This window comes from Polyodon spathula, chromosome 8, assembly GCF_017654505.1.
Source record: "Polyodon spathula isolate WHYD16114869_AA chromosome 8, ASM1765450v1, whole genome shotgun sequence".
NCBI lineage: Eukaryota > Metazoa > Chordata > Actinopteri > Acipenseriformes > Polyodontidae > Polyodon > Polyodon spathula.
The window spans coordinates 39975812-40119990 of NC_054541.1; the positions used below are offsets into that span (position 1 = coordinate 39975812).

Consider the following 144179-nt stretch of genomic DNA (forward strand, 5'->3'; position numbering starts at 1 on the left):
TCGGTGTGACCCATTCTGTTGTTTCTAGACTGGACGTGTTATCAATCCAAAGGTTTGTACATTAAACGTCACGGATAAGGTATTGGGAGATCAAGCACACCACACGATGGCCGATATCTAGACAAAATGGCACTGAGAAATCGCCATTCTATTGCATATAGTCTTAATATCCACTTCAATACAGCAGCTGGTCACCATTAACACTGTATGACCGTTTTCGAGGGGGCTTTGAAGTGCATTAAAGTGCGTGGATTTACAGCTCGACGGTACGTGGACCATGTATAGGAAGACCATTTGTTGGTGCAATTGGTCTTGCGTTTGTTCTGATGCAAGATAATGTCAGTTGTCATTCCGCCAGGATTGCCATCTTGAGCAGGAGATTTATAGAGGCTATAAGAACATAAGAACATAAGAAAGTTTACAAACGAGAGGAGGCCATTCGGCCCATCTTGTTCGTTTGGTTGTTAGTAGCTTTGATCCCAAAATCTCATCAAGCAGCTTCTTGAAGGATCCCAGGGTGTCAGCTTCAACAACATTACTGGGGAAAACTGTAACCCCTGTATATGATAGAAGCCATGCAAAACCAGGGGGTGCTACCGCACCCTCAGCACCCCTAGTTCCAGCGCCCCCTGAGGGGCATGGTATGTTATTGGTTTATACAGGTTTACTAAAAGAATACTCACAGTGCTAGAGAAATAATGAAAAATAATGTTTCATGAGTCCAGTTTTAGTTTTTTCTCATAAATTTGATCCAACATGTGGATGAATATTGGCTTTTAATGAAAATAAAATTTGGAATCACAGACTGTAAAATTATTTCGCATAAAGAACGATTGTGATGTATTTAAATATGATATTTTTAAGTCAACAGTACTTAGGTGCAATAAAAGTATATTCTGTCTGTATGTTTAACGTAACGCACAAAAAAAAACAAAAGCTAATTTTAAATGTCTAAATGAATTTACTTTGACATGATGTCACTGTCATCATAGCATTTGGAATTCCAAAATTAGAAAAACAAATGCACCTTGCACAGTATTGTACTGTATTTATTGACTTTGGATCAAAACTGATGCAAAATGAATGCTATTGGTTTTGATTCTCATCACAAGGGGACCAGTGATAATACCAATAGGAAGTAAGAAAATGGCCACAAATATTCCTTTGAATAAATTGTAACGTGCAGTTTGTTCAAGCTTCAGAAGGGGGAGCTATTGATCCAAGCACCCTATAGTACCGCAATAAAAGCCGATCTTGTTCAAACTATAAAATACCTGAATAAAGCCATTTAATCTGATCTTCAACCACTTAGATTGCAACGATCTGACTTTACCTGGGAAAATACACAGTCCAGAGGAACTTTTTTTTTTTTTTTTGTGAATGAAAATATAAACCAATTACATCATTTGTGTGTGAGGTGTGGATTACTTTTTTAAATAAACATTTCACAGTACTTTGTAGCACTGAGAAGATTTTGTTATTATTATTGTTGTTTCATTTTTTCCAGGCTTTTAAACTATAGGGCTAAGGTTCAGATTAGTTTTAGTGGTGAGATACAAAAACTTTTCAGAAATAAATAGGCACATATCAAAACAATGAGAAGACACGTCTGCTCTGGCAGAAACCGCAAGCTTATCAGAGAACATTTCTCACATTTCAAGTTTAGTTTAAAGCTTCAGACTGAATCCCTCTAATGTCTTTCTCTTTCCAACGTCAGCTTTCTGCCATTAGTGGTACAAAGTAGAGCAAGAGGGTGGGATACAAGACCAGGAGCCTTACTTTAAAACCAGAGTAAAGAAAAGGGAACATTATAAATCTAGTAAGAAACAACCTAGCTGTAGGAAAAGGCGTTTCAATGATTATTCTGAGTAACTTCTTGTTAGTTCAGTTTATTGAATTTCTCACTGAATATTAGCCTTTGCACCTGCTTCAAAATGTGGCCCAAGTTAAGCAGAAAGACATTTTAAACAACTTATGAAAGCAATCAATTTTAGATTGCAAGTTTATAAAATGACCAGGTGGTTTTCTCCTTTCATGAATAGCGATCAATGAAAAGCTGATTGCGAAGTGGCTCCTACGTCTTTCTAGATTGCAGTTAACTGTCAAGCTCCATACCACGCTTACTTTGCCATATGATCACCTGATGTGATCGTAGTTTAACAGCTAGTCATGTACGTAGCCTGTGCTGTACATTGGGTTCATTCTGATTCGATATTACTAAAAACAAAAATGATTAGCAACATCAGTTTGATTGTCCGTGACAGTCCATAATTGGCCAGTATAAGAATATAGTTTTCTTCTTTCGGTTTTGCTTCATGCAGATAAACAGAGAGTTCATCTACATTTGACAGTTTGTAAAATGTTGACTTTCTCAAGGATTCATCTGGGGTTAAAGTAATCCGAGCTTTTCAATGAAATATTTATGGGCTGTTTATCCGCATTGCGTTGATCAGGTGGGCCACAGGTCTGCATGATGTAATGTGAATCTCAAAACTTCCACTCTAATTGGTCAAGACAAGGCTTAACAAAGCACATGAGCCGTTACTGCGGGAGATCAGTGCATTAAAATAGCTTGAAATACTACTGTTAGCTTTTGCATTCTTTCACTTGGCTTAAAGACAGAACGCAGGAAAAAACTGTATCCCTGCTGTACATCCAAACATAAAACAAACAAAAAAAAAAAAAACAGCTTGAACACTTTAATACAGGCGAAATGTATCACCATTTATAGTAAAGGTCGTGTGGCCTATAGATCATGCTTTTCTTATGCTGCTGGGATTAACAGTCAGCTTCATTATTTTTTCTGTTGTAATTTATACTTAAAAACATGATTGTGTTTCTATTTTTAAATTATTTATTTTAATAGAAATATATTAGGGGCAACCCAATGCTAGACACATCTCTTTGTGTGCAGATAGCTTACAGTGACACCAAGTTACGAGTAATAATAAAAGCAGTTTATCAATTTGCATCTATGTGTCGTGCTATAAAGATTCTAACATCGTGAGACTATTAAATCCCAGCAAAGAGACTGCTGTGAAGGTTAAGGGTTCCCGGTAGTTATTGAGGTTCAAGAAAAAATATATAATTATATACATTCTCTAATGGCATTGCCACCATTTTGTTGTTGTTGTTTTTGTTTTTTTATATATAAATTATTCTATGTAGTCCCAAATATACCATATCCTATTAATTCTGCTAACCAGCCCTGTCTATCCTGCTGTGTGTCTGTCATGGAAGGATATTTAGAGACAAAGGGACTTATCAAGGTCTACACCAAAAGGTAAATTGCACCATTTTGGTAAATTGAAAATAAAACTAATTGTGCTACATAACTATTTACAAAGAATATAGAAGCACCTTTTAGTCCCTAAATTAACCGTTTGAGTCAACGGGTGCGTGTTTGGTAAGAAAGACAGTTTTACTTTACTTGATAAACAGCAACTTGCATTTTGTTGCAAACCCTTGATAAATATGTCACATACTGTGTCCTTAGATTTATAGTATCTGCAGTACATGCGTAGTATTCTATCACATCCAATTAATGACACCACTTTTGGATAAGTTAAAATATATCACCAGGGGGGTAGATAAGGCGGATGTGCTTTTACAAAAGCTGCGATAATTGTGTTCCAGTTTGCAGTTTCTTTACGCAGCATCTCAGGGCTGCCACCTGTCCCTGTTTTCCCTGGATCCTCCCGGTTTTGCGGGAATTCGATATGTCTTCCCAGGACAATAAATGCCAGTTCCATAAACTGAGCACAAGTTATATACCCAATCGATATATTATATTACTACAATAGCCACACCATATTCATTGATTGTCAACTCTACTATAGCAGTAATAGAGCCTATTATCAATGTATCCTATAGGATGAATATAGGATTTCTAAAGGAAGTCTATGCTTTTAACAACCACCCTTCTATTCGGTGGTATCGGTTTTTTTGTACCTCAGAGTTGGTAACCCTAAAGGCGTCAAATCAAATAATTCCTGAGATGTAGCGTTCAGGTATGTTTTACCTTAGGGATTTAGTTACCATTTATACAAATGAGATTCAGACCATCTTTTACCGAAGTAAAATCATTGTAACCGCACAAACAGCTGTGTTTGAAAACAAACGAAAAAAACAAGTTGTCCAGATATTTAGTTACGTAGAAGCAAACAGACCTATACTGGTCCTTTACCTGTGACCAGGGTAGGCTAGGTTACATTAGGTTAACATCTACGTAGCCTCAAGAACGTAAAAAAGACTAATAACAATTGTCGGTAAATCTTTTGATTGCGGGTCATTTTGGATTCCATTATTGTCAGCTTTTCAGATTACAGAGGGTATCACAACATTCATTTCAAAGGGGATGTGGTCAGAACCCCAACATTATGCCGATACAGAATACCTGTACTAGAAGGGCAGGATTAGACTGTTGGTTACTGTCTCTTTAAACAATTGAAATTCAATAAAAGGTACAAATAAGAAATGTATTTTCTTAAACGTTTTGTGTTTGGTGTAGGGCCTACTTTGGTCTGACATAATGACAATGTGTCTATTTAATTTATATGTTGTGTTATTGTTTTTTAAACACGAATCTTCAAGCGCGCTGGTGTATGAGCAATTTCGAAGATTTTTTTTATTTTTTATTTTTATTTTTTTTAATAATAAAAGGACTCCCATGCGTTTTCTGATACCGTTATATACGTTAAAATAACACAACCTCGACACAGTGCCACGGCTTTAGAGAAGACAAAAACAAACAAACAAACAAACAAACAAATAAATAAATAAATAAATAAATAAATAAACCTTGTAGCCTTGAATTTTTGTTTCAATACCAAAAAATTGGAAGTCATTGTGAATTTCTGTTTTATACCAACAATTTAAAAATCGAAATCAAAATAATAATAATAATAATAAATAATAATAATAATAATAATAATAATATAATAATAATAATAATAATAATAAAATGCGAGTGATTTTGTACTTTGGATATTTGGTAATGGTAATAAATAGCTCGCTTGACGACACATATAGAAAAGAAAGCAGAAATATGAAAATATATAAAATAAAAATTGATTGATTGAAATGGGTAAACTTGTCAGATTAAAACAAGCCGCGAGCGGGCCAGAGCCGCTTGTCTACGTAGCACCACTGAACTGATAAATTCTCAGTGCAGCTCTGTACATGCAGCTCTACTTTTATAAATGCCTGTTTTTCAAGGGCGTTTTAGCTCAGTTGCTTTTCTCTGTTACTTCCCTGCTTGTCAATCGCCTGTGGGGTGGGGGGGAGTCAGTAATTATCAGTTCAGCTCATATGTCTGTTTTGCTGTGGAATAAAAAATATAGCAGGCTACTGTTTGGTTTACGTTGACTAAAAAGCAGTTCATTAATAGCATTCACCCATTTCTGGTTAATATTCAGCCTACGTTACTGTACATGCACAACGCAGTGTAATTACAAACAAGATATAAGAAAGTTGTAAATATGCATTTCTTACCAGTTCTTCGTGGACTCCACCTAACATTGAAGCATTGGTGTGGAGTCCACTCTGAAGTGGAAGAAACCCATTTACAGGTCAATTCCGCCATCTCTGTGTTCTATATGTCTGTTGTAACATTTACATTATTAAGATACATTTATTTTAAGTCAGCCTTTTAATGTTATTCTTCTAGTTCCCAGATGTATATGGTGGTCAATTGTATATGATTAAGCAAGTTTGATCGTATGCAAAGTGAATTGTGTTTCCCACCCAGAACCCAAAACACCCAAAGCATGGTGCTCTGTACATACAAGGACCAACAGCTGTGTGAAAAGAGGAAATAATACCATGTTGCATCACCAGCCCCTGGGCAAAGCCCTCTCTTCTTTGGTAGGGTCTACATTTCACAGCTGGTCTTACCACCGAGACTGGAGGGTCCAATTTCAATATGCTGGATAAGACTTCTGATTCAGGGACCCTTGGTCACAGGATGGCATTTCATTTTTTTTAATTAAGCATTTTTTAAATATATAATTTTAATTTTATATAAATACATTAAAGAATATGCACAAGCATAGATTCATCAAGCAATGGTATAACAGATCATGTAGTTAGAAAATTATACAATAAATACATTACTTATATACTGCAGGAAGGGGTGGTTCTAAGGTCACTGGCCTCTTTATACTGCTAGTATGGAAAAAAAAAAAACATGTAAGAATGACTTGGATCTTATCTAAGTTGTTTGTACTACGCATTCTGCAGTTTTTAAGCTGACACTGATAATTGCAGACCTCACTTAATTAAATTCTATCACCGGTAGTGATAGTGCTTACTCCTTATTGCTCATCCCATGGTGGGACTCCACTTGCAAAGTTCCATTGCTCTGCAGTGAAGGGGTTTTTCCACAACAGAACGTGACCTAGCTACTTAATATGCAAGGCTATCACATGGCAGGATGGGTTCAATTATCCCTGGGTCAGGCTACTTCAAATACAATACAAATCTACAGAAGAAAAAAAAAAAAAGATGCACATTGCATGTCCAGTAAGTACATTTTGAAGGTGTTTAAAGTATTGATTGTTTAAAGGTATGACTAATGCACTGAAGAGCAGCATTGTATATACAGTTATTACTGTATTGGCTGCATGCCTTAATTAACTTGTTTCTGTAACCTTTGTTGATTTGGCTGTAGGCACATTAGATCAACCTAAAATCTCACAAAAGAACTGCTTTGATTGAACAGAACAACAAGACTTGGACCTCTACTCACCATCTTATTGGACATTGATAGCGTGTCTCTGTTTGCAGGTTCTGCATTAGCCAGTCTTGCTACTGGCAGCTAAAATGTGCTGTATGCATTTGAAGCAATGCCCAGGGGAACCACACAGCCAAACAACAGAATCTTACATCAGTGTCCTGGGCGAGGCAGTGGCTTGTAACAGTGCAGGCAACAATTCTAAATCCTACATGGCCCGTCGATTTGGAAAACCAAATTATCTCTTTTTTTAAATAGATTTTAAAGATTCATATTAGTGCCATCTGACAGTTAGATGGAAGTACAAGGAAAAAGATTATGACCCCTCAATAGTGGATCAATACCCATAGTGCGCCACTCAGTTTTGTACTGCAATGTAAAGGAAGGCTTTCTAGAATAGGTTTTGAGATTAAATGGTGTGTTGATGGATTGTCTCTCTGCTTAAAATCCATCATAAGTGCAACCTCCTAATCCCTCTGCATCAATATTGCATCATCATCAGTATCTGATAGCAGCAGAAACACTGGGCTGCAATTAAATCCCCATGAAAGATACTAATATCTCTTTTCCATAAGCCTGGTGTGGGTGTAACATTGTAAGTGACAGCATCACTAAACTGAGCAAATTGCAACCTTAATTTAATACAATATAATATTTTACACAATGTAATATTTAATACAATATAATGTTTAAGGTGCACAGCTTTTAACATGCAAACTATGCTGTTTCTACAGACTTCTATATCTGGCTCCTTTTTACAATGAACATCAAATCGAAAGTAAAATACAATTTAAACTTCTAAGTAAGACAAAGCAAATATGCAATGCAGGTTTTGTGAAATTCGGTTAACAGAATTCTCAGAATCCATTTTTAAATAGAATTTGATCCTTCAATTAATCTCATTTCCAGTGTTTATTTAGTCGTGGGTATAGGCTTGATTTCTTGATTTTGAATACCTTTTCGTATTTCTATATTTCACACTGTTTATTTTGGTAGTTCTTGGTTTAACAGTGCATTCATAAATAGATTAGTGTAACCCTACTCCAGTCAAATTTGGTTACTATTGTATTTTAATAATACCTGGTGTATTAACGCTGGTTTTACGCCATCTGCCCATCAAATATTACAGGAGGATAACAAATTCGACATATGCATTTAGGCTAATAAAATACAATAGGTAGTTATATGCATTTTAAAACTGATTATTATTATTATTATTATTATTATTATTATTATTATTATTATTATTATTATTATTATTATTATTATTATTATTATTTAAGTTATTGAAAAAACGTTATTGTAATGTACATGTACACGGATTTTAATACTGCTCAATATAATGACGGGAGGTGAAAATGTTCTGTGGTGTTAAGCCTCTTAATACTTTGAAAACGGCTATTCCAGGCTGACGTTATAATTCCTAACTTACAAAGAATTATGTTTGTGATGCACTTGACCTTGATATGCATTTTCTCAGAACGTTAAATTTAACAATCAACTGAAAGGATAAGGATAATTCCTCCCATTTTTTATTACTTAAAAAAATGTAGAAGCTTTCAATATGAAATTAATACGTATATAATAGACTTAATTGCAGTACATGTGAGTGCACGTGCTATACGGTTAGAAAGCTATTTAATACATTTTATAATCAAGAAAGAAGCAGCCCATTGAATGACCTTGACATTGTTGATATGCACTAACATTTAGGCACAATTTTCTCATGATGTTAAATTGCTGTTTAACAAACAAAAACAGTATAATTAAACGTCCCGGATATTGACTTTGAAATACATCAAGCAATGATTGATAAAATCTATCTATCTATCTATCTATGTGTGTGTGTGTGTGTGTGTGTGTGTGTGTGTTTTAATACATTTTAAATACTTAATATATTATATTCAAATGACACACACCGTTTTTCGGTTCATAGAATTTGTTTTAAAAAAAATCCGACCATATTGTTTATACTGTATCATTAATTTAGTCTTTTCTCTTCAGTGTATTTATAAAAAAGTGATTTTGTAACAGACTGCTGTTAACAAATCATTGGCTGCATTTTATTCTTTCGTTTCAATAGCCATCTTTGCACTCTCTTTGCTCTAAATCAAGAATTGTTTTCTGTGCATCGACTGCAAGTGTTAATTATGTCTACCATTTTCATTACGTTTCATGCACTAATCCGCCCCTGCTTTGTCTTGTGATGACGACACCACGTTTCCGGCGCGTGCTGTGGACAGAACGTTCTCCTGCTGTGACGACAGAGATTTTTAAGCATCTTTCCAAGATTCTCTCTCACTGGTCAGCATTTTCTTTACTGTAACGTTTTTTATTTCCCACTTCCACTGAAAAATGGCTTCAGTCTGTAATTCGTGCTCTATAAAGATAAACTTATTTAAGTTGAAGATTTCCACTTTTTTATATGAAGTTTTATTTGAGACATGAGATGGTATAGCTAAGATACTCAAACACACACAAAAAAATCACGATTATAGATTTTGGCAATTATTCATAAATATATACATATATACATATATTTATCTATTGTGTTGGATGTGTGTTGGTTACACTACAAATGGGCAGATGGAAGGTACAGATGTCTAAATCAATGAGTCAGTAGAGGATTTGAATTTGAACTATGTATATAATAAACCTGAACAGCGACGGATAATGTAAAAGTAGCGATGATAGCCAATAGGCCTACGTCATTAAACTGATAAATGTTGGGGTCAATTGATCAATTACGTTGAGAAAGAGCAGTATAAAGTAGGCTTCTGATCACATTTTTTACGAATTATACCATAGTTGTATAAAGCATTTTGGAAAATAGCCAAATAGCCATAGTTTGGGCGCATATCTCCAATATCAAATGAGACAATTGCACTGTAGATGGTGGTCAACTTGCAAAATTGTTCTCTTTTTCTTTTATCATACACAAATGTTCATAAAGTCTTATTAAAAACATAACATAAAAACGGTCTTCTAAAATATGCATACTTTTATTTTTATTGATAAGTGATTAAACGAAATAAATTAACATATTTTAAATGGTTTTTAAAATGCTAAGCTTTTATATTTTAAAAATATTATTACGATATATATATATATATATATATATATATATATAGATATTAATCACAGAATGATCCTGACTAAGATAAAAGAAAATGTATAATAGAATGTTATTTCCAAAATGAATTGCTTTCTACAAAATAACCCTATGAAACAAGTATGGATATCTTATTATTAATGCAAAGGACTCTACCCCATTTATTCTTCATAGCGAAGGTATCGTTTAACGGACAAACAAAAGAGATATCGTGCCACAGGTGTGCTTGTGTTACACCACAAGCTTTTCCTGACAGACGCGGGAGGCTGAAAGCGTAATTCGGACCTGGTCTGGATGGGCCGAATTTAATGAAAATTTTAAATATTCAGGAGGTTTGCTCAACTCCTCTCGTCTGGCCTCATTCGAATCTCATTGGCAGCTAATGTTTCAACTTCTCTAAAAGTTAATCAGCTAGGAACTTCAAGGAGATAATAAAGGGGAGGGCTGAAGGCTTGTTCGAGTTGATCTCTATACTGATCAAATTTTAAAACGCACAGTGGAAACAATCAGACCTCCTGGCTGGATTTCATTTCCGATATCCTACTTGAAAAGGCGAAACTGGATCACTTCTGGAATGGAGGAGGGGGTCTCTGTCTGCTTTCTTTCGCAAAGGTGTCTGTCTAATTATCAACAGCAGGTAAATGGGCACATGGAAACCAACAGAGAGGAGTATGGGTAGTTTTTACCTGTATATATTTGGAAATGAAAGACCCCCAAAACACTACAGCACGCTCTGATCTGGGTGCTTGCCAACTGTATGCTTTTTGGTCAAGGTGCTTACCTTCAGTCTTCCTGTGGCGCTGGTTCCGTTCAACAACGACAAAGCGAAAGGTGTTCTGAGTGACGTCTACATCCAAGAGCTTTCCACGGACCGCCGCAGCCTTCGTCATCAGGTAGCATAAGAGGATTAATGATGCTGAATCTATTGTCCTGTCATTTGTTCAGTGAAAGGTATAATAGGCCGCCTATAGTATAACTGCAGTGTTATATTGCTCAGACATTGATTAAGCCCCTAAAGAGGAAGGACTGTTATTGCATTTGAAAAGTTTTTTTTTTTTTCTAAACAAATACATTTAAGTAGGTTTTTTTGTTTGTTGTACAGCAAAACATGTAAAATCTAATGTAGGGCCTATATAAAATATAACTGAATTTTGTCATGTAGGTTTTTCATGTTTTTATAATTGATGTGAAATACCTTGCCGCAATAGCCTGTCCCATAAAACGAAATAAAGGAAAATGAATGATCGTATTTTATATTTGAATGTATTTAATGCAAAAAACAGAGGGACTGTGAAAACTCATTACATGCATGATGAAATCTACATCAAAGAGGATGAGAGGTAGTTCCAACTTGCACGAAAGCCCAGAAATGGCAGATTGTCGGGTGGACAGCACATGAAATAGTATCGAGGGCTTTCTTTATACACCATCTGGATAAGGTTATTTGATCCTACTAAATTGTTCAGCTCAGGAACTAAATTTACTCTACAGGAAACCCAGGCGAGGGATAGGCCTTCACATTCATGGTGAGGACACACATTCTATTAAATGTCATTGTTTAGTGACTGCATTTTAAATAACATTCACACTAAAATGGCAATAATCTGCTTGCACAAATGTATCATTTTAATGTGCTTTTAAATTCATTTTCTGCCGATGCACAATTGCAAGGTTGTGCTTTCAGTTGCTTTTGGGAATGGCTTAAAATAAATGTAATCATCAGACTTAACTAAGAAGAATTAAAGAAAAATAATAAAATATAACGTCCAGCGGGTTTATACAAACAGCGAGAGCAATCGCATGTGGCAAAGATACCGGTCTAAATAAAACGCTTCCATTAGTTTTTATTTATTATAATAATTATTATTTTTTACTATAACAAGTTTCACAAAAGAAACGAAATTAAGAAAACAAACGTGATGTCTGTTGTCTCTTATTGCTCTCATTTTAAAAATATGACATTTACATCTAAAAGGAATTAATTTACATTGTATATTCAAAATATTTGGGACGGTGATTAATTGTATTTCAGTCGTCTTTTTCAAGTCCAAAAAGTTCGTCTTCAAATTGGGTTTAAGAAAGAAAGGCCCCGCTTTAAATGTTGCATTTAAACGTCAATAGATCCATTGGGGGGCCAGCCGCTGCAGTGAGCAGACTGTGCGGCTGGGTTTTCTTTCGGGCAGACAGGGGCTCTTTGTCTGATACCGTTTCAGGTACACCTGTCTGCGGTGCCTTGGCAGAACACAACAGACAGGAAAGGGTTTTGTTTTGTTTTCAGGGCCTCAAGCTTAGGGGGAAAGACACACAGTGCTGCTCAAAGTAAAGCTGAAAGCATGTTTCAGTTGAAGGTGATGATTTAACCAGTAGCAATGCTCCTAGCCTTGAACTCGCTCTGCTATTCAGGACACTGGCAAATATGTTTTTTTTTTTTTTTTTTTTTTTGGAAAAAAGACAAATTAGTGAATAAAAACATGGCTGACCTAATTATACCATCATATCAACCCCTTAGTTAGATGCCTATTCATGCTTCTTAGCTGTTGAAATTAAAAGAACAATCGTTCTAAAAACAATTAAAATAATTACCTCCTGGAACTCAAATCCTACTGATTGGCCGTGCTTGAATGAGAGATTAAGATACTTGAAAATGCTACAAATTGTCCACGGTGCTTGTACCCCTAAGCAAATGCAAAATTAAGTACTGTGATTATTAGAGTAGAAGATTGTGAGCTTTTGTCATTACATCAAATCAACCAAACCTTCTGCAGTTCACAAATGGAACTGCATTTGATATGTGTTAAATATTTGTATTACTTTCGAATAAATATAAACACATTTTAAACATATAAATATACATATTTAAATATAAATATGCATATATAAGTATATAGATAGATGTCTCGGGATTTGCACGAGGCAGTAAAGGGTGGACCAAAAGTTGCAGAATGAAATCAGTTTAACTGCAGAATAGCCAATCTGCTGTTGCTATCTGCTTATGCTACCATTCAATCGGATGTATGCAAGTGCTTTGTGGCCCAGCCTCTCGCCCAGCTCCACCTTAAAAAGCACCTGAGTCTGTGACATTGCAAAATGCGGGAGAGACAGAGGAGGGATTTGATTATTATTTCTCCACTGCGGTAAGATGCTTACAAACTAATTCTTTTTCCATTGGCAAATCCCCGCTTTTGCAGACCAAACAGACATAGCTGCTTATTGGGGGGTGGGGGGGGAGGGGGGGTGAGAGAGAGAGAGAGAGAGAGAGAGAGAGAGAGAGAGAGAGAGAGAGAGAGAGAGAGAGAGAGAGATGGAGACTTGTCCATCCACAACAGGAGGCTCTTCCACAGAGACGCAACAGTTGTGGCTCGGTTTAATTCATTCTGCAGGTAAAACGCGAAGAGCGAGAGAGCGAGCGAGAGAGAGAGAGAGAGAGAGAGAGAGAGAGAGAGAGAGAGAGAGAGAGAGAGAGAGAGAAGCCAGTGAGCTGAAATTGTCATTTGATACCCAGGAAGTTAGCAAACACCGATCATATAGTAGGGTTCCTTTGTTCCGTTGATGTTTTCCCTGCATGTCACTTCAAGATTCAATTTGAGTTTTTGATTTGTAGAAGAAAAAAAAAAGAAAAGAAAAGCAGACACTCGCGTGAATGTTTTGATGTAATAGTAAATTGTTTTGTCTCGGAATATTGCCACCTGCTTTTTTAAATGTATTTATTTTTTATTCGGCGAGTTTACCTGCCTGTTCAGAAAGACGTGATTGGGAGAAAAGCTAGAGGCACGCGGAACTGGAGGCCGGAGTCTTCTCTTCAGATAATTAGTTGTGGGGAAATAAACATATACAGCATTGCTTGGTTCAGTACGCACTTGATTTATGTAATATTCGCGACATAAGAATATATATTTATATATATATATATATATTTTTTTTTTTAGAAGGATATAATTTATTTTCGTTTAACTAAAATCGTTGCACTGTTATGGCGTTGGAGTTGCAAATCTCCTCGGGCAAAAGGTAAGTCTTTAATACAAAAATAGTTTATATATTGGAATCTATTGTGTATTGCTTTATAAGTTCATCGATAACGGTGAAACAAATATGTATACAATTCGATAAAAAAAAAGGTTTCTTTTCATCTGTAATCTGTGATACGTGCATGCTTTTCATTGTTTAAAATTCTAACCACATTTTATGAAATCAAGTTATGCTATCAAATGCAGATTATTTTATTTATTTATATATTTTTTACTATTTAATTTTGTTAGATTGTAAATGAACACCAAGTCAATAGGCTGTCATCTAATTGTTCTCGATTTAGCATTTTCAGCAGGTAAAATAATTTCACAATGACACCATTCTTATAGCTGCAACACAATGCAGCTTTTGTCATTTAAAGAAAGGGTTGTTCAGACCATAATAGCCCGAGCAACCGAACAACCTTAAAACCTGGCAAATATAATCAAAAATACATATTCATGTTAGGAACTTGTGCCATTTAATACAAATCAGAGTTGCACACTGAATAATGTATACTTTTGGAATACATTTCACTAACAAATGACCGTGAACTATATACAAAGCGTCTGCCCTTTTGCTTGTCAAACTGCAGATTCTGTGAATTGTTATAGTGACAGTTTGTGGAATGTTGCTCTTTTTTGATAATCTCTAATAATCTGTGAAATAATAAAGGGGATTACTGGCGGTGCTTCTAATGTGTATCACGTATTCCGCAGTACATACATACCGGGTTTCTTGCATTTTAAAGGGAATAGCTGAATGAAAACGCAGTTATTTATAAAACAAAAACTGTAAAAAAATAAAATAAAAAAGAAATAGAAACGGATAAATAAATTTTTATGAATGATTATAATGTTTTCAAAAATATAATTTGCAGCTACATTTTTAACCATTTACAATGCTAGACGTATAGCTCTCTCTCTCTCTTCTCTCTCTCAATAGATGGTCTACATTTTTTCTTAGCAGCAAGAAAACAACGTTGCCATTTTTGGCACTTAACAAAATATCATGGTAGGGTTTTTTGGCTTATAAATACAAATGTTATGAGGTTCATTGTAATTTTGTATTGAATTGCATTTTGTTTAAAAATGAAAAATGATGCACAGATACTTAAGTAGTATACAATAATATATTCTATTATAAACACAAATGGCAGCGTGTCCCATCCAAATCTCTCCTAAAATAACTAATCTGGAGGGCTGCAGGTTTGTAATCACAGTCTAATATGATTAACTGCAGGGACATTGCAGGGAAGAGACAGGTGACCAGAATTAACCCTTCGATTACTGCTACGCGAGAGACCCCAGAAAAGCTGGATTTTACTGACCTGCCATGTGAGTTGGATTCAGGAAGTACAATATCACTGTATAGATTTTGTAATAAAAACCCAAATTCAACAACACTAATGAACTTTATAGGCCTGCTGTACGTTGCCGGTAGACGGAAATCATTATACATTGAAATATTTATTTATTGGCAGTTCCAAACGAAACTATTCAAAGACTTTATTTGAGACGGATTTATTGACAGAGTAAAGATGTCATTGCAAATTATTTTTCTTGTGCTTTTGTATTTCGATTTATATATATCTATATATATTGTTGTAGCCTGTTGATATGTATTCGCACCCAGGATATTTTGATGTGGTGAGGATATAATCAAATAAGTAGGCTTTTGCATTTGGATTTATTGCAGGTTCAAGATTGATTATATAAATGTAGGCATACTTTTATTTATTTATTTATTTATTTATTTTAACTCATTTCGACAATTATTGCAGATTTGGAAACACTCGCGTTAATATAGCAGGAATATTTTTGCTTGGAGATTCATGTCAGCCTGTGAAATGATGTTCCACTGTAAGAACAGCGTTTTCTAAGATGCTGAGTATGAAATGACTTGTCAAATTTTGTTCAAACAGAAATGACATCTCTGAACACATTTGAACTTTTTTATGCATACACAATGAGTAGCGACGTTTAGCTGATCGTATTATTGGTTGTTGTGCGTTTTATTTAAATGTGAATTCAGATCAAATACATTTAAAGCGCATACAATTTAGTTTCATTATTGTATTTAATTTAGATATGTGTTTGTATGTGGTTATGTATTTTAAATTATCTGTAAATTGTCTAGAAAGTGTGTGTATGTGTGTGTGTGTGTGTATATATATATATATATATATATATATATATATATATATATATATATATATATATATATATATATAATATATATATATTGCGGATATATTGCTCTGATGCTTATTTGGAATACTATTATTAAAAGCTTCGATGTTTTGCTGTAAAGTTAAACATACATAATAATGGTAGACTTATCCAAACGCTTGCCTTTAATCTAGGATATTAGTTTACTGAAAATGTTATTTTCTTAAATTACCAATTTATGATTGTTTGAAGGTTCGCACCTGAGTTATAAAGGAGCGAGGGGTGACAGCCACTATAGTTTTTAGTTGATGGATTTTTGTCCCCTATATACCCAACTGCCTCAGCAGCCTTTTAGAGGTATTGATTTCTTTAGGAAATGGGAAGATGAGTGCAGCTCTGGGAGCCATTTGGGCGTCTGAAAAATCACTTAGAACATAATTTCAGAGTTCAAATCCATACTGCGCGACTCGGAGAGAAGGAGATTATGGTGCATTATGTCTGCCAGGTTCCGGGAGGGGCTGTCTGTGAAATACAGCATTGCTGTGCCATTTGCGAGGCAGCAGCTTTAGACAGATGGCTCAAAAGATTTACATATAGATTTTAATAACATGATAAGAAATATACCTGAAAGATAACAGTAAAAACCTGGCTATAGTTAATTTTCCAAAATAATACGATAACCCGTTATGTCCTTATAGAAAATGTTCTTTATTGTTTACTCTCTGCTGCAGCATCCTTTAAAATAAGACAATACATGCCTAATTACAACGCCCTGCTTCAATAGATTTTAAAACATCATTACCCTGGAGTTATTAAAGTGTTCCTCCTGCATCACGAAGTAAGTAAACAATTGGGCAGGTGGACTTTCTACTGCTAATGATACCATTACACTGTATTGAGTAAAATCAACTCTAGGGCGGGAAAGGGTAAATGGCAGTAAAGTAAGTGTGAAACTCACGTGACAGTTAATTCTGCAAAAAGCTAATTTGGTCAACTGTTGAAATTTTGTAAAAATGTCTGTTTAGCACATATTTCCAAACAAACCTTAACAGAATTAACGTTCTAAAACGTATTGCACAGATTGACAGAATAAAGGCTTTTATTAGATACATACACACAGGCTTAATCAATAGCTCCAGCAGTGTTAGAACACTGTCCTATCTACTTCCAAAAGGATATGGATCTAGCACTTGGAAACTGACAGCTGACTCTGTAGACAGAGAGATAATTATCCTTGACTCTGATGGGGGGAATGTCCATCCAGTCATTCAAAGCCTCTGGATAGGTGCTGGCAAGGCTGAGAGGTAGCTTTCAGTAAGTGAAACATTCTGAAGAAATGCAGACTTTCTTTATGGTCCGTTTCACATATTGAAAAAAAAAACAAACATTCTTTAGGTACACAGGGCAATTGAAAAACCAGAGGCATAGTTCAAAGTTAAGTTTGTATTATTGTTTTATGCAGTAAGTAAATGGCCAATTATGGAGTTGCTTGGTTTTCCATCATTCTGGAGTTTACAGGCATTGTCCTGTGTTCCCTCTTTTCAATGCTCTATCTCCAAATATATTAGCCTGTTATTTGTCTTAACACATCCATATAGCAGGCTGTATGTGAGTGTTGTGTGATGTTGGATCTGGAACTGTTTGGGTTGTTTGAGACTCTGTCTAGAGTATTCTAGGGGTTGTTGGCCGCTCCTGGGTATAATGTGCTTGTTGGCTGGTTGACACAGTGGCTCTGTTTGCTTTGCAAATGTGTTGGCTTTCAAATACCTTGTATACCATTGGCACCCATCATTTTTGTATTCTGTAGCATCTTTTTCACTTTCTTGCATATCCAAACTGTTAATGTATGAATGTATAGTCAGTAAACAGATGTGTATTATGGAAATAATTATGTATTTACTTTTCTGTTTTCTAAAATTATGTGTTAAGCACATAAAACCTTTTTTTCATTATTGGGAAGCTGTCCAAGGTCCTAGTTTTCCCAAATGCTATTCAGTACATTAGATAACTTGTTTTATGGGTGTCATTCATCCTGATATTTGAAATCAAAGGGGCACTTTCTAAATGTTTTCTCTTTCTGTTTTACCTCTGAGTGGCTAGCTGGGGTGATACTGACTCCTGTTCTGTGTATGGCACTGGTAGAATTCACTGTGAAAACAAACTATCAGTGAATTACCATAGGGCCATAAACAGAGCAGAGAAATAACCACATGGACAACACCAGTTCATCTCTCTCTCTCTCTCTCTCTCTCTCTCTCTCTCTCTCTCTCTCTCTCTCTCTCAAACATATCTCTACATGTACATCTTTCTTCTTTGCCCATTTTGGCACTAGCACATTTTTGCTTTTGTATATATACGTTGAGCAATTATGTGTAGTGCCAATATAGGAAAAGACAGACAAGCAACAAACCCATTCTTTTATACACACTACTCAATATTTGCTTACCTGCTGCCTCCACATTATTTCTAAAGGCATGTTCCATGACATTGCAGTTTTGCTGGTTTTGTTGTTATCAGACACAATAATCTGAGATAATACTATGTTCTCCTGCTGATTTAGTGGTTAGTGGTGGTCAGTAATTATGTGCATGTACAGTTTGGTTTGTAGCTCGTTCAGAATACTGCAGTGCTTACAAACTACAATATGGCTAATTGGGCTGGTTCTGGTAAGGCTGTTGGAAATTATTTGAAAGTGATGTGTAATACCAATAAGGTATTCCATTTTTTTTATCAGAGAGGATGGTTGACTGCTTGAGAAGTGCCAAAGCTATGAATAGGGGTGCTTATCATATAAACCCCACTGGCATTGCCAGTATGTGCATGTCTTCTTGATGATTATGAGCTGTTCTGCAGGACCGGCAATTGCATTATTCGTGACTTGGCAACTTTACTAGTCTGATCAAGATTTTTTCCAAATCTAGTGAAAATCAGGTGAAGATCTTTGCCAAGATGTCTAAATCAAACCCTTACTTTGATTGTTTAGAATAAATACCTTTGCTGTCAATAATCTTCTGCAGGGTTTAAAAAAATGAAAACAAAAGTGTGTGTGTTTTTTTTTTTAAAGAACACAGAAGAATGTAGGTATGATGAATTGTAGAAATTAGTGAGGTTTGCACCAACAACATAACTTACCACTCTTTATCCATTTGCAGATAACAGAACCAAATGTTCACTGCACTAGGTTTGAAAGAAAAAGCGATGTTTGAACGTGTCTCAGATGGTGTACTGGTATAAATGATATCATGCACCAGAATTGCCAAAGACAAGTACATTTCTTCCCAGCCCTGTTTATATTGTGCCTGCATGCATATTTAAAAGTTGACTTGAGGTTTTATTGCACTGCGCTGCTTGTGAATGGTTTCAATCACTGACCTGACTGATCTTGAATGATGGATTAAGTGGATAATTCTTCATATTTATTTTACTGAACATTAGCAGCTTGAACGCCTCTAACCAGCACTACAAAATGGGAGAGCTTCTGAGTGTAGAAACAGCTGTTTGGTAATGTCTTTTTTGTTTTGTGAAACCTGGTGAATATGGATAGCAGTATACTGAGAATAGATTCATAGCACTGGCATATCATATTAGGTATTTATATGAAGAATAATGAAATTTTTTTTTTGGAAAGGAAACGACGTATGCAGTGACAGTAAAAAGTATATGCCAAAGTTTTAGCTATGGTGGCACCACTTGTGAGGAGAATGTGGTAAAGTTATAGACATCAATTTGATTAGCTATGGAGGAGACCCCCCCCAACCCAGACAAAACTCTAACAATAATAAATAGCATAATTAAAGGTGGAGCAAATAATAAAATCTACTTAAACCAACACCATAGAAAACTGAACTCAGATTACAATTTAATAAGCAGTATTTCTCTGAGTTTGTTTTATGCAATAATAATACAATTATAATAATATTGCTGCAAATAATTACTATATTATAAAGGTATGTTACATTATTTTTGTTGTTTTTTTTAAAGTGCATAGCCTTTTTTCCTGAAGGACCGATGGAGGAGAAGGCCCCCTGGCAGATGTTTGGCTGTCTTGCAGTGTTTGGCAATGGTAGAACTCACACTGGTGAGGTTACTGGATCCGGTGGTTCTAGACTTGCCAACTACTTCCTGAGAGCAATGCCCTTTCCACGTACGAGGAACCTGCTGCTGCGCTCTCCAGCCGCGACCTTGAAAATGTGCTTTCATCAGAAGCTCTTCCCAATTTAACCAGAGGGGCACTGATGGAGAAATGGCCCTAGAGATTTGATATTGAATCCTTCTGAACAAAAAAGGAAAGCATCAGAGTTTGCTGAAGACTTTCCCTGTCAGTGACTTATGGGTTGTGCAGAAAGGGATGATAATCCAATGTCCCCTGCACATCTGTGGTCACAGGTGTTAAACATGCTGATGGAGTATCCTCGGGACGCCATTGATGTTTACTGAGTTTAGGACTGTATTTCAAAGGGATACAGATAAGCATATCTACCAGTGTAGTGTCTGTGTCTCATCTTAGGCAGCCTACATTATCTTTCTAGCATACTGATGTTTTATATTTGTCCACTATTTAGTGTGATGTTTTAAAAGCCCTAAATACTTTCTCTGTGATAGTCTTCAAAATTGTCAAAAGAATGTGCAGTTGTTTTTATTATCAGTATGTTTACTAAGGAAATGTGTACCTTCTTGGCTTTTAATCAGCGAAAAACCTTGAAATGCTTGAAGGAGACTGATCTCACTCTTTCAATGAAATGCTATAAACAAAGGGACATCACTGTATCATTATTAGCTTAACATCAGTGGTCTGCATACTGTCTTCAGTCAGTTTATTTGATTATGTTATTATGCAAGTCAAATTAACATTTAATTATGTTTAGTTATTTGTGTATTTATGTATTTTCTCATTTGTCAATATTTTTTTATTATGAATTTCAAGTAGATTTCTGAAATCTATTTAAAGCTCTAAGTTTACTTGCATTAAAAAATTATATACCTGCAAACTGTGTTTTATATATCTAATTTCTGACATAATATCTGATAATACGTATTCTATCAATTGAAAAATATGAAACTATAATAGTTTAATAAATTATTTAAATAATTATCTAACTGTATTTATCGCTCTCTCTCTCTGCTCTTTGTGTGTGTGTATATATATATATCTATATCTATATATATATATATATATATATATATATATATATATATATATATATATATATATATATATATACAAAAATATATATATACAGTAGTTAAATTGTAATATTTTTTTTAAAATTATAGAGCTGCTGAATTGAATACAGCAATATCTAAAAAATAAAACTTCACTGTGAAAATTGCACAAGGATATTCTTATCAATATATTTGTTTAAGCAGGGATAGATTTGATGGCTCCCTTTTAAAATGGCATTAAACACCTGCTTTATAAAGCACCTGCAGCTGAAATGACTTTCAGATGCTTTTTGGAGTGCTTGTCAGTCGCTCTCCTTGGCCTCAACTCCTAATGCATGGAGGTCATTAGAGGAGGAAGATCAAATTATGAATTATTAATCAAGCATGTTGGCATAACTGTATAAAAGCAGAGCATTTAGTTTCAGTTTCAGGGAAGCACTCTTTGAAGAAGCTGCAGACCTCAGGGTACAGGACTACCATAAACCACATTTATTGGTTCATATAAAAAAGGGGCACAACTGGAATGAATGTAACAGATTATATTATTGTAGTCTGGATTTTTTACAATATATTGCACCAGACCCAAATGTGAGATCAAATGCCTATTGTGCAAAATCTTATGATGTCTGTACCCTACAGAGCCCTTTATTGAAATAGTTCTATGAGAAGCATACAATCAAATTACCTAAAAGCTACTAACAGATAAAACAAATAGACAATCTTGCCTTGCAGTATGCATAAGGGACCTACAGTGATTGCTCAATTGTGTAATGTTTTTTGCTTTACAAACAGAGCAAATATATTCAATTCTGGATTGACAATCTCTTAAAAACTGCATATGTTCGATTTGTTTAATTGTAACATATGACAAAGAATAAAGATCACATGAGTGAACTGTTCATATAATGAGAAACAGATCTTATTTGTGTGTTTTACAGTTACCTGCTTGATCTCCTGTTAGCCAGCACAATTGTAGAGTAGTTAGTGGGTGAGTGGAGTTGGAATGGTTAATTTAACTGATCCAGTGAAGTTCATGCTTGAAAACCTGGAGGTTGTGAGTCTGAGTGGAACTGGTCCTGCTGGTTTTACGGCACTCTCCTCACACAAGCAAAACACTGGAATCATTAGAGACTAGATAGAGGTCTGAAAGCATCTGCTACAGCACTCAGGGGACTGGTTTAACATCACTTGATACTAGTGGAACAATGACCTGCTCCGCATGGAACAGTTAGGAAATTGTCAAGACTATATACAGCAATGCTTTTTGTAGGCTTGTCTCGTGAGCTGAATGGAGTTTGTTGTAGGTTTTTTTTTTTTTTTTTTTTTTTTTTTTTTTTTTTTATATGGTGCTAGAATTCCTGGCTTGGAGAAGCTGGAGTCAAATGTCTTGAGAACCCCTCCCCCTTCCCCCAGAGGCACCCCGAGCAAAGTAAGAAAGAAGAAAGAAAAGTCCAGGGGATTTCAGATTTCAGTAAACACCACCTAGAATAATTATGGGGTTATCGTAAGAATGATCTGAATTGTTGTCATGGTAACAAGTCCACATTTCAGTTATAAACCTTAAAGGGTACATAAGAATCTTTTTTTATTTTATTGTGTTACCTGTTCCCATGTGTTGCTACAACTATTTACGTAAGGTGTGTGTATTGTTTTAATTTTTTTATTTTCTATTTATATTTTTTTTACATTTTGACCACTTTTTTAAACGTCTAAAATGCATTCCCTGCCTCAAGATGGCTTCCCATTTACCTGCATGGACTGCTCAGAACTACATTTCCCATCATCCTCCTGCTCACTGGAAAATTAAAACAATACACACACATTGTATAAAACAAAAAATAAAAAGGTCACTATGTACCCTTTAACATGATCCAGGTCAACGCAGCACCTGATTATATGATGTGTAAATTGTTGTCTATTTGGCACAAATTGATAAATATGTACTTTACAGTAAGCAGTGCAGTCAGTTTTAAATGCCATTAACATTGCAATGTTTGTATCATTAAATCTGCAATATTTCCATAATACTTAATACCAGGAGAGTGGGGAGTTCAATGAAAAATAAACCCTGCACAGAAGTCACAAGTGAACCCACTTTCCAGGTATCCTTTGCTGTAAATCTATAACTGGCATTTCAGTATTTCTACTTTAATTTGGAATATGCAGATATTTGAAATACAATTCTACTGTTGAAAAGTTACTGCTGCTTCCTGGTACTTATTCAATCCATTGGTCTAGCTGTAATCAGAACATATCCCCTTCAGCAAAGGACACTGGTATTTGTAGTTTATTTACAGAATCACATTGAAGTGAAAATATTGCATATCCTGAAAAGATTCTCAGCACAAAAAAGTGGAGCCAGTAATACTGTTAAAAAAGCAAATAAAATGGATTATAAAGTGTTGGTAAACATTCCTTTAACACACCTTTGAGAATATGACAGCTAGAAACAATTTCAAGTTTACCAGATGAAAACATGACATTTTGGACTTTATCCAGCGTGTGCTGGTAATCTTAAGATTAGCATGATCATTGTAATTACCCAATTTGGAATATTATCAGTATACAGTCCGTATCTATATCAGTATCTCCTATATAAACAGTACTGTGCCAAAGTTTTAGGCAGGTGTGAAAAAATGCTGTAAAGTAAGAATGCTTTCAAAAATAGACATGTTAATAGTTTATATTTATCAATTAACAAAATGCAAAGTGAGTGAACAGAAGACAAATCTAAATCAAATCAATATTTGGTGTGACCACCCTTTGCCTTCAAAACAGCATCAATTCTTCTAGGTACACTTGCACAAAATCAGGGATTTTGTAGGCATATAGTCAGGTGTATGATTAAACAATTATACCAAACAGGTGCTAATGATCATCAATTCAATATGTAGGTTAAAACACAATCATTAACTGAAACAGAAACAGCTGTGTAGGAGGAATAAAACTGGGTGAGGAACAGCTAAACTCAGCTAACAATCTGAGGTTGCTGAAGACAGTTTACTGTCAAAAGTCATACACCATGGCAAGACTGAGCACAGCAACAAGACACATGGTAGTTATACTGCATCAGCAAGGTCTCTCTCAGGCAGAAATTTCAAGGCAGACAGGGGTTTCCAGATGTGCTGTCCAAGCTCTTTTGAAGAAGCACAAAGAAACAGGCAATGTTGAGGACCGTAGACGCAGTGGTCGGCCAAGGAAACTTACTACAGCAGATGAAAGACACATCATGCTTACTTCCCTTCACAATCGGAAGAAGTCCAGCAGTGCCATCAGCTCAGAATTGGCAGAGCGGTACACGAATGTATGTCTACAGGCAACAGTGAAGCATGGTGGAGGTTCCTTGCAAGTTTGGGGCTGCATTTCTGCAAATGGAGATGGGGATTTGGTCAGAATTAATGGTCTCCTCAATGTGAGTACAGGCAGATACTTATCCATCATGCAATACCATCAGGGAGGCATCTGATTGGCCCCAAATTTATTCTGCAGCATGACAATGACCCCAAACATGCAGCAAAAGTCATTAAGAACTATCTTCAACGTAAAGAAGAACAAGGAGACCTGGAAGTGATAGTATGGCCCCCACACAGCCCTGATCTCAACATCATCGAGTCTGTCTGGGATTACATGAAGAGAGAGAAGCAACTGAGGCTGCCTAAATTCACAGAAGAACTGTGGTTAGTTCTCCAAGATGTTTGGGCCAACCTACCTGCAGAGTTCCTTCAAAAACTGTGTGCAAGTGTACCTAGAAGAATTGATGCTGTTTTGAAGGCAAAGGGTGGTCACACCAAATATTGATTTGATGTAGACTTTTCTTCTGTTCACTCACTTTGCATCTTGTTAATTGATAAATATAAACTATTAACATGTCTATTTTTGAAAGCATTCTTACTTTACAGCATTTGTTCACACCTGCCTAAAACTTTCGCATAGTACTGTATATCCTATATAAAACCTTTCAGGCCTTAGAAACTCTGACATGTGATTGGTTAAAACTTCATCACATGACCAAAAACAGATCCATATATATATATATATATATATATATATATATATATATATATATATAGATATTGGGGGGGATGACGCTGCCTATGGTCAATAGTTTTTTTTTTTAAAAATCCCTTAAATTTCATCATCATGCTCAGCGTCCTTTCTCTCTTCACTCAACGTAGCAAAATGGTGGACAAACCCGCATCTGGACCTCCTAGACAGCGATTTTGTAACATAACAGAAAATGCATTTCAAAGTATACTACAAAACATAAGATACTGCAAACTCTAAAATCATCATAAAAACTTAACTTTCAATGTTTTCTGACTGCCTATAATTCAAACAAATTCGACTCAACGATTTTGAAATGATGGGGGTCTTGTCTGTGCTGAAAGCCTTAGATATATTTAAGGTACTCTTGTTTGTTTAGGTCTCTGATTTCGTACTGAGGCAGGAATTAGGATTAAACATTATGCTCCAATTAGCAGGACAAGGGCCACAGCATGGGGGGACAGCCTCCCGCATTAAGAAGCGATTAGCAGAGATTAAAGCCCTGCTCCTGCGTCTGCTGGGTTTGTGTCAAGAAGAAGAGCTCCCATGCTGGGGGTGAGTGTTGCTGCAGATCAACACGCCTTGCCCCACCAGAGGATCAATATTAGCCCCCCTTTTTAGTAACTGATTGATGTGTTACAATCAAAAACAGCACTGCTGAGTTCTTTCAATACACTATCTTTCAATACACTGTAAAACCTTCTTTATTTGTGTGACAATAATGTCACTATAGTGTATGTCTATTAGTTTAATAACTAAAATGGGCGCTGTTTGTGGAATGGACTGTATTTTGCATAATACAGCAGTTTTAAATGTATGCGGTCTAATTGTCTTGCAAATTATTGGAAAAGAAGCAGTAGATACAAAATGCTTTAAGATTATGTGGGGATCATCATTCAAATCAACATGACCTCTTCACATAATGTAGATTCCTAGAAGTCTATTGCCTGAAGCTATGGAACTAGCTAATGGAATGCTTGCAGTATATTATTCAGTGATCTGTCCCTGTTGTCAGTATAATACATTGTTTGCTAAGCTTGATTTAAAAACAATTAAAAAAAAAAAACAAACAAAATGAACAGAAGCAATTCAGAAAAAGCTTAAAAAAAAAAAAAAGTTTATGTACTGGTAATTGCTTTTTCTAACTTTTTAGTAAATATTTTCTTAATATATTCACATATAGACAATTTAGGTTAAGTGTTCTTGTCTTGTAAATTTAAAATATATTTTCCTATCTTATAGTTTATGCAAAGAAAGTGATCAGCTTCAGGAAACCAGTAATGCAAATAATAATTTGCTTCAGTTTTAAAGAAAAAAAAAACAAAACTGATTTGAATGTGTCAGGACTCAAAACAGGAACAAACACAATACAAAAAAGGTCATCCTGTGAATTTCAAAAACTGTTGATGTAAAATAGCTTGCAGACAACATATTGAAACAGTGCTGGCTAGTTTTATTGGTTTATTCTACTAATTTTTAAAGCTATGATTTAAGCCAATGTAAGGGCTGCCTCGTGTCCTGGCTCTCATGGAAAATGACTCTGCTTGGCTGGAAACAAGTTCATTTGAAGTTCTCCCTGAAGAAGAAAACAATACATCAGGTTACTTCGCCAATTCAAGGGGCTTCAAAAAGTTGACTATGCAGAGGCTCAGAAACTTTATTGGATATGATTAATGTCGAAAATTACCTGCTACTTAATATATTGCTGAGATCAGCAATTGTACAGAAATGAAAGTACTACTGTTATTGATCGTCTAAAACGTTTTAAAACTACATGTGCACTTTTACTTTGGGTAGTTTCTTTGTTACCATGATCCCTAAGAGTTTAGTTAAGTGGCTGTGTATTTTAATATTAAAAGCATTAATACAACATCCATTATACCTTTTTGCTGAATACAATTTTAGATGTTAAGTTGTATGTGGAAAGTGATTTAGATGCTAAACTGAAATGTGTATTTCATTCATAGAAGCTGAATTAACCTGTTCAGTTGTATTTTGAATCTCATCTGTTTTGTGACGATGGTTTGTTTCTATTTACTGTCTATTTTTGCTATTTACTGACTATTAACTCAAGTAGTCAATGTGTAACTAAACTGTGAGCCCTGCCTTGCCCAAACCAGGTGTAATTGTTTTGAAACAATTGAAAAAGTATGCACAAGACAGGCACTATATATTTATAGTGCAAGTAATTGGACATAAAGGGATGTATAGTATTGGGGGTGGGGAGACACTCAATTGAGGAAAAAAATAAAAAGGGGCACCAGCAACACGGACCGTTTCACATAGTCTTGTGTAAAGGCATAACTTTAAGGTACTACGTGAAAGGTAGTGTAGGTGATTATCACTCTTCAAGCAGACACACAGCCTAGGAATAGACCCAATATTACAGGACCACCAGCTTGTTACTCGTTGAAGTATAACCTACCATCTATCAGAAACTAAAGTAGACAGCTACACTTAGCATTTTTCCTAACGTAGCTTTAACCAGGTATGTGCAATGTTTTCATCAAAATCTAATGTGCCATTTTCACAAATTTTAGGCTGATTTGAGACATCGTTATAACATTCAGCTGGAGTCCTGTATATACTGTACTGAAGGAGTTCAATTCTCTATAGCAGTGGTTCTTAACCCTGAACCCTTTTTAATTGTTTTCAGCTCTTACAATTGCAGAGTTCAGGTTACTTATAAAATGTTATAGCTAACTTGAACTCTGCAATGGGTGAAGGCAGCAGCAGGGCTGGTAGGTGACGTAATCACATACAAAGGCATAAGCCTGATATACGCGTCTTGGAAAGGAGCCGGCTCTTGTACAGCGGCATCAACGCTATGCTTTAGTGCGAGAGGTCCTGGATTTGCACCCACCCCTCTGCTTGTGTGGATTGCTTTGCCCTGTGTGATGTGCCTGCCTGCATTAACTGAGATAGCTACTATATATATATATATATATATATATATATATATATATATATATATATATATATATAGACACACACACACACACACAGCTGTGCAAAAGTCTTACACATCTTGCATTTTTCTACTCTGATACATTAGGAGCATCAACAATTTACTCAAAGCATCCACTTGTTTTTTTTTTCTACTATTACAACAACAACAACAACAACAACAACATAAAGAAGGAAACATTGAGTGAAATAGCTTGCATCACTTGATCTTCGAGGTGTTGTATCTGAAGCATAATCAACAAGTACCGAGATACATCCTCTGTAATTGACAAACCCAGGACTGGAAGACCCAAAAAGCTGTCTAACAAGGATGAGCAATACTTGAAAATCCTTAAGGAATAGAAAGAAAAGTGTTGAATTAACAACAGAACTGGCAGAAGGCACAGGTGTCGTTGTCCATCAAATCAACAGTACAAAGGTCACTCCTGAAATCTGGACTTAAAGGATGTGTTGTAGTAAGAATACCTGTTAAGAAAGGGGAACAAGAGTAAAAGGCTAAAATATGCACAAGAACACAGAAATTGGATTATAGAGCAACGGTCAAAGGTGCTTTGGATCCCGTCTCCTTTGTTGCACTCAGAATATCCACTGTCGTGGGCTACGTTCCATTTGTTGATCACAGATTAGGGTTCAACCTGCTTTGAGAGAATTCTCACATTAAATCTTTGATTTGTTCTGGTTTGGCACACAAGGGTATACTGGAGTATACAGCAAGTATTAAAAAAAAAACTCTGAATGTACAAGGTGGAGTGAAAGGAAAGTAAGGAATGCAGAGGAATGCAAATTGTATTTATGGTAAATACCACACGTTGATGCTAAACACCTTTACAACACTTTTAATATTGTAACAGTGTAATAAAAATGAGAATACAAACATGTGGCTTTCTTTAACCAACAAAGTAAATGAGGCATGCATGTTGGATTATTAAAAATAGATATTTTTTGCACCAGAAGGGTTGCAAGCTTAAATCCTAGGTTTAGAAACTGGGGTGGTATCTGAGCTTATGATGCAACAAGTTTCCCAAACCCTTCCCTCACAGCAGGCTGTAGAGAAGGAAGAAGGGGGTGGGGGGAGTGACAAAATGAATTCAGGTCAGACTGGCTTCAAGCCAGAGCGAGGCAGAGAATACACACAGCTGCCGCACTGCTAAGCATGGAGACACACTGGCTGCCAGAGCAAGTCTCTCCCAGAAGACAGTACTGCAAAGTTATTATTAACGAAGCTGGAGTACACATTTTCTAGTTGTCTTTAATGTTTCTGTGAAGACTGTGCCACCTTTCATTTGTACTTTTTTTTTTTTTTTAATATTAAGTACTAATTTATTTGAAGACTATTATGTGTGAAGTCTTAAAATAATAGACTTGAATACCTGACACACTTAATGAACTCAACTACTGTTCCTCGTTATTTTATGACATGAAACAATTTCAGTCAACATAGGCTAGCTATAATTTATCCCAAATCATATGCAATCACTGTATAGTAATTTAACCAAATTCACAATTTATAAAATCACTATGTACATTTATAGTACATACAAGTCATGAAATCATGGTTAGACAATGTTCATTAGATTATATTTGGGACACTAATTAAATGTATTTCAACACAACTGTGTGTACAATACCTTTTTATTAATTTATTTTTTAAACTACTACCACAGGTCAGAATACAAAGGAGGGGGTTACAGGAGGTACATCCTGTTACACATCTACGACAAGAAGGATATTAGGCAAGGCTTATAAAGGCATGCTGAAATCTTAAATGGGACATCTATTTTATACAGAGGTAGGTGAAATAAAATATTCAGGTAGTAAGCCACATTGCAGTGAAACACACCTTCTCAGCAATGCCTTGGCTTTGATACAAACTACTGCACCATGTAAATCCATACACTGAAGGGTGAATTACCAAACACGATGAGCAGGACAGCTGGTCTGATAGACTTTGACAGAGGACTACAGTAGGCACTGTACAGTCTGTGACCAAGACTGCACAGATTGCTGGTGTTTCATGAGGAACTAGAACGACAATGTGATAAGACATGAAAAATGGACATTTCACATACATCTTTCTCACCCTTTTAGCAATGAAGACAAGGAATTTCAGTACTATATTTATATCCCCAATACCTGCTGGTGGTGACAAGACTTACATAAGGAAATACATCTAAAATAAAGAAGGTAATAAACCAAGATTCCCACAATTCACCCAAGTGGCAATTTATTTTCAAATGTGTCACTGGTGGTGTATTACATGTTCTGCATGCTTTTTATCTGTGCTATTTCAATGACAGTGTTTAAGTGTTTCAAATCAGCTTTATTTACTGTAAATACAGGAAACCATGAACTGTTAACTCAAACTTATGTTATCATAGTTATAAAAATAATAATAGTTTCCTATTGGCAAGACCAGTTATATATGCAAATAGGTTTCCACAGACATGGAGAAATGTATACAAATAACTTTTTTTTTCTTTTAAATATAAAAGAGTAAATACAACACTTTACTTTTTAAACTGATCATTTAAAAAAAATACATATACACAGTGTGAAGAGGGATGCTAAGGCAGTCTGATGCAAAAGGTTCTGCATTTACAAAAACAAAAAAAAATGCAAATGAGCAAATCCCATTGAATTTCGGTACTAACTGTACAAAAATAAAAGACCATTATTCTGTCTGGCTGATCTACCACAACATAAAACCAGCAGACAAATTCTAAATCAAATGTAATGCAGTCTTTTTCAACACTCAATCATTTAAATTTGTTTCTTTTTTATTTTGCAGCTTCTGTAATTCCTGCAGCTATGGAACATTATTAGTCACAATGGAGAGCTTTACATAAAACAGCAGCAAGTGTGCCAACAAAGGAAAATGACTCACTATTATTACTGTACACTGCAGTGAAAAAATCTGGAGCTATTCTTTCCAGTGGAATAAAATGTGCGGTCCCTGAGCAAGGTGTTCAAAGACAGGTGATTGCATTCAAGTTTAAAGAAGTTTCCTTGGGTCTCAAGGCTCATCATCACAGAGAGAAGAAAGAAGCTGCAAATTCTGCATTAAACCATAGCGGAATTGATAATTCTGCAAATATTATATATTATATATATAATATATATATATATATACTTTATATAAAGCTGAACTACTTTGTGAAAAGAAACCAAGCTGTTAACCTTGATGAAAAAGCACTTTTTCGTGTTTGTTTCAAAGATGTACCAAGTTTTGTTTCGTTCTGTTAAGAGAATGATTCAAAGATGTACCCAAGTTGTCTGTTACTAGTTCTGTAATATAAACAGTTTTATTTTTCTTTCACAAAACAGATACAAATTGCTTTGTCGTAAATATGTTTAAATCTAAAATCTGGCCCATGATTATTCCTTTTTTTATAACAATTTGTTTAGCTTGGCCCTTATTTAGTTGCCTCCATGTCAGGTTTGCACATACATATAATTATATTTTTTTGGTTATTTTTTTTTTGCTTTATTTTGTTTTGAACAAGTAGGAAATGCATACATGAATAAATATGTAACCTCCGCCACACCAACTGCCAACATTCAGCCACCAAAAAAAAAAAACCATTTACACAGCGAACAATATGCAATGACAACTGTGTGACCCTGCACATGGTTAATTTTTTTAAAATAAACTTTATAAAACACTACACCAGAAGCCCTTTAGTCCAACACTTCACATTGGAGCTTCTAGGGAGGGAGAAAGGAAGTTACACTGCTCTGCACCAGCAAGATGTCACTGTTCCAAGGTCACAACCTCCACTGCCTGTCCATCTAGAGTCATGCTATTGTCCATCCTGGTGGTGACAGGCGCCATGGCAACCTGAACCGGCCTGTTTCCCTGGGCTAGGCTGGTGACCACAGTCTGGTACATGCTCACCGGTATCTGGACAAGACCTGAAAAAGACATACAAAATAAATACATTTACAGAAGGTGTCAAACACCTGTTAAAAGCTTTCCTCCACTGTCCTAGGTGGTGGAACAAATTCTTGCTAATCTTTCAAACAGAAACCCTCAGACTCCCCCAGGTTAACAAATAAAAAGAGGCTACTAGACAATCTTAAAATATATAACCTGAAATGAAGAGTTACCTGGACCCCTTCACACAAGAACAAGATGGAGGTAAAAATCTACGTAACATACATACATACATAACGCCACCCTACAGCGTCCTTTGGAAGTTTCATCACAACTGCATAAGCAGTTCTACAGTTACATGTAAAACGTTAAAGTGTGACATATATGCACGGACATCGTCACTATATCCCCATTGATAGGGAGACAGATCCCTGGTGCAGGAAATAATTAACCATTTATTCATAGCAGCCCCCAGCCACATTAAGAGGACTATCTTCTGGTGAACCAATTTCGTTTTCTCACACACAGTAGTAAGGATATACATCACAATAAATAAATCCAAAGAAAGCATATAAAGAATAGTATATTTATTCCACAGTCACTCCTTTGGTCCTGATCGCTGTGTGCAGAGAAAACGCACAATCTGAACAGAATATTCTGTATTATTTGTCACTGCTAATTAAGAAAAGACAAAGGTTGAAAATATATAAAAAAATAAAACATTTGACCAATAACCCTCCCCTAACAGTTTTCATCCCCACTACAAATCCCTCTTTGCTGATGCAGACTGTTAATCTCCTCTAGATCACTGATTAAATTGCACAGATACAACAAGGGTGTCTTTCATCTGAACCTGGTCTGACAAGTCCTATGATTAGGCTAATCTTTTTTGAATGTCATTAATTAATTGTATTGTATTGCTACAATACTAGAAATTTCAATGCAGTAGTAGGCATCAATACACTAATTGCTCTCCCCATTATGTTTCAGTCTGTGGCAGCAGCAACAGGGTAATAGGATTTCTCCAGGTCCAATTAACCGCACACCTACTTGATTAGTGTAAATTTGAATGTTCTTGTTTTAACATTATTTCTCTAATTAGTATATATTGCAGACCAATTTGTTTTTATTGAGAGATTGTTCTTAACCCTTTTCTTTAATTTATGTTTTACAGTATGTTATCAGCACACACTAGCTTACTGTACCAGCCTCCTAGATTTTTAATTAGTAGATGTTTAGCTTTTATAAACTCTATCTTACAAAACAAGGACACTTGCACATTGCAATACCACGCGCTGTAGGTACAACAATGGACTGCAGCCATCATTATCAACCAACTAGGATGTGTCGATGTGTACTGCATACTTACTTCATACTGCACATTTAATACACACACTACATTATGTTAGGGTTTAATGTAGCATGTTCATCAAATATATGTTTGAAATAAAACAGATCTTTTTTTATTTCGCACACACCCAGTAGGGCTGAGAGTCACCTAAGATATATTTTTAAAGGACAGGGATAGTAATGTTCAGAGATTTTTTATTACCATCAAAACACACAGAATGTAATCACAACAAGAAATGCTTAGACAATTCAGTACTTCTGAGTACTGAAAAATGTTATGATCTACAGAGATTTAACCTGATGAATAGAAATATTAATTAACTAACAAAAACACAGGATAAAAAAAAAGTATTTCAGGAATATAACAGACAATGCATGCATTACTATGCAAAACAAAAAAGGTTTACAACTTGCTATTTTTTATTGAAAGTTACAGGACACATGGGTATGAAGCAATAACTTCTGTAATGACTTGATAGTCTACTGGTTGTCCCGACTGGTGCAGTTTGTCTTGAATCACAGATAGCAGCCCAGGGCATGTTGTCAACAAGACCGTGCCTGCAGTGCGGAACAATCGTGCGATTGAGCCGGCAGCTTCCAGCCCAGCTGTTTACTGCTTGTGGATTACTGCAGTCACATGAGCTTCTTTAGAGCAACACAAGCTGTCGCAGGCTAAGGTTAGGTCACTGGAAGATTTTAGCAAAGAGACAGATATAGTTGCCCTCTGCAGCAGACCAAGGCCAGGGGTTATTAGGGGGGGAAAAAAAAAGAAGAAAACAGTAATCGGTAAATGGTATAGGAATATCAGGGGGCATTTTCATGCTCTCAGTTTATCGACGTGATAAATACCTTCAGAAACTGCATATTGCATAGGTCTAGATGGTGCTTCTATGAACCATAGACATCGCATTTGTTGAACACCCTATCTATAAAACGTATCCAGAGCCAGAAGACACTGCAATATACTTACTGCTGGTATAGGAATATCTACATAGACATTTTTTTGGGGGGGGATTGAGGGGGGGGGGTTGGGTAAGCAAACTACTGCACATATTGCACTAATGGTACAAAGGGTCCTGATATCCACTTCTTTAAATGTAGTTTTAATGCCTGCTAATCAGCTTTCATTTTTAAATATAACCTCTGTTCCTGTTCATTCCCAATTCAGCACACGTGATGTGCAGACGTCCACCTGATTAAACCACTACAGTATCAGCAGCGACAGCTGGTAGGGTGATTAGTCTATGGACTGATAATGGAGTGGATCAAAGCTGTTGACGTGGGTTCCTGGGGGGAGGGGGTTACAAACCTCACAGGGACGATCGTAGGGGGGAATCGGCAGTATGTGAAGAAGAGAAGGACATTGAATGGGGTGTTCCAGTTCTATGGCTCAAGAGTCCAAGTCGATTTCAGTTCCAGACACTGTACAGTATATACTGTCCTGTGCTTCTCGATTGTTTCACTTTTTGAGTGGGATATCAAATATTTTATAAAAATGGTTCAGAAATATCCAGCGATCTGATTGGATAATGCACATTCCAAACTGGGTATTCAGCACATTTCTATTCAATGTTTCCTTTATCTAGCCATATTGTAAGTGGACCTAGCTATCATGTTAGCAAAAAGCAATTATGTGGCTAAGGACGTTCTTTATTTATGGTATGGCTTAACATTCTATGAATTCAGCATTCTAAATTCTAAAAGTATAAAAGGAGCATAAAGTTCATCCATTCAATGGAAAAGCAGGACATGTAACTTTTTGTTGCACCATTCTGTAAAGTTAAAAGGAATTATTGCAGCTCCAGTTCAATATTTTGTTTTAATAAACACAAAATGATAATCAAAATAAGACATGCTAGCAATACACACATCTCTCGCTATAGATATAAATAACACAACTAGTGGAAGTAACCAAAAAAAAAAAAAGTAGGTCAAAGATTGACCAACAGCCAAAGCATGTCAACGGCATCTTATTGTGTTTATGCAGCTTCATCAAAACTGAGCAAGTGGTTGTAAAGAGAAAGCTTTCAATAGCTTAGACAATGAATCTGGTGTCCATACCGAGAATGTGAATGGGTGCCTCCATTATGTTTAATTTGCAAGCCATTACACAGTTCGTTACAGCAACTATATTATTTCTAGCACTCTGTGTTTTAGGGTTCAGACAAAACTCTACATATGTGTCTGAACTTGAAACACCACAAACACACTCAAAAAAAGTTTTTTTTATCACAAAAATCCTTGCTATTCTATGATTTTGAAAAACAATAAATCTGTTGTTTTGTATTGCAATGCAAATTGTAAGGGGTCATCATTTCTTTACAGATTACATCTAAAATTAAAGTCAAACTAGGTTACAGGAGCGCTGCCCAAATCTGGAGGATGCAAGCCCTCTGTGGATTCCATTACTTCGACAAGATGACTAAATTTTTCTTCCTGTTTGATGCCCTTTCCCATCTCAAAATGCCACTGCTTTACACCACTGTACTTACAGTGGAGTGTCTGCAACACACACTGCTGGGTCAGAATGGGACCAATTGTAAGTCAAACTGCGGAACATGTAACAAGACTTCACTGCAGATTACATTTTTTCTTATAATCTAGATCAGCTGCGTAAATTCAAAAACAAAAAAAATATATAAACATCAAAGTGTACCGTTAGCGTCAGGGACGCCTGTAAGCGCTCCAACAGCAGCTGCAGTCTCTCCCGCAAGCACAATCTGTCCCCCTCCATGTAGGGTTGCTTCAGCCAGTGTAGCTACTGCATGGGCGGCTGCTTCACTGAAAAAAGAAAGAAAAGCACACATAAACACTTATGGACTTTTGGAAGCAGAATAATTACCCAGGCAATACAGTTAGTTTGCAACACTGGTTAATTAACAATGTGTGAGAGACCTTAGCTTGATTAAATAAAATTTCCATCAGAACTTACTTTAGGAAAGGTTTGACAAATAAACATACTGAGCTAAATGTGTTGGAGAACCATACTTGGAAACCTGGCTGGATACCAATTATTGCACAATGATGTTTATGTATATACCAAGCAAAGGCAGGTGAAACAGCACAAGTAAAACAAAGTGCAGTCCAAAGGCTTATGACCAGGAGGAAAAACACAAGTGGAGAAACTACTTAATCTTAAACCACCTGAAAAAAGAACTCAAAAGGAACTTAAGCACATTAAAGTAAGCAGGTAGAATAAAAAGTAAAATCAGTGGCATTGACGCACACACACACACAAAAAAACCCAGGAGGTATCACCCCGGCATCATTAGCGCCTCGCTAGAAAGCACTACCCTAGTCACCGATTTCTAGGATTAAAAATAATCCAGTACTGAAATGTATTTTTAGCTTTATTTGTGTTCAGTAGCAATGTATTTTTAAACAGGGGAAGTTATTACAAATTGGCAGTTATGAACTGGATAATGGACACCCCCGCAGTGCGTCAAAAGCCCTGGCGTCTGTGTCAGGTGCTGCGAGGCCGCCTCCCATGTCAGTGCAGATCTGATATTGGAGAGATCAGGCCTAGCATGCTTGTGGTGGAGACAGACTTGTGCATTCCAACGCTGATTCAGAGGAATTGTATCCCTTTCAGCTTAGAGTTGGCACAGAACCAATAGATCCTACCTATAGAGAAGACTGGGTCTGGGAATTACAAAAGTGATACACAAGAGGCAGACTAGCACCCTACAGCAATGCAGTCTCACAAAACATTCAGCACCGTGTCCTCACCATCACATTTTCCTCCAGCTCATTTTGTTTTTAAATGAGTCAGACTGCAGCTGAAGACATAGAAGAAACCTGAGTAAGATAACCTCAGTTGATGATGCCGATGATGATGATTATTATTATTATTATTATTATTATTATTATTATTATTATTATTATTATTAATTTCTTAGCAGAGGCCCTTATCCAGGGTGACTTAGTTGTTACAAAGTATCACAACACAAAGTATCACATTACACAATATCACCTTATAGATAAGAGCAGTTATAAAGTACAGTAAAATCAGTAGAAAACAAGATCAAATTCAAATAACTGCAAAATAAAGAGTTCAGTAAATAATTACCTTTAAGAGTGAATTTGACTAAGACCAGTTAAACTTATAGTAAAGATATTTGCTCAAAAGAGTAAATTCCATTAACAGCACGTAGGAAGTACGATAAATGGTTATTTATGATTTCAAATAAAAGCAATTAGAAAAAGCGTGCATACAGATACCTTTAAGAGTAAAATCAACTACAAGAAATAGTTAGAATTAAGAGCAGTAGTAGAATATGATAAAATACACGGCAGTTCAGTGCAAGTACAAGAAGATGCAAGTACTGGTACAATCGGGTGCCATCTGGTCCAGTATAGTAGACAGGGGCGGACTGGGACCAAAAATCAGAAGTTCGGGTCCACCCCCCACATTTATGTCAAAATCAACATACCGAAATAATAATTAAGTCAGCGCACGCGCCGTCATGATGAAGTATTGTTAGGGTAAAACTTCTTTCTAAATTGTAGGCTATAGCTACTACCAGCATTTCAAACATATTAGGGGTGATTTAGGTATGGCAAAATATAGGCTATGGCAGTTGCCATACCATGGCTTCATGATCTAGAAGTCACAAATAATAGGCTATCCTATTGAAAACATCAGAGATTTTTCCGTCTACTAAATATTTTTCTATTCATTATTCTTTGTCTCTGCACATCTATGTCTGCCACGGCTTTGCGGTCAGTGAATACAACATTGTATCAGAGCTAAATTATTTCGCCAATTTGTCCAGTTTACGCACCATGGATTATTTCATTGATGGCTCTGCTCCATGCAATTACAATTTTCTGTTTACAGTAATCGGTGGTCTAAGATCTAATTGCATCTCAGATTATTTTAAACACAAGATTGCTGACAGTTGGTAGGCTATTATTTAGTATTGGTATTTACTGTAAGCAAATAATAAACACGGGCAGCCCACAGTGGCGGCTGGTGAGGTCTGTTGGCAGGGGAGGAGGGAGCGTGAGTGGAGAATCAGTGCTCTAATTCAAAGTTAAAAAAGCAGACAATTTGAATAATAATAATAATAATAATAATAATAATAATAATAAATAAAAAATAAGGAGCTCCTCTCCTACCTCTCTAATTTCTAAGGCTTCCTCCAAATATAATAATATTTCCTAATTGGTGTAACTGCGATAATTAAAATTGTCAAGTTCAAAATTCCAATTGCATCTAGCTTACTCTGTATCTTTCGCTTTCTCTCACGCTCTCTCTCACACTTTCTCACTGTTCCCCGCTCTCTCGTTCACTGTTCTCAATCCTCACTCTCTCGCACGTGTGCAATGCAGGGTTGGTGGCGCTGTCTCCCTGTACTTAAAAAAATTACTGCGCTTTATCCAATAAGAGAACGCTTTCAAGCAGCACGGGTCTCGCACAATTTCAATGGGAAGAAACCGAGATAGGCAAAGCCCATAGAGGAAGCGCCACCATTAGAATTGCACCTGCAGAGGGCGATATATTGCTTGCAATCTCTATTTTTGTACTGTTAACACACGCACACACATAGACTTATACTTGTATCATTAATTATACCATACATTTGTGGTCAATTTATTTATTTATTATATATATATATATATATTATATATATATATATATATATATATATATATATATTAATATGGGGAATGGGGAGGTGTTGTCTCCCTAGCCTCCCCCTGAGAAAGCTCTTCTGGTAGCCCATTTAAAAGAAACCATTCTCCGCACACCAATACCAACCTCAGTAGGCCAGCTGAGGATCTACTCAAGAGATGACTGGGGTGGTGATGTGTGCGCGCCTGATAGTAGATGAAGGTCAAAGACACAAAGTAGTAGTGGTATCCTCCACAGGGTCAGTGACACCACTATGACAGTGACCGCATATTTATATACAATACTTGGATATCTTGAATTAGCAGTCCACAAAGAATATGGTTTATAAGACTACTCCCAAATGATGTAAAAGGCCACACAAATACCTGGGGGCTTCAACATGCTATTCAATAAAACTGTAGATTATATTCAAATTAAAAGCACAGCTCTTGAAAGAAAATGGTCCACTGAAGCTTGTTATATTAGTTTCAGAGAAATACACTAAAATTCATTACACACCCATTTTACTGACATACTGATGATTTAGTAATGCCACCTTGTGGGAAGGAAGAATAATACCGACAAAATCTGTTATTGTAACTTATTTTATATAGAAGCACAAGAAGCTTTATATTGATAATTTATTTTTATGTATTAATTTGGTTCTTCTATTTTTTGTAAAAAGACTTTATTAATCAGTCAGTGGAAATGGCAGAACCTTAATCATCCTGTTAAGGACGCCATCGATGGTTCCAAAACATATTTACTAAATAAGTTTAAACTTTCAATAAATTGCACACTACATTTTGCTATAACAACTCCCTCTTACACTAGTAATTTCTTAAATGTCTTCACTACATTACAGCATTTCTGAATTTGGAACACCAATTTGACCAACGGCTTAGTCATGAGGAAGAGGTGTGTCCTTTTACATGACTGGCAGGAAGTAATAAAGAAAAAATAAATAAAAAGTATGTATTATACATCTCCTTACAGTACTGCATACTACTATTACCACCTTAGAAATTTCAGTTGGCTTAGTCTCAAAACAAAGGGCATTTCTAGGGTAATGTGGCCATAGAATATGACAAACCTGCAGTTTATCCTCAAGCTTATATTATCCCTCATGGGACTGGCTGACATGAGCTTGTTGCTTTTAACAAGTGGTCCTCATAATATTATCTGTGGGTCATATGCAGCCCAAACCAAAGGTGCTGTCACCAGGTAAACTGTAGACTTTAACCAATCTGCAAACCTGAAGCATTTGTTACCTACAGGACTGCTGAAGTACAGGTCTGACTCATTTTCAGTATTTGGGGAATATAAAATATAATTACAGTATTGAAGCGATCTGTAACTCTCCTTTTTTGAGAGGCCTACTGGCTGAGACTTTAAAAACACTTAGAGAAGCTTGTTTAAACTGTCAGCCATTCCAACCCTTTTGATCATTTACTTTTGGGACCAAAAGAGACTTATTTTTTAATGTAAGGACTTTTTTTTTTTTTTCTTCAGAGTTGGAATGCAGCTGAAGAGACAAGAGAAACATAAGTAATATAACCTCAGCATCTGAAAGGCAAAGTCAACAAATAAAACCCAAAACACTGCTGTCCTTCAGAACTACATCCGGGCTCTCCAACCCTGCTCCTGGACAGCCCCTATCCAGCAGGTTTTACAGATGTCTACATCACGAGCAGCTAAAGATCTGGAACACCTGTTAATCTTGACTGATTACGCCAATAACTGGTTCAATTAAGTAACAGACTGGTTGAAACGAAAACCAGCAGTCACAGTAACTCTCCGGGACCAGGTTTGGATACCCCTGGTCTACATGGACTTGTTTTGATGGCCTATTATTCAGTCGCACAAAACAGTGAATTTACTAAAACCTCTCAAAGACAAGCTATTACTGTTGTTTTGTTTACAGAGTGATTGGCCTGTGCTAAGATCACTTCAAAGCCGACAGGAGTTAATTCTCATTAACAATTCGTCAATTCGTAACAATTTTTGTCCTGCTGGCGGGTGTGGCAGGAGTGCAAAACCGTCTTCATATAACAAGGCGTTTTCTGCTGCGATGAACTCACTCATTCAAATTGTAAACACACACGAATGAACCCCTCTCACATGGCCTCAAGGGCAAATCACAAAGCTGCAGCTTAGTAACTCATATTTTACTGAATGGCCTTTTTCGTTGCATGTGGGACAGAAAGCAACCTAAAAAGAAAACACTGGCTTTCAAATCAATAATTATATCTTTCATCAAGGGCAGCAACATAAACAGCACATGGTCCCAATCTACTGTACATCTGACAGAGTTGCTAGCAGACGGTGTTGGTACCTATTGGTGATAAGAAAAAAAAACAACAAAAAATAGCTCTTGCTTAATCTACCTTTTGCGCTTTTGATTAGTGAAGCCTACAGATTTTTCCAGCCTGCGTCTCACTGCACTGTATAAAATGGAGCACAGAGAACCAAAAAGCTATTAGGAGGAATATGCAATCAAAAAGCCAATGGATGCATGTGGTACCAGGTGAGGTACGGTGCAGGTAGGGCTGATGCAGTAAGTCAAACTAGGTATCAGGGAGAGGAAACAAAAAATAAAATTACAAAATCGGCTACGCTCTTCATAATAGAAATAGTGGTTTTACAACAAGGTAAAGTAATGATGCAGGAGAAGCATATCGTTCTCTGCTTGCTGCTTCTCTCAGATGCCTGTTTATTCAGGCAGCAGAGAGGGACTTTAAAGAATGTTATTCCAGCACACACAATTACTTTTTATTCACTCTCTGCCCTCACAACCCCTCAGCAAAACACCTGCTATTTACAGTGAAAAGGTCCAAACACCTGCTTGTTTTGCCTCCAACAGGACAATGAGCCACGCACATGCACACCCGGACATCCATCCAGAGAAGAACACTGCTGGATGATGACATCTAGAATAAAATGAACTCGTATGTACTTGCAAGTTACAGTGAATCCTCTGTCAAGGGACCAACAAAATATGGCCTGAATAGTCGGTGGGTTTAACATTGAAGGTCTATTAACACTAGAACTACCAGAGTGGTCTTTCTGGCGCATCACGTCTTTTTAAATGCATTTTTCTCCACTAATTTGGCAGCTATGCACCTGCTCTTTTTTAACTTTTCCTAATATATATTATATATATATATTAAACACCTCAAATCATCAGTAGACCCAGCGTTGCAGAAACTTACAGAGATAGAATACGTTATACCTAGAACTACCGCAGCTGTCATTTTGACTGTCATAGTAAAAACCGTGGGTTTGGCTTAGCGCTGCTTCGCACTTGTTTTGAATAACTATAGACTATCAACAGCTGTAAAAATACATGTTTTCTATTTAAAAATACTTATTTTCGAGTTAAAACGAATAGACCAATACAAAGCAGGACTGCACAGTAAGTCGTAGGCATGACTATACTGAAAACCAAAAAAAAAAAGTTACTGAATAACAGCGTACCAAACCAGCTATTGCAAGACTGGAGACGGAAATTACTGCTGAACAGCAAACAGTGTCAAACTCAGGCACAAAATAAAAGGGTAAACAGAAAACACTTGTATAAAACAGTTAAACAAACAAATCTCAGGCACTATTCTCTATTGCTTCAGTGTCATAAGCTCCTGCTGCATGTCAAAAGTCGTCTGAGCTGGTAAAACCACTCTGCTTTATAGGCCAGCATTTTGAATCCCCATCCAACACCACCCCCAAGTCTTGTGTCAGTGCTCATGTTATAACAGTTTTCCCGCACGTGTAACAAGCAAGCTGCAAAAAACTGTCACAGACAATATCCTGAATGAAAACAAACAATAACATCAAAATGTCAAATTTACAAAGAAATTATGGGAAAATGCAAGTGATGAAATCGGGATTAAAGTTAAGCACTATGGTTGGTATGTTAAAATGAACGCGTTGTTTTGACTGCATTTAACACAAAACAGTTTCGCAGCGTGCGACGCTGCAGTAGTTTTATACTCTCCAGGACCAGAATTTGCCACCCTTGGTCTATACAATCTACCCTTTTTTACCTTTTGTATTCTTTAGTCAAGGTCACAGAAATGTGTATTCATTATCTAAAATGTTTTAAACTGAATCACTTTTACCATTCTACCTTTAATAAATTATGTCTTCACATGCAGTTATTCTGGCAAAAAACATTAGGAAGCAAACTAAACTTATTAAATCTGTAGTCCATTTGTCATATTCTCCACTACATCTAAAAAAAAAAAAAAAAACATAAAAGGATTCAAGTACAATCTATATAACAAATAGAGCTGTGTTGTCTTTTTTACCCTTCCGACCACAGATCATACCGACTGATAAAAACAGCTACCCAGCTGTTTTCGAAGTTAGTAACAAGCTCTCCAGGGGAAGAACGCATGTGGTGCAATCAGTGTTTACAGCAATAGGACAGTGCTGGGACTAAGCGTGCACAGTGCTGGAAAATGTGCTGACCCCATCCCCAAGCACTGTTGCATCAATCCCAAAAAGCATTAATCCCAGACCTGTGCTATCTGTGACCTCCAAGCAATGCAGGACCCTGGAAGGAAATGCTAATTGCGGATCCTGTGACAGTAAGCCATTTATGTTCATTCACTATTCTCTCTTTCTTCAATTTAATTTGAAAATAAAAAACAGTTTTTATATATATATATATATATATATATATTTTTTTTTTTTTTTTTTTTTTTTTTGAAAAAATATATCTATGTTTAAATTACTTTATACAACAACCCCTATTTTGAAGCAATTGGAAATTGCTAGTGATTTTAGGAGGGAAATAAAAATAAAATTTAAAAAATCCAATATAGGGTTGTTTGATGAGTGGTGGAGGCCATGTTTTTCAATTGTACAAAAAGGTACATTAGGATTAAAAATTAAGTTTAAAAAGAGATTTATTTTGCTGTCACAAAAACACAATTCTTGTTTTTCATAACTAGACAGTCTAACATGCGAACAGCCGATGTTGCAAAATGAGGTGTTTTTGTAATATATATAAATTGCTATGCATATATATATTGCTATGCATGTCTGTGTCTTCCTTAAATTCAATGTAAAGGCAAGCTTGTGGAAGATTACTGATAAGGACAGATTCCTTATCTGGGTATGATATATGAGGTCGCCAGTGTCTTTACTCTTCTGTTGCACTCTTTTGTAGTAATATGTCTTATTAGCAGGGTGTGTGTGTGTCTACTGCATGACTGACTTATGAGCATGTATATTAGAAGGACCAAGAGGATACCAAAGCTGTAATGAAAAAAAGTTACAAAAAGTAACAATTGTTTAAGAATGATGTAACCACTGGATCGATATAAAAGGCCTTGTTTATATATCCTTTGTTAGAGGAATGAAGACTGCACACTCTGTTGTCTCCGTAATTCAATAAGCGATTTTAAAGTTTAATATATTAGTATTAAACTGACTAATTGACTTACTGAGAAAATCATTTTGAGTTAATCCACAAAATAACACACAAGTGAGCCAATAAGGCCAGCATCCCAAGAAGCAGTTTGAGAGAACCATTTTAATTAAGAAGTATGACAATTCCCCTGAGAATGCCCAGCTCCTGCGTACCTGTTGAGTGCCATGGTTACTGTTGCTCCATGCTGCATCTCCTGGGAAGCTGCCACTGCTGCCTCTGCTAATGATGCCACAGCTTGCGTGGCCTCAGAGGCCTGGGTCGTCTGGATTGTCATCTCCCCTCCTTGGAGCGTTGCCCAGTTCTGTTCCACCTGCGGAACAGAGAATTGGAACACACCATTTACCTACATGCTTGCTTGAAGGGCAGCATTTGAACCCTCCACCCGCCCACCTCACATTGCAAGTATGGCTCACAACTCCAAATGTTCATCAGTTTCCAGACAGCCGTTCCCAAGATATTAAGATTGCAAAGCAGCTAGGTTAGATCGTAGGTCAGTTTTCCCTGAAGTGTTTCTATAACTCTACCAATAGGAAGTCTGTGGCTTTCAAAGTACAGGGGTGGATTTATCAAAATTTTATGGGCCAACATCATAGAAGCAAAGTGTTTTCAGCTTTCAAAGGCATGCGCACATTCTCTAAGGAAATGTTTGCAAATTAGGTACCCCAACCACCTTAAAGCCCAGCCCTGGAATTAACTGCAAGGGCCACCTTTGTGAACTACATTCTATAGTGCAAAAAGAACAGAGGGCTGATTCTTAGAATGTCTAAAGTCAGCACTGGGTTCAGCTTGAAAGCTTCTTCAGCTATGGCCAAACGTTTTGCATCACCATATAGAATAAATACATTTTGCTTCATAAAGTCGATTGAAACCTACTGAATAATGTTCCGTTAACATACTGCTTTGTAGTTTTCCATATACTTTACGAAAAATTGACAGGAAATCTGACAGGAAATACTGTACTACAATTATGGCTTCCGGGAGACTTTTGGTGTATCTTTTGTAGTTTCTTTGATTGCACGATGTTAAACTAAAGATCTAAATTATGCTTTTTTAATTTTTTAAATGAATGTATCCATCCTAAAATTCTATGTGATGCAATACCTTTAACCATAGCTGTACACCAACTACAAATGGCGGCAGTAGTTTTGTTATAACCTTGCAAGGAAACGTAACACAACATTCCTTTTAAAGAACACCAGCCTCCAGAATGGCACACATTGAAACTCATTAATTTGTGGAATGAATGAATGAATCACGTCAGCTCTTCCTACAAGTCAACTAAAAGAAAAACAATCCCAAAAGCAGCTTTCGGAGAGAAGACTTTTATTACTCTACCACCATTAGGGTTTTGGACCATGCCATGTTTGGCAAACATTTTTTTCATACAATAATGCCCAGATAATCAGATCAACCACATGTACAATAATAAAAGTGCATTGCTTCTAAACAGCAGGAGGCACAAATATTTAAAAATCAACTCATAACGAGCAATAAAAGCCTTTTTTTCATGAAAAGGGTCATGAACTTTGCTTCTCCTCTGGTCATCCTTTTGGGTACTATTTTTTTTCTTCCAAAAACAGAAACATATAGACATTTATAACTAACTGTATAACTTCATAAAAGTTTAACTACCTGACTTAAAGGGGATCTTTCAGTTGGAACCCCAAAGTAGCACGTCAAAGGCCGACCTTTCTGAAAAATCTGAAAAAAAAGCCTGACTGTAAAAGTGCAGTTTGCAGAGTATATTTTACCATGAGCAACAACAGCCCAACAGTGCTAGTTTCATTAACAATCTCAAACAATTCTGCAAACTGTAGGCTTTACTGTAAAGCAAACTCAACAGATGAGCAGGGAAATATTTTGTGTGAATTCAGAACACAGAAATAAACATACTGTTACAGGCTATTTTCTAATTAAAGTACTTGTGTTATGCAAAAAGTAAAAATTTTGCCATCCGTGATTATGTGTTGCGCCAATATTGTGTAAGTAACATAGTATCCACCTCAGGTTCGGACTATATTCAATGCCCCTGAACACTGATACTGCGGAGAGTTATAGACTACTGTTTAAACAGCAAAGCCTCAAACTAACTGTCAATGCATTTTAAAAAATAAATAAATCAAGAAAACACAAATTATATATTTTTTATAATAACTGCTTTGAAAATAAATGCTCCAAGTTAAAGATCTATAAGAAATAAAATTTTCACATGTACCTTTTCCTTCAGTTATACTGCACTATCTGAAACTGATAACATTCTCAGTACGTAAGGACAGACAGGACAGCGGCTCTGCAGGCTTCCACAAATGACTAATGCTCCTCAAACCCTTTCCCTAAAATCTGTACCTTTTTAGGAACCAGCCAACAAAAGGACCACTTGACGTTGACTGCACTGGCACTTTGCTTGATGTGACAATCTTGCGAGACACTCCCTCAACTAGTAAATTGCTGTAATGCATTGTGTATAAGCATCTGTCACAATTCTTAACAGAGTCAGCCTGTTTAACTAAACTGCTAATATGCCTGTGCAGTGAATAGTAAGGTCCCTGGTCTGACCATCACAAACCTATTTATTTATTTGATTTACTTCATGCCTTAATTCTACAATCGATTTCAACCCATCCAAGAAGAACTGAGCCATGATCACACAACTTAATCTTTTGCAGGAATATGGCGATAATTCCTGTAAAAGGTTTTGTATCTCCGCCACGTCTTTCAGCCTTGCCTCTAATGGTTTTGAAAGGGGGTAATAACAAAGGCCTTTAAAAAAAAAAAAAAAGTAAAAAAAAAATCTTACCTTTCATTAGCTTAGCAACATCCCCACAAGTCCCTTAAGGGTCTGTTTTTTACCCCAAGCTTTATTTTCACTTTGACTTAAATTAAGCTCACTTAATCACTTCTTTGTTGCACACAGCAAACTATGTGGGGTTCTCTAGCCTGTAGCACAGGAAGTGGTAGGGCAAACTGGCTTCACTTCACTCAAAATGAAAATAAAAAGATCAATAGCAAAACAAAAGAGAGTTGTGGGAACATTATTTTTTGAAGACGTTTTTTAGCATTACCTCTCCATCAGTTACCGTGGAGTAGTTGACCTGTGCCACTGTCACTGTTCCTGGCAGCTCTGAGGCATCTGCAAGAGTCGCTACTGTTGCTCCCGTACCGACCTGTGAATACAGTAAGGGGAACAAGGAAAGACTCAAATAAAACCTTTCCACTCATTAACAGCGAATCATAGTGTTTATCATGGGGCATTCTCAAAGACAACTTCAGACTGAATTCCAAGATTTTTGTGGCAAAATATCTAATTTAAAAGATGCACCATAGACACCTAAAGTATTAGGGGTTTGTTTGTTCTTACCAAACGGAATCAATTTTGCTTTCATACTGCTGGAATGTTTGCAGTTTCCGAACAGCCTATCCTCTATGTTAAAGTGGTCTTTAATACTGGTTAGACTATATAATTTACAGATTTAGCCATTCCTGCTATGGAGTAGATATAAAAAAACCAAGGATGATCAACAACAATATATTCGGTTAGATGCTGATGTAAGCAACAAACAGAGAATGCTATGATGATAATTATTAGATTCTGCCAAGTCAATGCCCCGGTTTGAACGATCGCCCAACCCCAACATTTTCACCATTAATTTCTATTTTTTTAATAATGTCGCAGCTCATGTAAATAGAAAAACTGCCTAGAAGTAGTTGCTTTGTGCACTGAATGACTCAGGGTTAGGGTTAGGGTGATTTTCGGATCAGATCAGGAAGACATGGAGTTCGGTGGTTTCAGATCAGATGATACAGATTCCGTAGTTTGATTGATTACTTACGCTCCCTACACACATTTTTGCCTTAATGACAACATTACGTGCCCTGGGCGTTGACTCGGCAGAACCCGGTATATGAAATTCAGTTCCATGGGCCCAAATCAATTAACCTTTAGGCAGGACGCATTGCAGTAAAACACAAATTCATGCAATAGAGAGTACATATGGATCAATTTCTGTTTTAAGTAATTATTATTCATCACTGAACAGGTGTTAATCAAATCAACTAAACGAATACACATATGCTACGAAGGTCTTGCCATCAATTAGTGTTCAATCCCAGGTCATTGCAGCTCCCTATCAATTGCAGGGACTCACTTGTATGAGAGACACAGTGCCGTCAGGGTTACTGATGGTCTGTACCACTGTCTGTGAGGGAACGAGGTGGGCAATGCTGTGCGTGGCTGCAGTCGTTATATGCTGCTGCTGCGGCTGCTGATCATCGAATGCGTAGAGCAGGTCCTCCCGGCCGTGCTGTTTGTAACAGTTCTTTACAATGGTCCTCAGAGCCTGTGTCCAAGAAACCTACAAACACACCATAACAAACAACTTACAAACTGCAACAATAGCACTTGATATTTAATATAATTATATTTAAAATAATTTAGGGTGGACAGTCGAAATGTGAATCTTTGAATACTTTGTTTTATTTTACCGAAAGATGTATTCAGTGCAATTAAAAATGGAAGGGGCTACTGTGCACACATTTCCTGTTTGCTCTAAATACATTTAAGAAAAGTTACTTAAAGGAGTGCAAACAACTGAAAATTTATTTACCTCTCTATCTATCTTCTATCTATAGCAATATCACTACCCCCTTTTATTGTGTTAAATATCTTTTGATGCTTCTGTTTCATACTTCAGCTTGGAATATGCAGATATTTCAAAGACAGTGCTACAGATGAAATGTTGCTTCTGCTTATTGGAACCAATTATTTGTGTATTGTAGTTCCAGCTCCTTCCATTTTTTAAAAACATTGCTTAACAAGCCTTTAAAAATGCAATGGGCTGAAACCAATCCATCAAACATACCCTATGGCTTTCCGCTAGCACATCTCATCATAGTTCAATGGACACCCAAAGGAGCAAATTTACTGTCCAGCCAGTGCCTCACCCTCTGTTTCTGTTCCTCTGTGCGCACATCACTGCGCACGTTAGCCCATGGGATGTCGTCCGGCCACCAGACGGGCTTGCAGCTCTCCTTGCCCCAGCCTGGTTTGCCTCTGCCTGTCGAATACTTTAGCATCTCTGGGATGAATGCTCGCAACTGGGCCTGAAGCAACAATCAAGAAACATACAGGTAATGAAATACATATGTAGTGCCTTTCATAGTGGACCGCCATCACAAAACGCTTTACAGTGGTAGGCTGTGAACTGTGCAGTATATGGAGCACAAGGAGGTTAGTCTGTGGCAGAGGTGGGATTTTGAACCAGTGACCTTCTGGTTATAAGCCCTGGACTTTAACCACTGGACTACCCTATATATATCTATATATATATATATTACACACATATATACACACACACACACACATATATAATGTGTATATATGTATATATATATATACATACACACACACACACACTCACACATACACATACACACACACACATACACCAACATACATTCCATACACATACACATGTATATATATGTATGTGTGTGTGTGTATGTGAGTATGTATGTGTATGTGTGACTGTGTTTTATATTGCGTTGTACGTAAGGTATATTATTTGCCTCATGCAGCACGACACTTCTCCATCGCATAGAGTTGATCAGGCTGTTGATTGCGGCCTGTGGAATGTTCCCCTCCTCTTCAATGGTTGTGCGAAGTTGCTGGATATTGGCGGGAATTGGAACACACTGTCGTACACGTCGATCCAGAGCATCCCAAACATGCTCAATGTGTGACATGTCTGGTAAGTACGCAGGCCATGGAAGAACCTGGACATTTTCAGCTTCCAGGAATTGTGTACAGATCCTTGCGACATGAGGCCGTGCATTATCATGCTGAAACAAGGGGTGATGGCGGCGGATGACTGGCACGACAATGGGCCTCAGGATCTCGTCACAGTATGTCTGTGCATTCAAATCGTCATTGATAAAATGCAACTGTGTTCGCTGTCCGTAGCTTACACCTGCCCATACCATAACCCCACCGCCACCATGGGGAACTCTGTTCACAACGTTGACATCAGCAAACCGCTCGCCCACATGACGCCATACATGCTGTCTGCCACCTGCCCGGTACAGTTGAAACCGGGATTCATCGGTGAAGAGCATAATTCTCCAGCGTGACAGTGGCCATCGAAGGTGAGCATTTGCCCACTGAAGTCGGTTACGACGCCGAACTGCAGTAAGGCCAAGACCCCGATGAGGACGACGAGCACGCAGATGAGCTTCCCTGAGACGGTTTCTGATAGTTTGTGCTGAAATTCTTTGGTTGTGAAAACCCACAGTTCTCTAAAACGACGTTGGAGGCGGCTTATGGTAGGGAAATGAACATTCAATTCTCTGGCAACAGCTCTGGTGGACATTCCTGCAGTCAGCATACCAATTGCACGTTCCCTTAAAACTTGAGATATCTGTGGCATTGTGTTGTGTGACAAAACTGCACATTTTAGAGTGGCCTTTTATTGTCCCCAGCACACGGTGCACCTGTGTAACGATCATGCTGTTTAATCAGCTTCCTGATATGCCACACCTGCCAGGTGGATGGATTATCGTGGCAAAGGAGAAATCCTCACTTACGGGGATGTAAACAAATTTGTGCAAAAAATTGAGAGAAATAAGCTTTTTGTGCGTATGGAAAATTTCTGGGATCTTATTTCAGCTCATGAAAAATGAGATCCAATACTTTACATGTTGCGTTTATATTTTTGTTCAGTGTATATGTGTGTGTGTGTAACAAAAGAGTGATTAATGTGAATGTTTGTATTACCACCATATTTTTAATAAATAAAGACGTTACTGATTAATATTAATCAGCAGGAGTTAAGTATTGAATCCTTTTAAAGAAGAAAAATGAGCGTGCGACTATGAACTGTCCCTACGGAAACTTTTTTGGTGAACCATTAAAACTGAATGTTTGACTCCAAGCGTTTTGTACTTTTGTGTTACTGTAGAGACTCTACCTTCACTAATTATACATCTATTTGTGTATATTAAAATAGATACCTATACATCTATACATATATCTTACTAATCAACTTATCCATGTTAGTTTTCATAATATGTTACTTTACACTTGTACACTAACTGAATGTTTTACTGGAACATTTCAATAAAAACTATTTGAAACAAAAAAAAAAAAAACTAAACCAAAGGCTGTTTAAATAAACCTCCTGAATGACATAGCCCAGTTAGAGAACATCTTTATGCTTCAGAACACTGGACATCCAGAAGGTGGTATTTAAGTAAATACAGTAGATTAGCAAGTCTTTTTATCTCAGTAGATTAGCTGTCAGGGCGCTTTATTTCAGGGTCCGATATCATGGGAAAATCTGTAGCCCATCTGTCCCAGACTAAACTTCTGAAACATCAGCATCTTTTAAATTCTCCTCATCCAAGTGTTATCCTAATCTGTTTAACAGAGACCAATGGACTCCTAGCTACTATTACAAATCTACTTTAGTCACCTATTCCAGTAAATGTTACTTAATCCTAATATATATTACCATCATTTCATAGGTCTTACATTTTACTACATGAAAGATGCACACATTAAGTGAAATGTCTACTTGCTTTATAATAGTATTTTTCATAGCCTTTCTTAAACAAATTAGCAATTCATAAAGTTTCTTTTTTAGACAACTCTAGCTTATAAAAAAGTATATTTCTAAAAATAAATAAAAAACTTTATTAAAACAAACATTACACATTTTCTTCACTAACAGCTTCAAATAAATTACCACTAAAACATCAAATTCACCATTACCATGATATCTGCGTGTTTCATATGCTAAAAATGTGAGACCTAAGAAATTATGACAATACATATTAGATAAGACTTACAACTACAGTCTATGGCAGTTTCATGAATATCATGAATTTTATTCATACAAATAAATCTCCAAACAGCATTCGTGAATAGGACCCTAATCGCATTCCTTGGGTAAGTATTTACATAAATTCTCAAAATATTTATAGAAAACTTCACTTAATTCTGTGACGTAAGTGGTAAAATTGAAATGTTATTTGAACTCCCCGCTACAGATTATTAATTATTAATTTTACACAGCATGTAAACACAAACAGCACACTTACACCTGACTGCATAGCTACCCTTCGGTATTGCATCATATACAGATTTTGGGTTGCAGTCTCAAGGTTAAAGGACTACAATGGGAACTGACTGCTGCTTCCGCAAGGGTTACACAATAGGCTGTTAGGGTGGAGGTTTGTTTAAATCAAACAGTGCTTGCTTTCTGGAAATGCTGTCATTTACTGTCAGTAGCAATGGGGTTAAGCTCCATGTCCTTAGTGTCTCTGATAATTCACTGGCCTGATCAGGATTATATTGCACAGTGAGGCTCTGCAGCGTCTGCTGAGTGACAACACATGCTATATTTGGAATCGTAGAAACAAATCGCCTGCCATTAGCCCACTGTTCACTTGCAAACCCCTGCCACCGACTGACCTACAGGCTCATTTATCAAGTAGACACAACTAAATGTCGGGAGCAGGCTTCCTTTTCAAAATGTTTACCTTTTATAGAGGAATATCAGGGGTTCATAAAGATCTGAGATCATGAGAGATTCTTGTTTCTAAAAAACTGAGAAACGTTGAAAGAATTTGAAACATTTAAAACAATTTCTTTGAAAGCTCTCTGGATCTAAGCGTGCCCATTTGCCTGATGATTTAACAGAAATGATTAAAGGCTGCTTCGTGCAGAGTTTCACACTGAAGAGGTGGAGTGGAAAGAATATCTATTTACTTTTGCTCTTGCTCACTGGGGTTTCTTCATGGAATATAAAGAACAAATGAAGGTCATCCCAGGAGAAATTAATCTAAAGTGTTATTTGAAATTCTGGGGGGAAGAAAAAAAAAAAACTCCTCCTCCTCCTCCTCTCCTCCCCCCACCCCCATTTTAGAATAACGCTCAAAATCAGGCTGTTTCTATATGCTTGGAATGGAAGTTTGTATGTTTTTTATGTAAGCATGTAGGTATGTACAGTATGAATGTATGCATGTTTCTTTCTATGAAACCCACTATCATTTACGATTTGCTGTGTGAAGCTGCTAACAGTATTTATTTTAGCTCCAAAATACACTGTTATTCAACAAACCACTTTATATTTAAATGACTGAATAACCGGCAAAAAAATAGTAAGGAAGCACAGCAAGCTAAACAAAGAGTGTATTATCTTGTTCTACAATCCTGCCTTCCTTCTCAATCTACGCTTCTCTTTACCAGATGGCCCAATTATAGTAGTTAAGAGTTAAGAGGTGCAGGGTTGCTGGAGGCACTTGAGAGGGTCCCTCTCTAATCCACCAGGGAACCAATCAACAATGACAGCTCTAATACAGTGGGGCCTCACTAATTAGCAGAACAAGGAGGCATGCGCTTCACCTGGCATGCTAGTGACAAGCCTGCACTCCCCATGTTTGTTAAGCACCAGCTACTTTAGGACGAAGGTGAATGCTGTGCTTTGCCGCACCTGGCAACACCCCAGACCTCCATAACTACCTGACGAGGTGTGTGGGGCTGTGGGACTCCTGGGATGCAAGTGGCACAGAACAATTAAATTGTAGATAGTAATTTGTTTGTGAGAAAAACAACTTATACCTGAATGCCCTGACACCTGCTTGCTGGCCCCACAATTCAGATGTTCTGCCCACTTTGCCTGCCCTTGTGGACAGTGTTTTTTATCTGTGTGTTTCTTGGCTCGCAAAATCACTGCGCTATTCAACCTGATCCCACAAAACATCGTGACCTAAAAAGCACCAGCTGACATTCTTTCAATAAAGAACCTTAAAAGCATAATGGTGTTTGAAATATTTAAAAAAGGTACTAGCATTGTTTAACTTTTTTTTTTTTAATCATATACATTTATCATTGTTTTTATAAATTTGTAAGGATTTTATAAATCCTTAATACTAAAATGGATGCTTGCAAATTTTGACAAACATTCTAAAATTAATAAATAACTGGCTTAATTATTTTATCTAAACTTCATTTTGGCATCATTACAGATTTTATGATTTTTTAAGTTATGGACTAATAGTGTCATGTTCGTCTGTAATGTCTTGTGATTTAATGTTTTCTGCATATGTCTGTGCACTATATTTGCTATGAGTGATTTCACCTGCGTCATCTTATCGACTGACACCGGGATCCCATCAATGGTGAGGGGTGGCAGCTCTGAGCTGATTTCTGAGGCCGGAGGAGCATGTTCTGCCAATGCCGTCTCCAGGTCTTCCAGAATCATACTCTTGTACTTCCTGACCTGTGTGACAACATAATGCTCAGGTAAAAGAGGGAGAGGGAGTGCTTGCTGGCATCAGAGCGCACTGCAAACAAGGCAGCTGCGCACCCTAACCACCCCACCCCCTGCTGCTAGGGCAATCACCTTCAAAAATGACTTAGTGAACAAGCTGATGAAACTTAAAGAAAAAGGGAAGCATATTTATGAAAGAACAATGCTACAGCTGAAACTCAGAAAAAACTTGTCACCATTAAGTGGCCAAATTACAGAAAATGCATAAAATGGAATTAAAATAAGGGCCCATATTGTACTGTAGTATCTGGAAAACATATGGAGAACACCATAATGAATTTACATCGTCTAAGATTAAAAAAATAATAATAATAATTAAAAAAAAGTTATTATGAACCGTCTTTATTGTCTGGGCATTGCTTTTCAGAAGATTTCATATCGCTGGCTACCTGATAAATATAAGAACCCTGTTTGAGACTTACCACATTCTCCAGTGGAGCTGCCCCGAACACTTTAAAAAGTGCATTGGGCTTGGAGGGAGAGATACATAGCACTATAGCCTGCTGACCCACTCTAGTTGTGTATTCGTCTAAAGTTGCTCTCAGCTTCCTAGAAAAACAAGCACATTAACAGAATCATATTTTAGATTTACCTCCACCAACTGGATTACAAAGGTATAGGCTTTTGTTCCTGGAACCCAGAAGTGCAGATTGCGTTTTTCTGAATACACGACACACAAATCAGTTTCATAATTTCGATATAATTATGCTCACTGTTTGATTTTATTTAATTTTTTGTTGTTGTTTTTGTTGTCTCCATCCCCAACAATCCACTAAGGGCTGCTGCAAACAATCAAACATTCTCACCTTAGCAATCGAGTCTGCTGCCTCTTGCGGATTGAGGGGTTTGACTCAAAGATGTGCGGTCGCTTCCGTTTCTTCCCGGTTGCCACAGCAGCAGCTGCTGCCATTCCCACTGGACCTAAAATCAAAGTCAGAGGAAAGGAGATGGTGGTCAGTGCTTTCTCAAGTGGCAGCGATAAAGCTATAGACCACCCAAAAGTAAAGTCCAACACACTGTTACAATTAATAAGCTTGAACAAAACATTAAGCAGAAAACTGTCTTGAATACGTATGTTATCATTTCTAAAGAGTGTGTACCAGAGTGAGAATACAGCAAACCAGGGGCTGAGGTAGGATTTGAAAGCAGGGTCTTTTAAATCTTCAGACAGCTTCAAACATTTAACCAATACAGAAGGTCCTCACTCAGAGGCATAAAATGCTTCCAAATGTAAATAAACATGTGTGCTAAACTCTGTATTTTTGTTAATTATCTGCCCAATAGCATGACATTTTTCCTGATGTAATCAAAGGAGATGTTTAATTGTATACGTTGTGGTCCTATATTACCCTCTGCTGGGCAAACTGAAAGCTACACAATTTAGTGCCTCACAGTGATGTAACAGCCTCCAGTTAAATGTCTTTCTCAGTATATTGTAGCATCTACTGCATTTGAAGAGTTGCTACTGTTTATTAGGTTTAACTGTGATACACGAACACTGTCTTTCAACCCCATGCGTATGTGGAAATTTAAAGAAACGTTAAAGGCATTTCCACATACGCCTGAAGACTACTTACGAGGTCTTGAAAGCTAATGTTTGTATATTACAGTTAATCTAACAAACAATATCAACTAATATCGAATAGACTGTTGAACTTGGGAGATTTTAACTGGCTCGTTATTTATTTTACAATCTCACCTACTTCCCTATAATTTATATGACAGTATGACCCAGTTGATGTTCCAGCCCGACAGTACCTGCAGCAGCCAGGTGAGCAGTGACCTCATCGGTGCCTGTGGAGGTCAGGATGTCCGAGTCATCGTAAGAGGTGTCCTCAGGTGAGGAGGGAGAGTCCTCGTCTGCGCTCAGCATGTTGTGTTCTGTGTAGGTGGCCACGTGGACCTGTTGCACCTGCTGGGCCACTGCATGGGCCTCAATGGTGGCCATATGCTCAACCTGACCCACTCCGTGATCTTCCATTGGGGGTGCTAACCTAGAACACACTGCACACAACAGCAAATGTAAGCCTTTAAAAAAATTATATATATATTTCAAATGATGTTTAAGGTTATTCGTACTTCCAAACAGAGACTCCCGTATGTTTTTACAATGTTATATATATCGGCATCATAAAAGCACACGTGGATGCAGCAGCTGAGACATAATATCTATTTTATGTGCTGTTAAAGTTTTTATGCAGTATCACAACTGGAATACATGAAGACTACATTTGAGTATTTCCTTATGCCCTCATGGAAACGTCTCATTGACTAAAGCACATAGCACCAGTCATGAAATCATTGGTGCTTTACTTTAAAATAATTGGGGAAAAAAAAAAAAAAAAAAAAAAAAAAACACATTTACTTGTTAGAAAGAAATATGTCAAACATTTTAAGTACCTTTCCTGTATCTGCTAAAATTAACACCTCCTACTATTTTAAAACACTTTAACCCTTTAAAGGTATAAGGGGCATGTGTTTCGCAAAAAAAATTATGATAACCTTCATATTTTAACAACAAGGCACACGAAACAGGGTTTAAAATGTACTGTATACTTGAGTCACTATTAAATGTATTTTAAGAAACTGTTTGACAATTCCTTGTAAACCTTAAGGGGTAAAGGGTTTTTTAGATTTCCCTGTACCTGTATATAATTATACATTTGTATGAAACAGATGTGTAAGGTGTGTAAGTGAACTTCAGCCACCGCCTAGGTACATCTTTACAATAATGCAATCTTAAATTCAAATACAAATGAGTTCCACTGTTTCAAGTTCTGTAAATACAATCTGTAGAGCCATTCATCATTGAAATGTAACTGGGGGTTAACAAAAGTAGTCTGAAGTGAAACCACGTTGATGGCAGATAATCTCCTTCTCTGTGCTCTTACAGGGGACCCCTAGGCGCCACAGTCGTTACACCAGGGAATTTGACACAAGCTCATTAACAGCAACTGAGAATGTGTGTTTTTCTCCAACATTGCAAGAGCAAAACTAATTGGTTACCTGTATTGCAACATTACCTTACAGTTTACATGGTGTTTTCATTGATGTTACTATGTACTGCTGTATTCTGATACCTACTTACAACTTAGGAGGTTGACAAATAAAGAAACATGGAACTTTCTAACCATAACCATTATTCCTTTGCTTTTGAATTTGCAGGATGACTTGTGACATGCCAAGAATCATTTTGCAGTTATCGCAGGATCTCCGATGGCTCAACAAATAACCTGCAAATATATTTGAAAAAGATTCTTGCAGATGCCTTTAAACATAAACTTTTGACGATAGTCTGCAATACTGAATATTCTACACTTCCTTCAACAATAATGGTTCAGTGCATTATTGTGATTTTACCTCAGCTTTGCCTAGATCACAAATACATATGTACTTCCATGTATTGTTTGGCAGGCCTATGTTAATGAAGGAAACCTATAAGGGTACCTATAGAGGTTGTAGTGCTTCAGTAAAATATGTACTGAATACCTAGTGTACAAGACAGTGTAAGAGAAGTGCTATGGTAGAATATGTTTGAAACAAAATATAAGCTAACACTAACAATTTTATTTTAAAAATCTCAGCACCATCCTCCCTCCCCCTCCAGCTCATGTTATCCAGAGGCAAACCTTTCATTTTTTGACACGCTGTCTCCACAGCAAAGTGTTGTATAGCGTAAGCTGTATTGAAAGAAATGTCTCAAAACACCTCTTCTGTTTCGGATTTTTTTGTTAAATGCTCAGACAACGAAAAAAAACTAGCTGAATGCAAACTGTGCAAGCGACTGTTGATGTATCATGGAGGCACAGCCAATCTCCAGGGTCACTTGACAAGCATAGGTTCATATTATAAATAATACTTTTAGTAGTAGTAAAACGAGACGGATAACCTGCTTGGAACAGTGACTTAAATAATGCTTTATTTTGCCTAAGTCCAGTGCAGCTGGTGCTGCTGCAGTGCAAGCTTACTGTATATATAGCAAGCAGCATCAATTACGTGTAAATAAACAATGTGTATTTTTATTTTTATTGAAATTATAAAGACATGATTACTGTTCTATATAACCTATTTTTAAATGACATGGGAATGCTTTATTCCATTTATATGGATTACCGGTAAAATAATAGGATTTTCAATCAAATATAAACAAGTAGCTATGGTGACGTCACCAGTAAATTATACAAATTAGTACCATCGAAGGTCCGAACCTCTGATGGTCAAAATGCACCCTTCGTTGCAGCCCTAATATACAAGTGAGTTTGTGTTTATAGGGAGTGGTGCAAGACATTGTTACATTCAGGCCGGGACATTGTTAAAAAGTTGTGTTATGAGGAAATGTGAGTAATCCGAGTATTAACGAGACATGAATTTTTAGTACTAGCTCTCTGAGAATTTAGAGGAAGGCCTGGAAAGTTAGTTTTAGCTAGTGAAAAAAGAAAGAACATAAAAATTGTTTAAATGGTCTCATCGTACAACAAAAATTATTTTATTTACTTACTTATTTTTTCCACAATTGTTGGCTTTAAGGAGATGTTATAATTTAAACATTACTTTTTCACAAATCTCTTGGGATTCAATTCTCCCCAAATGTACCTTCAAAACCCATTTTTTTGCTTCCCTTATTGGAAAATCAGAAGAGACTAGTCATAATTAAACCCAGCTAACAGAAACTAGGTCAGATTTCCAAAATGTATAAAAATGAAATTGCAGCTGTAGTTGCTGGTTGTTCTCTGTGCAGCAATGTGAGGTGTACAGCTCACACTGTATTACCATAACTGATCAAATATTAAACACATCCTATTTTGAAGAAATTCAAACATGATGTGTTCCATCGTAGCAGTATCTAAATTATGTAGGAAATTCTACCACCAACAGAGTTGATAGAAACTAAGGAACTTCATGATATGGATTACTGAAAAGGTTTTACAACCGCAGAGCAGTTAAATCAGTGATATAATGCGTGGCTAGCCAAATTTGCAAAATGCAATAGGAAACAAAAAACATTATGAAACGTATGTTTAAATATTTCAGAATGAACATGATCAACTTGCCAAAATATATGCTACAAAATAATTATTATAAATGTTTGCGTTATAAAAGATGAAGGTCTTGAACGTCAGTGTTGCCGCCCCCCTGTGTCAATGAAGATGAACTACAATAATACCTGTTTATAAAGCCTAACACTGTACTGTACTAGCATAAATGAACAAACAAGGTCTGATACTCATACCACCACTGGTCATGTGGAATACTGTTTTTATCACTGAAATGTCATATTTTGAAAATTAAATAAAAAGCCTTTTGCAATCGATATACATAGAGACTGTATGTCTCTGTATTCAGTACACAAAGCATTAAAGACAGTACTATAAGTATACCTTATTCACAATTTTGTAACAAACATATGTGCTTATTAAAATATATCATGCCAACAATCTGTTTTCACTATACTGAAGTATATCACTTTAGATTAATATTTAATGTTATTTGATTCTAAATGTATAACACATATGTTGGTGTGACCAATATTCTATTTCATTGTAAATATTCATGCACTGTTGTATTCATGTACTCATGTATTATTTTACAGCTAATATCTAAAGGTATGGTCTACAAAGACATTAAAAAGTGAACACTAAATTATTAAAGTAAAATGTTAAATTCATATGTATAAATACAAGTCGACAAAAAACCCACATACAGACTATTTCCATTTTCTGCATAGGTCTGTTGAAAAACAAAACAAAACAAAAAAAAATCGTTAGCAATAAATACATATGCTAACTCAAAAGAACATGGCCTTGAGAATAAATTCAATAGAATGTTTTGCTTTATCAAAGCTGTTTACCAACCACAAATGTGTCAGATATTATATCTGGAATGTGTTATTACTTGAGTAGCAAACACATATTTCAAGTTGGACTGCATTTTAGTCTTCCACTGCACATTTTGTAGGAAACCTCCTGTATAGCTAATATTTTCAACATTACATGGTACCTTGGTAGCATGCTAATATAACGCTGATATGGGATGTATGGGGTACCAAAACAAACAAATGGACATCACCTTAATAATACTATACCAAAACACACAGAGTACTTTTTGGAGGCTTCTGATGCAATCAAAATTATCAGGACTTCAGAGTAGAAGCAAACACACTTCTCTGGCAGAAAATAAGGTTTGCAAGCTTAAAGACTCCCGACTCATATATGACACCGCATTGTTTTTTTTGTTTTTTTGTTTGTTTTGTTTTATTGTATTCTATCCACTTCCCCTACAGATGCAGTACAACACATACATTTCACAAAGCAACCCAGAAAGCAAATGAACTGACAAAATGTTGAATCGAGTTTTTTTTTTTTTTTTAAGTTAAATATAATGTACACGTCACGCTCACGTACTCAGTACAGTATATTTATATCGTCATCAGTTCCCGCTTTATTGGAACGGATCGTAGATATTACTTATGCCTTTAATGAATTGTCATATGGCTATTGGTTAGTCTTACACGTAAACACGACTACAAATAAATGCATACTTTTTTTTGTTTGTCTGTTTAAAGTGACTAAATTACTACCCAATATGCTACCCCTCTGTACTGCCTGTCCTTCTCTCCAGCCCGAGTTACTTTGGAACCCGAAGCTCAACCAGTACCAAGAATCATCAAACCAGCAGCCCGGGGCCTAGTGCGGCCTATTGCAGCAGCGGGTTTCTATTTGTGTCTTTATCCCGGCTACTTGGCGGTTTAACCCGGTCTGTTATCGAAATGGGAGAATATTACTTTTCAAACCCCTGATTCTCGGTTCGCACCGAGATTATTGCTGTCCCCCTATCACCCCGCCGCTGCCGGGTTTGTTGGTGCGGCTGCGCCGGGTCTCAAATAGCTGGAGATTGCGCGGTAGGGTACTAACCTCAGAGCGGCTGCGCTACAGCGGGCCTGCGCCGTACAGTCTGGAACAGAGAATCCAAGCAATAATGGAGGACAAAGAGCAAGCGAGCTCAACACAAACCAGGCGCGGCCACGGCGTCGAGGAGAACCACGATTACGTCATCGCGTAAGGCGTAACTGTTATAGACGCCATTTTGGTAAGGGCTTGTGAAATTCTACAAAGCCTCCATTGTATTTTTTTAAAAACTGTCTCTAGGCTCTGTTTGTAATTGTTGTTTTTTTACTAGCATCTTACCATGTGTATATGTTATGAGGCTTGGTGGTCCAGGAGGTTCCCAGTTCAATCCCAGCTCAACCACTGCCTCACTGTCTGACACTGAGCAAGTCACTTAACCTTGATACCAGGAGGTTCCCAGTTCAATCCCAGCTCAATCACTGCCTCACTGTCTGACACTGAGCAAGTCACTTAACCTTGATACCAGGAGGTTCCCAGTTCAATCCCAGCTCAACCACTGCCTCGCTGTGTCTGATGCTGAGCAAGTCACTTAACCTTGATACCAGGAGGTTCCCAGTTCAATCCCAGCTCAACCACTGCCTCGCTGTGTCTGACACTGAGCAAGTCACTTAACCTTGATCCAGGAGGTTCCCAGTTCAATCCCAGCTCAACCACTGCCTCACTGTCTGACACTGAGCAAGTCACTTAACCTTGATACCAGGAGGTTCCCAGTCCCAGCTCAACCACTGCCTCACTGTCTGACACTGAGCAAGTCACTTAACCTTGATACCAGGAGGTTCCCAGTTCAATCCCAGCTCAACCACTGCCTCGCTGTGTCTGACACTGAGCAAGTCACTTAACCTTGATCCAGGAGGTTCCCAGTTCAATCCCAGCTCAACCACTGCCTCACTGTGTCTGACACTGAGCAAGTCACTTAACCTTGATCCAGGAGGTTCCCAGTTCAATCCCAGCTCAACCACTGCCTCACTGTGTCTGACACTGAGCAAGTCACTTAACCTCCTTGTGCTCTGTGCTTTGGATGAGATGTAAAAACAACATCCTATTATAAATGACTCTGCAGCAGCAGTTGTTGATAAAGCATAATTCACCCCTTAGCCTCTGTAAGTCACTTTGGATAAAAGCACCTGCTAAATGATTAATTAATATGAGCTTTTTTTCATGATGACATATAATTTTGGGCACACGCAAACCTAATTTTTTTACAGTACTGACACCTGATTGTAAGCTGTTGAAGGCACTAGGAGCCTCTTATATGCATTACTAGCAGATGGTATCATGTGATTTTTTTTTTTCAAAACCATTGCACATTGATGGTCCCTGCCAAAATAATTGCATTTCCTAGTAGATCTGATATAAAGGCAAACATGCCTAAGACATTTTGCAGCTAGTTTGACACACCCCAATTAGCAATAGGATAACATAATGTAACCTTGGGTGAGGTAGTACAATCTTAATGCTAAATCTAGAGCAGGGCTACTCAACCCTGGTCCTGGAGAGCTGCTGTCCTCCCTGGTTTTTGTTCTAACTGTACACTGAATTGATTAATGGAACAAATTAAGCTTCTAATAAGCACTTAATTGGTCCAATTAAGTAATTTGGGGTACAGTTGGAAGAAAAACCAGGAGGGACAGCTGCTCTCCTGGACCACGGTTGAGTAGCCCCGCTAGAACTTGATAAAAAAAATAAAGAAAATGTTCACATATAGGACAGTTTTTATTTTTTTTATTTTTTGTCAAACCATAACAAAAACTTGCATGTCATCTGCATATTTATAATTTGTTTGTAAGAAAGAATAATTATCAAAAGTGTAAAAATAATGGCAGTGTATTGTTAAAAACAAAGGCTAGTTTAATGTTAACACACCAGCAGATGGTGTAGGAGAGCAGGGCATTTATGTTTGGTGTTCCAAGCTGAAATGAACAATTAACTGATATCTGATTTTATTATCAGTTTTGAACTGTGAAATTATTGACGCATATGAGGGGTCTATAGAATGTGCTTATCTAAGTTGTGACATGTGCAGCTGCTTTGTAACTTTATGTTTAAAATGTTTGTGTTTTCCCCCAGTGGTGTTTTATTTCCACCCTGACTAACATCACTAAATACAATTAAATATTATTAAATAGTCCCCCACAGTATCTTAACATTTAAATAAAAGCAACATCTAAGGCCTAAATAATATACACCCCAGGGTAATATAATGCACATTCTAATATAATAAGATGATAGCCACCTTTTTCTAAAAATGAACCTCTGATCAATAAAATGAGTTGCAGTTGAAGACATAATTGTACCAGAAGTCTTTATTAAAAGTCTAAAAATATATATGCAATTACACAATTTGGATCAATAAAAGGGCATACAGTATTTACAAATGATTTCTACAAACAGACACAAATGTAAAACTTACTGCACTACTATTACGTTGTTTTGCCCTTAATGGGACTACCCCAAAATATATTTTCATAAAGGAAATTGTGTATTTTCACTTTGTTGTTTTTGCCAGATGTAGGAACACTTGTGTAGTTTTTGCTATTTTTTAAACACACATTATGACTGTGTGTGCGCCATCTTTGAAGAATATTATTACATTATTTACGATGGCTCTCACATTTAAAACTGGACACAAAGTAAACTGACCTTCAAATGATCGAAACTGCATTTTAATTATTGAAATTGTGGTTAACAATGATACTATCAGGGTTGGGGTTTATTCAGTTTATCAATTCCAATTCTTTTTTAAAATCAATTCTAATTCCAAGTCCCTCCTTTGAATTGGAATTGATTAAAAAGGAATGGGGATTGGAATTGCTATTTTCAGAAAGTTGTGTACAGTTAGAATACCTGATCTTTACTCTTCTATATGTTGGGTACTTCTGTGATAATTTGAAAATTTTATTAGCATTAGCTTTTCTTTCCCTTCTTCTTAGGTGAACCAGACCACCCAAACCCCCGAAATGCCAAGCAGTCAGCAGCATTGTGGGAGATGTAATACAGATTCTCCATGGCAACAGGACCAAGGATATCCACCTCAGGCTTTGGAGATTTGCTGCTCAAAGAGCGCTTTTTGGATGGCTTTTTCCTTTTGCCTGGATTGGCGCTGTGAGATTTTTTTTTTCCACTTTTGTGAGGCTGAAATGACAGATACAGCTATTTATTTTCAATCACTTCTGTCACTGTTCACAAGCCAAAATAATGTTCACTTGTTTTTGTTCAATATCAAGTGTCAGCTTGTTCATTTACACTGCAGTATGTCAATTCTGACATGCCTCAAACACATTACTTGTATCTTTTTATACCAATAGTGTTAAAACAATTTAAAGAAGCAAGTTGTGAAACACATGGGTATTTTGTATATTTAAAAACATTGAACATATTGAAATTACATTTTTTTTAAAAGCATATGGTTCAAAATAGAAACATTAAGGGTTTCATAATTCTATTCCATAATTCGGTGCACACATTCTTATACAGAAGTAAAATGAGCAAACTACTGAGCAAACATATGTTTTATGCAACTAAAGACAGCTGATTTTCTATGTTAAGTATGACTTTGTATTAACTCTTAAGTTTATCGTATTGATACATCTTTAATATGCAGTACCATTGGAAATGTTTCTTCTGTTCTGCACCAGTCCTTCTTCTGGTCCCGTTTCTGTTCATAAAACTAAATGGGTTGATTTTAGGTCCTAAGGAGAGGAATCCAGCATTGGTTAAGTTGTTGAAGGCAGATTTGCTTCAGTGCACCACATAAAGTTGTAATGATAAACATCAAGGATCCCTCAAAATTGAGTTTATTGTTTTTTAAGGGGCTGCAAAGTTTCTTATCATTTCTATAAAAAAAAAACAATTATGTCTTAAACTTTTGGCCATAGCGGTGTACATGTCACTAAGTAAGTAACCATGTCCTTTCCTAAAGGGAACTAGAAGTGGAATTGCGGTTGTTCAGCTCAATAAAGAATATCAAGGCGACGGAACAAACCTGATTGCGGCTGTACAAAACTTGCACTATACTAAACTGTAACAATGCGTTAGGAATATCCACCGTTCATTTGTTCATGGTTTTTACATATCAGCTACTTGCATTCCGCATTTAAAGAAAACGACATTACTATCGTGAACATTTGATAAAATAAAAAATAAAAAATACCACTGTACTCAAACCTACCATTTACTTTTCGCCCACGCTTGAGTCTCAACGCCTGGAGAAGTTTGTTTGGGTGACTCAGTTGCCATGGGAACCTTTAAAGCTCCGCGACAAACTTTACTCAGATGTACAACTGTACAGTACACACATCCTCAGGCATTTGCTGTCTATTCACGGCAACAGTGTACTGAACCAATTATTTCCAAATGATCGCTGGATAAACAATAAACAATCTGTCAATTTCCCAGATAAACCAGTTTGTGTTAAAACCACTAATTTAATTAATTATTATACATCACATAATTAATTCAATTAAGCACAATAATTAAATTAGGAGCATAAACTCTTAAATCAATTGATTACAATGCAAATTTCCAAACCCCCACCCTATTTCTGTTTAGTCTGTTCTAAATCAATATCTATTTCAAGTTAAGCACTGTACTTTTGATTTGCAACTTGGTCCTTCTATTCCCGCGCTGTGCTTAATTACGGGGGCTGCCCCTGTTACGGCATTTTTTTTTGACATGCTGATGAGATGCTTTGCACTATTTCTTAAATCAAGTGGCCTCAAATAAAGCGTATACTTTAATGTCTGCTTAGGCTACCTATCAGTCCAGGAAAATTGTAAAAATGGGCAATTGACTTGTGGATGGCAACGAACTCGATTTGTCATTATCGTACTCTCAAACTGAGGTGACAGTTTGTGAGGCATTACGTGCAGGGTCTCTGCCAAACTTAAATTCAAAGTACAGCCTTCTAAATGAGTTGTAATATAATTTCAAAAGTATTATTATTTTTATTATTATTATAAACGTATATTGGTGCTATAATCTGTTTCCTTAACCTGGATCCAAACGTGTTTCAGATTGCTTCACTAATGGAACTACAGCAACTCTTGCTGTGAAGTAGAATCTGTCCTCAGTTTGTCTCCAAGTCAACTAACTCTAAGGGATCCTAGTTGCCGGCCTCTTCAGTCTGATGCTATCAATGTGACTTTCTACTTCAATGTCAACTCCAGTGGAACAACTAGAATGGTTAGTGTTTAGAAATGTAATCACATTTTTGAGAAGGTTCTTCATCATAAATGAATGTATTTGTTTTGTGCTTGAATTAAATGAGGACAATACAAGCTTGCTTTATCCTAATGCAGCTTGATTCATTTTGGTGACTTGTAAATTTGGTTTAAGAAAATGGGGGAAAATATTCTTGTGCAGTTAACCCTTTGGTATTTTACTTGTGTTTAAAAAAAAAAAAATGTATTTATGCACAATTTACGATGTTGGTTTTCAATTTTAAATAAGTTACACTGGCTGGAAACAATCTGAGCCGCCGCCCCCTTCATTTCCTGTTTGGTAGTACACTACAACAAAGAGCTTAACCCCGAGCTCTGTACTAACGCTGGGGATCAGTTTTTTCCCCTTTTTATCTTTTGTTGCAAGTTAGTACGCGGCTGGGGGATTGATCCCCGAGATAGTACCGTATTAGCAAGTTTCTTGCAATTGGTCTCCCCCTTCTCTTCTCCCATTTTGACAACAACCTCCTGCTGTTCATCTTTACCGGTAAGGCTAGCATCACAAACTGAATATCTTTATGATTTGAGCAAGAAACTCTACTAAACCATCTCCTCAATCCAGGTTGAGAGTTGCCTGTCACTATGTGGTCAGTGACACCAAGGTAGTACAGTTCTTGTATCAGAAGTCCAGCTTGACTTGGGGGGATTTTGTGGTCATGCGGCTTGCATTGGGCATGAAGGCATAGATTGGCTATTGGAGGCAATGTGGTGCAGGGCTTGTAACCACCTCCTACCCCACAAATTCCAAGTGAAAAAAATATTCTAGAAATTTGTACAAAATTAATTAAAAATAAAAACTGAAATAGCTTGGTTGGATAAGTGCCTTATCCTATTATGATCTTTCAGTTTTGTATTTTTAATTTAACATTTTCCCCTTAACAGTGGAGTATGATGTGTAGAGAAGTGGAAAAATAATCCTCATTTAAATGCATGAAACTCTGAGGCACTGACACAACAAAATGTGAAAAAAGTTCAAGGTGGTGTAGATTTTCTATAGGCAATGTGTGTGTGTGTGTGTATATATATATATATATATATATATATATATATATATATATATATATATATATAATATATATACTTTCTAAGTTTAGAATTTTATTGTACGTGTATGCATCGACATTGTATATAAATTATAAAATCTAAGCTATCGTAGTCGTTGAAACAAAAATCAAGATTCGAAAATCAGAAACTTTGTTTTAGTTGTCAAGATTTCTTTTTTATGTAGGAACAACAATTCCAGAAAACCCTTCAGTATAATTGGCAATATATTATATATATATATTATATTACACCATTCACATAATCCAAAAACACACAACAGATGTCATTATGTTATACATGTGGGTGAACTGTGTTAAAACAAATTAAAAAAATTAAAAAAACAGGATAAATACATTTATATAAATATGATACAGTATTTCCAAGCTGCATAATTATATTAACACAGTAAGAAAACATGCTTCCGACGGTGTATAGTATCACATTATATAAAAGGTACAATAAGTCAAACAGTGTTCATACATCTTTGAAACATTTGTATTAACACATTTGAGATTTAAAACAGCAAAATGTCTTAAAACACCCTGAACGTTTTGGAAATGAAATGTGGCACTGTGAGCACAAACAATATATTGCAAAGAAGTTTTCTAAATAGAAATTATTCACTAAGAAATATACACGGTGATACCTGCCATATATTTAAGAGAACATACAGGGATTTTTTGTAAAACTAGCTCTGTCTTTTTAATGACGTTTTGCTAGCTACTGTGGGTGACTTGATCTGCGGGCAGACTAGTTATTTAAAATGTGTTTTGCTTAACAATACAGCGAGTCTGAAGGGAATACTTGCAAAACACAGTACAGCTTTTCTATATTGCATTGTTATTTATTGTGGAAGACTGAAATTATAAAAATCAGAATAACTGAAATGGAAGTTCAGTATTTCTTTGACCACACCTCAAAAAGAAAAATAATTTTACACTGCACCAGCACACGATAGCTTCAACATAGTAAAACACCACTGTAAAATGTTTAGACTTGTGGTCAAACTTGAATATTCAGACAATATAGTATTTTGTTTGTTGTATTCAAGCTAGTTTAATTAACATAAACTAATTTACTTAAAAAAAAAAAAAACACATTTAAAACAGTAGAAAGGTTTGGCAGTATTTCATTAAGAACTTGAGCATGCAGTGATGGTAATATCTACACTGTCCTCATGCAAAGTATGCGACTGGTGAAAGGTTTGCATCGAGACAAAATACTACATCATGTGGTAAGGAGTTCCTGACAAGGCATTGCACTAGTGTTTTTTTTTTTTTAAAGCATGTGCTAGTCCCTTAAATCTGCTAGCAAAATAAACCATGCACTACACAAAATAATCTGGAATACTATATTGCTTAGAATGATGCTTCTCTGAAAAGACCAGCTAAACATTTATAGCTGTTGCTTTTCATAAGGATAATTTACATACTTTGCTAACAGTTGGGAACTGAACACCAGTTTGTGAATCATTGCTTGAATAAATAGTTATCATATAATATCACCAAGGCCTGTTACATGTTCAAGAGATTGCTCTCAGCTTGTTTATAGGCACAACCACCAGCCCTCCCAAGTGTCCACACACACACACACGCACTTATTTTATTTATGGAATCTGCCATAAAAGTGTGGCTAGCAGTGGTTAAAATGGAGCCCAGGGCTCTCACTTTGAGCCCAGACAGTGAGGATATGTAATATCTTACAGCCTGATATACTGAACCCAGGCACTTAAAGCAGAAGTTCATAGTGGTAGCTAAACCCTGTTGTCACTCAGTGCACCACCAATACAAATACTGCAGCTATCAAAGGCTGATTGTGATGGCCTATCATCATTTGATTTGATACTGGCACCAAATACAATTAAGGAAACTGCCATGCTGATACAGAAAAATGAAATGAAAGACTGTGTAACCACCCTTTATTAGACCTGTTACAGCTCTGAAACCCAGTAAGTCCCTTCCAAGGACTACAAAATATAATTTTGTGTACCCCATATACAAACTAAAGGGAGTTCAGACCCTGGTCAACAAATTAGCTTTGACCTGCCAGAAGTTAAGTGAAATGATCGTTGAATCACACAAGATCAACATGAAACTCCATTTAAGTGCACTGGCGCATGATCGACTTTGTGTCATGAAACCATTTCAAGTCCACTCAACGCCTTACTAATTACTGCAAATCCTCTTCACAGTCTTGCAGCAAGTTGTTCATTCAGCAGGTATTTACTGTGGAAACAACATCTATTATTGCACCAACACAAACAATAATTCTCTTCTATCTGGAGAAACCTCTCTGAAATATTCCCTTATTAATTCAATAAGGGAGCCACAGAGTAAGTAAGAAAAATACTTTATAACTCAATATGACATGAACACTTACGGTTTCGATATAATAGTTCAAAACAGACATGTTTCAAGGAACAACAATGGTAATATTTTTTAATATAATATAAAAAAAGAACATATAAAATCCTGTGTGTCAAAGGCACACCAAGGTAGACTAATTTAAAGTGAGACATGCCACTATCATGGGCTGGACTTAAAGGTTTTAAGCCAAAGTACTATTTCAATCCAGGAAAAATCCAAAAATGTTAAATGTTACAAAACTTTAAGGCAATTTAAAACACTCTTTGGGGTCCTTAAATTAGCCAAACCAGTAACTGCTTTGGGTACCAGTTTTGTAAAATGTTTTCACAAATAACAAAGACATACACATGTTGAACTTTGAAGTAAAGATACTCCATGCTTATTCTGTCTGCAGGAGCTCTTCCCATTGGATTGGCTGTGAGAAAACTTCCCTCTCCAACCACATTTCATAGCTGAAATGGAAGTCCTCCGGGAGCTCCATTCTCTGTCCCAGCACACTCTGCAAACAGTTATCAACCGGGGTGAAGTCTGTACTCTGGTTTTTGTCGTATCTGCGGCTGTTGAACTTTTCAATGCTCTCTCTCAGCGCACACTCCTCAGCTTGGAAATCCCAGGGACGGGCATCAATATCTGCAAACAGCCAGGCAGCAATATTTTAACCGGAAAAATAATGACATTAAAAAACAACAATAAAATAATGACATTTGAAGCTACTACTGAAGCATTGAAACCTTGCATATTAGCAACCTATTCAAACTGTGACCGCCTTTTACCTAGAAATGCTGTCTTACCATTTCCATATGCCCAGTCATCATTGAGACGATGGCGTACTTTCTGATAGATGGCAGACATGGTTTTCGTGTTGCTCTTTCTCCACTGACGCCCGAGGTATTTGGTCTGGATTTTCAACAGTTTCAAAACATACAGCTGCATCATCGCCTGCTTTACCTTCAGGGAACGTTTCAGGATTGGAGCGGATTTAAAAACCACCAGCATCTGTGATTAAAATAAAAATAAAACCGAGGACAGAGCATTTCAGAGACTTGGTTTCACTTGCAATCCTCCTTCGTTTTACAAGAGGGCTGTCACTCCATGCCCTCCTTCCTTTGTGGTAGTCCTGCTCCACAGTGTGATATTTCTTGCACTCTTACCATTGTCCTTGAATGTTTCCATTTAGTTAGCTTGTTTAGAATCCGCAGCAGGTTGATGCAAGAGAAGAGGTTCCGCCAGCAGAACTGGTTGTTGTCTCCAGCTTCCTACCAACATAAAGAGAGATTCAGCTTCACAGAAACAGCAGTGCCTTGTGTGAAACACTAAACTGACTTATTGTTGTGCATTATACATCAAATAGGTAATCACATACATATATTTTTATTATTTTTGTATTATTTGTATAATATATATATATATATATATATATATATATATATATATATATATATATATATATATATATATATATATAAAACTGGTTTCAAGAAAACTGAAATGTAATACTTGGAGTGGTTCAGTTTCTTACCAGGCTTTCAGCAGTTAACTCAGGCAGCTCATGAACCACACAATGTGGGAAATCCAGAACACAGACACTAGAAAGAGTCAAATCAAGTGGGGTGGAAATGTACATCACATAAACTCTTCCTGCAAATGATCAGTTCATACAAGCTTATCCACAGATCACCCCAGGCACGATGGCCACTTTAACAGCAGAAACTACAACAATTCTAATTACTGCCACATGTCTATAGAAATGACATCTCTGAGTGCATTTAATAAGAAAAATAAACAAATACACATATGGGTATAGTATGTACTGGAAAAGCTTGCAGTTTCACAATACCTGTTTTTGGCACTGATGTAAGACATGATGTTCTGATTGAAAAACTTCAGTATTAACGGTATACAGTTGGCAAACACCAAGTGCTGGGAGACATATTCAAACTGCAACAAATAAAGAAAAACAGGAACAAGCTAATGAAAAGTACAAACTTTTAAGTATCTTGTTAAAAAAAAGATCCACTATGAAACAAGGTCCCCTTGAATTGTATTAAATAACATTAGCGTCATGCGTTTTCAGTTTTCTTTTGGTTAGATAGAAGTGCCTCATCAGGCCATTTGCTAAGGGACCAGTGTTGCTTCTCTGTTGCGTCACAGTAAATATAGATATTCTTTATTTTTGCCATTAAACACCCACTGGCTTGTCTTTATTGTTACCACCAATAATATGGTAATATGGCAAAATATGAATTCATTTTTTTGTTTGCACTGGTTTTTGAAATTTAGGTCCAATACTTTCCCATGATGCATTGTATTTTTCCAGTACAGGATGAAAGCCAGTGAAGCAGCAATAGAGATACATAGTCAGGGTCTGGGTTCTCACCTGGTAGATATGGTTGAGTTTAAAGTGCTTTAGCAGCAGCAGAAGGAGTCCAGATATGGCCTTGACAATAATTTCCTTATGTCTATTCACATCGATTCCCAGCTTCATGCTTTGCAGGACTGTGATGCTGTTTCCCATAGAGAAAATGACACTGTGTTCAATTGAAAAACGTGATTGCCTTCACACAATACATCATCTCAATAACCTTCATATATATATATATACACACACACACACTTTAGATTTGACATTTAAATGTTGTTCCCTTTATACAGGTCATTTTTGTCCACTTATCATTGAACCAGGATGAACAGAAAATCAATTTATTTTTGTCTGAAGCAAATCAGATAGTTCACCCAAAAACATTATTTTCAAGCTTCAGAAAAAAAAAAAAAAAAAAAAAAACACAAAAATAACAACCTCCTTTTTTAAAAACTTTCTATCAACAGAACTGAAGCATTGAACACTTTCATGTGGCCAGCACCACCAAACCCTTACGGCATTTCTTCAGGTAACACATCAGCCAGGATGTTGATAGAGTCTGTCTTGGCCTTTGAGGTAGGGGCTGCAGCAAGCAGAAGTTTCAACAGGGCAATCTGCAGAAATAGAAACAATATTTGGAATATTCACACAAACATAATAAACAGCTGAGAAGTTTACATCATACCTATTGCGGAGGTTGAGAGTTTTTGAGCTCGAACACTAGCAGGTTTGTTTTAGCTGTCAAATCCTGATCAGTAAAAATATTCTGGACAGTGTTTCTTTAAATACTCTAGTTACTTGGTAAACACTGTTTGCCCTATTCACCTGCCTATCTGCACACAAAAAGGACAGGTTGCAAAAAAAAAAAAAAAAAAAACCCTACAAACTTTTGTTTTCTTCAAATTAAATTACTCTGACACTTTATACTCACATCACAACTTGTTTAACTGAGATTTATAAAATGATTTGCACTTACCACATACTGAGACAGGTTGGATAACATTCCCTGATAAAGAATTTCAATTGGGCTCTCCTCTACCTCTTCTTCTCCCTATCAAATCACATAATGAAATAACTATTTTTCACTGGTTTGAGGCCAAGAAATACATTTTTTTCTATTAATCCAAGTTCTCTCCAGTACACTGGGGGTTGTGGGCCTAACTGAATAATTCTAGTGCTAGCAGACTGGTGCCATGAGAAGAGAGTCTCCTGTGTTGTGCGTGTGCTACTGTATTTTGTTGACAAGAAAAAAAAAAAAAAGTTATGGCCCTATACTATACATCTGTTATTGTTCCTATTACAAGAGTACAATAATCTTCTGATCCCACAATGAAGAGGTAAACAATGAAGTGAAATCTCCACTCTCTAATTATTCACTCCAGACAACAGTAAATGCTAAAAGCAGGAATAGAAACCTGTGGGATTTTCTAGTTTAAAGTGACCCCACCACAATGTAAACTTTACCCCCCATTACTGCTCATACTGACCAAGGTCATTGGACACCGCTGTAATTGTTCCTCTTTCTTCATCTGGACCTCTGCAATGGAGACGTACTTATGCTGGTAACAAGAAACACATGAAGATTGGCTTATGTTAATATTGAGTAATCATTATTAAATGCTCTGTTTTTCTGTTTCCTGTAAACCAGTATTGCTGTTCTGAGGGTTAGGGCAATGGAAGCCTGTTTTGTAAGCCTTCTTTACATTAAAATCGAACCCTGCTTTTTCAGAAACCTAATAAAAAGTTCCTAAACCAGAAAACTCAAGCAGATCATTGAAGGGGTTTGGAAGCAGTCTTTGCTGTTTACTCTTATTAGAGGTGTAAAATAACTTTTAAAACAGCACATCAACTGACACCACATTTCTGATATTTTCCAGTTCCAGTATCATGATTAAAACCTAAAGCAGAAAACCTGATTTTAAAAAGAAGAACCACCGACCATACTGCAACAACAATAGTGAAGTAGCACATCCAGTATCGGTCTGCAGTTCACTTTCGCATGTGATCCAACTGTCTTGTGCAGCTAATGGAGTTCTTTACAGGACTGTTGAGACATTACTGAATGACTTTGAACTTCAGCAAAGCTGCTGCCAGCAAACAAACTGTACAGTTCATCATAATCATCACTGTGCAACAATGTGGACCATCACTTAACCACTGCCACCAGGTCTGTTCCTGTTTGTTCAATGCCAAGTCATATTGCTTTTTAGCACGGAACACATTTCTTAGTTCAGAGTTCCTTTACATACCTGTTTGAGCGTTTTCACACTTTCATGGATAGGTCTCGGCAACCCCACCAGGGTGTCAATATCACTGCAGGAGAAAAACACACCCTTGTATACTCAAAACCTATTTACACATAGGTATCTGACAGTGGAAACATCACAAAGAAGGGCAGTCTCTTCACAGGGAGTTTAATCATGCATGCAGCATTAAAGTACAAGGGAATACAAGCTTGTGTGTAGCTTGCGGTAAGTGAACAAAGACCAGACCACTATTCTTTTCTGTAAAAATATTGTTTGGATCAAGCGTAGAATGAATTTACTAATAGTAGATTAAAGGTAGGCTAGGCAGCAGTCTTTCTAGTGGTGGGAATGAAAACACAGGTACCAGGATTTAGTGTCTGGTCCCAGTGCTGCAGCTACAGAGCAGACAGCCGCCAGCCGCAGTGGAATCCCCTGGAGCATGCTAAGTGCTGGTGCTCAGCGTGCACCAAGCAGGGAAAGTACAGACAGGCAACTTGGCAGCAAAACTTCCAAGCATGAACATGCAAGCAATGGGCTGTGCCTTTGGAAAACAAAGGACATTCTCAAATAACAATAGATCTATGTAGAAATATAGGACGCTGCAGTATTGTGTCGTACAGGAACGCTATCAACGGACCCAGAAAGGTGAAATAAAAAAGGGGTACAAAATGATGGATTTTTCTCTTTCCCACGGGTCATTCATTTTATTTATTTAACAAGATGCTTTTTATTTTGTATTACTACTCAGGCGCAATACTTTAACTCAATACATACAGATTCAATGCATCTCATTAACAGCACCAACAAACTCAACTAGCCCATCATAATACAACTGTCAACATAGAAGCTGAGAAAGTGTTGTGGATGGTGACAACAAACTGATGAAATGGCTATCGATCACAGACATAAACACTGTGTCTTCATCATACTATTCAAAACACACCCAACGTAACTCTCAATTGCAATGGTACAATGAACCTCTATAGAAAACACATTTCTTCTGGTGAAAAATAAATGCACTCCTGCAAAACTTACTTTCCCAGGGTGAAGCCGATGAATTTGTTTCTGCTTGTTTCCAAAAAGTGTTCAATATCTTTTTCTCTGTTTTAAAAAAAGAGCACGTATTAACAGCAGTAACCCTCACACACACACACACACACACACACACACACACACACACACACACACACTACATATATATATATATACACACACACACACACACACACACATACACAGTACTGTGCAAAAGTTTTAGGCAGGTGTGAAAAAATGCTGTAAAGTAAGAATGCTTTCAAAAATAGACATGTTAATAGATTATATTTATCAATTAACAAAATGCAAAGTGAGTGAACAGAAGAAAAATCTAAATCAAATCCATATTTGGTGTGAAGGTACACTTGCACAAAGTCAGGGATTTTGTAGGCATATAGTCAGGTGTATGATTAAATAATTATACCAAACAGGTGCTAATGCTCATCACTTCAATATGTAGGTTGAAACACAATCATTAACTGAAACAGAAACAGCTGTGTAGGAGGAATAAAACTGGGTGAGGAACAGCCAAACTCAGCTAACAAGGTGAGGTTGCTGAAGACAGTTTACTGTCAAAAGTCATACACCATGGCAAGACTGAGCACAGCAACAAGACACAAGGTAGTTATACTGCATCAACAAGGTCTCTCCCAGGCAGAAATTTCAAGGCAGACAAGGGTTTCCAGATGTGCTGTCCAAGCTCTTCTGAAGAAGCACAAAGAAACGGGCAACATTGAGGACTGTAGACGCAGTGGTCGGCCAAGGAAACTTACTGCAGCAGATGAAAGACACATCATGCTTACTTCCCTTCGCAATCGGAAGATGTCCAGCAATGCCATCAGCTCAGAATTGGCAGAAAACAGTGGGATCCTGGTACACCCATCTACTGTCTGGAGAAGTCTGGTCAGAAGTGGCCTTCATGGAAGACTTGTGGCCAAAAAGCCATACCTCCGATGTGGAAACAAGGCCAAGCGACTCAACTATGCACGAAAACACAGGAACTGGGGTGCAGAAAAATGGCAGCACGTGCTCTGGACTGATGAGTCAAAATTTGAAATATTTGGCTGTAGCAGAAGGCAGTTCTGCTCATAACTCATGTTCCACAAAACTACTGTTATAATCTATACAGGTTATTCAGCTATTTTAATATTACAGAGAAAATATACCAGTGGCTATATAAAATACAGTGTGTCAAAATAAACTAGTTATGTTTACAATAAGACCATTTTGCAGCATTAGTGTCATATAGCCCTGCAGGGAATCACATCTTGTTTAGTGTTTGGCATCCGTAAGTACCTTCAAATTGAATTACCTATAGTATTTATAATTGCAACTATTCCAACACAGTGTTAATGTCAGGAGCTGCTTCTGCCTGCCATCAGCATTTCTCCTGAGCTAGATCAGACTATAGAAACAAGAGCCTGTATATAAAAATTGAATGTTATTTGAAGTCACTTGGTCTTTAATAAAATACAATTCTACTAGCACCATGTACAGAAGTATGATCACTAGCATCTATGATAAAAGCAACACACAGTTTAGACGGTTTCAATAAGAGGAGCTATTTTGTCCCAAACTTATATTGTTTAATAATAAAATAAATGAATTAATAAATTAATAAATCGGTATTCTTACAGTTATAATGACTTTCCCAACAGTCAAAAAATAAATACATAAAGGGATTAGCACAGGCAATGCTTTTTAGGTTTAACTTTCTGGCATTTCATACAAAGCTTAAGTTAAATAATTTAACATATTGTTCAGTGACTCAAGGAAGAACCAGAATTTTTGCATGACTTTACTTGCAAATGTGTGTGTGTGTGTGTGTGTGTGTGTGTGTGTGTGTGTGTGTGTGTGTGTGTGTGTGTGTGTGTGTGTGTAAAAGTACAGATAAGTCAAATGAAGTCTAGCTTATTTTAATGCAAAATATATTAGATCTTTGAGCTTCTCTTTTGCATAATATTTCCGTCTATGTATTTGTATATTGTTTTATAAACTGAACTATTAAACAGTCAAGGCTGTACAATATAAAGGCTAGTTTTGTGTTTGGTTGCTTCACAGCCATATTGTTTGTGGTCAATAAAGCAAATACAAATAATTTTTGTTATCATTGTAAGTTTTTGTACAGTAATTCAAAGTAACATTACAATTAAAACATAAGGCTGTAGTTAATGCATACCCCATCAGTTAACATGAAAGTATGTACAGTATTTAATGAAAGCATTCATGACTTCAAAGGTCATGTTGCACTTTACTGACCCCAAATTTTACTCACATAGGGGTCTATTCATAAAGGGTTAATGGCTGTCGTTAGGGGAAAACAGGAGCACATCATCGGATTTCAACCATAGACGATTATTTGGTACAACAGGCATTCACTCCTGAAGGAATATTTTAAACAAACTGAGAATCAGCACGTGGCGAACAAAATTCTATTGACCTGTATTGGAATGTATTGTATTGAAACACCCATGCTCAAAGAACTGGGTCAATGATTGGCCCAGAGGGAAGATTGTTCCTTACTAACGCCGCTATCTGCATTATATGATTTACCATGGAGGTTCCCCATCCATTTACTCACCAGGCTAAACCAAGCTTTGCTTATTTGACATTATCTTTCTCCATGGTGGTACAGCCTGGCTGTAGTTCTTCAACTCTTACCTGACTTTGGGTGCCCAAGGCAGCCCCCTCGGGAAGCACACTCTCTCTGAGGGAGGTCTGACGGGAGGGGGAGGGGGCTGGATGATGACGTCTCTGTCCAGGAGACCCACCTCACCCTCAATCCCGCTGTCCACATCGTCGTTGTCCTCCTCATCGTCCCGCGCTTCGTCGTTCTTGAATGGGTCGCGCTCATTATAGGCGTCCAGGCTGTCCTGTTTCACTAAGGGCTGCAATGTGGACATCATTAAACACCATCTTAAATTCCAGTGGTGACAATGTATCTGCTTATATGCACAACAGGATGACCTGTAAACCTCCTGTGCTCTTTTGTGTTAGGCTTGTGAAAAAGGTGCATAATGGTTTAGACCCCAGTCAAAGGAAACTGGGCCAAGCAGACACATTTTAAAACCACCCAGTTGAAAAAAAAAAAGAAAAAAGAAAAAAGAAAACGGCTTGTTGACTATGGTACTGTGATCATTTTAACAATCCCATCCATAAATCTGTGCTTTTTAACAAAACTTAGAATAGTCACTCCTAAATTGGCGTATAAAATGTTACCTTTCAAAAAAACATGCCAAGTATTATTCAATGTGAAAAGCAGAACTGGCAGCCCATCAAATGCAAGCTTTAAAAGACTAAATAAATATGTAAAGGAGCTTTGGACATGTATTTTACACACAGCAGCGAAAACAGACATTGAAATTAATAATAATTAAAAAAAAAAAAAAAAAACACACAGAAAAACCTGTATTTAAAAGCAATCTGCTCTTTCCAGCCTGAATCCCAGAAACAATTGTTCTTTTATCAGTACAAGTCAGTGAATCTCTAATCAGCAGTGGCCTGTCACACGCTTCCACAGTATGCACTCCTTTGTCTGACAGGCATAAGGCAAGACTGAATTGTTTCCAGTGTCTTTGTCACATTGAGGATATGCCTAATGTTTTGTATGCTCCTCTCAAGAAGAAGGGCTCTCATTAAAACTGTTGTCGCGTGTGGTGTAATGCTCCTTGTTTAACTGCTGTTAAGCCAGACCTACAGCTATTACAGTGCAGAATTCCTGTTGAAAAGCTTGGAAGCCACACTCCACGATCAGAAATCCTTCAATTACATTATAATACATACTCTTTTAGCTTACAAGTTTAAATTTGAGAACAGAAGTGCATAGCCAAACAAAGAAAAGTATTTGAGTCCATTTCTGATTTCTAAAAAAAAAAAAAAAGTTTCTCTTAGGCCCAGTAAACATGCATTTAGCAAAAAGTAAATTCTGCAAGAAAAAAGGGACAGACTTATTAACAACCTGAGGAACAGTTTTACCCAAAACAAATATAGAATAACTTGAAGAAAGCAGGCGACATTGACTCAGAGTCCAGGGCACGGCTCGCTTACCCTGCGGCTGCTGCGCCCCCGTCTCTGCTGCTCGATGAGCTCCATGGCGGAGGCCGGAGGGGAGGCTGCCCTCATGCTCCGCACTACCTTGATACTGTTCTCAGGGAGGGGAGGCAGGCACAGCGCCTCCCGGGTCTTTACCTTCTTGGCTTGCAGGTCCTCGAAGCCACCGAGAGTAAACTGAAAAAATACACAAACCACTTTAAAGCTTACACTGCCCAGTGGCTGTACAATATTGGGTCAGTTTCGTGGTGGTAAATTAGTCTACATTGCGTACATGAGTTTAACTTTTCTTAGGGACAATAGGCCAAACGGGGCAGAGACTCTCAGAGTTAAAACATGCATCTGAGTCAAAGAAGGATGATTATCAATTGAACTGTTATTTGAATTTTTCAGGTACTGTCAGGTGAATACACTGAATTGATAATATCGCTGTTAAACCAGCTATGACACTAAGCTTGGCACACTTCTGCAAGCCTACCATCAGTTTCTGCATCCTCAAGCAAAATACTTTCCTGGGTCACCTCTCTTCTCAGAGCAAAGCCAGGTGCTTGCAGATAGACAGACAAGAGACTTCAGTCTGAAACTTAGACATACATTTTCAAACTCCCTACCTAAAAAGATACTGCTGCCTAACTGGCATTCGAAAACGACCAAGTCCACAGAGCTATTAACACAAGATGTATGTTTCTAATAAACAGGTGACAGATGGTCAGGTTCCTCCATATATCCCTTTTTTGTTCAATAACAGTAATGTCTAGTGATCAGGCATCAACCAATATGTACCAATATGGATCAACCCATAGACGCACAGAAGGCACTTGGGGTTGTGTTATACCAGACTGCTGGAAAATATGAATTTCTATCAGTAAGAGTTTCTCACCAGCAATGTCTTCCACAGGAGGAGAAGGACCTTCTTCATGGGGAAGTGAGGAGCGTTCATGCTGCAGAACTTGGTAACCATTGTAAAGAGAAGCAGAGCAAAAGGTTCTCCATTGTACACCTGGGTACCTAGGAGGGTGGAAAGAGGTTTTATTGGACCTAGTGGTACTGCTTCTGACTGGAAACAAACCAACCGAGAAATGTATCGTACAAGAATGGTAAAACATTGTCTTTTGAAGCACATAGCACTAAGGCAAGTGTAGTCATTTTAATGTTCAACTTGGCAAAGTTACGGTCAAACAAATCTGTCAGTGACATATGTCTCATTCCAAGGCTACACATTTAAAGGTTTTCAGTAACATGAAAAAATATCACCATGGACAGATATCTCCCCCTAGATTATGATGCACTCATTAATAAAAAACACCCTTATCAAGCGTGACCAAATTGTGACAAGCTGTTCTCCAGGACACTGTTATTCAATCTTTTGTAAACAGAGACCGGCTCAGTGTTCTTGTTGTACAAGAGATCCTGCTGGACCACTTTATAACAAGGACCATGGCAAAGCAACCCTTATGGTTTTTTTTTTAATTTTTTTTTTTTTTTACATTTTACCCCAGTGTAAAGTAAGCAGAAAAAAAAACATATGCTCTTTTTGAAAACCTAAAAATCCCAGGGATCACAAGCAAGCTTTCATGTACCGGTTATTGAGAAAGACTGCTCTAGGATATATGCAAAACTAGTTTAACACATGTAATAATTATGCAAATACTGCTCACATAGACTTGAAAGTCCCTGACAATTACTATATATGAAAAGTATCTCAACTGTGGTGTTTTTAAATCATGATCCAGGCATACTTCCTTCTTGTTTTAAACAAGACAATTCATCTATTTCACTCTACCTGCTCACATAATCACTATTGTGATGCTGATGCATGTTTTTAATCCAACACCATCTTCAGTTACATTTTAACAATATTTTCACTTTTTTGCATTTTAGCTATACCAATCACCTTAAGATTATAAATATACTTTTTTTTTGGGGAGGGGGGCACATGATTTTATTGTGCAAGCAAGAGTTATAAAGCTACTCCGATTATGGGATATGTAATTATGTAGGTACAAATATATTAACACTTCACTAACAGCAGGTTATTAATTTCTATATGTCTTAAAAGGTCTGTTGCTGCAGCTTGGCATATAAGAAACAGCATTACTGACTCCTGATAACTGTTATGACTGTTTTTTTTCAGTCGAAGGAGCTTGTAACCTTACTGTCTGATCGGAAACATGGGAATGAATTTATGAACGATGCAGGGCACTGAAGGCAGGTTTCAATAGCTGTGTGCTGTCAATCAAACATTTGTCTTTGTCAGTCTCACTGTCTAAGAGGATATCAGATGGCTCTGAAAAGTTTTGATGGTTACAAATCTAATACAAATTACTGTATAAACTACTGTGATCAGGCACAAATAGCACAGCTTGTGTTTATCTTTTCTTTGAGGCAAGCGTGTAATGTTTTTAAGTATGAACAAATTGGCTTGCTAAGCCTCCTGCCAAACAAACTTGATCTTTGCTTCTTGCAATTATACTAATCGTCATAATCATAATCAATGGGACATGCAGACATCCACCACCCTGAGACATAATGAAATTATTGTGATGAAATGCTAAGGAAGGTCAGCGTCCGGTCAAAGTGCAGTATGTAATCTGGGGCTAGAAGGAACATCCTAGTGAGAGAGAAACCTTACCCATCTATACATTGTTACTATACGAGAGTGAATCTGGTACAGTAGCGCAAGCACACACACACGCACCCACACCCGCATGCACTCACTCAGTTCTGTTCTGAAGGACTCTCTGACAGACTGCCACTCTGTCTTCTCATCTTCAGTCTCCAGGCGAATGGTTTCCACCATGAGGTACATGCTGCTCAAGAGGACTCTGCAATGTAAAAATCAACAGACATCAGTACTAGGTATTCAGAGGAACAGCAGCTCTGTTTCACCATCTGTGTGTAAGAGAGGAAACATTTTTAACTCATGTCTCTAGGTCCTGGGCTTGTATTGCAATAACAAAATGTAAACGCTTTCCATGCTGTATTTCTACACTTAAAAATGGTTGTTATTTTTTGTTTGTTTAGACAGACAATGTGATCTTCACACTGTAATGAACCTGTAATAATGCCAGCTTGAAAGCACTGGTATCCTTTATTTTTAAGTAGCATTCTCTACAGTCAAGCTAGACAGAGGCCTTCTATATTACCAACGCTTTCACCTTTTTACCTGCTGAAAAATAATCTATGGTTTTGTCAATAACTGCCTGTTAAAAGCATATAACAAAGGAGCCAATTCAATTCACTTTTAGTTGAGAAAAAAATGGGGGTTGAGGAAAATTCATGGGATAAACAGACCACATTTGGATTTTTAAAAAAAATTTAAAAAAATTATCAATGATGATGGACACCCCCAGCCAGTATCGTCAAGTTGAGGTGTGGGATCTGAACTACAGTCATATGGCTCACCCAGCACTCCAAGTGGCAGTACTTTTACAAGATGAGCCAATGGGAACCCTCTGGAAACAGGCATCTGTTGCCAATACAAAAGAGATGGGGCCCTCACCTGAGCAGATTCACTACCATGCAGGTTCAATCCTTACCTGAGCTCTGTGCTGTCTGCTAGAGAAATAGCTGGCTTCCTCACTGCACTGCTGCAAGCCTGGTTATTACTGAAAAAAATATAAATTGAAATAGAGGATTACCACCACTCACTGGCACTATATAAAAATATAGTGTGCATATGTGGTGATGCCCAGAAACGTCTTGTGAGGTGTCACTGCTGCCTAGTAATGCTGCTGGTAAGACAGACAGATACATTTCTGTCTTCCACATCTTTGAATTACTCAGTAGAGACAGACAGCTTGGGATGCAATTTCACAGCTGAAACCAAATTAACACGTACAACCTTCTCATTAAAAACCTGCAGGGACCACCAAAATACTTATTATCTAGGCTCTTTCTCAACACTATGGAACTGTTGTAAATCAGCCCAAGCAGTGCCTAATGCACCATGCTGTAATTATAAAGTTTTTAAGAATACCACACTATACAGGCTTTGTAGTATCGCTTTTGGGGGCAATAATCATTCTGGCCAATTAAATTGATACTGCTGGAAAACTGCTGTGGGCCACTACCGAGGTAAAGGTGCTGAAAGTTGAATGTGTTCTCAGTGGCACCATGTAGAACAGAAACCTAGACTAAGACCAAGCCCTTAAACTTTAAGGAACGAGGTGCTTATAGCAGCATGTAAAATACTGGAAATTCCTTCATATATGTAGTCCTTTTTTCTGTGCTTTTTAATAAAATCATAAATAGAAGCTATGATTTGTTGTTTGAGTTACCTATTTTTTTTAGGACATGTAAATAAGAGCTTTTAAAATATATACAATAGCAAAATATAAATACTAGACGTACTAGGCGAGTGTACTTTACTACTGCAAAAAATGGCAGTCTAAATGGTAAACATTTTAAAGCAGAAACTTTATTGAGTTAAACATACAGTAGATTTACAGCTACGCTAGATAAATGCATGAAAAAAAGGCAAGAATAAATAAACAGCTACCTACTCTATTTCCATGCTGAGCAGCTCTAAGAGGGCAGTGAAGATCCCCATTTCATAGAGAAGGAAGGTGTTGTGACGAGACCAATAGAGCACGTCCACTTCACAATCACACTCACCAAACACACCTGGGGGCACAGCGAACAATTCATGCTAGAGGTTCAAATATATTTGGCTTGCTTGTTGCCTGCATGTTTCGTGCAGAGAAGCTGTGGCATTGCAGTATGTGCTGGCTTTGTGACTCAACGCCGAAGGAAGCGAGTGACGTTCTCAGCCGTTATACCTTGTACTAGGTAGAGAATGGCCCTCGACACCTTCAGCCTTTTATCTCTATTAGTAACCTCCAGTGCATCCAGCAGCCTCATTATGTAGGCCTTCTGGTCTGGGATGTCCAGTTCTATCCATCTCTTGTCCTTCACTGTGAGAAGACAAAAGAAACAATTAGAGACAATCAAACTGACAACTTGTGTGTTGCAGCACAATCTCAACTGTAAAGCAAAGGGCCTCTTTTAATTACTGCAGAGGATCTAAATATTGCCACCTTCAGATAATTTCATTTGGTTGTACAAAAAACTTGCAAGTGAATCTCTATTTTTCTATTTAAAAAAAAAAAAAAAGCATGGAAAATTCTAGCAAGGGTTCTACTTCATAATTTCAAAATCGAATGCTGCATGCTATAGTACATTTATAGTAAACCAGTATCTGCAATGTATCTAAATGTCTAAATGTAAAAGAATCTAAAAAAAAAAATCTAAATGTAAAACTAAATTGCCTAAATGGTTTAATAGATCAATTTAAAAAAATATTCAGCGAAAAAAGGCACTTTACAGAGCATTAAAAAAGGATCAAAAAGAAAGTACGCAGAAAGAGTACACAGAACTGCAAACGCAAGTCAAAAAGGAAGTTAGAAAGGCCAAGAGAGAAATAGAAATTAACATTGCTAAGGGAGCTAAAACCAATTCCAAAATGTATTTCCAATATTACAACAGCAAGTGAAAATTCAAAGAGGAAATTAAATGTTTAAGAGATACAAATGGCAAAATCGTAGATGAAGAAAAAAAAATAGCAAATATATTAAATGATTACTTTTCACAAGTTTTTACAAAGGAAGATACTGACAACATGCCCCACATGTCATCCAGTTCCTATCCAGTTTTAAATAACTTTAGCATAACTGAGGCAGAAGTGTTAAAGGGACTAGGAGCTCCTAAAATAAACAAATCCCCTGGGCCGGATGAGATCCTCCCAGTAGTACTCAAATAAATGAAAGAAGTAATTTACAAACCACTAACCAAGATCATGCAGCAGTCTCTTGACAAAGGGGTGGTACCGACAGACTGGAAAATTGCAAACGTAATACCGATCCACAAAAAGGGAAACAAAACTGAACCAGGTAACTACAGGTCAGTAAGCCTGACTTCTATTATATGCAAACTTATGGAAACTATAATAAGATCCAAAATGGAAAATTACCTATATGGTAACAGGGTCCTGGGAGACAGTCAACATGGTTTTAGGAAAGGGAGATTGTGTCTAACTAACTTGCTTGATATTTTTGAGGATGTAACATCGATAATGGATAATTGCAAAGCATATGGCATGGTTTATTTAGATTTCCAGAAAGCTTTTGACAAAGTCCCGCACAAAAGATTAATTCTCAAACTGAACGCAGTTGGGATTCAAGGAAACACATGTACATGGATTAGGGAGTGGTTAACATGTAGAAAACAGAAAGTACTGATTAGAGGAGAAACCTCAGAATGGAGTGTGGTAACCAGTGGTGTACCACAGGGATCAGTATTAGAACATAAGAACATAAGAAAGTTTACAAACGAGAGGAGGCCATTCGGCCCATCTTGCTCGTTTGGTTGTTAGTAGCTTATTGATCCCAGAATTTCACCAAGTAGCTTCTTGAAGGATCCCAGGGTGTCAGCTTCAACAACATTACTGGGGAGTTGATTCCAGACCCTCACAATTCTCTGTGTAAAAAAGTGCCTCCTATTTTCTGTTCTGAATGCCCCTTTGTCTAATCTCCATTTGTGACCCCTGGTCCTTGTTTCTTTTTTCAGGCTGAAAAAGTCCCTTGGGTCGACACTGTCAATACCTTTTAGAATTTTGAATGCTTGAATAAGGTCGCCACGTAGTCTTCTTTGTTCAAGACTGAACAGATTCAATTCTTTTAGCCTGGCTGCATATGACATTCCTTTTAAGCCCGGAATAATTCTGGTCGCTCTTCTTTGCACTCTTTCTAGAGCAGCAATATCTTTTTTATAGCGAGGTGACCAGAACTGCACACAATATTCAAGATGAGGTCTTACTAGTGCATTGTACAGTTTTAACATTACTTCCTTGATTTAAATTCAACACTTTTCACAATGTATCCGAGCATCTTGTTAGCCTTTTTTATAGTTTCCCCACATTGTCTAGATGAAGACATTTCTGAGTCAACAAAAACTCCTAGGTCTTTTTTATAGATTCCATCTCCAATTTCAGTATCTCCCATATGATATTTATAATGTACATTTTTATTTCCCGCGTGCAGTACCTTACACGTTTCTCTATTAACTGTCATTTGCCATGTGTCTACCCAGTTCTGAATCTTGTCTAGATCATTTTGAATGACCTTTGCTGCTACAACAGTGTTTGCCACTCCTCCTACTTTTGTGTCGTCTGCAAATTTAACAAGTTTGCTTACTATACCAGAATCTAAATCATGAATGTAGATTAGGAATAGCAGAGGACCTAATTTTTAGGAAAGGGAGATCTTGTCTAACTAACTTGCTTGATTTTTTCGAGGATGTAACATCGATAATGGATAATTGCAAAGCATATGACATGGTTTATTTAGACTTCCAGAAAGCTTTTGACAAAGTTCCGCACAAAAGATTAATAGCAAACACTGTTGTAGCAGCAAAGGTCATTCAAAATGATCTAGACAAGATTCAGAATTGGGCAGACACATGGCAAATGACATTTAATAGAGAAAAGTGTAAGGTACTGCACGCAGGAAATAAAAATGTACATTATAAATATCATATGGGAGATACTGAAATTGGAGATGGAATCTATGAAAAAGACCTAGGAGTTTTTGTTGACTCAGAAATGTCTTCATCTAGACAATGTGGGGAAACTATAAAAAAGGCTAACAAGATGCTCGGATACATTGTGAAAAGTGTTGAATTTAAATCAAGGAAGTAATGTTAAAACTGTACAATGCACTAGTAAGACCTCATCTTGAATATTGTGTTCAGTTCTGGTCACCTCGCTATAAAAAAGATATTGCTGCTCTAGAAAGAGTGCAAAGAAGAGCGACCAGAATTATTCCGGGCTTAAAAGGAATGTCATATGCAGCCAGGCTAAAAGAATTGAATCTGTTCAGTCTTGAACAAAGAAGACTACGTGGCGACCTAATTCAAGCATTCAAAATTCTAAAAGATATTGACAGTGTCGACCCAAGGGACTTTTTCAGCCTGAAAAAAGAAACAAGGACCAGGGGTCACAAATGGAGATTAGACAAAGGGGCATTCAGAACAGAAAATAGGAGTCACTTTTTTACACAGAGAATTGTGAGGGTCTGGAATCAACTCCCCAGTAATGTTGTTGAACCTGACACCCTGGGGTCCTTCAAGAAGCTACTTGGTGAAATTCTGGGATCAATAAGCTACTAACAACCAAACGAGCAAGATGGGCCGAATGGCCTCCTCTCGTTTGTAAACTTTCTTATGTTCTTATGTATCATTTTCATGTTGAGAAGCTGATTCAATAGATACAAATATTTTAGATTAAGACCTCAGATTGCTCCCTAGGTGCTTTTTCCATTCTTGCCTATTAAATTAGACTGCTCTTTTGATTAGTGTAGTAATGAAGGAGGATTTTATCTGCAGTAGTATCCTTACACAATGGCAGGTCAGGTTACATGACCAATCTCCAGAGGTTCCCAATAAATGTGTGCTGTGGACTAGCCAGCACATTACCCTTTAAAAACACAGTACAGCTGAAGACAAAGATGATATCGATTTGAGGCCCCAAGTGTTTCTAATGTGTGTAGATTGTGTGTGTTTGTGTATCTTCCACAATATTTCCCATCATTCCAGTTCCAGTTCCATTCCCTGGTTATGATTGCATCAGTGCTGTACAATGGATTTTGTTTGGTTGTTTAAACCGTGCTTCTTAATTTTCTTGGCGCAAGAAAAATTATAGGAACTAACAAATTGTATTTAGATAGCTTAGGTAAAACTGGATACTTATTTTTTATGTAGTAAATTTTGGATAGAAGAACACAAAGAGCTGTACATACATTGCTGTAATGTAACTGACTTGGTGCATGAATGGCAAGTCACTTATCTGTATTAATATAAAAAGATTGTGGCATCTAAAAAGTACATTGTGCAGTATAATTTTATCTTAACACAGTGGTTTTGTAGTCTAGTATTGCATTTCCCTTTGCAGCTTCAAGAGCACATACAGTAACCATAACAACTTTGTTTTTATTAATCTTTGTCTTGCAAGAGCCCTGGCTATATCCAGCACCTGACTCAGAGAGGTCCGAGAGAGCTCAGGTAGGGAAGGAGATCAGAGGGTTTCCTTTCCCTTACGGCCCCTTGACTGGAAACTATCCTCAAAGCTTTTGACAAGAGGAATATATGCTACTGCCCTTCATTCTGAAACCACACCAGAACCACATAGTCCAGTTTTAAACAGCAACGTGGTGCGAATGAACACAGACATCTTAATCCATTCTTATTGCTGTTTAGAATCGCTTAAGATATCATAGTCTATTTCAATAAAGACACAAACTGGTTCAGCAATACTTGCGTTTTCAAGAATATCTATTAAAAAAACTGCAGGGTAATTATGCAGTGTTTTTGTTCTACTTCTAAAGGTTATATTTTTAACTACTTTCACATATCTATACAAATCAATCCATGTTTTTTCTTGGTTTCCCTTTTCTAAGCATATTACTGTAGAATATGTTCATAAAAAAAATGAAATGAAACCCAAAACTGTCTGAGCCTCAGAAAAATGCAGATTATTCATTTTCCTCAACAAAGTCATTCAAGAACATGTTACAAATGGCAATTGCATACATATGAAACATTTTGGATTATAAATATAGCAACTTGTCAGAGAAAACTGCATTGTGGCAGAGAAACTTTAAAAACAGGCCTAATTTAATCGTGGTAAGAAGCGCAGCTGCAAAGCAAGCACTCGCTGGAAGTAACAATGAGGGGATACAATCTAATTGCTGCAGATGACTCCTAGGTTGGAGGTGAGCTTGCCAAGTCCCTTGGTAAGAACAAACAGCACTGTGGCAAGTGCTCTGAAAGCCAAACCCCACTGGGGAAACGAAAACTGGAGCACACTGAGGTAGCACGTCCTCTTGATGGAATAAGACAGCTGCAATGAAAATGATTCACACAAGCAGGAATCGCTTTAAAAGAACAGACCTCATCATAGACATGCCTGCAGTGGCATTAGGGCTGTATACAGTGCTTGTATTGCAATACACTGAAAACTACTATTACTTCAGTATAGTATCCCCGTTGGCAGGTATATGCATCCATATCGTAAAGAGGTATGTACTGTTTGTATCGTGATACAAGACCAAAAGCACAACAGAGTTCATTGTAGTTCACCAAGTGTTTCTTAAATGAAGAACGTGCTTTACAGTCAGTATGAATACATACTTTCCTTAACTCATTTAATGAAATGATCATGTGATCTTTTATGCATCATAAATACTGTATCGGGACTTGCATACCGTAATATGTATCGTATCGTGGCATCCCTAGTTTTTATGTAGACTTATATACAGCAAGTTGGTCAATGTAAGCTGCTTCTACACTGATACAAAAAGTATGTCCTGTACTAAGTAAACATTATTGTATATTTATTTACTATTAAATATTTGTCCAGGACCTCCTTCATCCTGTTGGCACAGACTCAGGGTCATAACAGACACAAAGATGATATTGTGGTAAGGGGCATGGTGAGAGAACCTGGCTGTTGATACCACTGGTGCAGCATTCAGATATCCAGTCCTTTAACTGCAACACTGCCAATGGATTTACAACACCCACCAAAACAGCTTCAAACAGAGACATTTTCCTATTCATTTTGATAAGCTGCTAGAAACAGGATTCTGATTGAGACAGGACTAAAGCAGTTGAAACTGAAAAGCCTCGTAAGTGATTAAAAGTCCATTACAATAGGTCAATGGCTGGCTGTCGCTGGAAAAGACTTGTAGGAGGAAAGCTACTGAACCTGCCCTTGACCACACTCTCCTCAGTCTTACAGCACACACTAGTACTGTTGACCTATATCACACAAGCACTTAAACACAGAATTCGATTAAAAATGAAAGAGTTCTTAAGGTTTGGTCACACAAGCAACTTTTGTTTGACGGCAACAGCTGTCGCCCATGTGTTGCCTTGTGTGATCGGCCTCGTTCACATGCGGTCAACAACAGGGCAACAATCAACGTGCTGCCCAGAGTAGAACTGGGTTCTATTTTTATGGTGACAGGAAGGCAACAAAATGTATTCCAGCCAATTCTGCTTCAGATCAAAGTCCCACGTTCAAATATGGCCATTTGGACACATTATTTAGAAATAAGGCCAATAGACTTCTTTCATGAAAATGGCTTTTTATGGAAAACAAAATTATTTTAAAACAGGAACTAAAGGAAGCCACTCTTCAAAAGTCGGTTGACGAATTTGGGGAGCCATTCTTTGGTAAGGATCGCATTTGAATTTGATATATATCCATTTTCTAATTTTAATCATAGATGGCATTTATAATACAGTATTAAAGTTATACCACATATTTTTATACATTTATCATATTACAAGATCTTGACTTTTATTACCCTGCTCTAGTTTGAATGGTATGATGTATGATAAGATAATCATTGTTAAATACGCAGAACTGTGCTGTTCAAATGTATGGATAAGCTGTACTCTCCTAAAGGGCAGTATTAGTGTGCTCTTAGTATAAATCAGAGTTTTTTTGTTTTATTTATTGACCATCTGGGCTAGTCATTACTTAGCTGTAGTTAGGAGATGCATTTGTGGATTGAGTGGGCAATGACTCTAAACAAGCTAACCTATGCAACACTGGAATTATAGTTTAGAGAGCAGAACAAGCCCACGTCTGTGTGAAGGGCAGGGGGTTTGGCAGATCTGTTATAACATATACTACAAATTCCACTAGTACCAATGTTAAACAATAAGTGTCATATCTGTATATATAAAAGACAATAGAACACAGTTAGATTTTTTAATTCGTAGCTACCTTGGGTCTTGAAATCTTCTTCAAAACAATCTCTGTTTAAGGCAAATTCAGGTTCTTCAGTGTAGCTGTAAAGTTCTGGAAAGAGTAGGGAAAACAAGGCTATACAAGGAGTATAAATCACTAAATGACCTACTGCTACATATGCATTAAATACTGGATCAGTATTGGTAAATGACATGTTGCTTGCATTCAATATTTCCTTCTGAACTAGGACGCCAACACAAGTACCTTTATCAATACTGACATGAAAACCCAGGACCAGCATTACCTGTGACAGCTGTTTGCAAGAGCGTGAAGAAGGCTTGCATAGTCTCTCATTAAAGGTTTTATTTTAAGTGACAGGTTGCTATCAAAAGTGCTCAAGTTCCCTTAAAGCCCATTTTTTTTTCTTTGCATGCCCCTTTATGGAAATTATTCACAATGTTGTTTCATTGCTACTGTAGTAAGAGCAGAAGTTTACATTAAGCATTGGACACGGGGCATGTCTTACACATATTTCGCAGCAACCTCACTGGGCCAGTGCTACATGAGCTGCTCACGAGAGAGGACCGTCACCGCCCCTGTGACAGCAAAGTAATCTAACCACATGTTAAGACGGATCAGCATGAAGAAGCCCTCTGGGAAATCAGCATCTTTCTTGGTTATTGCAACATACTCACCCTCTGCATAGGATATTCAGTTTAATTTTTAGGACTCATAACAAAATACAGGCTGAACATAATATACTATGGTGTCAGGGACAGTCAAAAATAACAAGTTCAATGGAAAACTTGCATCATAGATCCAAGCAATAGGGTTAATTCACTAACTGCAACAGGTGGTATTTCTTTGTATTTAACAGCCCAATTACATATTGTTTAAGTTATTTTATGACTGATGACCAATTGTGGATCAGCTGTGGGGGCTACTAACAAAGTGACTGAGGACCACACTTGGCCCCTGGGCCTTCTGTTGAGTACCAGGGCTCTAAATATAAATAGCCACTAAAAATAAGTTGTTTTTTTCATCTCAACAGATATTGCACAGATTAGTCTTTGTCAAAGGTCTTTTGAGAAAGCTGCTAATATTGGTCATTTTATAATTGTTTTAATGTATTTATTTTCCATATAAGTAGTTTAGTATTGTAACTAAATCAAACTTCAAGGTCTGTTAATTTGCTTTTTTTTTTTTTTTCAAAGCCCTTTAAAAACTAATGTCACATGGAATTACATCTTGGATAAAAAAAATAGCCTTTGGATTTGTGTAATTGGCATGAAATGCTTGAGCAGAACAGCGTTCGCTGAAAACACAGAGCACTCAGCCATAGAAAGGCTCCTTGCTTATGCCCATCAGGAATAAGCAAACCAAATAAAGCCTGGCATCTGTCTTGTCTCACCTGAAAGCTCTGCAGTGATGCTGTCAGTGTCTCCATATTCAAACTCCAGGCTTGGGGAGTCCACAGAACCCTAAAACACACAGGTTTAGTCAGTTCACATGAACAGTGTTAATATTCGCTTTTTATTATCTTTTATTTACCTTTCTACTAGCTATGCTAAAAAAGAATGACCCGCCTTGTAAATTAACATGGGATTGCACTCAAAGCTCCCCTGAGGCTTCCCCAGGGCATCAGGTACACAAAATTATAACCATAATCTGGCTCCAACACCCTTAAGATTTCAAATACTCTTGATACAAATGTGGCATTTGTTACATTCCATACAGACAGATACAAAGTGAATCCAAACAGCTACAACATATTAGTGTAAGATTTCATATCCATACCAATTCTTTAAATAGGTTCTCTTGATTTATAAACAAGCAGGCCAGTAATATACATGCCTAACCACAGCTTTAAATTTCATATACTTCAACAGTATATAAAGGATAGTATAGAATACGAATTAGAAATTCATTGTTTAGACACAATTTGATAAGCGATTCTCCAAATATAGGTAAAAATGTAAGTGTGATGTTCAGATGGATGGGTGAACGGACAGACAGACACGCCCCTATATCTCCAGTATCTGATATTCTTAGTAACGTCCTGGAAGCAGGTACAACTGCCACCACTATATCCCCAAAGGTGCAGATTAATGGAATTCTTCTCTTTGTTTCAAGTGAAAAATGCTTGATCAGCAACATTTAGAAATGTGTTACAGTCACCCCATTCACTCTGAGTAAATCAAGTAGGCACAAAATTATCCACTGATTTTACAATAATACTAGATGGTGTTGGAGAAAACACAATCATAAATCACAAGCTTTGGCCACAAATATTTCATCATCTTAGGACCGTGATTTCCTTAAGAGATACACACACACTGCATGCATAATTAGAAGGAAGGACAAAAGAACAAAAAAAAACAAAAAAAACAAAAACAGGAATGACATTAAGTATCTACAAAATATCTATGGAAATATTGCCAGTTATAACTGGAACATTTTGGTCATGCTCCAGAGCAGCTACTGCATGTGAGAATAACACACACAATGAACTATTTATCAAAAAAAAAAAAAAAAAAAAAAACTATAGAAATCCTTAACACCGCAAAAATATTGTGTCATTTCTTTCCCTATATAGACATTTAAGGGCTCAACAATAGCAAATACCATTATGCCAAAAGAGTGGAAATTTCAAAAGGGGAAGGCACATTGCATTGAAACTTGAAACAGAAAATTGTATTTACATTGTTTTTGTAGGAATTAGGAATTAGGAATTAGAATATTGGGGAAATTAGGACACAAGGTTCTTAAAATGCAATGGGTAAGATTCTGAAAGTTCTTATTAACACAGTTATTAAAAGAGCTTTCAAAATCTAGTTCTTGCACATTTATAGTTTCTTTCAAAAGTATCTGGCCAAAGCCCCTCAAAATTCTTAATCAAGTTTTGTATAATAAACACTGTCCTGCACATTACATAATCTCTTTAAATCCTGTAAATTTGGTCTTTAAACCATGGGGATTTAGCACTGAATGAAGACAGTTCTACCATGATAAAGGTTATTTGGTTCTTTTCAAGATTCAATTATATTACACATTAACATTGCCTAATTATTTTTTCTTAATACAGATGGTGTGTACACTCTCTACTTCCTTCCTGTAAACCACTCTTTTCCAGCATGTAGTTCATCTACATCATTTAAGAATAGAGAGGCTATTCCATATGTACTTGAAAAAGTTTTGTTTCTTCAACTAAGACATAAAAAATACCAAAGTATTCAAGCATCTCAAGTTCAGTTATTTGGAAGGAAAATCAGACCAGAATGATTTTGAGGCAAAAGTAGCAAAGTGACATACTTCCCATTTCATAAAAAATAAATATCAATGACCTACATCAATCATGTGAAAAAAAAAAAAACAAACATGTGTATTATACTGCATTAAGGATTTCAGAATGGTACTTTTAGGGTTATTGCTAATGAAATAATCCCACACACTGAATTTACCATGCATAGCACTACGTCAAAGTTGAAAAAAAAATGTACACCCTATGGTCATTTTGCCTCGGCAGTGTCTGTCAGGTGAGTGCATGCCATTCATTAAGGTAAGCAGCAATTACATTCTCCGGGTGAAGTTGTACCTTTTCTTTGGCTGTTGCAGCCTTTGCATTCTGTGCTGGAGTGTGATCAAAGTGAATATACTGTACCAATATGAAAGCTTATTTTAAAGGATGTCAAAGTCCCAAAACTGGCATGAAACCCTACTAAAACTGTCTTGCTTTTCAACCAACATCTGCAGTTTCTGAGAGCATCAGGACATTTGAGCTGTGCCTGCTCTCTTCTGTTCCTATGACAGACATCAATGAAGATATTTGCAAGGGGTATCATGGCTGTGTATTCCACATGCAAAGGAATCCCAAGCTTACTGGTGACAGGAAACCATTTTCATCAAATTGTGTTATAAGCAGGATATATGTAGGCTCAAGAAAGTGATTGCTGAAGTGAAATAAAAATACTAATTACAATCTATCAGCCAATGATTTCCCACTAGGACAGATACACAAGCACCAAGCAGGTATGACATTTGGCTTTATTAATGAATATATACTGTACAGAACAACATGAATGACTTGGTTTACAATGGGGTGTTTAAATGCTACCCATGTTGATAGTAATAAGAGTTTAAATCAATGCATAAAGCATATTATATAGGGTACTGTGGGCGACAAAGCGATATCCACTGAGATCACAGGGCTACTCACAAGTGGCTTGGTCTCATCTTACACAACATTACACAGTTTTTTTTTTTTTTTTTTTTTTTTTTTATTAACCTAAAAATTAAATAACAATAATACAACAGTACTGTTAATTTCAATGTGACATCACTTCTGCCTGATACAAACTATCGGATACAAAGACATTTCTGATGGCTGAATCACATATCATGGTCTAGTATATTATATACATTATAGAATTCATATTTAATCATCACCTGACTGAATCCACAATTATTACAATTCATCACTGACAGCATCTAGTTGTTCTAACTGACTGGGAGCTAAAAAGATGGGTGTTTACTTCTTGTCATGTTTCTTCTTCATTGTCCCAGAAAAGTAATGCCCAAGGGACAAAGTGCTCCAATTTTGACTAATTTATGCTCCACCAGAATAGGAAATGAATCTGATTAATCTAAAAAATGTGCATTTCGTTTTTTTTTTTCAACACTGCTATCGTTTTTTTTTTCAATTCCACTCCAATTCGACGGATCTACATTTTATCTGTCATCCTTTTCAGTCTACACCATCGTATCTAATTTCACTGTTGTGCTGCTAATACAGTGCCACCAAATACATCACTGAAAAAAAAGAAAAAAAGATAAAGAATGTGGATTTAAACTAACTGAAGTTTAATTTAGGAATGTCAAGACCTGCACTAGCCTATGTTCCGACCTAACCACATGGGCCAAATAGGGTAAGCAATAAAAGAAAAGCGATTACACTCGTCTTGTGAAAATCGGTATTGGAGGTATATAATATACAGGATTTATGTATAGACTTGAACGGCAGCAAAAATCAAGATGCTGGGTCTTTGAAAAGGTTTTCAGTCCTCTCTCCAATATGCAGAAGGAAATGGTATACTTCGTAACACATTGTGCTCATGTCATTAATATTATTAACAGCTTATTACTGATGATGGGCAAAGCATTACTTTTAAAACGTCACTGGCTCCCAATTCAGTATTAACAACATAATTAGTTACTAACGACACATCAGCTCAAGAAACAGTTTCACAGACAGCCGTCACATCACATCTGACGCTTCCACGCTTCCCCTATGTGTATTTTTAGCTGTAGTTCGAACGGTCATATATCAAATCGGACTAGTTGATATATGAGCCAGGATAAACGAAACTCAGCGGCACCAAACCCACTGCATAGTTTTACAACACGCCGAAATAAAATCCAAAGCAGAACAAATCCCCTCACCTCGGATTCTTTCCGTTGGTCCTTGAATAATTCTTTGATTTTAGGAAGAACTTTCTGTTTATTGTTGTTGTTATTGTTCGACCCTTCCATCTGGGCAGTTTGCATGTGCCCGACCTGTCACTGCTATGCATTAGGATATTTGAAACAGTCACAGTGTAGCTAGCCAGCTGGGGACTTCAGTCCAGGAAACACCTCCTTGTTCGCGGGATTGGTGGGACCAAGACTAATGTGGGACAGGGCTTGCAAAAAATGCGGTTGCAACTGGTCGCTTGCAATGTCAGTTAGGTCTAATAAAGTACGGGAGGCATTGTCTGGGGGTTTGGCTTGGGTTTTTGCTGTACGCATGCCTTCAGGCAGCAGCGGTTATGAATTGCAATAGAGGTCAATCATGAAAGAAGAAATAATCTGCTTGTATGCACCAATCCGTCTGTACTTGTCATCATTTGTAGATGGAGTGCACTAAATAATCTCGGTGCCGTGGGGTCATTGACACGACACCATAAAAGCAGTCTTCTTGTGGAAGAAGATTTTATTAAACTTTTTTTTTTTTTTTTTTTTTTTTGTGCGTGCTTTATCGCATTTAAAGATCCCACAAGAATGTTTCATTTCACACTAAAATGGAACCCCTTGCTGGTAACTGACTACATCCTTAGAATCTTTATTCTGCTGAGAAGCAGAAAGCATTCAATAGCCAATAAATGTGTGAGACTTTAATGCATTAGGTCTCCCCAGTGGGGCACCTATTGACCATGGTAAAATGTTATATGCATTATATACATTAGTCATACCTGGAAGACTGAACACTCAAAATACTTCGTTTTCAAGTTTACACACACACAAAAAAAAAAAAAAAAAAAAAAAAAAAAAACAGAGAAGGTGTCACTTAGGTTGTGGTTTATTAATGAAGTTTAACCAGTCCTTTCTATTTTCAGACTCTCTGGGGTTTCGTTTACTTATTCTGCTGTAACTAAGAGTCTCGAGGTAGTCCTTTGTTGTTTGCACTGTAAAACATGATAATGTTACTATTGTTCAAAGACGACATACAGATGCATTGTAGCTGATATTCTACTGCAGCAGTTTCTTCTCTTCAGCTGCTGTGTGCGTTCTTATGGTCTCAAGGCTAACCAGGCTTAAACACACACTAAACCTTTGATTTGTGGTATTGGTGCCAAACATGTCATTTCTGAATCTGTTTATGCATCGCAGTGTTTGAAAATGTTTCTTTTTACCTCTTTATCTGGTCTTAACCAACACACTGCTGCTAGTCACACCTGAGCACGTTAATTCAAGTGTTGGGTTTGCACCTTGACTATAATTGATTCAATTAATAGAGATTATACATGTTTACAATACATAAAAACATAAGAAACTTTACAAATGACAGACATCCTAAGTGTGTCTCTGTCCTCTCATCCCATTCACCAGCCCATTAACAATTAAACATAACATTTGTTTTTTTGGACACATTTTTTTTTAAACATACCACAAAACAATAACAAACAAAACAAAAACATATTCCAACAATGAAACAACAACAAAAAAAGCAATATATAAGTTAATAAAGTTGATTAGATTAACGCCTAGAAAAACCATGCATGCAAATTAAAGCTAAAAACTGTTATACTTTTACATGTATAAATAAACCCCACTACGAATAAAAATGAATAAATAATAATAATAATAATAATAATAATAATAATAATAATAATAATAACAAAAACAACAACAACTGACTCAGGCAGATTTCAAATAGAACAGGAGATACAGAGCAACCCGATATTTTATTCTGACACTGGAGCAACTGAAAGACATAACAAATGAAATGCTTTGAGTCTGCATTATTCCTGCAGTTCATATCGGAGAGATAGTTTTGGTTTCATGCATGGCTGAAACGTCATGTTGTCTTGAAGTGTAAGTTGCCTTCAGGGAGATAAGCATACAATTGCGAGCTCTGTGAACTATACTCACAAACACATTCACCCCTCGCATATGGCCATTGTCTGGAATGTCTGAAAAGAACACTGGAGTCTACATGAAAAACATTAGACAAAACATGAATCCAAGGGATAGCTAGGTACCCATTGTAAAAACACAATTCTCGTGCTCTCCGATGAGAAGCATTCTGCTCACTGCTTCCAGAATGAATTCTTGATTGGTATAACTGGGAGGACTTAAAGTGCATTGCTTTACATTTCCTACCTTTTTTCAAATGCACTTTACATGATAACAGCCCTTTTAATTCATGTGATGAACTGTTATTGCTTTATTTAGTCAGGAGTCACAGTATATGCGGAAATCAATAATAATAATAATAATAATAATAAGCAAATGTCACCTATCAGTTCTGTACAGTGGGGTCCCGTTTGCACCTAGTTTGGCTGCTTGGAGAGACAGAGGGGACGTGACCTGCTCAAAGTCATTCAGGGAATCGGTTATCTGAGCTACAATTTAAACTCAACATCAAGATCTGCTTGTTCTTAACTGTTAAACTAAGCAGCCTCCTGAAATTCAAATGCAATCTTAAGGGAGCTGAGAAACATGTATTCCGTGCAGTGCGTCGCAGAGGTCAGGTAAATGGAAGGGTCGTGGAGGTTAATGGATGCTCTTACAAGCCCACGTTATTCCTGCATAATGGATGGGCTACTGGGGTCACTGCAGCTGCAGTCAGGGAATTCAGAGCAATGTATGGTGCAGTGTTATGGGAAGATATTTCTATCCCTTACTGTTTTTAACGGATTTCAAATCACAACACATGCACTGAGCAAATTCGCTGTATTGCATATAATACTTTTCCATGCATTGGACTTGTTATAAAAATAGAACATCCTACAAACATACATAAGCATACCTATTTCAGGACTCTTCATTCAAGGGGTAACAACAGTGTTGAATGAAAGTTCATGAAGTAGCCTCTATTTCTCTCTCACATATATATACAGTACACTATACATTTATTATAGTCTTTCTGCTGCAGTATTTTCACCTGAGCTATGTTCACCTGTGATGATCATGAATGCATTTGCCTGAAGATTATTCTTGCTGTGGAGTAGCAATTTGATCAAACTCAAGTACTGTAGGGCCAGACGAGACACATTTTGAAACCCTACAATTAGTATTTTTCCCCTTTGCTACAATGTGTTATACCGCCAACGTTCTTTAATACATGAGTTATTTTAATGTTATCCTCAGCTTAGTTCCAGAAAAGTGTAACATACTGACTCAGTGGGGAAAGAATAAACATTAAAGATGTAGACAGTAATAAAACGTCTGTCCTTCGATGAGACATAAAACCGATGTCCTATTGTAAATTACACTGCAGCAGTTGTTGATGCATATTGATTATAATTAGTTATTTCTTTGTGTTGGTCTTCTTCATAAACAGTCATACATTTAACAGAAGGGCCATTTTATTTTATTTTTCAACATTCACTTGTCTGCTGCTTTCTTTACTGTTCAGTAAGTTAATAGAAAACAGTGCTATTTTAGTGGTAATTGAATGCAAACACATATCAGTTAGGCTTTCAAATCTTTACCATAGGTTTATACTTAAACTCAAATGCAATTGTCATCCGTCACCTACATATTCTCCCGACCCCTCTTTGAAAACGATTTTACTTTTTTTCCCCCCAAGATCCCTCCACACATTGCATACATTATATCCTGTCTACAGCATGTGGCTCAAGGCTAGCTAAAAGCAACAGTAGCCATGGTAGCAATCCCTGAAGATTAAACTTTACCTTTAAATACAAATCTTCTCTGATTGGTTCACTGGCTCAACATGCTTGAGTGCATTCGACTCCCCTTCCACAGGCCCAGATGGGACCTTAAAAGGACTAGTAGCATCCATTTAAAGGTCTAAAAGGTAAGAGGCATCTTTGTTTAAATTGTTTTCAATGTGGGGAGATTTAAATTTGAATGGAAATAACGAGAACCTGAACTTGCCTGTGGCTGGGTCACAAAAAACCATGTCACATGACTCCACACAATCACCTTCAATTCTATTCAGAATTCTGTCTCAAGTTCTTAATTTTATTGTAACTGGTGAAAAGCATTTCAATTTAATCACTTATTATTATTATTATTATTATTATTATTATTATTATTATTATTGAAAAGTAGTCATGCTCTTATCAAGTATAAAGTTATTTACACAGGAAATGTTAACAACAAATCTTCAATCTTGCACACCTTTAAACAAAGACATCTAATGTGTCTGTCTAACCAGGTCTATTGCACTGAAGGCTGTACTTTTGGGGCACCATGGAAAAGCCCAGTTTTCAGTACATTGGGTTTTCTAGTAGTGTGGAACTGCCTCTGCCGAAATACTCTGCTTCTTCGAATGATACTCTTCTGGTCCCTTTGGAGAAAAGGTTCTAGGAACGTTGACTAACTTCCATGTTTTCATATACTACCGTCTAAAGTCAGGGGTTTCCAACCCTGGCCCCAGACAGCCCCAAATCCTTAGGTTTCATAGGTGTCTGTCATCAATGATTAAAGATCTGGAACACCTGGTAATCTTGACTAATTAAGCCAATAACTGGTATACTAAATAACGAAGCGGTCGGTTGAAACGAAAACCAAGAGAGCCAGTAGCTCTCCAAGCCCAGGGTTGGAGACCCCTGCCCCAAGAAGCAACAGAGCAACTTCCAATACTTGTTGGAGGGCATTATACTAGAATCACTGTGCTCTGTAAAGCCACTGATAACCTTTTAAGTGTTATACTGTGCAGTATACAGTTTTATGGTATTAGCTGGACTTGAAAAAACAAGGTAACATGAATAGCACAGTAATACAAATGATATTAATACAGCCTATGCTCCAATTATTAGATTCCTGTTAACAAGAACATGGTCAGAGGTAATTTATGAACACTCAGTCCTTATGTTGTCTTGTTATTTGACAAAGTAATAGTGTCTTTTTCCCCTATGATGTGTTGTTTAAGAAACACACTATTTTATAAGATATACTGCAACAGTCTGTACAGCAAGAAGCAAACAAAACAAACCTGCAAGCCAAAGAGAACACTAATATGATGTCATCTTTGTATCTATCTTTATATATCTGTGTTCAGAGAAATACAAAGAGTTTATTTATTTTTTACAATTTATTGTTTAAAGATTACAGGTTCATTATTGCTCATCTACTACAATCACTTGAAATATTTAAAACATCATTCAGAAAAATTAAAATGTCAAATTTTGTTGTTTTTGTACTGCAGATTTATAATGATAAATACATCCGATTTTTTTCTTTTCTTTAAAGTTCTTAAATCTTAACAAGATGCTGGTGTTGCCCTCTCCATGATTACTGGTCACACGCAGAGTGTGATTCTGAGACAATTTCATCACAAAAATAATAAAAATAACAAAAAAAACCATAGGAGTGAATGATGTAATGTAAATAAATACGTTAAGACAATGGGGATTTTTACTTGCAAACAAATAATCTTTATCCACTTTATAAGGATAGGCTAAAATTAGCACAAGTAAATTTACTAATTATCATCATTTGTTTTCTCCACTATTTTCGAATTCACTGTGAACCTAAATAAAAGACAATGCTAAAGAATCCAGGATGGAGAGCAAAGACTCTTCCTGTTACAATAATACTGATAATAAATGTCTTCTTTGTAAAGCTTTAAAATCCAAGATTGTGCATTACTGCACATAAATTAATTTACATTAGTTTAAAACTTACTTTAACAGGTTGAAGGGGACAGTACCTGTACAAATGTTGTTTGTAGTAGACCAAGTTCTACATAGGACAGTTATAATTTAATGGGAAGGTCTTCGTCCCGTTCAATGGATTTTATCGGAAACAATGATACATGTCAACAGCAGGTAGCACCAATTGGTGCAGTTCTTGCTTTATCTTGCCTTGTGATGGCCAGCCTATGGTGTAAATGTAACTCATTAAAACCTTTTTACTAAAAATAATATGTAGTGTAAATAAGGTTTAATAATGGCAGTTAGTGATGGGATATGTCAAATGCAAACAAACTTGAACATCTGAGCTAGTAATTAGAGTGCATTTACAAATGCATGAAGGAAGCTGTGATTCACGTACACAAACTACAGCTCCCTCAACTATTCCCTTCTTTTTTTTCCCCCCAAAAGATGATGAAAATGGTTTAACAAAAAGGTAACATGATCACATTGAAGAAAACAAAGAAAACACTTGGGAACAATTTCCTTTTAAAACACTAATCTTTATAATAGAGAAGGCAGCACCCCCTAGCCATACTAATGTTCAATTCAGCATCTAGAGAATCACCCACTGTACAGTTCATGTTTTCTCTGTGTGTGTGTGTGTGTGTAGATATATAATATATATATATATATATATATATATATATATATATATATATATATATATATATATATATATATATATATATATATAGACAGAGAGAGATAGAAACAGCAAGGGAGAGCGAGAGTGTTGTATCATGTTGGTTGAACACTGACGTATTAAAAATATATTTTATATTAATCTGGATATACTTTAAATATAGGACCATAGAAAGGTTTTGAAAGCAGCAGTGAACTTTAAAAATGTAGTGCTGTCAGCAGGCACCTTTCACATTTAGTGTTGGTCTCACAGAGAGGAGGGGACAACAAACAAAGCATGAATAATATCTTTAGCCAATTTACTTGTGCAAACTTCTCTCAAATATATTGGACCAGAACACGAGCTTTAAAACAAATAAAACCAGAATCTATTGATCTGTGGTTCAGACAGTAAGAATGCAGCCCCACCCACCCCCACCCCTACAAACAGAAAATAAAGGATGATAAGACTGAAACATGTGCATCATAAAATTAAAAAAAACAATCACCTCACACTTTGTGTTTCCAATATCTCTCTTTAGGGTTACAATAACACCTCTAATAGATTACTTAGAACTGACAAGATACGCAAGAGAAAATGAATCCATGTAACCTCCTCAAGCCACTCCAGGAGTGACCCAGCAGCCAGGGCTGCCTGCAGGTTAGATTACAATATTCCAGTTTAAATAATTAAAGCTCAATGTGCTGTGTGTGTCTGCTTCGCTGCCAAGTCCAGCTTTTTAAAATCACGAGCTTCTTAAATCCTGTACAGCTGCTTTGAAAGGCTTCTTTTCTTGTTCTGGTCTCTACTGTTCTTCTGGTCTTATTTTTTATTTTTACAGAAGGCTAATATCTTAAATAAAAAGAAGAAAAAAAAAACAAACACAAAAAAGTCATTTTTGGAACCTTACAACAAGCATAAAAAAAACAAACATGTTAAAAATGAAGCCACTGTGCAATCCTTACTGTGCACAGATACAACAAAATGACTATAAAAATCATTGTTTGCCACTAAAATAGTATTTAATACTAAAATTCACAATACTATATTTACTACATTCATGCTTGGAGCAGTGAAGTGCAGCTGCTCAGAGAAAAATACGTCACCAGGGACCTGGCAAAGCTTCTGTATGAATCTTTAACAACCACACACCAGCACGGTTCTCAGTGTAACTGTACGTTGTACACTGGGCTGTTCTTGTTTGTGAAGCTCTATGAAAGGTTTCTTAGTATGCAGTGCTAAATTAATTCAATTGTATCATACTGGACTTAGGACACAACTGATAAAAAGCATGTGCTGCTGTACTGCAGCTGAAGGTTGTCCAGATTATCCTACAAGTATAAGAAACAGTACTGACATTATTATTGTTGTTAGTCAGAACAAATGGTAAATTCCTGGCCAACGCAAGGCCATTGGGGGGGAAAAAAAAAAAAAAAAAAAAAAAAAACGTATGTGTATATATATTATATATACACATACACGCAATTGTTTTATAGCTATTACAGTACAGGATCTGTTCTGATCAGCAAGTGTATTCTTACCTATAGTAATTTGGCTTAAAGGGCCCGTTTTTATTTAAGCCCAGGTACTTTGCTTGCTCATCCGTCAGTTCGGTTAGATGTGCGTCAAATGCTGGAAGATGAAGGCTCGCCACATACTCATCTATAGAAAAAATTAAATCTATATTTTCAGATAAGAGTGGAAGTCTCCCTTCAGTTTATTAATAATTTACTAGACATGCTAATATGGGCATGCAGCTGCCTGCTTTTCTGTATCGGTCCAACCAAAAATATTTGTGAGTGTGTGTATATCTGCGTGTGTGACTGTTGGATTGCATGTGTTACAGGAAAAAAAAAGTGAAAGAACAAAAAGCAAGCAAAAATAACTACTTCCACTTATCTGTGTATTGTAAAAAAAACGATTTAACAATAATACCCTGCCTTGGGGAGGGGAGGCTTGGACCCTGAGGGTTGCGCAATAATAATAATATACCCTATTGTTTACTGTGTTTGCAGTAACGTACCTCTAAGTATTCCTATACATAAATTCACTTCTACTTTCTGTTTTAATAAAATGTCAAAACAGTCAAACACTACTATATTATTAAAGCAGGTCTCAAGGCAATTTCTTACCCATTTTCTTTGGCAGCAAGTAGACATCCTGCTTGTAACGGCCCTCTGGAGCATTGTAAAGCTCTATTAAAGCCAGTGCCTGGGGATCAAAGAGAGCTTGAGAAAAAAGCAGCGACAGACTCGACTGCGTTCTGGTGCTGGATGGTAGCACCACCACCAAAGCTCAGGTGCTGAAACGGTGGCCAATGTCTACACCTCAGTCACCTTAGCTTGACGGTCATATTGTACAGTTCTGGGGAAAGGGGAGGAACACTCAGAATACAGGAGTATGCAACCTTTTTAGACAAGCATCCACCCATTACATGGACAATACATAGTTCCAGGGCACCCACCCTCCCGTTCACTGGTAGTTTAGGTTGCATGTAGTGCAACATTATGATGTGCAGGACTAACAGTGTGCATTTTTGTACTCAGGTTGAAAAGTCCATACCTGGGTGGTTGCAGTGATGGAGAGCACAAAGGTAGGAACTGTAGAGCAGCTCAGATTCAGCAGACGACCCTGCAAACAGACAGAGAGGTTGACTGCTCATGCTCTTCAATAAAGATCTAGGCAAACTAGTAAATGCAAGTCTTGTGTACAGTACATATTTGCCAATTTAAATAATAATTTAGAGAATGACATAATATCCATTTTCTGATTTAGTCCTCTTGATGAAAAAATGACTACTGTAAATGAAAACAATCTCTAGACAGCAGCCCTCAAAGCCAACCCTGCTCTCTGGTCACTTCAAGAGACACCTTTTTTGTTAACAGTTTCTAATGGAAAAGCCAGCTGTCCTCAATACCGTTATAACTTGTAACTGAATGAAACCTGTTATTACATATTAGCCTTTTACCGTCCCATATCTGTAATGCCAATTCCTTTTTAAATGTCACCATATTAATAGGAACACTGTTTAAATCTGAACATGTTCTCGTCAGGATGTTGTGCACATTCAGTTAAATGCAAGCAATCACCTCGGCCAGCAGCACAATCCTCTTGCCGTCAGGCCAGATCACATGGTCCACCTGTGACCTAACACGCTCCCAGGTCAGCTCAGGAGTGCGCAGACTGGCCTGAAATGCACAGAACGAAGATGAATGAGTCAGAGCATCACATACACACTAGGGTTAACTGTGTTCAACATTGAATCCAGAATTAAACAGTTATTCCTAACCAAGTGTGAAACTAATCTTTATACAACCTTCAAATCTAGGATAGACAATCGATTTTCAAGCAGCCAGCTGCCAGTGCTTACCACGTCAATTTCAGTGTTGGAATGTCCCATGTTGCAGACAATGCAACCATTCTTCATACGGTCCAAGTATTCCCTTACCACAACGTTTTTATTACCTAAATAAAAGACATTTTTTAAAAATTAACTAACTTCTGCCGGTGCTATGTTCTGGTACCTCCAATCAATAAGAAATGGCTAATATCATCATTATAATCAACTGCTGGTATGAAGTAGGATTGATTCTACTAAACTGTATTCTTTGCTTTTAGGATAGCAGAGAGCTTGTAGCAGAGTGAATTTTTCTAAGGGGTGAGGGTTATACAAGGGCTGTTAAATAAATATGTTCAGTGACGCACACAATGCCAGGGGTGAACGTTATACTGAACAATAGCCGTACAAAACGATGTTTGGAATGTATTTTGAGGCAGAGGAAGACTATTTTATTAATAATCAGAATTTACAGATCAATTCTAAAAGAAATCATGCATATTCTACTGTATAGAATATTCTCTCTCCTCAGTCGGTTGATTGGGTACCTGGTTTATTTTAAAACAGTAAATGTTTAAATGGTAAACTAACACAACAAATCATAAATTGCATAGTATTTTACTCAATGTCCTGCTGTATCGATTTCCAATTTTTTCAAAAATATTTAGCACAACCACACTGTTTGCCAAACAGCCTCAGCACTTAATAATATCAGTGTGCCACTAACAAATTGAAAGGTCCATTAGCCTAATTAAAATTATTTATGTATGTATTTATTTTAAATGCCTGGATTCACATTTAGTAAGCTTTAATGTTTTAGGTCAACATACATTTGAAACCTTGCTTGCAGTCAATTTTGAGGACAATTAGGAAACAGAAAATGAAGAAACTTGAGTAGACATGGTATTTGACAATATCATAGATCGATTGAAAGCCGACACGGTTTTGGCGGATTTTATTATTTCTGAGTGTGCCCTTTTCTTCTTACTGTCACTATGGCACTGATGACACTGTTTCAGCCAACTGAAAATTAAAAACATATTTGTATGAATTTCAGAGAAACACTGCTTTTAGTTTTAGATTTTATTTATTTATTTAACGAGTAGATGCCGATATTTACTTCATGCTAATATCGGACACAGCTTTCACAAACATTCCTCCAACAAGTAATGTGTATTTCTTACTGGCCTGCTGTTGATGGCTGAAGTGCAATTCTGGCTCCAGGGATCTATTCGCACCCTTCCTGGCGCACCAGCACACACAACACGCGTGGCGATGCTGGCTCCAAGGATTAATCAATGTGAGGCGTCCCTTGCACCTCTGCAGGGAAGCCACCTAGAAAGGGCTGGGTGGGGCTCTTCCTGTCTTTGGGGTTTCACTGGAATGGGCTGGGTGGGGCTCTTCCTGTCTTTGGCGTTTCGTCGACAAGCCCACAACACCTCGGGAAAGCTCGACGGTGATGCTGGCGTCCCAACACCACTCCCCTCCTCCACCCCACCCAACCCAGCTCAGAGTACTTACCTTAGCCCTCCATTCCTGTTCATTGATAGTAACTTTCTTCATCACCTTTTGAGGTCCCCAATCAGCCTCTTTCCTCCTCAACCACAGCCAGTTGATACTTAACTATAGGCTGCAACACCTGTCCACTAAATCCAGTATCTCTGAGGAACCGGGTCATGGACAACCCACCTCTACTAGATAAACCCAGAGTAATGATATTCAACTTCATTTTTAATGACATCTATTTCAAATTAATGTGTTTCACGATGTAGGGTGTAAGATTCCTTATTATTCATGTATCCTTACTTTATTTGACTGGGCTACTTTAGTGATTCACAGTATACCTTAGCATCACTTTCACATACTTGAATCCAGAAATATTTGAAATGAGTGATGCTCTATTGATAAATTAACATATTCACTTTACCTGTACAAGTGATTACTATGTCCACCTGTCTGATGACCTCATTCAGCTTCACCAGTCTGAAACCATCCATGCTGAAAGAAAATATATCTCAAGGAATGGAACAAAAAATGAGGAAAGAGCTTTTTTTTCTTGTTTTTTATTTATTTTATATATATATATATATATATATATATATATATATATATATATATATATATATATATATATATGCACAATGATGAAAGCTTTAGTATATTTACTTCTATGTATGTAGGCTCTGAAAGGAAAGTAAATACTCAGATATTAACTCAAAACTGCTGACAATGCGGTTTCATTCTTGGAAAAGCCTCAAACATACACCTGTGATCTCACCTCTTCGCTTGTTTGCTATTGCAATAAAATACCTACCAAGCTTGCAGTGCGCAGATGGGGTCTATCTCAGTGACGTACACAATGGAGCCCATGGCTTTCAGGGCAGCACTGCACCCCTTTCCCACCTACAGGGACATGAAAAGACCACAAGGAAATGTCATAACCCATGTCTTGTTTAGACATGTCGAAATATCTTTAGCTTGATGTGAAACAAACAAACACACACACACACACACACACACACACACACACACACACTATATATATATATATATATATATATATATATATATATATATATATATATATATATATATATATATATATAATATATATATATATATATATATATATATATGGTTGATTATTAAAAGCGGACCTATATGATTACTGTGGTGCACAATCATTGTTAGTTTGACAATGAAAGCTTTGTTTCCTGCAGTGTAGTGGGTTGACCAATAGATGTCATGAGTTCCCCCATGTATGCACAGGAACCACGCGTTTTGTTAGTGCACCAACTGAGAGCAAGGCTTGTTTGTTTTATTAGTGGTTGTTTCCCCACCATACTGTAAGAAAAATAAAACCAACACCGGTTTTAAACTGTAAATCAAGACTCCAGCATGATCATTTATGGTGCTCAATCACCGAGGACAATGCATCAAAACAAGTCCTCGGGGGTAAGCAATCTTTTTATATTATCAAGATACAGTACCGTATTACATGTAGTCAGTTTGCCCCGAAATGATTCTTATAAGCGAATTGCTTGACTCTTAGAGTATTTTAACATTGTTAGTATAGGAATGATTTTGTCCCAGTGGTTCTGATCACTATATGCAGTTGATTCGTATATCAGTGATTCTTATAAAAAGGAGTGCACTGTGTAATTTTATGCAAAAGCGTAAAGCATCTACCGTAATGCATCGAATTTTCTTCTTCAAATCTGAATGCGAATGGCAGGACAGATTATAATGGTATACTTTTACAAAACGCACAAGCTGAAGTGTCCATGCCTTATTATACACTGCCATCTAGTGACCAAAAGCAAGATGCGCTACCTTTTTCCAGTTTGTGCAAAGTGACCTTAACACACAACCAACTACGATGATTACTGCTTATTTTATCAAATGGCATTATCAAAATTTGTGGCCAGTACTCCCTTATTCACAGTAATCTCAAAATATAAAAGCCAAGCACAGTCCATGCCAACATAGAGAAACGGGAACAAAAGCTAGTTGTTCAACCCCAGCCATAACAGTGGACCATGTTGCTAGTTGATGTACATGTTGTTGGCCGCATTGAGTTCTTTAAAACCACAATATATTGTTGTAGAGCATTTACCTCTCCATATCCACACACTACCACCTGCTTTCCTCCAAACATCACATCTGTTGTTCTTTTAAGACTGGGAAGAAAAAAAAATTGGGAGACATTATTGTATTTGGAAATGTTGATTTTCTTTGTGGGGTCTGACTGATTCCCTCACCAATAGCAGCACCTCACAATGTCAACTGCCTACAAACAGACTCATGCTTGAAAATCCATAAAGGAAAGAGGTATCAAGCTGACAAATATCAAAAAACAAAAACACATTTTGGCATTCTGAAGAGTTAACCTACATGCTGTGCATGATTAATGATGTAGTCTTAACCTTGAAATGTAGCCAAGAGACATTATGCTCTCCATCCAAGTCAACAATACCTCTCAGCTCGGTGACAAACACACACATGATCACTGCAGTACGCCTTCTGCTATCAAAGCCAGCTCTGAAATGTTTGATGCTCAGAGTAGTGTACCTACCCATCCAGGATGGACTCCCTACAGCAGTAAAGATTATCAAATTTTTGTTTGGTTACAGAGTCGTTCACGTTCATGGCTGGGACACACAGCTTCCCAGCTTTAGACAACTGGTACAACCTAAAGAGAAAATACAAATAAACAAGGAAAGAATAACTATTTCCATAGATTTATGTACTTAAACACAACTTATAATAAGCAGTTCTCTACGTATGTAAAACACTCATGACATACAGATAAAGATATATGCAAGGGTGCCTCCACTGTATCTATATTACTAACACCATCACTAATACTATAACTATCAACAACAGCATGGATATTTGTTGCACAAGTAACTGTTTATTTCAGTACAACTTGGATAGTTAATACACACAAGAGCAGGGCGTATTATTACAAATGTATTTGAAAAACAGTGTCCAATGAAAAGACCTGGCTCCACGACACAGCAAAGGCATAGCTGTTTGTTTGCTCTGACCCACCTGTGCACTCCAGTGACACTCTCCTCCACAATTCCCTTGATTTTTTTAAACATGTTGGGGTACTTCTTATAGATCCAGTGAGTGAGGTCACCTCCATCATCCAGAATCTGAACATTGAGGGGACAAAAAAATGTGACGCGTTTCCTCTACTATGAACTCTGACGTTGACAATGTTGGGGCTCTAGAGGGCATTACAGTGCAGCTACAACAATACTTGCACCAAAAGGCAACAACAAAACAAGTAAATATCAGAATTACTGTCCTAGGGGTGCTTGGGTAAAAATAGCATGCTCCGAGGGCACATACCATGTTGGGCTGCCACCCCTCCACATTGACACAACGGTCGATACACCACCAGAAGTCGTCTTCTGATTCACCTTTCCATGCAAACACAGCAAACCCTACCATACAGAAATTGGAAAGTGGGTGATGACCAACAGGAACGTAGCACAAGAGATGAAACACCACGCGGTACCCAGAGGCAGCGTTGCACCCTGGTGTCCCGTTCATTTGACGCCATGAGAATATTCCTCATGGCCCCCGCATAACCGGTAAAAACAAAAACAGCTTTGTATGTAGGTTCTCACAGCTAAAACAAATGAAATACAAAATCGCCATCAGTGAAAAAATTAAAAAATAAAACAGAAAAAAAACACCATAAGCAGAGGTTAGGCAAAAAATACACAGACTTAACTTAAGGTTGTTATCTTCACTGCCAGTAAAGCATAACTTCTATTCAGATTTAAAACATCAGACATCTTTATTATGATTTTATTATACTGCCTAATAAGAGAAAAGGTATGCAACATTTATTCTCTTATTCACAGCTCTACGAAATGCAATACAGTCAGTTTAATTTAGTGTGAATTGATTACTGCATTTTGATAATGGTTTTGGAGGATACTGTCAGGGACAAGTATGGGAGGTGCACAAGACACAGCACAGCGACAGGCAGGGTTTAGATTGTGCCTTTGCACATTAAAGCATGTCTAAATTTGGTACTCCAACACTTCCAAGTCCAGTTTACCAATTACAGAATTACACCAAGTAGAAACCTGAGACATGTCTGAAATGACTGGAGAGTGTATTATATGAACAACTTGCACTTTTCTGTAAGAGGTTCAGTATTGAGAGTGGTTAAGTTTTTATTGTCTTTCTTGAGCTGTAGGCAGGAGGTGCTTCTTTCTGTTATTTTAGTACAATAACTGGAATGACTTCGCCAAGATGCGACACCCAAAAGCTTTTGCATCCATGTTTTTTTTTTTTTTTTAGGCAGACCCAGAATAAGAGTTCACATTCAACCTTAGCCCGAACACGTCAGCTTCAGGACCATTCCCACCACTCAGTTCTAGCCTGATGAGTCAGTGGACAGCAAGTGAAAGTACAGCGAAACTTACCACCTTCAGCAAGGGCAGCTGCAACTTCATTCTGTGTGGAGTAAATGTTACAGGCAGCCCATCTGCACTGAGCACCCAGGGCAGCCAGAGTCTCCATCAGGACCTGCAGGCAGGGAGGCACACACACACACACACACACACACACAATATGTAACTGGATACAGAGCACTGAACGCTTTGGGAGAGCTAACATGCATCACAATCACCAGGACTCAGCTCAAAGACCTGATACAAAATCACCAGGACTCAGCTCAAAGACCTGATACAAAATCACCAGGACTCAGCTCAAAGGCCTGATACAAAATCACCGGGACTCAGCTCAAAGATCTGATACAAGTTGGCTTGGTGGATCCTTAGTGAATTAGGAAAAAGACTTTAAACTGTTCCATGGAAAACAGGGAACAGCTGGACTGCTGCGTGAAGCTCAAGCAACGACATATTTAAAATAACTAAATGTAAGATCTGTGAGAAATGGTGATTGGTTTCATGCAAAGCGTACTAATATAACACCATTGCAGATTTCATCATGTAGTGCACTGAGAAAGCAACACTGCTGCCTGCTGGATAAGAAAATAATACCACTAGTAGTAAATCTGGTTATATTAGCCCCACACAAAGCTTAACACCACAAGGTATTTTGAATGTTTACTCAAAGCCTGGGTAAAATTGACACTTGATTATACTTACAGTTTAAATAGATCAGAAGTTAAAACTTTGTGAATAGAGTCCCTCTTGGGGTAGATAACACCACAGTAAAACTGCCCCATGCTATGTTATAGCAGGCACATTCCCCTAATGGGAAGGGCTGTAACAAACATTAAAACACATCCTTATTTCAGTTCATTTTTAGCTATGAGGCAAGCGATACATTCTGTACAGTGGGGACATTCAGTACATTTACATTTGTTTCTACTGAGGCTGCTGTAGGCTTTACACAAATATGCCCATTAACTGGTCCCTTAATACAATTTTACTAGATGAAGAAACTCGCTCAACAACAATTTCCTTTATTTCGAGACAAAAAAAATAATAATTAAATGCGACAAAGTGTGTGTGGACTAGCGGGTAACAAATGTACTTTAGTCGTATAGAATATACACCTGTATCTTTCTAATTGGAAAAATCGTGCTTGTACTTGTAAAAACAGACAGAACTGGTTAATAAGGGGATCTATTGTACTTACAGCAGTCTGCGCAGTAATGTGAGTGCAGCCCACGATCTTTGCTCCAGCCAGTGGCTTCTCTCCCTGAGCTCGCTTCCTCAAAGCCATCAGGGCAGGCATCTCTGCACAGGCAGGACGGGCAGCTGTTAATCAACAAGGCCTCAGCACTGGGGTCTCACTGCAGCCCCAACACAGGCTTGATACAGAAACGACCAGGCAACAGCCACCCCCACCTACACACAGTTACTGCATCACCCTGTACCCTGTATTTTAAATGGATGCATGGACACTTATTACACAACTGTTACATAATCACGCACATATGGGAAAGTAGACACTAGGGTTGGCTGCCAACACTGTAGAATGGCTCAAGTCATCAATAACGATCTTGAATGTCACAATATCCATTTTTGATTACCACTGTTGTTTCCACACTGTACTGAACTGCCATGCCATGCACGTTTCATACACCTAAAGCACAGTAGATTTTATGATATGAAACAGATCAGCAGGGTTGGCCACTATCGGTATTCTGACACTGGGCCAGCACGCAGTATAATGAGCTGGGGGTTAAAAGGCATTTTTAAAAAAAGTAAAATAAGGTTAGAAATGCAGTCCCTGATAGTCGTGTTAGTTCATGACTTTGGGAAAAAAAAATCCTAATGAAGGAATCTGGTTTGACCTCCAGCTTGGGGAAGTGTAAGTGTTTTAGCCAGCCGGTATACTGGGTGTATACTTTATACTGTTCACTTTTGATTTAATATTGATATTTTCTTCAGTGTTCAGACTGCTGTGATCTCTAAGGGGATCTCTTACATCCCTGCGTTCAGCCCTCTCCTTACAGACACAATAAACTATTCCTGTGCAGAGGTCTAAAATCCTTTACATTGGAAACTGGCAACACGTAGCAAACAGTCTTCCAAAAACCTCACAAAAGCAGACATGTACTAACTTAATCATTTACAGTTTAAAATAAATTTGATGATAAAAAAAAAATTAAATAAACAAGCAAAAAGTAGAAGAAGGTTGAAATAAATCCTTAATTTAAAAGCTTGAATATTGTAAAATAGTATTTTTCCAGTAGTAATCTCAGAAAACAGCAATGCCACAATAATTTCAAATAATTTGTTATGCTTATATTTTTTTACCATTTGATTTACAGTTACATTATGGCAATGCTTTTTAGTATTGCATAATACTAATAAAAATAAATATCTAAACAATTACACAACTAATTTTGCACTTTGGTATACTGTCATTTCCAGTAAATAAGGGTAAAGAACCATTAACAGGAGATACTGGGGGAGCATGCTTTTACAAAAAAAAAATCCCTTCAAGAACTGCATTTAATTCACTGGGACAAGTTTATAGTGAATGAGGATTTCACAAATAAACTCATCCTTTAAAATAAATAAAAAAAAAAAAAAAAAAAAAAACTATTTAAAAAGTTGTCCCAGGGTCTGACATGTAAAGGCAAGCACCTTATTATTATTATTATTATTATTATTATTATTATTATTATTATTATTATTTATTTTAAACTGACAGACAGTCTTTTATTGAGTATATAAAGGTTTTTTCAATCTGAACAATTACATTCTGTTATTTCTATTGTGCAGACACAACTTTTCTAAAAGATTAAATGATTTTACTGCATGCCTGAACAGCCATCAGTAACTTCCCCTACACTCCACTGGAGTGAGGGTGTGGCAGTTCAGAACCCTCCTGAACAGCCTTCAGTAACTTCCCCTAGACTCCACTGGATTGAGGCTGTGGCAGTTCTCAGCCCTCTCCTTGTACCTTGCTCAGCGATCTCGATCTCCCTCCGCCCGAAGTCTGCCTGCTTGATGTTTTTGATGCAGAAGTCACTATTTCCCTTGGAGTTCTTCTGCTGCTTGTCTCTCGGAGAGGTCTCATCATCTGAGCTGTCTGTGTAGGAGGCAGCTGAAACGGGTCATGAAAACACCAATTAATCACATGCCAACTTTCAACTGTAGAAATTATTCACAGTGTTATATCTGGTTTTCCTATATCGGTTGGTTCAGTTTTCATTAAAAACAGTGCCCCTGTTTCCTGGGATGAAATGTTTGCTTTATGTTCATGGTATAAAAAAGGGCTCTTATTTAGAAACTGAAGTGGTTTGTTTGGTTACAGTTTGGTGTTTCTCCCCCATTCTTGCAGTGATTTAGAACTGTGATTAGCACATGATAGATTATTATTATTTATTTTTTAAACCGACACGTACAGTATCAGGATGTGAATGGACGAGATGCCCTTGCTCCATGTTGGTTGAGTGCACTTCTACCAAGCCATCAGAGAAGGCATCTTGGCACAGGCAGCTGTTAATCAACAAGGCCTCAGCACTGGGGTCTCGCTGCAGACCCAATACAGGCTTGATACAGAAACGACCAGGCAGTGCTGCCAGAAATGTCGCTAGGCAATTTACCAGTCCTCTTGGAATCTCTTAACCAGAGTAAATACTAATATAAACAATATTAAATGTATTAATGATGGTTGGTAATTTTTAAAACGTCCTATTTATATTTGTCTGGATTATCTACCTATAGAGTTAGTCTGATGTAACTGATTTTACAGTAACATTATACATCAATTATCACTGATTTAGTACATTATGTTTGTGTAAATAACTGATTTTCGCTTCCGCTAACAATGGGGGAAGCAGTTGTAGTTATTTGCATTACGATTAGCAGGTCACTCATGATCTCTTTGGTTCACAGCCGCAACCAGCTCCGCAGCAATTTTTCAAAGCTGCGCTGGGCTGCGCAGGATCTGCACAGATTTCTGTGGGTGGAGTCGAGTGACGTCACGCAGCAGCCCTCGAAGAACGAGCACCTCTGCAGTTTTGTCCAGAACTGCGGAAATCTGCAATACATGAGGAACGCCACCACTGTACTGCTTCAGGACGAGAGAAGCGTGGTGTATTGAGCAGCGTGTGACTTAGGTTGTGATGATACAACTTGGTGACTTCTTTCTCTGAAAAGCTCTGTTGTCTGCAGTGAAAGGTGCTAGATTTGTCCCTAGTCACTTTGACAATGTTTTTGTTGCGAGGGAAACCCAAAAGTTGCTAGATCTTGTGACAAAAATCGCGAAGTTGGGAACACTGCGACCAGGCAACAGCACCCCACCATCCCCACCTGCTACACACAGCAACCCCCACCACCACCACCACCTGCTACACACAGCTTCTGTGTCATCCTGCATCATTTACCATGCATTTTAAATGGATGCATGCACACAGTGTCGGGAAACAAAACATTAAATACCTCAGAACTGCAGTATGTAGTTGAAATACCATAAAAAAACATGCATGACTTAAAATAGTTTTTCCACCAAATGCTATTTTCTCAATGGGATCCTGACCTTATTAATGTAAATCAGCTTTTGGTCATTCAATTTAGTCAAGTGTGAAGGCATAATACAGCCAATAAAAGCTTGTTTTCAATGTCCTGGGGTTCAGCCAGTAAGTGATAAAAGCAGGAGTTCATTACACACCTTGCTGTCTCCATTACGTTGATCAAAACATTTTAACGCTGAAAGTGTAATTACTTTAATATGAAGAAATATCGTCATTCCGATCAGAAAAGGAACACCACACAGCGGTTAAGACGTTTTGAGCACCAGCATCTTTGAACAAGCGGATTAAAACCACAGAAACTAATGAAAAACTGAACTTCAGTGAAATTCAAAATCAAACCTACTGCAGCTTTGTGTTACAGAACACCCTGCAGTGTTTACAAGAAAGAACACTGCAGGAGTAAAGGTTGAGAAACTCATTACCTAGCTGATTTAAGAGCCCTGATGTGTAATTAACTGAAAAATATATAATATTGCTATTATTTTTAACAGTGCAGGGGGCTCTGAAACACTAGAAGGTAGTTTAATTCCACAGGCTTTACATTTTTTTCTTTTTAAAAATGTAATCAAGGCACTGGTATTAGGGTTTCTAGGTCAAATATTTTTATGGCTGAAGCTATTAGAGCTACAGACACCTGAGAAATGGCACGTTGGTTGTGATACAAACAAATACATAATTTAAAACACCCCTTACTTAAATGAATGTGTCTTATAAAACTTGAAATTCTAGTTTCTTTGGCCAATAAAAATGTGACATTAACATGCATTATTTATTTAAATTAAGCTGCTAATAAATTTACTATTTATTGAATTAAGCTGCCTGCACACTGTGGTATTGGTGTTCAGCTCTCCACAATGGCTCACTGGAAATTCAAAACTGTACTATCATAACTGTGCTATACTATTGAAAATGTGACGATTATCCGCTTAACAGCTAAGGAACTTTCAGGGGAGAGTTTCTGCATGTTATCTGTCATTGTTGTTGAGTAAGAGTGTGGGGCTGCATTTATGAAAACCTTATGAATAAACTGAAGGTAAGAGCTTCTCATACAGAGAATTCTAATTTCTAAAAGACCTTAGAGTAAACAGCTTTCATTTCTTTTAAACTGTTTTATACAAATTTGTAAAATTACAAGCGAGAAGCACTTTAATTCGTGTTGATTTCAGAAATGACATGTGTCCACTCAGTTCTAAACACAGAACTTAGGAGTAGGAAGACTGCGCCTACACTAATAAGTTATTGGGTTTTTTTTTATTACTATTATTTTATATAAATAGCCAAACACAGCGGGCCATTATCATCAATTTAGTAGCAAGTGTTTCCTCTGTATATATAACAGTCAATCTAAAATCAACCACTTCCGTATTTCGAAATAAATAAATCTAAGATGCAATAATAAAACCCCAAATGACCACAGGATATGGTTAAAATTGATGTCTTGGTCATCCAGAAGTTTGTCATTTGACCAACTGTAGGATGTCACTTATCATAATTTGTGAAAATATAACAGGTAATCCAGCTGGGTAGAGCACACCCAGCACCAGCAGGACGGGCTGCTGAAGGGTCCTACCCGAGCTGTAGCTGTCTGTGGAGGACTGGGAGATGGAGCGGGACAGGGAGCGACGGCCAACCTTGGTGGTGCGCTTGTTAAACTCCTGCTTCTGGTCAGCAAACTGGATTTGCTGTGGAGAGAAAAAAAAAAGCAGCAGAAATTTCTGTTTAGTTTATATACTGAAGATGGCAAGCAAGTGGTTGTTATCCAGCTTCCTTACCAACCTTTTGATTACTGAAATAAATTCAAGAGGGCTTCCAAGCTGTTAAAACGCCAAATGATTGTACATCTAATTTAGTAACATGTAAACTTTTCAAACATTCCACGTCTGGAAGTATAAAAAATGGATTATGTACTACATCTGTTCAAGAACAAAATATGATTCAAATACTGTATTACCAAGACTGCCAATTTATACCTAATCGCAATATATGCAACACACTTCAAATTAATTCCTAAGTGGATTTCAGGAACGGCACCTGCTTCACACACAGCGACACATGCAGGGTGATGGTACAGTCGGAGATTACACCCACACAATTTGGGCTGCCAATAACAACAACAACATCTAAGCAGTTTCAAGATAACACAACAAAAAATGTCTGGACATCACAATGGCAAGGCCATACATCTTACATCTCTAGAAGGAACCAAGTAGACAGCAAAACCAGTAGTCCAACTGTGTGAATTGGTCTCAGGTAGGGATGCAAGTGTCTGTCAAATCAATACCTGTTTTTGCCCATTTAAATCTATACAGCACATATGCCATTTAAAAAGACACAACCAACTTGCATGCAACTGCATAGCTATTCTGCAGCCTCTGCTTCCTGAATCAGTTCAATATCTATGTGAGAATAAGGAAGATGAATGTTTGAAGAGCTAGCCTGACACAACCTATTTTCATTTGGCATGACTTGATCAACAGCTAAGGTTTCTGTTTCCAGACATGCACTGTTACTATACTGGGCTCTGCATACGAGTGACGCAAGCTGCTGGCCTCCCTTTACAAAGGAAGACTAAAAAAGCGTCTCTGAGGAGGCTCATTACATGACGCCGGTTATGTCTGGAAACAGAAACCTAACATTTAACCAAATGTCAGACTGAAAATCTGGGAACAATTTGTCCCTTTGTGTCCTCCTGTCCAGAACAAGAACCTAACTGGGGCATAAATCCAGCTGGTTCATGGAATGTCAAGGTCTGATTGGTAAGTGTGCTAATTAACTTTTACTGGCTGACGAAACACATCTACTTCAGCAGGTATTCATTGGAATCATTTTCACCATTTGCTGACCATTTACTTCCTCCTCACCCTCACCATTAATTTCCAGACATTATGATTACGAATTATAATTCGCTTTACAAGTTAAATTAAATGGGATGTGAATCTCGCTTGAATAGGTGTAGAGACTTACAGATGGTTAATGATATTTAAATACAGTACACAAGCACCTACACAGTTAATGTGAGGTTACAGTAAAACATGGAGCAAACACGCAAATGAAACTGAAAAGAACCGAAGCTGGCAATTACAAATGTCACCTTCTAGCATTTGGTGCTCCAGATCAGCCTGTTTACTAATGCAGAACAGGTTTAATGTGGTTTGTGCACGTTAATGAGCAATTCAAATGTTGGCGAAAAGGTTTGGGTGACGGCAGAAGCTTTGTAACAAAAAAAGTACATATTTATTGGAGGATACCTTTTATAGGTCTTTATCATCTAGATACATAACCATCACAAGACCAAATACGGCAGCCATCTTAAATCACAGAATAAATAAGTGAAAGGTACTGCCTACAAGGAGTTTCCAGAGTGCAATTTGCTAAAACCTCCAGTCAAGTCTAGGATTTCTTCATCTCCTCTGAAGGAAACAGGGTATAAATCTATGTATCTACATGAAGTGAGAAAAAGATACAGGAGGGCACTGTGTAGAATCCATGTACAAAATGTTTTAACATTTCTCCTGCACTCAGAAAAATTATAAGAGTGTTCAGAGGATTAGGATTACATTTAGGAAAATACAACAGGCACTTTGTTCCAAAATGCAACTCACATAATTCTAAAGTAATTACATCTCAAACACAACAGCTCTGTCTTTTGTTACAAACATGACCAAGACTTACTTAGTCAGCTTTACCAAGGAATGACAAAAATGAATTGAAGGATGTGCACTGTGCTCAGATAGATTTCATACACTGCTTATAGCAAAGCAAGTTGCCTCAGCTTTTCACTGTAATGAGGTTCACTATATCAATTATACAGCAATTACCATGTTAAATAAAATATAAATCATACATTCACACTGTACATTGCAATGAAGCAAAATCAGTGGAAGCCATCCTCTTAAATTCCAGCAACAGATACCAAAGCTTTGGACACTATATGCCAATTAGGCCCCATGTTGTTGCACCCGCTCTATCTTTGCTCATTCAGATTAACACCAGAGCTGTAAGTATTTCTCAGGAGATGTACCAGACAGGCAAGTCATTCTGTGATTGACAACTTTAGGACACTAGGAGGGCAGTACAATGTAAAAAACTAACTGTGGACACACTGGTTATAAAACAAATGAACAGTTTTCGTAAACATACTAAAAAACATACCAGCTGGGGAGAGAGTAAGGTTTTAACAAACACCAAGCACCATTTAGTCTCCCCCTCTCCTGTACAGTATTTCAAACTATCCTGTATTTGGAGCCCATCAGCCACTTCTTACAGTAGCACTGAAGTCATTCTCAGTACAATAAATTGGTTTCATGATGGGAATCCTGCATGTGGGAATGTGTGTGAGAAAGTCAAAGTTATCCTGAAGATTACACTCTGCAATAATTACCATCTACAAGGTCAAAAAGGTTTTATCTTCTAAACTTTGGCATCCTAATAGTAGAGGTTGCTGCTTTAAGGAGATACAGCTTCAAACTCAATCCACCGCTCAGAGTTAATGAACTGGAATCAATATGGTCAGAGATAAGGGGGGCGTATTATTGCCAGGCTTTGATAGTTCTCAGGCACAAAACAACTAAAATACACCAACTGAGTGATGCTATTCTAAAGAATTATTTGAGAGTCAAGTTAATTATGACATGAATAGAGAATAGTCTTATTCTAGCATAGCACACTACTGTAACTTGCAGTCTCTCACAAAACCTAAAACAGTTGAAAGGTAATATACTCTCCATTGCATGGCACACTTTAGAATACCCAGCCCTTTACATAACAAATATCAAAAGTACCAGTGAATCATACAGTAGCTGTGACAAGATAGAGATGGTGTGCATACTGATGTTGGGTTCAAAGATAGAAATGGTTGAAAACTGATGCATACCGTAATTAACAGAACACATTTAACAAGGAGAGAACATTAAGTGGATTTTATTGCCCAAAACCGCATTAAGCTTTAAGTACTCTGTTATTTTAGTCACATGCAGTAGCACAAATTTTCTCCCTGTTGCCTGGTAAAATAAAATTTGAACCTTGAAAGTGCAGTAAAAGTGATGAATGTGTTCTGAAAGAGGTTTATAAAAAATACACTGAATAATGTGCACAGAATAGGGTTATGGTAACTGAATATCACACACGGCCTTTGCCAAATCTTTTCCCATAAGCAACAAATACAGTACTCTTCTTACAATTACTGTTTGTGGGCTGAAAGTAGGCTATACTGAATACTACTGTACATTTCCATGGCCTTGCTCTTTCTTAAAAAGGGGGACAGGGGACGGGAAGGAAACCAGTTTTTCAAATCAAAACCAGGAGGATGAGCTAGAGACTCACATCAGTTGATTTTCAGTTTTAAATAAAGTGCTTCCCTATTTCATGGTTTTAAAACATTAAGCCTGTCCTGTGTAACAGGACATGATAAAGGGGATAGAGACAAAGAATTGAAAAGATCATCTCAGCTCAGTACACATTTACTGAAATCTGTGTGCAAATGCTGAACAAAGCATCATCCTACAGGCAAGAGACTTCAGAAAAGGAACAATGTAGTTTCAGCTACAAATACAAGTTAAACTGCAGATGCGCAAGAACAAGACATGACATTCCTCCATTGTATACACTTTACTAAACCAAAAGCATAACACCATGTGTCAGTCTGTTTATTTTCCAAAACTAAATACTGTATGGCAAGAAAGGATTCAGCACATTTCGCCAGAAGCATAATTCACAAACCGCAGTCTGTTTTATTGTAACCATGCATACTTTAAACATTGAGAAGATGAAATATATCAAATTACAGAGCAGTAATGTTGTTGAAGCGGACACCCTGGGACCATTCAAGAAGCTGCTTCATGAGATTCTGGGATCAATAAGCTACTAACAGCCAAACGAGCAAGATGGGCCGAATGTCCTCCTCTCGTTTGTAAACTTTCTTTTGTTCTTATTTTCTTATGAAGCAACTCAACACATTTTACATGGGGCATATCCAACGCGAATGTAGAGGCCTAAAGTGCATATCCTAGCAATGTGTTGATGTTCTTTATCTACTGTAATAGCACTAAAAGAGCACACTTAACGTTTTAATGCAAACCGGCAACAGGAGACTTCAAACTGGCTTCTAATGTGATGCACTGACTCACCAATATGTAATCAAAGCTTGGGGAAATCTAAGGACAGATCAATAAATCTATGCATCGATTAATTGTTACACTATCAGTTATCACATTTGGTTGTTATCTGCTGTAATTTTCAACAGTGAAAGGCAAACAGTAGAACACTCTACTTTTTGCAAGCAAATTATTCTATGTGAAGGCAATTCAAATTGATATTAGGAGTTACTCTTGTAAACCCATTTTGTCCCACCCAGTGTTAAAAAGCACACACACAGCATTTACATACTGAGACAAGTACATTGAAACAGACTGCTCACAAACATACCTTGATCTGTACAGACTCCACAGCATCTGTTTTCCTATGTTTAATCGGGCTTGCCAAGCTAAAGACCTTCTTCATGGTGTCCTGACATGGAACTGGCAAAACATAAGCAATGCTGACGTGCTTGAGAACTGTACAGGATCCCCCTGTACTAAACTGTAGACCTAGAACAGTATCAATAGAACTGCTAATTCTTTACAATGGAAAGAAATGAAACATGAGGAGAATAATACCGCTTTAGCAGGGACTGGCAAATTACTGGTTCCCAATGTCAAAGAATGAGGCGTTTAAGAAAGTCTGTTGTAATGCTATTCTTCTTTGTAGTTCCCTGAGAAATTAGCTGCAATACTAGGATAAAAAAGGATCACATAAAGGTCGGGTTCTCTCAGTATTTTCAAAGGGGGGGGGGGCGATGGTGGATATAACTGATTGACAAAAACACATACACCACTGAAAGGGGTTATTAATAATAAAACAGTCGAAGCAATTTCAAACTTAAAATCAGTTTACCATGAAACCTGTAGTTAGCTGAAGCACAGGATCTATCGATTAAGACAATCATGAGTTGGAAATGAACATGACCATTTGTGCTTTTAAAAAAAAAAAAAAAACTTGTTCCTCTCCGTTTCTATGAAAAGATGGTACAAAAGTCATCTTTCTAAAATTACTTTAGATAAAGGCATTGGCACTAAAAGAAGCGTGTCATGAAGTTAAATTAGTTCTCTGTAGAAATCTACACTGAAAGCTTGATTCTCCTTGTTTACATTAGCTTATATTTGCAAATGCTTCACAAGACACACCTGTTCTCGGGTCTGATTTCAGTCTTTTTTCTATTCATCTTTGGGAATAAAAAGTTTGGAATGATGAAAGTGGCAATGCCTCCATTTTTTGTTACACACACAGAGGAGGTTCATTCCTGTGACCTGATCTCCTTTTTAGTCTGACCTACATGAACTCACAGCATGCTGGGATTAGCTGCCTTGCTAAACTGAGAAGTCTGACGGAAGTAAGACGAAGTGACAACAGATCTCCTCTACACCAGAAACCAAAGATCCTCTGTAGTGTTCAAAAAGCATTTATTATAGTGCAAAGTTACAGTATCCCCCATTTATAGCATACAGGGTTATTTCGGGCAGCCGTTTATATCAGACAAACAGCGTTTGCCATTTCTATTGATTTCAATAACGAAGCCATTGTTTATAGCGTGTTCAGCACGTTGTATATTTCGGGCAAACTCAACTGTTTGGATCTCGTTCTGTACCCTTCACAGATTTAAATAACAAGCACACTGCTTATTACTGTAGTAATCACTAATGGACTGGTCAATCAGCTGTTTTTACCTTGTTACCTTGTCATTCACATAGATTTCAATAGAAAACGCAGCATTTTACTGTAGTAAATGCTTGACAGATCAACCAGTCAGCTGCTTGCACATCGTTACCGAGCGATTAGCTCGTTACTGTACTGTGGTCGATTTGTCAAACTGCAACATGGCTGGAAAGGTATTAAACATATTAAACGTACCTAGCTGATTTGTACCAAGGCAGCTGCCTCAATGTACGCTACACCTCAAGTGTTTTCTTGTTGCGCCCCTCTAGTAGCTGGCAAAAGGAAGTGCACAGGGTTCAAGGTCAGGATAGTGAAACTACATTAAGGGACAGACCTGACTGACAGCGACATCTAGCTATTCAGAGCAGAACGGAGACGGGACAGACAGCAAGTACAAAAACTACACAAACTAGAGATGATTTCTAAATGATTATTTTTTGTAAGAAAATAAAAAAAAACATCGAGAGGTTTTACACGAGTCAAACTCATTTTTGGGGAATTCGATGTTTAACAAGCTTTACAGATTACAATCAAAGTAGCAAGCCTAAATATAAAAAAAAAAATTAGTTTTTTTATTATTTTGTTATTGTTTTACATTATTTTCTAGTTATAGTTAAAATTAACAGGATATGCTTTGTTAAGACATTTTCGTTATCGTTACAGTTAACTAAACAAACACTGGTTTGAGCAAAATTAGGCGCTGCCAAGACAATTAAAATAAAACAGTAAAAATGTTCAAGGGACATAATCCCGATTTTTCAGTTGATTCCATTCCTTATTATATACATCAGCATTTTTGTAACATGCACAGTTAATAACATTATTTAGGGTTATCAAGGAAACCGCACCAAACGCCTTGCCTTGCTATTACAGTATTTCTGCCTAAGACAAGCAGTGGGCGTGCTCTACTTTTCCTGCTTGTGTTAACCAGCATCTGATTTGCTGGTACCATCCTGACTAACAGCGAATCTGTTTTGAAAGTGCTTTGTAAGTACATGACCTCTGTGTATTCAATGCAAACAAAAAGCACGCCACCTTGGATCCAGAGCAAGACGACAAGCTTGTGTTCCTGGCAAACAGCCTGGAAAAAAAATGTGCACATTGAAAAAAACTGACTGTATATAGTTTGTTCTGCTTTGGACTTTTGAAATAAAACCGTTAAACCTGGGAATAATATAATACGGTTTATGTTTTTACTGTTATGGTGTATTTGTCAAACCGGGCTGCATGCTCCGTCTGGGTTTTCCGATTGATGACCGCATCTAGATCGATGCAAGTACAAATCAGTTCCATGTGCAAAGCTACACAGTTTATTACCCCTTGCATTCTATTGCTGTGCACAAGCTTTTACTGAACAGCAATGATATTAATTTCTGTGGGCGGTTAAATCATCGATATTTTTGCGACCAATTATATTTTGTGTGTCCAATTAATCGATTGCTATTTGCAGGCTTAACTGACAGCCCTAGGTTACTATACAGTTGATGCCTGTGAACAAGATAGACAGAGAAAGAAATTCGAGAAGTTCCATACTGTGTAACAGTGAATAATGACAAGCAGAGGCTCAAAATACTAAAGAACCTGTCCAGGAAGCTTGCCGATTAACACAAAGCAAGCAACTGAACAGCCTGTTTCAGGACTAAAACAACGATTAACATGACAAAAATGCAATACTCATCTGGCCAAGGACAAATACTAAATCTCTGTATAAAAGGGTATTTAAAGTAATATATTATGTCTGATGCCAATGCCTGCTCTTTAAACAGGCTGCAATTCCATTCACAAACAGAATACAGATTTAAAACCTACGTTTGAGTGCTATGAATGTGGGCTTTTCCATTTACCAGTAGTCTACACAATTTGATAAAGAAAACAATGCTTTTTGTTGTAGCAGTTTTTAATAAACAACAGTGAAAACGACAAAATAGTCCACAACAGAAAAAAATCAGCCTTGGGCATTTTAGATTTGATGTCAAATTGCTTTACTGCTCAAGGTAGTCATTCTCAGATCCTCTCAAAGCATTTGTTTTTCTTCTTATAGTCAAGGTAGAAAAATTATGTTTTCTTATAAAACTAGAGCTGTTGAAACTCTCTGAAAACTAACTTTTAATTTAGGCAAGTCAACCTGCCGGACACATTTTAGATTTCTCCGCATGCTATACTGTACACATGGGTGAAAGTGGCCAAATGACCATTCTGACAAACCCCTCGAGCAAAACCAATCTTTTTGCCTAGGCCTAGACAGAAGCTCTGGGGTTGTATATTTCGAAGCCATGCTGGATCACTTTCACAAGCAAATTTAAACTTGACTTTGTAAAAAAAGAAATTCAGAAATGACAAATTACAACTCGTCATTTTACCAGATGGATCAACTTGATAAATGCAGTGTTTGCTCCAGGATGATCGTTACTGTTAATATGTAATGTTATTAGAAAACGAAACAAATAGTACACATTTGTCAATGGAAATGGTTACAAAATTCACTTTGACTTCAACCCCTTTCCATAAAAAACTGTCCCTCCTTCCTGACTATCAGTGATTTGTTCTGAATACTTTAAACCTACTTTATTATACACTGTGTATAGGTGGCAAACTCAGGTGTGTCTTATTAAACATAGTAAAAACCAAGACTGGATCAGACCAATGAGAAATTTGATCTTTTTTCCATCCCTGAAGAGAGATATTTTGATATATTCTGAAATTCACAGCAGGTTTATAAAAATGGTGAATGAATAATATAATCAAATTAAAGGTAGTCAGGGGTCCACACAGCACAACATGACTGTTCTATGGCAGGCTTTGACAATTAGTTAATTTACTGAAGAGCTTATTAAATACCACAAGTCGCATTTTAGGCTTTTCCGGGCACGTTGTTATGTCTGGCAGATTGAATTGAGGGGGTTGCTGAAGAACAATAAGGTAAAACTAAGCCTAGTGATTTTAAATCTCAATTTCTAGGAGTGCAAAGTCCAATGCAGCATTCCCTGTGGGCCCGAACCATGACCTAAACCAGTTGAGCTTCTGATCATCAGACTCACCCTGCTCTCACAACGTAGTGTCTTTACTGGAGGAGCCACTGGGAACACCTCTGATGAATTGAAATGTTATACTAAACATAAAAACAGGGAAACAACCAACTGGGTGAATGCCTCCGAGAGAAAGTTGAGACCTTTTTCTAATTTCATCCCCCCCTATCTTTATTGTACAGTATAGATCTTGTCAAGACATCCACTCATAGAGTCCCCATTTACCCCAATCACGTCACCAGGGATGCTGACATGAGCAGATGTGGTAAATCCTGTTCCCCTTTAACCAGGGACTCCTAGGCATGTAAGCACTTGCATCTCAAGAGATTAGCAATGTAAACGCTGTGCAGATGTTTCTAAAGATCAAATTCAATGGCTGAATCATAAGATTTCATACTAGCTACAGCTGTCAGGGTGTACAGTTGTTGGTGGTGTTTTCAGCTCAGTATGAACCCTGTATCCTGCAAACAGCTGATATTCATAATGAAAAACACTACCTGGCAGGGGATTTCTCAATGGCTTGCTCCCTTACTACAGGATGTGGCTCTTAGGGAATAACAGTGGTACACTCACACATCATGTTTTTCCAGATACTTGCAAATGTGATTATAAAGTGAAACTCATTCCATTCACGTCAAGCATCCTGTGCTGGGACTGGAATTCAAGGCTCTGGAGTGCACATGTTTGTACCCTTTATGGCAGGGGAAGGCAATTCCGGTCCTGGAGGGCCGGTGTACCTCCTGATTTCTGTTCCAACTGCACCCTAAATTACTTAATTGGACCAAACACCAAGAGGGACACCAGCCCTGCAGGACCGGAATTGCCTAGCCCTGCTTTACGGCACACACACAAGTGTAAAAGGCACAGGTATTTTTCCATCACTGTACTGTTAGTGAAGGTTTTCAACTGTAAAGCAATAATACAACAGAAACTCATGAGAAAAAGATCTCAGTGGAGTGCTATATGAAGTGTGATGCCAATGTTTGACAATAAGAGCATGCTCTTTATTCTTGGGTGCAGGGTTAGGGTCAATTCCTGTTTTTCAATTACATTTCCTTCTCAAAAATCAATAAACCAATTCCAATTCCCTTTTAATCAATTCCACCACACCACTGACGAAATATGCAATTTTCAAAATGAGCTTCTCACAGTGGCAACAAATTAAATTGCAGTCAATGTTAAACCAATTACACTGGCTTCAAAATGAAAGTAGTTGAACAATCACAACAATTATTATGTCTCTAACATATCAATTACAATTCCCTCAAAAGGAATTGGGAATACATTTTAAAAAGGAATTGAACAACAAATTGACCCCAACCCTTACTGAATTTATTTAACAATTAAAAAACACATTTAACATACACTGAAATAAAGGTTTTTACTAGATACCAGCTAGATAAAGGGATTACAGATTTCTAAATCATGGATGATTTGTTGTTTGGCAGAAGGGTATCAGCTCAAGCTTTTTTGCTGCATTGTAAACAGATGCCTGTAGATTAAGAGCCTAAAGGTTATTTCTCACCAGATCGTTTTCTTTATCTAACATGTTTAGTTAATATTTGTCATCCAGAACACACATTCACACACCTTATACCCAAGACACCAGGTCCGGAATTGTTTCGAGTGTGATGTCAGGATTTGGAATCAGAATAATTTTAAATTTGACCAACACAGCCAGTGAGGGGAACAATGGACTTCAAATAATACTAATCATCCCCACCTCTGAACTCACACACACATAAGGCAACCCTTATACTGCAGAACATTACTGCCATTACACTAACACTAGTATTCTCGTTATTAAGTGGAACACAAACAGCCCACTCTCTTAACTATGGCTCTCAACTACAGCATTATGGGAGCACTATATTACTGTTACAAACATCTGGTGTCACTGTATCTGGGTTAGACCTTTTAGAAAATGCAGGAACCACACAAAGTCTGCTAGAAACTTACAAAAATGCATTTCACAGAAGAAAGGACACCAGAAGAGGGGGCATTTAAAGAACTGCACGTTCAATCCCTCAAATCTGTTTTAAATGTATTCACTGTATTTATGTATTCCTTCCTTCTTCACAGCATGCAACCACTTCATATGTAAAGTGAAGGAGAATACGAGCAAAGCATTATGGCACAAGTTACTATTAAAAAAAAAAAAAAAAGTAAAAGTAAAAACATATACAACTCCAATACAAGCGAATACTGTTTGGAAAGGCTTTTCTCATCTCTCAAGTTTCATTCAGCACCAGACATGCCTCCAGCCACTCCTGGTAGACCCCGTGTAGCTTGCAATACTTAACAGCGGGCCTCATGTTACCGCAGGCACTTGGAAAACAAGTGTGGGGTAAACACATACTGCAGCGATAACGAAGAGAGATGAATTATTCATGATTGACTATCCGTAACACTGAAGTGCTTTTGGTTACACAACAGTGCTTTGTAATGGGATGTATCATGTTAAGGCAGCATCACTACTCACAGATAAATCATGACGAGTCGTTACATGACTAGCAATCCACTCAATCAGACAACCCTTTATCAACAAACACATGTACTGTACATGCACACACTCTCAATCAGCTCCGCCACACAGGGACTGGGATTTTAAAAAGTGGGACATTGTGTAATGCTTCTGTAGAGTAACCCTTGCTTACAGCTACTTTGACATGATAGCCAATACTGTATGCTGTGTACCAACAAATCCCTAAGACGTCAGGCTTTTGTCTCATCTTTACCACCACCCCAGCATAGCCTGAAGTTGAGTGCAGTGTGGCAACACCACCATTATCAGCCAGGGCACTCAGGAACGACATTAGCAGTTACTATAGATTTCCTTGATGGTGTTAATCCAACAGAATTGCTGCCAGCAGACATTTCACAGACAAGCTGCTCTAACAACAGGAGAGGTTCATTTAAAACTGCACCTACAGTACTGTGCCAAATTCACACTGGGACTCTAGTCGAACGTGGGAACTGAGAATTCTGCTCCATTAGAAACAAGTCAGCAGGTTTTCACATTACAGTAAACAGGCCAGCACAAAAAAAGACCACAAGTACAGTGGTAATAAGAATGTTATCAAAGGCATGGTACAGCACAGTCATGCAGCACAATCTTTAGTTTGGATGGCTATGAGATTGATTTGTTTGTGCTTTCTTTAATTTAGAGACAAATGACCTGTAGGCCACATATTAAAACAAATCAATAGCAAACCGATTGGCATGTATATGATATCCGATAGCTCTTCATTAAAATCCATGCTGACCGCCCAGTATTACTGTTAGGGACCAGTAGAGTGTAGAATGGCTGAGGGTAGTGTTTGGGATTGAATAGGGCAGACAACCCTAGCAACCAGTTACTGCAGACAGGGCAGAAAAATGATCGTTAAATCCCTCTGGAGATACAGTAACTCCCTGGCCAGCATTATTATAAAGAGGTTGGACACGAAGGCCCACTTAGTGCCACGAAGTACAAAACCCAAACAGCACTAACACAGTAGCAGGGGTTTAATGAGTGAACACAATAAAAAGCCACTATACTGTTAAAACAACACAACTAGTTCAATTTAGTGAAAAATGACCACTTGCAAGCAGTAGACTTTGTACTGAGACACAGCACTGTAAAAGCTTAGTGGGCATCATTAAGACCCATTATCAGGATGGCTGTAAATTCGTACCTCTTGCCCAACATGCACTGTAGATTTGCAAAGCAAACTGTTTGTCATGAATGGAGGGATAATCTTAAAGATGTGTTATCCCCCAGCAGTTATGAAAAAAAGCAACACACAAAAGAAAGATATATTGGGGGAGGGGGGGGGATGAACAGCCTCAGGATTTGCCAACTTCTGTTGTTTTCTACTCTCCATGTTTATTTGGAGAGACATTTACTTAAGCATGGAGCAACTCGCACAATGAAATTAAAATCTACTAAAACAGTGCCAGCTGTTCAAATGCTTTGCAATCACCACATATATAGTGCCCGGGCAACCCCCTAGAAAGTGCTATAATGCTGAATAATCACAGTAAGGTTTACCTCGAAACAGACTATAATTTGTGAGGGAATCAGTCAATTTTTTTTTAGCTTAATTGAGGAGCACCTACACAAGTTAATCATAGTTTTGCACAGTAACTTACCAGTTTACTATCTTGTTTTATTTATTGTGCTTTACTATGCATTTATCATGGTATTGGGTGCCTTTTGTAAGGGAATCACAGTGCTGTCCTAAGAGACACAGTAGGGCAGCTGAAGATCCTCAGGGATTGGTTCATAAAAGGGCATCTATCTATATAAAAAAAACACAGGATTTAACGCAAAAGTATGGGGGGGTGTTTTTAAAAATTAGGTAGATAAATTACGTTTACAATTAGGCATGGCTAAAATTAAAATGTAGAGCACAGCACATAGCTATGAATAAAGAATCAAGACGTGCAGTTATCATATTTAATGACTGATGAAATACAATTCACAGCTGCTGCCCTATGTCCACTGTTTTGTCATTTTTGAAATATTTTCACAAAACAAAACATTTTTCAGTGCAAAACCACATCATGAAAAAAACACTAAAATAAAAGTTGCTACATTTAACAAATTATATAACGTGACATTTTCGGTCCACTAAAATGAAGGGCTTTACATAATCTCTGCAAGTAAGAAATTGCAGTGTCCAGTGCGAAAACACAAGAGTTTGCAGGGCAGGGCTCCAGACATATTGACTCCAAACAATTAAAAGTCTCTTAAAAGGGCTGACAAAATCATTTTAGTGCAATATCATTTTTTAATTGAAATAAAAAATACCATTTGCCACCACATGTAAAATTGCAGGTTTGGGGGTGGACATGCTGAAAACAGCAGTTATTATATAGTGCAGAGTATAATTTACTTTGTTTACAAAAGCACACGGTTGACTCAGTACTCCACTGGCACACCTACCATTCTCATTGGAAAAGCTACTGCTCGTCGGACTGAAATCAGCCGAATTTGATGGGTAATTCTCTTTTGTACACATACTGTTCTTCGCTTGATGTAGCTGCTGTGATGGCGTGCTGTATTTAAATCTATGAAGTAACGTTGAGTAATTTCATGTGTGCTATCCCAAGTCCCTGTACTTTCTCTTGAATGTAAATTCATTAACAACTTCAGTGCCTGATTGTATGTATTCTGAACCTACACAATATCTGCAGGGGTGCTCTAGCAACCAACTTGCAGGAACAGCAGCAAAGTAATGACTCTGTGAGGGTCAGGTAGCACATATTGTAGACCAGTGATTCTTTGTTGGGGAGAATGCTGGTTGCTGCAGGTTCAATTTTTTTTCTCAAACACTTTGATCCTTTAAACTCAAACAAAATAATAGACACAAGTTAAGATATAGCTACTGTATATCAATGCTATCACAAATGTTTGTATTCATACACTGAATGTTGAAGTCTAAGGTTGAAAACTGACATGAATGTGAAAAGATGATAAGCTGCGTGGGGAACTGCTACAGTGAGAGAAATATATAACCGGGCATTCTACACTGAGCAGAAAAGCAGGGGTAACATAACTGGTCACAAAAAATTTAAAAAAATAATAATAAATAAAACAAAATAAATACGTACACTAGAACATGTTTCTTTCCAAAAAGCAACATGAAGACCTATATGGCAAATCAGATAAGTAATTATTTTGTTAACTTTAAAATTTACGGCAATTTCCTTCAAAGTGAGACAATCGTTCCATGGTCTCTCATGATGCCAAGAGGTAGTTTGCTGTTTTTATTTGATACTTGGTATACTGTATCTCAACTTTTAAACAAACCCCTCCTTGATGTCTTCAAGTGCCTAAAATGACCTAACCATGTAGCAAGTAATGCAGCTTGCAAATCTGCAGGCTTTTTTGTTGGCAGTCAAGAAAATGTATGCACCTATAAAAATATTTATTGGTGGGCAGAGTCAATCCCCAGCACTTTCCAATCCATCACTCTTTTTATTTATTTATTTATTTAAACTAAAAGAACCTGGCAAATCACGTGAAACTTACAAAACAGGCAAAACTGGTTGCAGAAAGGGGAAAAAAAGTGCAGTCTCTCAAGACAAACGCTTTAAGCACATAATACACTTAAATCTCGAGGCACAACCTCAAGGGAAACAAAGAAAAACAAGGACAGCGTTGTCTTATAAACTGAACTTCCCCCTTTTTTTTTTTTTTTAAAGTCTGCTATCAGAAGTCCCCCCCCCCCCCCCCCCCGCTGACTAGCCATTTCGGTTTTGCAGCACTTTTGAGACTCAGCTCTGCCGCAGCTGCATTGTTTTTAAAACTAAACGTTTACAGTACCCTGTTGTTAACACAATTAATAAGTTGTAAGAGTATTTTTTTTTCTTCATTTCCTGTTTTTCCATGCTTAACTGTGTGTGTAGCATTTCAAAACTGTACCTCCATTTAACCTGCTGTCCTGGACCACTCTTTTCAAAAGCACCCTGGTGGCCAGAAATAGAACACAAGGTGAACAAGAAGAAATAATACATTACTTTAAAACCAATGGTATTCAACTCTGGCTCTCTAGATCAATTCCACTCCTGGTCTTTATTCCAACCAGGTCCTAAATTAGTTAATTACCCCTTAACAGCTTCAGAGAACTATATTAAAACATGTGGGGAGTGAAAACCTGGACTGAATTAGATCACAAGGGCTGTATCTGACGTTTTGTTCGTCTTGTAATTTGGCTTGGCTATAAATTAAGCAAAACAACTTGAGTATAACTTTCAATTCACTAAAAAGCATTAAAATGTCCTTACAATACATAAAAGCCTAGGACAGGTCCACCTCATGCTTTCCATTGTGTGTGAATCTGTTGCAAAGTCATGTATCGACCAATGACAGAAGCAAGTATCCATACAGGCCAATATCAGTCACACAACAGTGTCTCACGTAAAAGTTTACCACTGCTACACCAATGGCAATGGAAGCATGTTTTTGGTAGGGTGTGTTATTTATGAATTATCCTATAAGGTCTGATTCATTACACCTCAGTGTGGTCCATTTCTATAGCGGAGAGAAGGTTAGTTTAGTGGTGTTTAGGAAGATGTGGTTTATTAAATCTTGAGTTAAGACATCATCAGTAAGTCAACAATGACAGTGGCTGGCCACCAGTGCATTTACTGGTAAGCCTAGAGAACTAGACATTCCTGGAGGAATCTAAGCAGAAGGTCAAATCAAGTGGTTTGTCATCATGATGCAAAATGTGAAAAAGAGCTGCAACAATAATATGTCAAGGTCAAAACAAAATTCCAAAAGTGCTACTCTGTATCATTAACATGGCCAATACACATAGCAATCAGAGTTTAAATAACCCTGCCAATATGAAGTCGCAACCTCTGAGGTATGAGGCTGTAGTGACAGAATCCATGTAAAGTAACTATGTCCTGTGAGAACCCAGTGAAACAACAGGCCTGTCACTCACTGGCTTTGAGAAACAACAACAGGGAAAGTACTTCTTCTTGCCCTACCTAATACATTAAGCAATTATTTGTTCAGCAGGGTTGAAGTTACTTTAAATCTTCCTTTATCTAATTAAAATCAAACATCATAGATGAGATGCAAGGATAATTATCCTAATTAGGATATTGCACCATGGCGGTATCTAACTTTCAAACAAATTTCAGGTCGTTCAGTGAAAATGTACTTAAGTTACTGAGCTAATTTTTTTGTGGTACTGGATTTTACCTACTTACAGTATTTGTGATCCAACTCATTTTAAAATATAGTTTTGGTTGCATCTGATTTTACTACAAAGTAGTTTTGTGAAAAAGATTTAAAAAAAAGACTATAAAGTTATTTCTGTAAAGTCGTTGTACGTGTGACCATAATAAAACCTGCTATTGCCTCCTCATACCTCAAGTATTCTCCTTTTTTTAAAATCGACAGTGTTATACTTTACAGCAGACAATTGGAAAAAGCAAAAACATCTGGGACAGTGCTAATGTTTCAGTATTCTACTTGCAATTTGATCTGTGTCAAGCAGCATCTTACTCACACAAAGCAGCACAGAATTCCACCACAGTTAACAAAAAAAAAAGTTTAAAACAGAGATGACTCAGAACTCGACCAAGCAGTGCCAATTTATTCTCATGGTGCTTACAAGCCCAGTGCACAGTCATCTTCTAGCTGCAATGACCACTGAAGTAATCACATGTGGAAATATTTCTCAACATGTACTTGCTAGCAGATAATTCTGCGCTTGTTTGACGCTATTGGAAAGTCACCCTGCCTTGAGACAGAAATAACTGCATATTATGAAAAATGCAATTGTCTTTTAAACCCAGATGAAAATGTGCTGTTATTCGATAGTGATGCTGAGAAGATAGAGAGAGAAACTACGCCAGTTCCAGATGTTTTTGGTACCGTGACTCAAAACAACCTACTATACTGTACTACTTCATACAGGACCAGTTAGCTACATAACACAAAGCCTACTGGCTCCTTCGCCATTTGAAAATACTATTCTTAGCCAATTCAATATTATCCACTGGCACTAGGAAGGCTGAGGTCAGAACGGCTGTAAACATTGCACAGTGCTACCTTTTAAATATGCAAATCGGTGGCACTTCTAACACTTTGTAACTACAGTTAATGTTTAAACACTTGTAAGCAACAAATAAAAAATGAACTAGCCTCTGCCACAGTTCAATCCTGTTGCATGAAAGGCAGCATAAAGGTAATACATAACATACTTCCCTTGGGACATTTACTATTTAAATAATCACACATGCCAAGACTGTGAAGACAGTCACGTCCTGCAGATAAGCACCCAAGCGTACAACATGCACCAGCTGAACCAGAAAACGTGGTAAACGTAGGATAGAGATTGGAATTTCATGTAAAACTCAGTTTTAACCTTATTCTGCATCTCTTGAGCGTTCACAGTGAAATGTGGATTTGAAAACAAAGTACATCCCTCAAGGTCTCGATCCACAGCAGCAGTACTTACTAATCCTGTTTCCAGGGGTGTCAATTATATGACCATCCATACGGCATAGGAAGGTCAGGATCACTTGAAGCTAAAGCTAATATCTGCATACTCATTTCAACAAGCTGATTAAATGTGACTTTAGTTTGTTGGCGGAACGTTACAGATTTAACAGAGAAGAACTACAATACAGACTACTTATATATATATATATATATATATATATATATATATATATATATATATATATATATATATATATATATATATATATATTTGTCTTGTATAAAGTTGGAATTGGAAGTTAAAAGGTGACCACTGAATATGTATAGTTGCAGATACAAAGGCAGAGAAAGTATACAGTAAACAAATCCTGGGATTTTTGTCCTTTTTCTATTTTTTTGTTGAACTGTTGCTTGCAAGGCAGATTTCCTTTGAAGAGTGCTGGGCTTTTTGTTTTGTTTTTTTATCACCCATCTTTGACAGCATGTTTCAAACAAAAAAAAGTAATGGTATCAATAATGCACTGTTTATTATTAATAATGTAACTCATTTCTCCCCCCTTAACATTCCATTTCAAGTTGGCCTGAAATATACATTTTCATCATATAAAACTTTATTCTTTAGCTTTCTGTTAAAAGTTTTGGCAGCACCAATACTGGTGTACTGTTATTATGAGGTAAAGAGGTATGCCTAAACTTTTCTTTTTTCTTATTAGAGAAATTGGTTGTCCGTTTCCTTTTTAAGTTTGAAAAAAATTTATCTATAATTAATGGCAAATGTACCTGTTTGACAACAGGAAAACATCACAATTGAATGCACCATACCAAAATCTCACAGCGTACCACTTTCTAACATTACATGGGTCAACTTTTGGTATACTTACCACATTGTGACTATATACCACTTTATAACACTACACTGGTGCTAAGCTACTGGCAAACACACAGATGCAAAGCCAGGATCGTGTAACTTTGAGATTTGTGAATAATACAGCAATAATAGCAGTTTAATTGGCACCAAGGCATCATTTTTGGCCAAAAGCAAATCGACTTGGACAAAAAATAATATTTAAATAACCCTATTTATTTATTTATTTATTTAACTTGAAACAGGATTGGACAATAATAAAATGTTTCAGTTAATTTTGAGCTGATATTTGTACCTCTCCAAATATGTTTTTTCCTTGTTTTTGCTACAGGTATTAGCATTGCGTTTTGGAATGATTGTAATGTGTTTGCGAAGTTGAGCAGCGTTTTGTTTTGGCATTTCTGCCGTTGCGAAGACTTTCAGAGTGAATCAGTATCGTTGTGAGATAGCCTATCTTTACTGGCCCGTTTTTTGTCTTCACCAAAACACAGCAAAATACCGGTATTTTTTTATTTTACTGTACTGAAAATTGAAGGATATTTGAATATATACACATGTATTGTTATTTATTTTTTAAGTAAACATAGCCACTTCTTAAGAATACAATTCTACATTTAACTGAATGTGATACAAACAAATACAGTACTACAGAGAAAGTGGCAGCTCTTTACCAGCATTAGCATACGGGTGAGAACAGCGGTTGGTTTCTTGAGAGTAGGATGTCAGTAAATCTCTTCTCATGAACTTACTACATAATTTAACTACAGTCATACATTGAACACGTGCCTTGGGAAGCGTGCGTGTTTTATCCAACTCTGTTGAAACAGAGGTGAGATCTTTAGCTTTAATGCAACAGGTATTAAACTGTGGCACAGGCCAGTCAATTTACCTTACAGGTTGATGGTCATTTACTAACCATTTTTGATTGCACTATATTCATATCAGCCTTCTCTCAACATGTCTATAAAGCCCCCCCCCCCAGCGGACAAATTCAGATTTATATTAACACCTATATTGTTCACCTGCAGTTGTAAAGCACCTATCACGTGTTCAGATATACATTGTGTATTTAGAAGCTATGAATGAACTTTTAGAAGAGTTCTAAACTCAAGGCTCACATCACCTGTATTGATTTGTTAATTCTGGAAATGAAGGGGGTCACATTTCTTAACACTCAGCACCAGTGTCAAGATATACTAACTGTATAGCGCAGTGCGGTCGAAACGCGGTGAATACATTATCGCTACATCTTTGCACGCATCGCCATCTCCTTTATTTATATGATCACAAAGAATCTTTACTTTGTGATCTTTATTGATAGACAACGCAGTTCAACGACTATCACTACTAAATGCAACGGTGCAGGAGTCAGGATAGTCTGTTCAAGCCCCGATCTTTTTTAGCTGATTAGCTGCTGTAACACAGTCAGCGTCAGACAATACATAATTATAGTATACCCACCAATCAATGACAGTTAAGAGTATCTCCAATCCCTAACCTTTTTCACAGTCTTCGGAGCCTCAGTTACTGTACCATCGGGATTGGTGAACGCCTCTCCGCCGTTGTGCTGTGGCTCAGTCCGCTTCAACACAGATGCCTGCGGCATCTTCATGAGGTTCGGACTTGGGGATGGAAGAGTAGGAGCATCGGGGACTGCAGCCACCTTAGCCGCAGGCGAAACAGCAGGGCTGGTGGAAGGGGCAGCAGGTTGGCTTTTAATCGCCGACTTTTCTTCTTCCTTCTGTGGCACTGGCATCGCAGCAGGCAGACTTCTGCTATTAATATCTTTCAGCTCGACCTCGGCCATTTTCGCAGTCACAACCTGGACCGACATCTCCATCCTCTTTCTAACACATACACACATACACACACACTATACACACAGCGGATATGAGTCGTGGAGGAGGGAAGTTGAGCAGTGGGTTATAGGAACTGTAGTCCATTACTCATGACCTATGTACAGATTTTTTTCTTCATTAATCGCTTTGTTCATATACTATCGTATTTATTTAATTAGATTACACTTTATGTTAAAAATGTTCAAATATTTAACGGTGATATTGGCAAACACTCCACAATGGTCTTATCTGAATTGTGAAGAAAACTACATATCCCTGATAATTGTGCACGTTCCACTTAATGTTTCCCACCCCCATGGATTTCTGGGAGATGAAGTCCGAATGTCATCCAACCCATTACACACTTTGACGTAAAACAAAGGGAGGGCCGGTTGATTGATCTTGAATCAGATTCAGGTAGAATGGAATTAAAAGCAATTCATATATTTAGATACGGTAATTGTATTTTTCATTTTATTTTCGAGTGTCATCTTATCACAATAGGCCATATTTAAAAAAATAAGTTACCATTGTATTGAGCTAACCTCTTTTTAATTTATTTTTTGTTAAAAAAAAAACAAAACAAAAAAAAAAAAACAAAACAAAACAAAAAAAAAAACCCCTTAATTCATTAGGCTAATTTAGTAGCTCTTACATGCGCCTTAGTTATTTCTTTTAATGTAATCAGTTAGATTTTCGCTTCTCAAAAAGTAGTGTAAACTTAGCAGTGGTAAAAATGCTTTGTGAATATGGCCAAATGCATTTTCTCATTTAGAAATGTCTTAATCAACATGTCACGACTGGATTGCTGACATAATTAAAGGAAGCCTATATCTGAGGTCAGCTATTCATAAGGTGACCATATGGCTCCATGTTCAGCGGAAGATTTTGGGATAGTTCAGGCTTTTCATCTACCAATGCATTCTGGTCCGTTTTACCTGTCTCAGGTACCATTCGTTCCTAAGGGAAGCAGGACTACACTTACCAGAATGCATTGGGTTGTGAATTGAAAAGCCTGAACTGTCCCACTGAACACAGAGCCATATGTTCACCTTAAATAATCAGCCAGTAAAGAACTGATTTGTATTCTCTTTCCATACAATTCAGTGATAGAGGCACTCTTACCTTACTGTTCTAGGATGTTTTTCAGCAGACAAAATCTTAATAACCTCCCCTCTTTTAATACACCTTGGTTACCAGTACTGGTCAGAAAATGACACTGTTGATTGAATGATTGGGCCTCATTCAGTTTGACATCAACCTATTTTTTTTATTTTTTGGTGAGACTTCTATAGAAGTAAAGGACAGCAGTAACTGCAGCTAAGTGTTAGAGGCTGTATGGTCTAGTCGTTAAAGATACAAGCTTGTAACAAGCAGGTACCCAGTTCAAATCCTAGCTCTTCACTGACTCATTGTGTGAACCCGATCAAGTCACTTAACTTCCTTTTGCTCTGTCTTTTCGGGTGAGACATTCTTGTAAGTGATGCTGCAGCTGATGCATAGTTCACACACCCTAGTCTTGTATCTTGTAACGTGCTTTGTGATGGTGGTCCACTATGAAAGGTGCTATATAAAGATTATTATTATATCTACATATTTAATGAATCCATTGTTGGATTTGACAACTTTTTTCACATTGGTTAAACATTGACCAAGATAGGAACTCCACTGGGTATGGAATGTTGGGTAAAAATAAATAAATAATAAAGCTTTTCTGTTGCTGTTCCATTAAGCCTAACCAGATCTCCAACTGAAATGGTTAAGAGCTGTCAGTCACGCTACAAACTGCTGTGCATGGTCATGCTAGACTGTGAATGCACCAGTCACCTTGTTTTAGGATGAGAAAAAAAGGTTTGGGTTGATCTGGATTATAGAGAAACAATTAAGAATACATTTGTTCATCTGTGTAAAGATTTTGACTCATGAGCATGGATTTAGTGGCAGACATAGGTGTGACAGAAACAGAAGACAATTGAATCATTGAAGTAGGCAAATACCCAGGGTCCAGAGGAAGCTGAAGGGTTTTAGCAAAACAAAATAGTGCATTCTTAAATGTTTTGACACAGAACTAAGGCAGCATTCTGTTACTGTGACTCAATCGTTGTGTGAAGACTACCAACTCCCAAGTGAGATACAGTGACTTTACAGATACACTGAAGACTTTGAAAACATCCACTTACAGACCTAGTTTATTTTACTATAACATAATATTCTATGCCCTGCACTCCGTGCAAGTCAGGGAGCCACAACTTACTGATCTCGATCTCTCTCTCTATAAAGGGTGAGACTGAATTAAAGTAGTTTTCCCCCTTGCTTAATAAAATTGCATGGAGTATTTCTTAAAATTGTTCAAGAAGCTGTATTGTATAGCTTTGTGCTTGTTTCAGTCCTGAGAAAATAAATAAATAAATAAATAAATAGAATTACCTCTAGATCACTCAATGTAAACATATGCTGGCCTTTTAAACCCAAGCTCACATGCAAATGCTAGCAATAGCTAATGTCATGACTTGCAAAACGTATTGTATATTTAGCAAGTAGTAAAAATATCAGTGACAACCACGTGCACAAACTCCAGTTTATATTAGTTGGTAAGAAGTGTTTTTCTGTAGTACATCGACACCCAGTGGCAGTACTCAGTAAAGGTACATTAACCGAGCTGAATAAGGCTGAATAAGTACATACACCAACACTTCCACAGCATAACCTTGTATACAGGTACCTGGAACTCCTATTTGCACCAAGCACATAGGTCTTAGATGATGAAAACACTGAAAAGGCACCACATGGCTGTTCACTCATGTTTAATGAACATACATCTAGTTTGCAATTTTATCATTACAAGACAGAATACTGTTTGAGTGTTTATTTAAAAAAAAATAGTTCAATAATAGAAAAAAATAGGTTTGATGCAGGTATGCTTATTTCAGTTGCAATTTTGTTAATACAATGAAAGCAAAGTTCACACAGAGATTAAACAATTTCATGACAGTATCTGAAATTATTTTGAATAAACTGCACTAGAAAACTCCACAAACAGAAGAGGACCCAAGCAGTTCAACAGAAACTGCAAAGTAAAGTTTAAGCCTTCCCCATCCACACCAGACACTGAACTTTGATTTCCAAAGTGGTTTACATTTTTTTTTTTTTTTTTTTTGGCAATATATATTTGATACTAACCCAGCAAACAAACCCATCCCATGTATTGTAGTTGGTGTGATCAGACTTGTATGTTTTATGTTGAAGCAGATAAAACTTCAGAAAGAAAACAAACTGTAAGCAGCTCAAGTTCAATAGTACCCGAGTTTCAGTTTAAGTTTCCATATAGAAAACAAAAAAAAATGATACTGTTCTCTAGAAAAGTCTGCTTCCGTCAGTGCTAAATGTATGAAGCTTTCCTTAAAATACTAAGGACAAATAAAACATACGTTTCTTAAAACAAGAATTTACATCACCCACTTTTAAATGTTCTTAACTCAGATCCGACTGACAGTTCCGTTATTAAAAAATAAATCTAAATTAACAACAGACCTATGGTTATCTTCAAATCAAATTGTTACATTTCTCTTCATTCCTTAAGGAAAATGGGTGTACTTGAACTATACAATAAATATACTAAATACCAGTAGCGTGTAAAAGTTACATTCATATATACAAATATTAAACTACTGAAAAGCAATAATTCATTGAAATCTTGGATAAAAGTGGCATTTAAAATGGCAAGAAAACCTTTCATTTATGTCTTCACATGTGGAAGTAACCCATCAGAGCAATTAACCAATAACACTCAACACTTTTTCTGAAAGGAAAAACATAACATTGCACATACTTACAAGCCCCTGAAGTAAGTTGTTTATTTCTTGTTAGTTAAATTTATTGTGTTTTTCCTTTCTGAAAAATGTGATTTGGAGTAAATAGCTTTGTGAATCTAGCCCAAAGTCAGTAGGTTGCAGAATACTATACATTGGTATAAATCCTGTTATATAGCAATAATGTACTACAAGAGTCATACTGTTTACTTCAGACAGTTAGAGCTTTCAATGGATGCTTTTGAGGTCAGTTTTTAATTCATCAGAAAGCTCTGCCTTGAAAATCTGCAGTGTTCTTTATCTTAAAACTGACCCCAGATACTTAACAGCATTCTTTGTGCTTTATGATCACAAGAACAAACTCATACAATGAATCCAGATTATAATCCACCTACTAAAGACAAGTAATGACACAAACTCAGGAACAGCAGCACAGAGTACATCAGTCACCAAATATCCACAGGATGTTTACTCCAGACAGGCCAAGATTTGCCCTTCTGTAAAAAGGAAGAACAGAAAAAGAAAAACCAATAAAGAACCCGATAAATACAATAGAGTACAGAAATT

General features: G+C 37.1%; 5 protein-coding genes across 16 annotated transcripts in view; all 5 read right to left on the reverse strand.

Annotated features, from left to right (window-relative positions):
* Positions 1–31467: 31467 nt before the first annotated feature.
* Positions 31468–61816, reverse strand: LOC121319947 (nuclear respiratory factor 1-like). Of its 6 annotated transcripts, none has more exons than XM_041257937.1 (12): positions 61713–61816; positions 56560–56805; positions 55608–55722; positions 55224–55350; positions 54610–54750; positions 49415–49573; positions 48619–48825; positions 47536–47637; positions 46106–46174; positions 44626–44783; positions 36076–36200; positions 31468–32107 (listed from the first exon to the last, which is right to left on the reverse strand). In XM_041257937.1, exons 2-12 carry the CDS (start codon positions 56780–56782, stop codon positions 31947–31949), a joined length of 1587 nt encoding a protein of 528 aa, XP_041113871.1. In that variant the 5' UTR covers positions 56783–56805; positions 61713–61816; the 3' UTR covers positions 31468–31946. The 6 variants fall into 6 exon arrangements, with proteins under 6 accessions (XP_041113871.1, XP_041113869.1, XP_041113870.1 ...); XM_041257935.1 differs by having other exon boundaries at positions 47536–47646; XM_041257936.1 differs by lacking the exon at positions 61713–61816 and adding an exon at positions 60503–60514 and having other exon boundaries at positions 47536–47646.
* Positions 61817–64005: 2189 nt separating this feature from the next.
* On the reverse strand, positions 64006–65949 carry LOC121320267 (small lysine-rich protein 1). 2 transcript variants are annotated; one of them, XM_041258521.1, is made up of 3 exons: positions 65875–65949; positions 65311–65395; positions 64006–64838 (listed from the first exon to the last, which is right to left on the reverse strand). In XM_041258521.1, exons 2-3 carry the CDS (start codon positions 65311–65313, stop codon positions 64611–64613), a joined length of 231 nt encoding a protein of 76 aa, XP_041114455.1. In that variant the 5' UTR covers positions 65314–65395; positions 65875–65949; the 3' UTR covers positions 64006–64610. The 2 variants fall into 2 exon arrangements, with proteins under 2 accessions (XP_041114455.1, XP_041114454.1); XM_041258520.1 differs by lacking the exon at positions 65875–65949 and having other exon boundaries at positions 65311–65524.
* A 2324-nt stretch (positions 65950–68273) lies between these two features.
* Positions 68274–97367, reverse strand: LOC121319949 (striatin-interacting protein 2-like). The gene is made up of 21 exons (XM_041257941.1): positions 97220–97367; positions 93192–93261; positions 91817–91891; positions 84807–84941; positions 84531–84651; positions 83565–83633; positions 82744–82850; positions 80906–81033; positions 80023–80202; positions 78637–78863; positions 75976–76041; positions 74944–75007; positions 74182–74253; positions 73671–73745; positions 73211–73308; positions 72713–72839; positions 72173–72273; positions 71855–71921; positions 71487–71591; positions 71127–71331; positions 68274–70965 (listed from the first exon to the last, which is right to left on the reverse strand). The coding sequence occupies exons 1-21, from the start codon at positions 97322–97324 to the stop codon at positions 70715–70717; spliced, it is 2448 nt and encodes an 815-aa protein (XP_041113875.1). The 5' UTR covers positions 97325–97367; the 3' UTR covers positions 68274–70714.
* A 6701-nt stretch (positions 97368–104068) lies between these two features.
* Positions 104069–139834, reverse strand: LOC121319950 (putative adenosylhomocysteinase 3). Of its 5 annotated transcripts, none has more exons than XM_041257945.1 (17): positions 139464–139834; positions 118946–119057; positions 115800–115943; positions 114021–114121; positions 112838–112940; positions 111747–111841; positions 111441–111547; positions 110962–111078; positions 110503–110566; positions 109201–109289; positions 108814–108884; positions 106920–107014; positions 106639–106737; positions 106112–106180; positions 105682–105760; positions 105091–105211; positions 104069–104401 (listed from the first exon to the last, which is right to left on the reverse strand). In XM_041257945.1, the coding sequence occupies exons 1-17, from the start codon at positions 139827–139829 to the stop codon at positions 104395–104397; spliced, it is 1839 nt and encodes a 612-aa protein (XP_041113879.1). In that variant the 5' UTR covers positions 139830–139834; the 3' UTR covers positions 104069–104394. The 5 variants fall into 5 exon arrangements, with proteins under 5 accessions (XP_041113879.1, XP_041113877.1, XP_041113881.1 ...); XM_041257943.1 differs by having other exon boundaries at positions 114021–114142; XM_041257947.1 differs by lacking the exon at positions 139464–139834 and adding an exon at positions 119564–119644 and having other exon boundaries at positions 114021–114142.
* A 2759-nt stretch (positions 139835–142593) lies between these two features.
* LOC121319951 (transmembrane protein 209-like) overlaps positions 142594–144179 on the reverse strand; it is an 8607-nt gene continuing 7021 nt past the window's right edge. For both annotated transcript variants that reach the window (XM_041257948.1, XM_041257949.1), the window contains exon 15: positions 142594–144109. In XM_041257948.1, the coding sequence (XP_041113882.1) occupies positions 144055–144109 (55 nt within the window). In that variant the 3' untranslated portion in view covers positions 142594–144054. The remainder of the gene's footprint in view (positions 144110–144179) is intronic.

Bases quoted from the DNA above. Each gene is read 5' to 3' on its own strand.
- LOC121319947 (XM_041257935.1), bottom strand. From the start codon at position 56,782: ATGGAAGATCACGGAGTGGGTCAGGTTGAGCATATGGCCACCATTGAG. The intron at 44,784-46,105 runs GTAGTTAAACTT...TCTGTTCCGCAG, and splicing joins AAAGATCCCCTTTAAGTCAG to GTGGAACAGAACTGGGCAAC. The intron at 36,201-44,625 runs GTACGCAGGAGC...TTCTTTTTTCAG, and splicing joins GTAACCATGGCACTCAACAG to TGAAGCAGCCGCCCATGCAG.
- LOC121319949 (XM_041257941.1), bottom strand. From the start codon at position 97,324: ATGCAAACTGCCCAGATGGAAGGGTCGAACAATAACAACAACAATAAA. The intron at 72,840-73,210 runs GTAAGGGTTTGG...TATGGGAAACAG, and splicing joins GTGTTACCTGAAGAAATGCC to CATCACAGTCCTGCAAAGCA. The intron at 70,966-71,126 runs GTAAGACAGCAT...GGCTGTTTGCAG, and splicing joins TGACTGGGCATATGGAAATG to ATATTGATGCCCGTCCCTGG.
- LOC121319950 (XM_041257943.1), bottom strand. From the start codon at position 139,829: ATGTGTGTATGTGTTAGAAAGAGGATGGAGATGTCGGTCCAGGTTGTG. The intron at 112,941-114,020 runs GTAAGTACAATA...CCCTGCCTGCAG, and splicing joins ACATTACTGCGCAGACTGCT to GTCCTGATGGAGACTCTGGC. The intron at 111,842-112,837 runs GTAAGTTTCGCT...TCTGTATGGTAG, and splicing joins AGCTGCCCTTGCTGAAGGTG to GGTTTGCTGTGTTTGCATGG.